General features: G+C 45.0%; 2 protein-coding genes across 4 annotated transcripts; both read left to right on the top strand.

The window, feature by feature from the left end:
- Positions 1-16,201: 16,201 nt before the first annotated feature.
- Positions 16,202-68,382, top strand: LOC144679472 (annexin A13-like). 3 transcript variants are annotated; one of them, XM_078539880.1, is made up of 11 exons: positions 16,202-16,381; positions 31,968-32,043; positions 37,394-37,488; positions 38,404-38,574; positions 40,019-40,052; positions 44,654-44,733; positions 46,786-46,854; positions 52,172-52,273; positions 54,956-55,031; positions 62,578-62,690; positions 66,302-68,382. In XM_078539880.1, exons 2-11 carry the CDS (start codon positions 31,986-31,988, stop codon positions 66,419-66,421), a joined length of 918 nt encoding a protein of 305 aa, XP_078396006.1. In that variant the 5' UTR covers positions 16,202-16,381; positions 31,968-31,985; the 3' UTR covers positions 66,422-68,382. The 3 variants fall into 3 exon arrangements, with proteins under 3 accessions (XP_078396006.1, XP_078396004.1, XP_078396005.1); XM_078539878.1 differs by lacking the exon at positions 16,202-16,381 and adding an exon at positions 17,081-17,169; XM_078539879.1 differs by lacking the exon at positions 16,202-16,381 and adding an exon at positions 20,115-20,181.
- A 7,257-nt stretch (positions 68,383-75,639) lies between these two features.
- LOC144679467 (kelch-like protein 38) lies at positions 75,640-90,062 on the top strand. The gene is made up of 5 exons (XM_078539871.1): positions 75,640-75,852; positions 79,653-81,018; positions 85,093-85,198; positions 86,208-86,493; positions 88,467-90,062. The coding sequence occupies exons 2-5, from the start codon at positions 79,654-79,656 to the stop codon at positions 88,468-88,470; spliced, it is 1,761 nt and encodes a 586-aa protein (XP_078395997.1). The 5' UTR covers positions 75,640-75,852; position 79,653; the 3' UTR covers positions 88,471-90,062.
- The last annotated feature ends 21,798 nt before the right edge of the window (positions 90,063-111,860 follow it).

Below are 111,860 nucleotides of genomic sequence, written 5' to 3'. Positions count from 1 at the left end.
TCCATCTCCACACACCACACTAGGTGGCCAAAGACCAGGAGATTAGGACTGAGTTGGTGTTAGAATTTAAACAGCAGCCCCTTCAAAGGTTACAAGCAACCTTGTAAGTTATTAAACCAACCTAAGTTCTTGTTGGAGGGTGTTTCTCCATACAATACGCCCCAACTTAGATCCCTAACATTGCAGAGGAAATTTACCAGAATGGTACACAAATATGGGGCTTCGGTTGGAATAGAATTGTAGAATGACACAGCACAGAAGGAGACCATTTGCCCTATAGTACTTGTGCCAACTCTTTGAAAGGTTCCACCCCCTTTCTCTTTCCCCATAGCCCTGCTTTCTCCTTTCAGACTCTGAAGAAGAGTCATATGGACTCGAAACGTTAACTTTGTTTTTTTTTCTCTCCCCAGATGCTGTTAGACCTGCTGAGTTTTTCCAGCATTTTCTGTCTTTGTGTCTCTTTTGGAAGTTCCTGCTGAATCTGCTTCTGCCGCCCTTTCAGGCAGCACATTCCAGATCACAACAACTCACTGTGTAAAATAATTTCTCCTCATCTCGCCTCTGGTTCTTTTGCCAATTATCTTAAACAGTGTCGTTTGGTTACCGACCATCCTGCAGCGGGCACAGCCCTCCCCACCTCCAATCGAGAGACTTCTCCCTGAGTCCTCTGCCCAAAGGCAGGTCCAACCCAAGGCGCCTCAATCTCCATCATGGGTAGGGCAAGGAGGCATGCCCTTAATTCACCCCAGCCAGAAAAAGGGTTAAAACCGTTCCCGTCCCCCCACCCTGCCTCCCAAGGAGTCTCAGTCGCTGTGGCAACATACACTTTTCCATGCATGTGGTAGTCTGGAGCTAAGGATGATGATGGTAGAGGCTCCAATTTCTTTACATCACACAGCTGACCAGGAACCTCTCCCGCTGTTATTGCCTGCCATTGGCGTGTGTTGGAAGGATTTGCAAGTTGCTTGGTCATGTTACTTGAACAGTGGGACTTGAACCCACAGCTTCTAGCTCAGAGGCAGGGATGCTACCACAAGACCTCCAGCTAATAGAGAGACTAGAGAACCTAGCAACAGAAGTAGACCACTCAGCCCTCCGAGTCTATTGTGCTATTCAGTTAAATCATGGCTTAACTGTTTCTTAGAATCATCAAAAACATTTTTTAAAAATTGATTTTTTCTGACACTGAGCAACAAAAGGGATATTCCACCAGGGGATCAAAGGCTTAGTGTAAGAAGACAGATTTTAAGGAGCATCTTAAAGGATGAGAGAGAAGTAGGGAGATTTAGGGAGGGAATTCCAGAAGAAATGGCAGTGACAACTAAAGGCGTTGCCGCCAATGGTGGGGTGATGAAAATTGGGGTTATGTAAGAGGCCAGATGAGGAGTGCAAAGCTCTCGGGGGAGTTATAGGGCTGAGGAGATACAGAGATAGGGAGAGGCGAGGAATTTGAAAACAAGAGTGAGAATTTTATTTTGGGTGCTGCTGCTAGTATCTACGTAGAATTACATAGAATTTACAGCACAGAAACAGACCATTCAGCCCAACTGGTCTGTGCTGGTGTTTGTGCTTCACACAAAGCCATGGCATACAAGGCTATGGGCCTAGTGCTGGAAAATGGGATTAGAATAGTTAGGTACTTGTTTGGTCGGCGCAGACCCGATGGGCCAAAAGGTCTTTTTCTGTGCTGTAGACCTCTATGGCTCTATGACTCTAAGCCTCCTCCCAACCTATTGAATCTTGTCCTACCAGCATAAACTTCTATTATTAAGTTTTACGTAACCTAGTGAGAATGTCTGATACAGTTTACACGTCTATATCAATACATGTGTCATGGAAATCATTAACTGGTGCAACTGTGAGTTGGTACTGATTGTTAACCACTGATAGCAGAAATAACTTATTATGCAGATAGCAAAGGTAGTTCATGTCGGTCAGACATTCCTGGTATCTGTGCCTGTTGCTAAAAGTCAATAAGTTGGTTTTACCTCAGTTACACATTTACTAGCTCTGGAACATTTGTGGTATCAGAATGCAAAAAAACCCTACACTACTCAGTGCAAATATAGCAAATTAGCAAAAGATAAACAGGAAGGTAGTTGTACTCTTCCCTTTAGTGCACACTGTAAGTGTTAAAGAAAACAAAGACTTGCATTTATATGGCACCTTTTCCACCACAAAACATCTTACAGCCAATGAAGTAACTTTCAAGTGTAACCACTGTTGTAATGTCAGTAACACAGCAAACTCCCACAGACAGCAATTTGATAATAACCAGTTGACCTGTTTTTGCAATGTTGATTGAGGCATAAAAAATGACCAGGACATGAGGGAAAAGGCTGCTGTGTTTTTTATTTGTAATGGTAGCCATGGGTTCTTTTACGTCCACCCAAGAAGGCAGACAGGGCTTTGTTTTAATGTCTCACCTGAAAGATGGCACCTCCAACAACGCAGCACTCCTCAGTACTATACTAGGAGTGTCAGTTTTGATTCTTTTCGTGCTCCAGTCCTGGAGTGGAATTTGAATCCACAACCTTCCAACTTAACGGCCAGAGTGCTACCCACTGAGCCACAGTGGACACCTCATAGGCTTGCTGTAGTGAGGAACAGGACATTTATAAGTGGACCTAGGTGATTATTTTTCAGAGATATGAGTGATAATGATGATCTGTTATTTATTATCCTGCGGCATTGTTTTAACAGCAGCAATAATTGCTCTCAAAGCAGAACTGCAACACAACAGGCTCTGAAATATATTCAGCCTGGTAACAGAATCAGCAATTTCAGAGAACTAGCAGACCACAGCTAGAAAATTCCAACCACTGCCCCTTTTCAGAGCTTCCTCAATTCTCTCCCCAAACCTCTCTGCCTCGTTACCTCTCTCTCCTTATAAGTTGTTCCTTTAAACTGACCTCTTCGTCTTAAGCTTTTGGTAACCTGCCCTAATATCTCTTTATGTGGCTCAGGGTCAAACTTTATTTGATGCCACATCTGCAGAGCGCCTTGGGGCATTTTACAGCGGTAAAGGGGACATATAAATGCAAGTTGTTTTTGACACATCGCCTTTTAATAGAAAAACAGAAAAAAATGGTCATTCCTGCCATTTGAGTTTCTTATTAAATTTGACTATTACTGGCATTTTTATATGACCTGCAGGAAGTAATTAGCTATATTTTACATGGGCTCCTGAAAGCTCCTACTCAGGCATCCTTCAATTTGAGTCACTTAATAAAGTTAGAAAATGAATAAGTGAAATAATTATAGTTTAGAAATTATTGTTATTATTCACTAAAAGGATTAACCAAGTAAATTGTTTAAGCACTCCCTGTGTAATTAAGCATGTTCATGAACACACCATTTTACTGTTTAGGAATATAGAGACTGCTAGACAAAAAGGGCCACGTTAGAAAGACTAACGATTATATCATGCTTTTCACAGCCTCTGGCCACATGAAAGTGCCTTACAGTCAATGAAGCACCATTGAAATGTAGGAAATATGTCCGCCAATTTGCACACAGCAAGCTCCCACAAATAGCAACAAGATAATGACTAGCTAACCTGTTTTTATTATTGTTGGTTGAGGGCTAAGTATTGACTCAGGCAGCAGGGAGAACTCCCCTGTTTTGCTTCCATATCGTGCCATGGGATCTTTTAAATCCATTTGCGAGGGCAAGATAGCAGGGGGGTGTCTTGCTACAAATGTGCAGAGTGTTAGTGAGACCACACCTGGAGTATTATGTACTGTTTTGGTCTCCTTACTTAAGGAAGGATATACTTACCTTGGGAGCAGATCAGGGAAGGTTCACCAGGCTGGTTCCTGAGTTGAAGGGATTATGAGGAAAGGTTGAGCAGGTTGGGCCTATACTCATTAGAGTTTAAAAGAATGAGAGGTGACCTTATCCAAACATAAGATTCTGAGGGGGCTTTGACAGGGTACATGCTGAGAGAATGTTTCCCCTTGCAGGGAATGTAGAACTAGGGGGCACATTTTCAAAATAAGGGGTCTCCCATTTAAGGCAGAGATAAGGAGGAATTTCTTCTCTCAGAGGGTTGTTAGTCTGTTGAATTCTCTTCCACAGAGTGCAGTGGAGGTTGGGCCATTGAATATATTCAAGGCTGAATTAGACAGATTTTTGATTGACAAGGGAGTCAAGGGTTGTGGAGGGCAGGCAGAAAAGTGGAGTTAAGGCCATACTCAGATCAGCCATGATCTTATTGAGACATGGAGAAGGCTTGAGGCACTGAATGGCCTACTCCTGCTGCTATTTATTATGATCTTGCGATCTTTGATGTCTCATCCGAAAGACAACAACTCTGACGTTGCTGCACTTCGTCAGTGTCAGCTTAGATTAAGCGCTCAGGTCTCTGGAGTGGGACTGAACCCATGATCTTCTGATTCAGAGTTGACAGTGCTGGCAACTGAGATCCATCTAATTCGTCTTCTGCCATCCTGGTAGTCACATGATTCAACCAACATGGAGTTGCTGACTTATCATCAGCAACCAACCTATCAATTAGTCTACAAACAAACCCAAACATGGCACTAGGAAACCGCCCCCCGAGTCCTGGAGAACTTTGGGAGCATGTCTGTGATATAGAATGTGCAGCAGGTGGAATCCAGTGGATCTCGATGATCAATTATCATGACCAACGCCTTGGGCTGGATTTTTTGTTTCTTGGCGAGGTGAAGGAAGCGGGACAGAAACTGAATGTTCTTCCTGCTCCCGCTGCCCCTATCTCAGCTCGTCCAATCTCGCTTCAGATGGCCAATTAGTGGCTGTCCAGTGGGAAGGAGGGCAATTAGGGTGCAAAGGGTGGGGGGGCTCCATGCCCAATTGGCACTGGAGTGTGGGATGTCATGTAGCCACGGGGTAGTGCCGCGAACATGAAGTCGGTCACGGCTTCAAGTTTAAAGGCCCCCTGCTCTCTGAATGTCTTTTTTTTTTAATTGAAAGCTCAAAAAAGCTAAGAAATCAATTTTAAAAACATACAAACGCTACCACCTTCCCCAGCAGAAGCTGCTGCCACACTAACCATGGTCCCAGTGGCAGGCCTCTTTTTCCCGCCCTTCCGCCACCTTGTCATAGCTGTCGTAAAAGTCTCCTGAACTTTTGCATGTCGGACGCCCGAGAAATGCAGCGGGCACTGAAAAATTGTGGACGCTTGGGTTGTTAACAAGCTTAATAGCTTCTTAATTAATTATTTCAAAATGGCATTTCCACGCCCATTCGCCTTCCATAGGCCAGGATTTCCCACGCGGGGGCGGGGGGGGCCCACTTGCCGATGCGTAAAATGACGCGGAATGATGTCAGGTGGAACTCCCTGCCCCATTTAAATTTTCAGGAAGACGGGGGTCCAGCAGAATCAGCTGTCTGTCTGCCGACCTGTCAATGGCCAATTGAGGCCATTGACAGAGTCATTAAAGTAATTAGTGGACCTGCCCGTCCAAACCTTAAGGTTGGTGGGTAGGCCGGGAGCCCTGGCGGGCATTAGAAAAAGAATGAAGCCTCATCCACGGGCGGGATGAGGTTTCACGTAGGTTTTAAAAAAACGTAATAAAAGTGTATTTGAAAGTGATGGACATGTCCCAACTCATGTGACAGTGTCACACGAGGGGACATTCAGGGAATTTTTTATTCTCTATTTTTAAGATTTTTCAATGTGGAGCCGATCTCCCTGAGGCAGCACTTAGCCCCAGGGAGATGAGTGCGCCCTTCCGTGCGCATGTGCGAAAGAGCACACTCTCAGCTCAGGGAATCCCCTCCCATCCGCACAGGGAGCACATAGCGCTTCCTGGCGGACGTCACGCCAATTAAGGCCCGCCCACATAAAATGGCAGCACGGCCCCGATTGCGGGCGCCGATCAGAGGCGCGCCTCCACGTGCCCGCTCCTAAACTTCCCCCCACAACGGGGGTGGGGGGGGGGGAATTCTGCCCAATGTTTCTGAGACTGGTGTGGTGATGTCGCATTGCTGACCCTGCGTCATCACGCCCTATTTTACATTTGCACGGTGGGGGGATGAAATGGTCTGCCTAATTGGCGACCATAAAACCCAGCCCCTTGAATCAGGAGTAACAGCCTATTATGCCCCAAAGCAATGTGTGGGATCCCAGTACACCTGTTCCCTGAGCCATCTCCCTGGAGAATGGAGGGTGAGAGGCAAAAGAAATTAAGTTCAAAACTGAATTGTGTCTGTAGATCTTTAGTTCATTTTTAACCTGAGGACATCAGAATTCCATACTGTAAGCTGGTGTTATACAAACGTGAGGGGAATCTCCGAATTGACCTTAGCAGTTTACAGGCGGATCCAATAGACTTAAAACCCACAGGGAGTATTTAAACAATCATCTAAAGGTTAGACACTAAACATTACAACCATATGGCAAACATGAAATAAACAACACTCAGGAGACCCATTAGTATAAATTTATATAACCTTGCAATTACCTTTACTTATAGTTACCTTTATTATTTATGAACATAATTACGATTTCCTATTTACATTTTACAAATCTTGTGCCATAAATATAAGATAGTCTCTAATAAACCCAATAGGGAATACAGGAGAAATTTGTTTTACCCAGAGAGTGGTTAGAATGTGGAACCCGTTACCACAGGGAGTAGTTGAGGCAAATAGTATAGATGTATATAAGGGGAAGCAAGATAAATACATGAGGGAGAAAGGAATTAGAGGGATATGTTGATAGAGTGAGGTGAATTAAGGTGGGAAGAGGCTAGTGTGGAGCATAAACACAGGCACAGACCAGATAGTGCTGTTTCTGTGCTGTAAATTAATGTATTGTTTGGGTGAATTATTTTCAAAAAGCTGAGTTGTAATTGTACACCAATGCTCTTAATCTAGACTGCCCCCCGTATCACTGTGCTGTCTCCAACCAGGGAGAAGGAGCGCCAACATTGCATCAACTCCTACCCAGTGCTGGTGCTGATGTTTAAAGACCCATATTGAAAGTGCTGGGCCTGGTGAGGCTTATCTTGATGTAAAGAAGATGCAGTGGGAACTTTAAAAAGAAAGAAAATGTAGTCTTTAACAAATTGTTGAAAGCATATTTTATGATTAGTAATCTAGAACCAGGGGACATAGATTCAAGATAAGTGGCAGAAGGTGTAGGGGGGACATGAGGAAGAACTTTTTTACGCAGAGGGTAGTGGGTGTCTAGAATTCGCTGCCCAAGTTGGTGGTAGAGGCAGAAACTTTAAACTCTTTTAAAAAGTACCTGGATTTGCACCTAAAGTGCTGTAAACTGCAGGGCTATGGGCCGGGTGCAGGAAGGTGGGATTAGAAAGGGCACCTGGGTGTCCTCGGGCTGGCATGGATAAGATGGGCTGAATGGCCTCCTTCTGTGCTGTAAATTTTCTATGGTTCTAATTTTACTGCTATTAACTCCCAGCTGATGTTTAAAATATGCTTTTTGGAGGTTGGATCCTGTTCTAACACGGTAATTCCTTCTTTTGATCTGCAGGAATTCAAATTATCCACATTTTAAATTAACGTGTCTCTATGAAAACCACTTCACTTCCAGTGGGAGCAATGGGATCCTGAGGGGTCTTGACAGGGTGGATGTGGAGAGGATGTTTCCTCTTGTGGGAGAACCTAGAACTAGGGGTCACTGTTTAAAAAATAAGGGGTCATCCATTTAAAACGGAGAATCACTGAGAGGATCATGAGTCTTTGGAGCTCTCTTCCTGAAAAGGTGGTGGAAGCAGAGTCTTTGAATATTTTTAAGGCAGAGGTGGATAGATTCTTGGTAAGCAAAGGGGGTGATAGGTTATCTGGGGGTAGGTGGGATGCAGATTTCAGGTTACTATCAGATCAGCCAAGGTCTTATTAAATGGCGGAGCAGGCTCGAGGGGCTGAATGGCCTACTCCTGCTCCTTGTTCATATGTTTGTATGTATTTCTGAAAATCAGACTAGTACTGGGTCTTAATGGGCTTAGTGGGCGAATCTTAACCGCGGTGAGGTGTTGGAAGGGGAAGCATGTAGCAAATTGGAAAGTTGTGTGTCGGATTAGCTCCCTGTCGTTCCCACTGCCAGGAGACTCTCCCGGAAATGGGCAGCAGCTGCCCACCCAGTAGAAACAGGTTTCCAGTCAACCCACCTAAAAAGGCAATTAACCCCTATTTTTGGACACGGTTTGAATTTTGCGAGCGGCGCATAGGCCCCCCCCACTGTGTCGGTGCCCCCGGTCCAGCAGATGAGACAAGGCGGCCTCGCGGCGGGGAGGTCAGAGTCTCTTTACTTTTGGTAAAAGCAAAATACTGCGGATGCAGGAAACCTGAATTACAAACAGAAAATGCTGGAAAAGCTCAGCAGGTCTGGCATCATCTGCGGAGAGAGAAACGGAGTTAACGTTTTGAGTTTTCTGTGACTCTCCCTTTACTTTTGAGACTTTTAAAGAGCCCGTCAGCAGCAAATGGCAAGACTGCTGTCTGCCCGTTTCACAGCCTTGCCATTGAGCGAAGAAATCCCGGACTCGGGTGTGTCTGACGGCTGTAAACAGCGAACATTGCGTCCGCTCCACAGACGCGAAAGGCAGCTGCCCTGCCTCCCTGCAGCCCCATCAGTCCAGCCCTCAGCAGAGCTCTCACCAAGAGATGGTGGCATAGTGGTAATGCCATTGAGTTACTAAACCAGAGGCCACAAGCTAATGCTCTGGGATATGAGTTCAAATCCCATCTGGTGGAATTTGAATTCAATTATTAAAAATTAATTAATAAATCAGGAATTGAAAGCTAGGCTCAGTAATGGTGACTATGAAGGTACCATTGATTGTCATAAAAACCCACCTGGTTTGCTAATGTCACTTTTAGAAAAGGCAAACTACTGTCCTTACCTGGTGACTCAGGACCCACAGCTATTGTGGTGGACTATCAACTCCCCTCTGAAATGGCCGACCAAACCACTCAGTTGTAGCAAGTAGGGATGGGCAACAAATGCTGCCCTCACCAGCAATGCCCACATCCCGTGAAAGAATTAAAAAGAACCCAGTGGAGGCTGCTGGATTCCATTGGCGTTGGCCCGCAAAGGTCCAGCGCTCCCACCTCGGGAACTCGCCTGTCTTCCTTCATTGGATGGTGAATGTGGAGAAGGCCTCCAGATTGGCAATCCTCCTGTTGACACACCGCTGACCCGTGTGGGGTCAGGGCCTGGAAATAGCCCCGACACCTTAAAGAAGAGAAGATGGGAAAATGGGAACTTGTCCGCTTTGGCAGGGAGAATATAAAGGCAGTATATTATTTAAATGGAGCTCTGCGATACTGAGGGATCTGGATATCCTGGTGCATGAGTCACAAAAAGTTATGCGGGTGCAGCAAGTGATTAGGAAGGCAAATAGAGGCCCAGATTTTGGTCCCCCTGTCAGGTTCAGAGAGTCAGGAGATTTCCCAGATCTGCAAACCCAACCTTTAAAAATGTCTGCAGGTCAGATTTTCAGTTTTGAGGGGGGTGGGCTGAAATATGAGTCAGGGTGGGAGACCCTGCTGTCGGGTGCGGAGGTGGGCTGGGCACAATGCCTGCCTCAGTGCTCTGGCATTGTGTTTAAATAAATAAATAATAATAAAAACTAAAATACATCCCTCCAGCCCTCACCACGTCCCCACCTCCCACACACTCCCTATGCCCCTTGCCTCCACCCAACCCCATGGCCTCTCATACTTCCTATGCCAATCCATGTCCCACTACCCACCCCCCCCATGGCCCCTCATACCCTCTATGCCAACTCATACTCCCCACCCACCACCCTTTGCCCTTACTCCCTCCATGCCAACTCAATAGTATCCATGGACACTTCCTGACAGCTTTGATACCTTAGACAGCTTGGCAGTTCATTGACAGTTTTGACACTTCCTGGTCAGCTTGACAGCACCTTGACAGCTTGACCTTTCCTGGACAGCTAGACAGTTGCTGCGTGGCCGGACAGTTCCTTGACAGCTTTGACACTTCCTGGACAGCTTTACAGTTCCTTGACAGCTTGACACTTCCTGGACAGCTGGACAGTTCCTGGGCGGCTGGATAGTTCCTTGACAGCTTGACACATCCTGGACAGCTGGGCAGTTCCTTGACAGCTTGACAATTACAATGAGTTTGTGCATTAAAAAATGCATAATCATGTTTAATTCTAGCAGACTCAAACGATGCATTACCTCTCTCAAAGGATGCCTTACCTCTCATAAAGGGTACCTTATCTCTCTTATAGGTGTCCCAGGATCCTATCCAAAAGGGTACCTTACCTCTCCAAAGGGTAACCTTAGCTATCCAAAGAATCCACCAAGTTCAGATCTCCTCTTACCTGGTCTATTCTGCACACTCCAGGAGTGGGGAAGTTTTGTTACAGTTGTACAGCGTGTTGGTGAGAGCACACCTGGGCTACTGTGCACAGTTTTAGTCTCTTAAAGGATATAACTGCAATAGAAGCAGTTGAGAAGGTTCACTCGACTAATTCTTGGGATGAAGGTGTTATGAGGAAAGTTTGGACAGTTGTGGACCTGTATCTACTGGAGTTTAGATTGTGAGAGGTGATCTTATTGAAACATATAAGATCCTGAGGGATGCCAAGAGGATGTTTCCCCTTGTGGGAGAAACGAGAACTAGGAGCCACAGTTTAAAAATAAGGGGTCTCCCATTAACGACGAAGATGAGGAGAATTCTTTCTCTCAGAGGGTCATTAGTCTGTGGAATTCTCTTCCCCAGAGAGCAGTGGAGGCTGGGTCATTGCATATTTCCAAGGCTGAGCTAGATAGATTTGTGATTAACGGGAGTCAAAAGATATAGGGGGTAGACAGGAAAGTGGAACTGAGGCCACAGTCAGATCAGCCATGATCTTATCAAATGGCAAAGCAGGCTCAAGGGACTAAACGGCCTGCTCCTGCTCCTAATTTGTATGTTCGAGTGTAACTCACTGTGTAAAAAAAATTCTCTTCATCTTCCTCCTTATTCCTTTTCTAATTACATAAATCGGTGTCTTCTGGCTACCGACCGCCACTGTCAGTGGGAACAATTTCTCCTTAGAAACTAAATAGATTTTCCCCAGCTCCACAAAATATATAGATCCTTGACCACTGCGTGCTGTAGGAATGGGCTGAGAAAGGTAATGCCCTGTCCTGCTTTTGTCACGTTTCATTTCTTTACTCACTTTGCTCCTTTGGAATGCCTCAGAGAAAAGGCCAATTTTACAAATTTAGCCTCTACATTGAAAAGAAATGCAAGAATGGTTCCAGGGATAGGAGACCTCAGTTGCGTGAATAGATTGGAGAATCTGGGGCTGTTCTCCTTAGAAAAAGGGAAGGTTGAGAGATTAGATAAAAGCATTCAAAATCATGGTGGGGAGGTCTAGACTAGAGAGAAACTATTCCCATTGGCGGAAGACTCAGGAACCAGAGGACACAGATATAAAGTGATAGGCAAAAGAGCCAACAGTGACATGAGAAACCATGGTTTTACGCAGCGAGAGGCTGGGATCTGGAATGCACTGCCGGAGAGTGTGGTGGAGACAGATTCAATCGCAGCCTTCAAAAGGGAATTGGATAATTGCCTGAAGAGAAAATAAATCCCAGCGCTGCGGGGAAAGGGCACGGGAGTGAAACTGACTAAATTGTTGTTGCAGAGAGCCGGCATAGACACAATGGGCTGAATGGCCTCCTTCTGTGCTGCAACCATTCAATGTTTGGACTCCGCTGATATTTGATATTTGCTGGACTGACTCAGCAAGTTTGTACCAACCTATCGCTCGTTTCACAGAAGCACTTATTGCGGATTGGGATGCATTAAGTGAATATTATCATAACTGCTTGTTAGGTTGCTCAAAGCTGACATTTTGAATATTGGTGCAAGATGGTTTATAGTGTAATTTACCCTGATAATGTAGAAACATTCCATTGTACCTTATATTTGACGAATACTTTGTATTGCCTTTTGACTTGCAAATTTTTTTACTATAAACCACTGCATGTTGTTATTTTATACAAAAACAAAAATACCTGGAAAAACTCAGCAGGTCTGGCAGCATCGGTGGAGAGGAGCACAGTTGACGTTTCGAGTCCTCATGACCCTTCAACAGAACTAAGTAAAAATAGAAAAAGGGTGAAATATAAACTGGTTTAAAGGGGGAGGGGGGTTGGGACAAGAAGAGCTAGGTAGAGGGCCAGTGATAGGTGGAGATAACCAAAAGATGTCACAAACAAAAGGACAAAGAGGTGTTGAAGGTGGTGATATTATCTAAAGGAATGTGCTAATTAAGGATAGAAAGCAAGACAAGCAAGGTACAGATAGCCCTAGTGGGGGTGGGGTGGGGTGGGGTGAAGGAATCTAAAAAGGCTAAAAGGTAGATATAAAACAATGGATGGAAATACATTTAAAAATAATGGAAATAGGTGGGAAAAGAAAAATCTATATAAATTATTGGAAAAAACAAAAAGGAGGGGGAAGAAACGGAAAGGGGGTGGGGATGGAGGGGAGAGTTCATGATCTAAAATTGTTGAACTCAATATTCAGTCCGGAAGGCTGTAAAGTGCCTAGTCGGAAGATGAGGTGCTGTTCCTCCAGTTTGCGTTGAGCTTCACTGGTACAATCCAGCAAGCCAAGGACGGACATGTGGGAATGAGAGCAGGGTGGAGTGTTGAAATGGCAAGCGACAGGGAGGTCTGGGTAATGCTTGCGGACAGACCGAAGATGTTCTGCAAAGCGGTCACCCAGTCTGCGTTTGGTCTCTCCATTGTAGAGGAGATCGCATTGGGAGCAACGAATGCAGTAGACTAAGTTGAGGGAAGTGCAAGTGAAATGCTGCTTCACATGAAAAGAGTGTTTGGGCCCTTGGACGGTGAGGAGAGGGGATGTAAAGGGGCAGGTGTTGCATCTTCTGCGGTTGCATGGGAAGGTGCCGTGGAGGGGGTTGAGGAGTAGGGGCTGATGGAGGAATGGACCAGGGTGTCCCGGAGGGAACGATCCCTACGGAATGCCGCCAGGGGGGATGAAGGGAAGATGTGTTTGGTGGTGGCATCATGCTGGAGTTGGCGGAAATGGCGGAGGATGATCCTTTGAATGCGGAGGCTGGTGGGGTGATAAGTGAGGACAAGGGGGACCCTATCATGTTTCTGGGAGCGAGGAGGGCGGATGCACGGGAGATGGGCCGGACACGGTTGAGGGCCCTGTCAACGTGGGTTGACAGGGCCCTCAACCGTGTCCGGCCCATCTCCCGCGCATCCGCCCTCGCGCCTTCTTCTCCCTCCCAAAAACATGATAGGGTCCCCCTTGTCCTCACTTATCACCCCACCGGCCTCCGCATTCAAAGGATCATCCTCCGCCATTTCCGCCAACTCCAGCATGATGCCACCACCAAACACATCTTCCCTTCACCCCCCCGGCGGCATTCCGCAGGGATCGTTCCCTCCAGGACACCCTGGTCCACTCCTCCATCACCCCCTCCCATGGCACCTTCCCATGCCCACGCAGAAGATGCAACACCTGCCCCTTCACTTCCCCTCTCCTCACCGTCCAAGGGCCCAAACACTCCCTTCAAGTGAAGCAGCATTTCACTTGCATTTCCCCCAACTTAGTCTACTGCATTCATTGCTCCCAATGCGGTCTCCTCTACATTGGAGAGACCAAACGCAGACTGGGTGACCGCTTTGCAGAACACCTTCGGTCTGTCCGCAAGCATTACCCACACCTCCCTGTCGCTGGCCATTTCAACACTCCACCCTGCTCTCATGCCCACATGCCTGTCCTTGGCTTGCTGCATTGTTCCAGTGAAGCTCAACGCAAACTGGAGGAACAGCACCTCATCTTCCGACTAGGCACTTTACAGCCTTCCGGACTGAATATTGAGTTCAACAATTTTAGATCATGAACTCTCTCCTCCATCCCCTCCCCCTTTCCGTTTCTTCCCCTTCCCTTTTTGTTTTTTCCAATAATTTATATAGATTTTTCTTTTCCCACCTATTTCCATTATTTTTAAATGTATTTCCATCCATTGTTTTATCTCTACCTTTTAGCCTTTTTAGATTCCTTCACCCCACCCCACCCCTACTAGGGCTATCTGTACCTTAGAGTTGATGTTTCAAGTCCTCATTTCAAGTCAACTCTTCTCCGCCGATGCTGAGTTTTTCCAGGTAATTCTGTTTTTGTTTTGGATTTCCAGCATCCGCAATAGTTTTCTGTTTTTATTTCTATCTGTACCTTACTTGTCCTGCTTTCTACCCCTAATTAGCACATTCCTTTAGATAATATCACCACCTTCAACACCTCTTTGTCCTTTTGTCTGTGACATCTTTTGGTTATCTCCACCTATCACTGGCCCTCTACCTAGCTCTTCTTGTCCCAACCACGTCCCCCACCCCCCTTTCCCCCTCTTAAACCAGCTTATATTTCACCCTTTTTCTATTTTTACTTAGTTCTGATGAAGGGTCATGAGGACTCGAAACGTCAACTGTGCTCCTCTCCACCGATGCTGCCAGACCTGCTGAGTTTTTCCAGGTATTTCTGTTTTTGTTTTTGTTTTGGATTTCCAGCATCCGCAGTTCTTTGCTTTTATCTTTAAGTTATTTTATGATCTTTAACTGGTCTGTAAGCAATTTGAGCCACTTTGAAGTATAATGGGTTACTAAACCCAAGTCCTAAGCAAGAATTGCCATCGAGCACGTTATACAAAGTGGTAGGATTTCAGAGAGCCAATGGTTTATAATGTTTTAATTATTTACTAGCTTATCTCCCGTGGCATGAGTCACATACAGGAACCATTTTGCATGACTCAACTGAGCGGATATACATATTAGGAAAGGCTGAACAGATTGGGGCTCTTTTCTCCACAGAATCACTGAATTGTTGTGGTGCAGATGGAGGCCATTTTTCCCATCATGTCTGCACTGGCAAACACTTTTTCTAACCTTCACTCATTTCATACTTTTGACAAAACGGCACTTTGCAGCCCGTTTTTTTTAAAATAAGACAGCGATGTTTAAAGATCAGGAAAAGCCCCAAAACAAGTTAACTACTTCATTACAACTGGCCCCAAGAAACATTTTACAGAGATACAATTTCCTATCCCCAAACTACACAAAACATCGAGACATTGAAGTCCCATCCACCATCTCCATAGAATAGCAAGTAGCCAGAAAAGAGAAGGCTGAGGGTTGATCATATAGAGGTCTTTGAGGTTATGAAGGGGTTTGATAGGGGAGACGTGGAAAAGATGTTTCCACTTGTGCAGGAGACCAGAATCAGGGTGCCATAAATATAAGGCAGTCAGTAAAAAAAAAAATCAGTGAAAATTCAATAGTGAATTCAGGAGAAACTTCTTTACCAAGAGGGTGGTGAGAATATGGAACTTGCTACCACAAGGGGCAGTTGAGGTGAATTGCATAGATACATTTAAGCTCAATAAGACAGAAAGGAATAAAAGGATATGCTGATAGGGTGAGATGAAGAGGGGTGGGAGAAGGCTCATGTGGAATAAAAACACCAGCATAGACCAGTTGGGCCAAATGGCCTGTTTCTGTGCTGTAAACTTTATGTAACTCTCTGGATGATGATCTGCATCATTCCACTCACAATTCCTCCATGGGTTTGTCTCTTATTTTAATATATAAATATCCCCTCCCACCACCCTTACCCTGACTGTATTAAAATGCCCCTTTGCCTCGCATTTCGTTTCTAAAGAATGGTCTGAACCCTGTCAATTTAACATGTTTTCTCTCCACAGGCGCTGAAACAGCAGAAGGCCATTCAGCCCCTTGAGTCTGCTCTGTCATTCAATTAGGCCATTGCTGTGCGTTTTCAACAGTTTCTGTTTTTGGCTTGATTTCCAGCGCATGTACTGTTTTGCTCTAAGCTGTTTTTTTTAATGTAAATCGGTCAGCGCATTTGAAGGTATAACTATAATCTGTCAGATCCATTAAAGCATATTTTGCATATTAATTAGGTAGTTCACAAACAGGTATACACACATTCATACAATAAACGAGGTAAGAATCCCTGATAACAAAGATTTAGTAATTATGCCTGATCACAAGTGAAAGTGAAACTTAGCACAGCCATAGAATTCACATCACAGTGTAGTGTGTTATAATTAATCATTTGTTATTCTTAAAGTTTTGAACCTATTTCGAAGAAGAGCCGGGCAGTTCTACCCAGTGTCCTGGCCAACACTCATCCCTTGCACAACTTCACTAAAAACGGATTATCTGATCGTTATCACATCGCTGTTTGTGGGAGCTTTCTATGCGCAAGTTGGCTGCCACCTTTCCTACATTGCAACAGTAATGACACTTCACAGGGTGCTTGATCGGCTGTAAAGCATTTTGGGACTTTCTGAGGATGTGAAAGGTGCTACAGAAATGCGAGTTCTTGCCTTCTTAAGCAACTAAGGTACCGTGGTGTGGCACCTGGGCGTTGAATAATTTGATGTAATTGATTGGGCGTGGGCGCACATCAAAACCGTTCCTGCTTTTGGCACTTGGGCCTCAGGATTCTTTGTAAAGCAATTTATGAGTCTGCTTAGCCAACAGTCATTGGTGTAAAAGTTGGCTGACTATTTTCAGTGTTAGAGAATGCAGGATCAAGGGAGTGGTAGCTGAGGTGAACTAGGCTGTGAGTACAAAAGATATTGGTTTCATCTTTCCTGGGAGGAGACTGCCCAACTGATTTTTGTCCAGTGCTTCAATGTTGTCCAGTCATTGATTGAATAAAAAAGAACTTGAATTTATATAGCGCCTTTCACACCCACAGGATGTCCCAATGAAGTACTTTTGAAACTGCTTGTAAAGCCGTTTAGGTACTTTTGAGATGTATTCACTATTGTAATGTAGGAAACACCCAATTTGCACAGAGCAAAGTCTCACAACCTTTTTATCTGTTTTCATGATGTTGATTGAGGGATAAGTATTGGCCAGAACACAAAACATGGTCCAAACTCCACCATTTCCTGGCTGCCAGCATGGTGTTGGTGTGCATTTTATGGAACAGTTCTTTTTAGCTATTACTGGAGCCACACCTGACTGGAACCACCCCAATACTGTAACACCGCTCCTTTCAATGGCCGCTGTTCAGACATATCTTAAGAGCCATTGTTCATCTTATCCATAATTCTCATCATCATGAGTGAAACATTAACGACTAACTCAAGTTGCAGCACTTCGAAACAACAAGTGAAAAATGTGTGCACTTATTGCAGAAAATATTGATTTTTGGAGTAACGTTACTACTTAAGAGACAAAATGGGAGGTCAGATTTGAGTCACCAGATTGTTGGATCTACAAGCGTCAGTTTTATTGTTCGTACAAAGGATTATGATTTCTTGTTATATTTTTTTCTATCCGTTTGTGTCCAAGTAAATTTGAACAGTAAACTTTATGTTTAAACTGGTTGGAATGTGGAACTCACTCCCGCAGACAGTGGTTGGGGCGAATAGCATAGCATATTAAGATTCTGAGGCGGCTTGACAGGATAGATGCTGAGAGAATGTTTCCCCTGTATGGGGAATCTAGAAATAGCGGGGGAACACAGTTTCAGATTAAAGGGTTGCCCCATTAAGACAGAGATAAGGCAGAATTTCGTCTCTCGGTGGGTTGTTAATCTTTAGAATAATCTACCCCAGAGAACTGTGGAGGCTTTGTGGAGGACAGTTAAAAAGATGAAAAAGCTCGCATGTGCAAACACATAGGAATCTACAGAAAACACGGAATGTAAGGTCATAAGGCACATGTGCAAAGCAGAGGCTTATGGGAGGCAGGAAAGAAGAACGTGCATTTATATAGCGTCTTTCATGGTTTCAGGACACCCAAAACGCTTTACAGCCAATGAAGTACTCCTTGCAGTGTAATCACTGTTGTAATGTAGGAAACACAGCAGCAAATGTGCACACAGCAAATCCCACAAACAGCAATATGATAACAACCGGATCATTTCTTTTAGTAACGTTTCTTCAGGGATAAATATTGGCCAAGACACCGGAGAAAACTCCCCTGCTCTTCTTTCAATAGTGTGACAGGAACTATTATGTCCACCTGAGAGGGCAGATAGGGCCTCAGTTTAATGCCTCATCTGAAAGATGGCATCTCCGACAGTGCAGCATTCCCTCAGCACTGCACCGGGAGGGTCGGCCTAGGTTTTAGAGATGTGGCCCCACTCACTGGCCAGAAAGTCAGAGGCAAGCCCGCCTCCACCGGCCCAGGAAGCCACAACTCAATTTTACATTGTTCAGGCAATTAATTACCCGCAGCCATGGCCTCCAAAGCTCTGAGGCAGGTTGTCCCATTTCCAAGAGCTGCCAGCCAATCAGCAGGCCAGCAGCCCTTCTGTCCCAGCAGTGCCACTGGGAGAAGTGGCCACTGCTGGGATTGCAGCAGTTCCCAGACCGCCGATGATGGAAGAGACCTGGAGTACAGATAAGTGGGTTCAGGGGTTGACATGGCCAATTAGGCAGGCCCAAGTGAGGGGGATGGATTTGGTCATGAGAGCAGGCAGGAATGTCTTCCAGCATTTTGGGCAACACAGTGCCCGATTGTGAGGACACCCCCCTACCCAATCACTGAGTCCACAAAGAGGCCAGCAAGGGTTTCCCGGGTAGTGTCCGCATGTGACAGATTGCTCACCTACCTCTGATATTTTACCAGTGGTGGTGAGAAGAGGCCCTCAATTGGACATTAATTGGCACCACTGCTTTTATGACTCCTCCCTCCATCTTTTCCCACCCTGCTCTCAGGATGGGGGGGGAGGGGGCATAAAATTCCAGCCAAAGGCCTCTTTGAACCCACAGCCTTCTGACTCAGAGGCAAGAGTGCTAACCACTGACACTGTAGGCAGCTAGAATTGCTTTGAGGTCCTATGTTGCATCATTGGACTTGATTTTCATAGATTAATGAGGCTCCTGCCTATTGGGAGTTCAAAGGAAAAATGTTGACAGAGGGGAACATGGCGCTAAACTGACCGCTTTATTACCACTTCAGTTTTGCAGGGCAGAAAGAATTAAAACCCTCCCTTCACTGAAGGCAATTGCATGAAGTAATAACTTAGGTGATGTGGTCTTCAAATCAGTTTTCCTCTCTTCATTTTTGGGATGCGGACATTGCTGGCAAGGCTGGCATTTGTTGTCCATCCCTTGGTGCCCTTGGGATGGTGATGGTGAGCCAATTTCTGATGCAAATGAGTGGCTTGCTTGACCTCTTCAGAGTGGCAGTTAAAAGTCAACCACAATTGAGTGGGATAGGAGTCACAAAGAGGGCAGAGAGGATAAGGACAGCAGGTTTCAATCCCATTAGTAATTCACTTGCATTTCACGACAATCTGATAGCTTCTCGGATTTGTTTTTTAAATTGAATTAAAACTCACAACCTTCCCTGGTGAGATTTGAATTCCTTGGACTTTTAGTCCAGGTCTCTGAATTACTAGTGCAGTAACATACCAAAACCAATAAAAACAACAATCAGCATTTCTATAGCACCTTTAACATGGTAAAATGTTTCACAAGCACCATTTAGCACCAGGCCACAGAAAGAGATATTGGGACAGCTGGTGACCAAACACTTGGTTGAAGGGATAGGTTTTAAGGAGAGTTTTGAAAGAGGCAGATGGGAGGAGAGGTTTAGAGAAGGAATTGCAGAGCTTGGGGCCTAAGGAACAGAAGGCGTGGCCGCCAATAGTGGAACGATAGAAATCAGGGATGTTCAAGAGGCCAGAGCAGCTTGGAGAGGTGTGGGGCTGAAAGAGGTAGCAGAGATGTGGGGGGGCGGGGTTGGTGGTCAAGACCATGAAGGGATTCAAAAACAAAGATGGGAATTTTAAAACCCACACATTTCTGGAATGGAAGTCAATGTAGGTCTGTGAGCACAGGGGTGACGAGTGAAGGGGACTTGGTGCATTAAGCCATTGAGCCCCGTTAATAATAATAGGCCATGTTTGCCACTCTTCCTCTATGAATGAAACAATGATTTATTCTTGACATTTTGAAAGCAGAACTCAATAAAAATTAACTGCGTCTCCATGTGCCTGTGCATCTCAAAGTCAGGGCAATGTATCAGGTATTACTTATTAAACCTGCAGTGAGGTCATACCCAATCAGCACACGGATAGATTTTATTGCTCTTCATATAAATATTGCGCCACCAATATCTTAAGGTTGCCAGAGTTTCAGGAGAAGATACATAGCTGGGAAAATGGGCAACTCTCATGTAAGTAAGCAAGCTGATCGATCTTGTATAGAGATCAAAATGTCTGCTGCATCAGAACTTCCTGATCTTAAATTTACTCAGTTGATTTTTTTAGCAGAAAGTTTCATACTATAAATGATGAACAAAAAATCCTGATGTTGATTTAAAATATTTTTTTGGCTCCATCTCTTGCCCTTTCATTCTTATAATTTAAAAAAAAACCTCTTGTTGGAACTTTTAAACAATGTATTAATTGTTGGGATGTGAGCGTGGCTGGGCTAGCTCAGCATTTATTGTCCGTCCTTTGAGAAGGTGGTGGTGAGCTGCCTTCTTGAACCGCTGCAGTCCATGTAGTGTAGGTACACCCACAGTACTGTTAGGGAGGGAGTTCCAGGATTTTGATCCAGTGATTGAAGGAACCGTGATGTAGTTCCAAGTCAGGAAGGTGTGTGGCTTGGAGGGGAACTGGCAGGTGATAGTGCTCCCAGGCATCTGGCTGCCCTTGTCCTTCTAGACAGTAGGGGCCATGGTTTTGGAAGATGCTGTCGAAGGAGACTTGATGAGTTACGGCAGTACATCTTGTCGATGGTACACATTGCTGCCATTGTGCATCGGTGGTGGAGGGCGTGAATGTTTAAGGTGGTGGGTGGAGTGGCAGCCAAGCAAGCTGCTTTGTCCTGGATGGTGTCGGGCTTCTTGAGTGTTGTAGAAGCTGAAAGAAGAGCATGTCATTATGAATATTGATATGTCGAGTGAGTGCTGCCTATACTGAAAGCTTGCTAAATGATATTTATCTCTCAGCCTTGTTTCCAATTCCTCCAATGTCTTACCCCTCCTTACCTCTGTATTCTCCCCAGCCGCCAAGCCCCCCAAGATATCTGTGCTCCTCCAATTCTGGCCTCTTGAACACCAAATAATCGCTCCACCATTGGCGGCCGTGTCTTCTCTGCCTGGGCCCTAGGCTCTGGAATTCCCTCCCTAAACCTCTCCAATTCTTTACTTTTCTCTCCCCCTTTAAGACGAACTTTGAAAGCTATCTCATTCTCCGAGCTGTCCTAATATTTACTTATGTAGCTCAGAGTAAACTTCTGTTTGATAAAGCTCCTGTGAAGCCTTGTGGGAAGCTTCACTACGTTAATGACACTATATCAATGCAAGTTGTTGTTGATGAGATGTTCCATCAACTTTGTTCGTTTATGAAATGATGCAGGGTAATTGGACAGTCTAACCTGAGCCAAAACTTTAACATTACAATCAAAATCTCATAACATGGTAAACATTCCAGAACAATAACTTAGCCACTTGGGGTTAATATTTATGTAGCTCTTACCTAGATGATTTACATAATTTCCAGTCATGATCCTGGACCTGTCATCACAGAAAGTGATAGACAAAAGTAAATCGTCACTTATTAAAAGTTTAAATAGATCCCCGATGTGATTTCCATCAATGTTTGGTGGTCCTATGTTATTGCATCTCATTCTGTTTTAATATTTTAGTTTTCCTTTTTTCTTAAGGCCATCTGTTTTTCCCCAATTTGCCTGTTCCCTCCAGGTCAGTGTGCCTTGCCCATAGCCAACAAAAACTAGCAGGTACAGAGGGAACATGTTCCCAGCACTGCACTGATGCACATCTGAGTTAAGCATGGCCAGACATAATGCAGGTCTGGTTTGCCAGGGTAGATTTTCCTCTACCAGCACCTGCTGCCCACCTTTTTCCTCCATTGGGCTTTGACAAAGTAGATGCTGAGGGGGTGTTTCTCCTTTTGGGGGAATCTAGGACTATGGGGCATGGTTTCAGAATAAAGGGTCCCCCATTCAAGATAGAGATGAGGAGGAATTTCTTCTCTCAGGGGGTCATGGAATTCTCTAACCCAGAGAGCTGTGAAGGCTGAGGCATTAAAATATACTCAAGGCCAGGGTGGGCAGATTCTTGAACTCTAGATGAGTCAAGGGTTAAGGGGAGCAGACAGGAAAGTGGAGTTAAGGCGAAGATCAAATCAGCCATGACCTAATTTAATGGTAGAACAGGCTCAAAGGGCGGAATGGCCCACTCCTGCTTCTATTTCTTATGTTCTTATTTGCATGGCCCAGAGGAGTGGCAGCTGAAGGCTGGACCAGATTGAACCTCCCACCAGAAGATTATGGAAGAAATCGGGGTCTTCTGATTGCTGCTATAGAACTCTGAGTGCTTCTGTGGGGCAGAGTGGATGACGCCCAAGTTTATTGAAGGGCAGAAGATCAACCTAGTGGAGGGGCCACCACAGATCTTCTAGTTGCATGACTTTTAGAGAGATGGCTTGGGACCAGTTCCTATAACAGTTACATAAATCTTGCTTAAATAACTGTACTGTACTGTTGTTACTTGCTCTTATGATGGCTCATGCACACAGTAGCCGGCCTGGTTATACAATGGGACATGAATGGTGGAGATGGAGGTTCTGGCCTGTTCTCTCATATGGCCTGATCCATGGCTTTACATGGCAGTGACATGTATTCTGGACCAGCCCATGAACTATCTGGAGCACACTCCCGGACGGCCAGTGGTTTGTGGACCATACTTTGAGAACCACCGTAACAGAGGCTCGGGATTAGTTGTATCAGAAGGGAAAGTTCCTGGAAATACTAAGCAAGTGTAACAGGAGCAGAGATGTAATGGGTCTCTGATTCCCCACAAACTGGAGGAAGAAAATCTATCCTTTAACCTCCTCCTATTGTCTTCCCCTTTTTGTTTATTTCTGTTTTCTGTTGGCTGAGTAATAGGAAACCGAGGGTAATGGCCAATGAATATTTTTTGGGCTGGAGGAAGGTCTGTAGTGGAGTTCCCCAGGAGTCAGTATTGGGATCCTTGCTTTTCCTGATATATATTAATGATCTAGATCTTGGTGTGCAGGGGACAATTTCAAAGTTTGCGGATGATACGAAACTTGGAAGCATTGTAAACTGTGAGGAAGATGGTGTAGAACTTTAAAAGGACATAGACAAGTTGGTGGAGTGGGCAGATAGGTGGCAGATGAAGTTCAATGAGGAGAAGTGTGAGGTGATGCATTTTGGTAAGAAGAACATGGAGAGACAATATAAAATAAGGGGTACAATTCTTAAGGGTGTGGAGGAGCAGAGAGACCTCGGTGTATATGTGCATCGATCATTGAAAGTGGAAGGACAGGTGCAGAGAGCTGTTAATAAAGCATACAGTATCCTGGGCTTTATTAATAGGGGGCAGAGAGATTATGCTGAGATTATATGAGACACCCGTTAGACCTCAGTTGGTGTATTGTGTACAGTTCTGGGCGCCACACTATAGGAAGGATGTGATCACATTGGAGAGAGTGCAGAAGAGGCTTACAAGAATGGTTCCAGGGATAAGAAACTTGAGTTATGAAGATTATGAAGACAGATTGAGATTGAGATTGGGACTATTCTCCTTGAAAGAAGAAGGCTAAGAGGAGATTTGATAGAGGTGTTCAAAATCATGAGGGGGCTGGATAGAGTAGATAGGGAGAAACTGTTCCTACTCGTCAACAGATCAAGAACGAGAGGACACAGATTTGAAATGATTTGCAAAAGAAGCAAATGTGATGTGAGAAAAAACTTTTTCACACAGCGAGTGGTTCGAGTCTGGACTGCACTGCCTGGAAGTATGGAGGAGGCAGGTTCAATCGAGGCATTGAAGAGGGCATTAGATGATTATTTGAATAGAAGCAATGTGCAAGGGCACAGGGAAAAAGCAGGAGAATGGCACTAAGTCATGATGGTCATTTGGAGAGCTGGTGCAGACACGATGGGCTGAATAGCCTCCTTCTATGCTGTAACAGTTCTGTGATTCTGTGATTGCAGATTAACCTTACAGCCTACATTTTCCAACTGGAATGTCTATTGACATTTTCAAAAATATTGCCAATCAAAAACTAGACTACTATAGACGACAACCCTCCAAGATCTCTGCGCTCTTTCAATTCTAGCCCCATGTATATCCCCCATTTCTTTTATCCCAGCTTTGGAGGCCATGCATCCTTAAAGATGCTCTTTAAAACCTGTCTCTTTGGTCAAGATGCCCTAATATATTCTAATGTACTCAGTGTCAACTTTTGTTTGATAGCATTCCTGTGAAGTGCCTTGGGACAATTTGATATTTTAAAGGTGTTATATAAATTCAAGCTTTTGTTGTTGTATCCTAATTTTAGTCAAACATACATGAGAAAAATCAACTATTCCTTTGAGAGGTACAGAAAGTAGTGACTTGGATTTGACTGTCTCGTAAGTACCTTCATGTGGATATTTGATTCAAAACCAAAATCAGAATCACACGGTGAGAGAAAAGCTCTCAACAAAAGGATTTTTTTTTTGGCTTTGTAGCTAACAGCCAGGCAGGTAAAAACCTCAAGGAAGAGCTGTGCAATTGTAATAATGTTGAGTTAACAAAGAGTGCTGGAGGTATGCGCTCTACTGATTTCCCTCTTTTCTTGTTAACCTATGGGTTTCACATTTGGATAAAACAGATCACTTTCCTGACCAGTCAGCCATGTGGGACCTTGTCAAATGCCTTACTAAAATCCATGTAGACAACATCCACTGCACTACCCTCATCAATCCTCCTTGTTACTTCCTCAAAAAATTCTATTAAGTTAGTAAGACACGGTCTTCCCCGAACCAAACCATGCTGACTATCCCTGATCAATCCATGTCTTTCTAAGTGACAGTTTATCCTGTCTCTCAGAATTGTTTCCAATAATTTGCCCACCGCTAAAGTCAGACTGACTGGATAATTTTCTGGCCTATCCCTCGCACACTTTTAAAATATTGGTACAATATTCACAGACCTCCAATCCTCTGATACCTCACTGTATCTAGTGAGGGTTGGAAAATGATCCTTAGAGCATCCGTTATTTCCTCCCTAGCTTCCTTTAACAGCCTGGGATACAATTCATCCAGCCCTGGTGATTTATCCACCTTCAATGATGCCAGTCCCTCCAGTACTTCCTTTCTCACTATGCTTATTGTATGTAATATTTCACACTCTTCCTCTTTAATTAGAATGTCTGCATCATCCCTCTCCTTAGCGGAAACAAGAGACCAAGTACTCATCGAGAACCCTGCTCACATCTTTAGCATCAACGCACAAGTTACCATGTACATCTCCGTTAGGCCCTACCCTTTCCTTAGCTATCCTTTTGCTCTTACTTTTTGGGGTTTTGGAAACACCTTTGGGTTTCCTTTGATTTTACCCACCAATATTTTTTCAGATCCTCTCTTTGTTTTCCTCATTTCCTTTTTTACTTCACCACTATACTTTCTATACTCCTCTAGGCTTTCTACAGTATTGTGCTTTTTGTCATAAGCTTTCTTTATCTGCTTTACCGTACCCTGTAATCTTCTGGAAACTCAAGGGACTCTAGGTTTGGCAGTACACCCTTTGTCTTTGTGGGGACATGTCTACACTGTGCCCGTAGAACCTCGCTTTTCAATACCTCTCACTGATTTGACACTGTTTCCCCTTCTAATAGCTCTACCAGTCCACTTTTGCCAGTTCACCTTTCAACTTTGTAAAATTTTCTTCCCCCAATTTAGAACTATCTTTGTCCTTTTCCATAATGATTCTAAATCTAACTGTATTATGGTCACTATCTCAAAAATGGTCACCCACTGCTACTTCATCCATTTGCCCAGCTTCAATTCCTAAGACTAAATCTAGAATTGTGCCCCCTCTCACAATATTCTTAAAAAAAAAGACAATTCACCCTATCTCTCAGTGTTAACAGATCCTTTAAAAATTCCAAGATCTGGGTCTGCAGATTCACCAAAGACTAATCACTTCTTCCTTGGGCCATATCCTGTGTGCCAAGTTTCATTGAAACCCGCCCAATAGTTTTTGAGATAAAGGCAAACAGGAGTGAAAGCATTCGCCTTCAGTGTGAGAGATGATGAGCCAATAACATACTGAAGGCAGTATTTCTAGCTTAATGTGAGATACCATAAGGCCAATAACAGAAGAAATGGTACAGGTGTGGTCCCATTCTGAACTCCAATAGCCCATATGTTGGAAGATACTGGATCTGCACAATATCAACCAAGTTGGGACATATGATTCAGCCATGTCAGTATGTTTTTCTCTTTGTGTTTGACACTGAATGGTACCAAAGTATAAAGCAACTTTACAACCTAATTACAGAAAATCCCTAGTGGAAATATTTGTCAACCAAATGTTGTAAAATAATAAAGATAAGGAGCTACCCAAGTTACTATGTAGTTAAGGGTTGTGTATACACGTTCATCTTTTAGACTTCAACTTGGAAATTTTGACATCATCTATGCAGTTGGGGTTAAAGTGGATGTCAAATTATTTGCAACCCTTTCTGGACTGTGTACAGTTCCATATTATCAAAAGGATATGGAGACACTGGAGAAGTGCAAAAAAGATTTACAAGAATGTCACTAGAATGGAGGGGTATTAAGGGATGTAAGACAAAGGCACTCATATGGGGGCTGGAAATTCATGGTGCCCCATTTTTTTTGTGCGCAGGTGTCATGCTTTGTGACCTGCCCGCACCAATCCAGAATTCAGATCGAGGTGGGCAGCACACAACCTTGGGGCACCCACCTCATCTGAATAGCCCCTGCATGAGAGAATCCCGTGCTGTGGTCTTCTTCCTAACACTACTGACTGCCTCTATACTCAGCAGGGGAGCCCAGTAGCATTGTTCAGAGAGCAGCCAGCCTTTTCTTCTTAAAGGCAGGCTGTCCCTCTTAAAGGGAAGCTGCGCTGAAGAATATTTCTGCAATTTAAATGATGGCAAAGTGAACACAGGGAAAGAGAGAGATGTCCAGGGAAACAGAGGTAATGCTGGAGGCGTTAATGGTGGAGGTGGGCAGGAGGAGTTTCCACAGGGAGGTAGGAAGTCTTCAAGGATCACCCTCAGAAGAGAGTGGGAGCAAGTGGCCAGGGAGGTTAATTCCCTTTGTCTGGACTTGAGGACCTAGCAGCAGTGCCACAAGAAATCCAATGTCCTCACGTGAGTGGTCGAGGTAAGTGAACGCATCTTTGTATGGCGTCCCCAATCCAACACCCCACGTGTGCAGGTCGCAAGTGGTGACCCCCGCCCCCAAAAGGCAGGGCACACAAATTTCTAGCCCGATGTCTCCCCTTGTGGGAAGTCTAAAACTAGGGGCCTCTTCATCAAAATCTGTTATATGTTGGGAGGAACTTGTAAAGAGAGACCAACGCTAAGACGGCCAGATCACATGTTTAATGACATCATCAGGCACTGGGCACACTCGTAACATGAAACATTTTTTAAAATTAAAAAGGGGAAGCAGTATAGTGAACTATTTACAGGTACCTAACCTATGCAACTTCAAAAACAAATAAACAAATCTCTGAATATTCAGCAACTGGCTTTTTTTCTTTCAACTATATTTATAAATAAAGTCTAACGTCTGGTTAATATTCTGTACCTGATTTGCTGGGAACTTCAGCATGGTGGTTAAAACTTGGGGGTGGGGGGAGGGTCTGATTTTCTGGGAGCCTCACATATGTATAAGGTATATGTATGTATAAGTATAAGGTTGTCACCAATAAATCGAATAGGGAACTCAGGAGAAACTTCTTTACCCAGAGAGTGGTGAGAATGTGGAACTCGCCACCACAAGGAGTGCTAGAGGCAAGTAACATAGATGCATTTAAGGGGAAGCTAGATAAACACATGAGAAGGAAAGGGATTTAAGTATATGTGGAAGGGCTGAGATACAGATTTTTTATTCAATCATGGAATGTTGACGTCACTGGCAAGGCCAGCATTTACAGCCCGTCCCTAATTCCCCTTCAGAAGGTGGTGGTGAGCTGCCTTCTTGAACCACTGCAGTTCGTGTGGTGTAGGTACACCCACAGCGCTGTTAGGAAAGGAGTTCCAGGATTTTGACCCAGTGACAATGAAGGAATGGCGATATATTTCCAAGTCAGGATGGTGTGTGTCATGGAAGAGAGCCTGCAGTTGATGATGTTCCCATTCATTTGCTGCGTTGGTCTTTTGAGGTGGTGGAGCTCATGGGTTTGGAAGGTGCTGTCGAAGGAGCCTTGGTGAGTTGCTGCAATGCATCTTGTAGATGGTACACACCGCTGCTACTGTGCATCGGTGGTGGAGAGAGTGAATGTTTAAGGTGGTGGATGGGGTGTCAATCAAGCGGGCTGCTTTATCCTGGATGGTGTCATGCTTCTCGCATATGGTTGCAGCTACACTCACCCAGGCAAGTGGAGAGTATGCCATATCACCCCTGACTTGTGCTTTGTAGATGGTGGACAGGCTTTGGGTGTCAGGAAGGTGAGTCGCTCGCTGCAGGATTTCTAGCCTCTGACCTGCTCTTGTAGCCACAGTAATTATATGGCTAGTCCAGTTCAGTTTCTGGTCAATGGTAACCCCCCAGGATGTTGATGGTGGGAGATTCAGCTATAGTAATGCCATTGAACCTCAAGAGGCGATGGTTCAATTCTCTCTTGTTGGTGATGGTCATTGCCTGACACTTGTGGGGCACGAATGTTACTTGCCTCTTGTCAGCCCAAACCTAGATATGGGCATGGACTGGGACAGTATCTGAGGAGTCACAAATGGTGCTGAACATTGCGCAATCATCAGCGAACATCCCCACTTCTGACCTTATAATGGAGGGATGGTCATTGATGAAGCAGCTGAAGATGGTTGGGCCTAGGACACTACCCTGAGGAACTCCTGCAGTGATGCCCTGGAGCTGAGATGACTGACCTCCAACAACCACAACTACCTTCCTTTGTGCTAGGTATGACTCCAACCGGTGGAGAGTTTTCCCCGATTCCCATTGACTCCAGTTTTGCTATGGCTCCTTGAAGCCACACTCGGTCAAATGCTGCCTTGGTGTCAAGAGCGGTCACTCTCATCTCACCTCTTCAGTTCAGCTAATTTGTCCAAGGTCAGGAGCTGAGTGGCCCTGGCAGAACCCAAACTGAGCTCAGTGAGCAGGTTATTGCTGAGTAAGTGCCACTTGATAGCATTGCTGACAACCCCTTCCATCACTTTGCTGATGATTGAGAGTAAACTGATGGGGTAATATTTGGGCAGGTTGGATTTTTTCCTGATTTTTGTGGACAGGACACACCTAGGCAATTTTCCACATAGCCAGGTAGATGCCAGTGTTATAGCTGTAGCTTGGCTAGGGGCCCAGCTGGTTCTGGAGCACAAGTCTTCAGTACTATTGCCAGAATAGCCTTTGCAGTATCCAGTGCTTTCAGCCATCTCTTGATATCATGTGGAGCGAGTCAAATTGGCTGAAGACTGGCATCTGTGATGCCGGAAACCTCTGGAGGAGGCTGAGATGGATCATCTAATCAGCACTTCTGGCTGAAGGTGGTTGCAAATATTTCAGCCTTCTCTTTTGCACTCATGTACTAGGCTCCCCCATCATTGAGGATAGGGTTATTTGTGGAACTTCCTCCTCCAATGAGTTGTTTAATTGTCCACCACCATTCATGACTGGATGTGGCAAGACGGCAGAGCTTATATCTGAGCCTTTGGTTGTGGAACCACCTCACTCCGTATATTGCATGTTGCTTCTGCTGTTTGGCATGCAAGTAGCCCTGTGTTATTGCTTCACCAGGTTGACAGCTCATTTTTAGGTATGCCTGGTGCTGCTCCTGGCATGACCTCCTGCACTCTTCATTGAAATAATGTTGACCTCCTGGCTTGATGGTAGTGGTAGAGTGAGGGGTATGCTGGGCCGTGAGGTTACAGATTGTGATTGTACACAATTCTGCTGCTGCTGATGTCCCACAGCACCTCATGGATGCCCAGTTTTGAGTTGCTAGATCTGTTCTAAATCTATCCCATTTAGCATGTTGGTAGTACCTCACAACATGATGGAGGGTATCCTCAAGGCAAAGACGGGACTTTGTCTCCACAAGGACTATGCGGTTCTCACTCCTACCAACACTGTCATGGACAGATGCATCTGTGGCAGGTGGACTGGTGAGGACGAGGTCAAGTAGGTTTTTCCTCTTGTTGGTTCCCACATCTGCCACAGACCCAGTCTAGCAGCTATGTTCTTCAGGACCTGGCCAGCTCGGTCAGTAGTGGTGCTACCGAGCCATCCTTGGTGATGGACATGGAAGTTCCCCCACACAGAATACATTCTGAGCCCTTGCCGCCCTCAGTGCTTCCTCCAAGTGGATGAGCACTGATTCATCAGCTGAGGGGGAGGTTTCTTTGCCCGTGTTTGACCTGATTCCATGAGAATCCATGGGGTCCAGAGTCAATGTTGCAGACTCCCAGGGCAACTCTCTCCTGACTGTATACCACTGTGCTACCACCTTGGTAGGACAGGACATACTCAGGGATGGTGATAGTGGTGTCAGGAACATTGTCTGTAAGGTGTGATTCTGTGAGAATGGCTGTTGGTTGACTAGACAGTGCAGCAGCTCTTTCAATTTTGGCACAAGCCTACAGATGTTAGTAAGGAGAATTTTGCATGGTCAACAGAGCTGGGATTGCTGTTGTCATTTCCGGTCCCTTGGTCAATGCCGGGTGGGTGGTCCAATTTCATTCCTTTTAGACTTTGTAGCAGGTTCATACAACTAAGTGTCTTGCTCGGCCATTTCAGAGGGCATTTAAGAGTCAACCAGATTGCCGTGGGGTCTGGAGTCACATGTAGGCCAGACCGGGTAAAGATGGCAGATTTTCTTCCCTAAAGGGCATGAGTGAACCAGGTGGGTTTTTACAATGATCGACAATGTTTTCATGGTCACGTTTACTTTAATTCCAGAATTGTTTACAAAATTATGAGGGGTATAGACAGAGTAAACGCGAGTAGGCTCTTTCCACTTAGATTGGGAGAAATAAACACGAGAGGACATGGCTTTAGGGTGAAAGGGGAAAGGTTTAGGGGGAACATTAGGGGAAACTTCTTCACTCAGAGAGTGGTGAGAGTGTGGAACGAGCTACCATCTGACGTGGTAAATGCGGGCTCACTCTTAAGTTTAAAGAATAAATTAGATAGATACATGGATGGGAGAGGTCTGGAGGGTTATGGACTAGGTGCAGGTCAATGGGACTAGCAGAATAATATTTCAGCACAGACTAGAAGGGCTGAATGGCTTGTTTTCTGTGCTGTAGTGTTCTATGGTTCTAATTTTATTAATTTGATTTAAATTCCATCAGCTGGTATTTGAAGCCATGTCCCCAGAGCATTAGCTCGAGCCTCTAGATGACTAGTCCAGCGACATTACCACTGCACCACCACCTCCCCTCCAATATAATAGGGATGGGAGGAGGCTCACATGGAGCATAGACTCATTGGGCCAAATGGCCTGTTTCTGTGCTGTAAATTTTATGTAGAAAAAAAACCTAACAGTTAATGTTATTCTGTCCATGTCTGTTGATATTTTTCAATACTTTCCATTTGACATGTACACTCCATTACAGCAAGAAAGGGGAATGATCTGGCAGACTTACTGTGTCCAACAGTTTGTGGGAATTCAGTTGGGAGCAGCGGCAAATGAGTAATATCCCGGAGGGTTGTGGGGCTGGAGGCGATTACAAAGATGGGGCGAGGGGAGACGATGGAGGGACTTGAAAACAAGGAAGAGAATTTTAAAATCGAGGCGTTGCCAGCCTGGAAACCAATGCAGGTCAGCGAGGTGGTGATGGGTGACGATGGTTCGAGCTAGTACACGGGCAGCAGAGTTTTCGATGATTTAAAGTGGTCCTCCTTTGAGCCATATTTATACCAAGCTTTGTGTAGAGTTAAGCACCGTGTAAGAATGCTAATCATTTATATTTTGTTTTGCAGCCTGGTATTCAATACCATATGCATTTCAGTGAAGAGGGAGATGCCAAGAGGTTAAAAAAGGCTTGCAAAGGAGCAGGTAATCAAGAAGTTCAATCTGGACATTCAGTTTTCATTTGAATTGAGCTGACGTCTAATGCTTTGTGATCATGTGCAGTTATATTAGAATAAAAAAGCATAAGAGTTTAACTGTGGAGACTTTGTCATGGTCCAACTGGGAGTTGAGGAAGCATTTTCAGCTGGGAGTGCTCGGATAAAGAAATAGGACTGTTCTGATTCCAAGAAAAGAAGGAACAAACTTGCAGAACAATCTGCCCTCACCTGAAATTTGGGAGTCCAGGACTGGGGGGGCATAGCCAAAAAATTAGACCCAGACCTTTCGAGAGTGAAACTAGGAAATACTTGTACATGGGATGGGTAGTAGAAGTACAGTGCTCTCTTCCTCAAATGACAATTGTTAATTTTAAGCCTGGGATTGATAGATCTTTGTTAGTCAAAGGTTTTAAGACATTTGGGGCAATAGGGGGTATCTGGAGTTAGGTCACAGACTAGCTATGACCTCATTGAATGAGGGAACAGGATGGAAGGGCTAAATGGCCTCCTTCTCTTCCTATGTCGCCATGTTCAGGACGGTCCAAAGCCTACTTTACAGCCAATGAAGTCCTTTTTTGTAATGTCATAGTTATAATGGAGGAAAGGCAGCGGTTAGACAGACCTCCCTAGCACCTTTATGACAATGAGAGATCACAAGCAAATAGAATGAAAGATGTCCAAGAAAACAGCTCCGCGGCCAAGCAACACCATGTGGGTATTATTGTCTATCTAGCAAACAGCCCCAAATGTGTAATAAAAACAGAAAATGCTAGAGAAACCCAGCAGGTCTGGCAGCATCTGTGCAGACAAAGAATCACCAGAAATCCCATTGAGGCACATCCAGCAGGTGGCTTCTTCCATATTTCATTGTTTAAAAGCCGGGTAAAGAATTTTAAAGGCACAGGCCCACCACTCTTGGCTAACGAGAGCTCAGTGGAAGCCTGTCATTCAGGGAAGAAATGAAGATTCCTGTTGACATTTTAATGTAGGAATCAGACCCAAGGGGTTTTGATGAGAGAAAATGGTGACAAAATGTTTCCTTTGACAAGTTGGTCAGCAACCAGAGGCTATAGTTTAAAATAACTGGCATAATAACTAAAGGGGAGCAAAGAGAAATTCCATCACGCAGAGGGTTCCTTAGACCTGGAACGCACTACCTGAATGGGGCAATTGGACATGTACTTGAAGAGGACTAATTTGCAGAGTTATGAGGAAAGAGCAGGGGAGTGGGATTAGATGGACCAGCACAGATGTAATGGGCTGAGCGGCCTCCTGCCTTTCATGGGATTCTATGATGCTATGGAAAAGCAAAGAAACTAGCCCAGTGTCTGACAGCTGAGGCTAGGTAAGGATTTACATTTTCTTTCCTGGTTGGTGATGATAAATGTCCATGTCATTCTGTTCTGGGCACAAGAATCTTGTTGTCCAAGATTTCAACATGTACTTTAAGCGAGGCGTTTATATAGGGAGTCAACATTCCCCAACACTGATGGAATAAAAGAGAGGGAGAGGTAGGAGAAACCCCTCTACTACCAACTACCAGATGGAAGCAGGAAGCCAGAGGCCCCCTGTGCAAAGTTACAGCACAGAACAGACCATTTGGCCCAATAAGTCCATACTGATGATTATTCTCCACCCAAGCCTTTCACCCACACATCTTCATCTAACCCTATAAACATGTCTTTCTATTCCTTTCTCCCTCATGTACTTATCTAGCTTCCCCTTAAATGCGTCTATTCACTCCAACCATTCTATGTAATAACGAGTTCCACATTCTCATCACTCTCTGGGTAAAGAAGATTTTCCTGAATTCTTCTATTGGATTTATTAGTGACTATCTTAGATTTATGGTCCCTAGTTCTGGTCTCACCCACAAGTGGAAACAGCTTCTTATGCCCACCCTCTTCATAATCTTGAAGACCTCGATCACCTTTCAGCTTCCTCATTTGCAGGGAAAACACAGCAATAATATACCAACTGATAAGCAACCACAGACCACAACCCATTTGATCAAGCTGCGGTATTTTATTTCCATCCTCCTCTTTGCATCACACAGTGCGCACTCAAAACAAATATTTATAACATTGACCCTGAAATATCTACAGCCATTGAAAACAAATGACGATCTGCACTGTCCTTTCACCTAATTGTCCAGGGTGAGAAATGCTCATTGAACACTCCAGTATTATCAATGGCTAGCCTGTGTCACTTACTACACAACGGGGAGGCAATGGTGTGGTAGTATTGTCATTGGGCTAGTATTCCAGAGACTGAGGGTAATGCTTTGGGGACCTGGGTTCAAATCCCACCACAGCAAATGGTGAAATTTGAATTTTAAAAAAAGGATCTGGAATGATGATGACCATGAAGCCATTGTCTGGTTCTGATTCACTAACCCCCTCAGGAAAGGAAATCTGTGGGTCTGGCCTGGCCTATGTGTGACTCCAGACCCACAGTTCTTAAATACTCCCATTGGGGATGGGCAGTACATGACATCCCATGAATGAATAAAAACAGTACAAAGTGAACTGGTGAATATGTGTCAGCCAAGGGGTCAGTGGGAGCACTCCTGAGTTAGAAGGCCATGGATTCATTGCCCCATTCCAGAGACTTCAGTAAATAATCAGCAGAGTGCCACAATGTCAGAGGTGCCCTCTCCATTGATAATACTGAAGTGTACAATGAGCATTGCTCACCCTGAATAAGCAGGGGAAAGGACAGTGCCGAATGTAATTAGTTTTCAACGACTGTAGATATTTCAGGGTCAATGTTATAAATGATGATGAGACATTAAATCAAAGCCCACTCAGGTGGATGTAAAAGATATATTTCGAAGAAGAGCAGAGGAGTTCTTTGTGGTGTCCTGGGGCCAATATTTATCCCTGAGCTAACATCACTAGGGGGAGATTATACTGTCATTTATTTCAGTGCTATTTGTGGGTCCTTGCTGTGCACAAAACGACTACCAAACCTCCTCCATTATAACAGTGACTACACTTCAAAAGCAATTCACTGGCTGATTTGGGATATCCTGAGGTTGTGAAATGCGCTTTTTAATTACAAACATTTCATTTAGTTAATGGAAACAAGGACCATATCACTCTGAGCGTTAGCCAACACAGTTAACACATCTGCATTATAAAAACACAATTCTTAATTGTTACACATTATTAGGCTTGAGAAAGAAACTGCAGTTGTATTTTGCTTAATGAACTACAGAGGTCAGCAGCTGTGCACATAGATAATGCAGTTCATGACAAATATATTTTCATATCTTCCTAAGCCATGCAAAAATTGCTTTTTAATATGCATTATCTATGACTATATATAACACCTTTAGCTAAAATAACCTAGATAAACCCTGTAGTTTATCAAAACCACAAGGTCACCAAACTAATCTCGGTTGCAGTTTTACAGTCTCTGGGTATTTTTGTTGAACAAAATTGTAAACAGAAATACACGTACCTTTCCCTTCTTCAGTCAATTCCTAAAGTACTTGGAAACCTGAGAACAACTTTTTTAAAGTTTAAAAGTAATACTTTTGGGTTCATTTCTGACCACTGCTGCCTCCTGCCAGGTCTCGCTGGGGAGCTTGGTACCATTTGGAACAATAAATGTATTCTGAACCATCCCAATATTTTCTGTCTCTATCATCTTCCTTGGTGAATTCTTCCAATTCCGGCCTGTTGAGCATCCCTGACATTCATCGCTCCACCATAGGTGGCCGTGCTTTCAGCTGTCTAACCTCTAAACTCTGCAATTCCCTCCCTAAACCCCTCCACCTAACTACCTCTCTCTCTCTCCTTTAAAATGCTCATTAAATGCGACCACTTTGACTGAGTTTTCAGTCATTCTGCACTAACGTGTGGCTTGGTGTCACATTTTGTTTGGTAATGCTCCTGGAACTACATTAAAAGTGCTATGTAAGTACATGTTGTTGTTGGTGTTGTTGAACCTCGTTGATCCTCTCTCTCACTCTCTCTCACCTCCTTTAACACATTCAGTAAAACCTACCCCTTTGACCAAACTTTTGATCACCTGTCCCTAATATCTCCTTCTTTGGCTCGGTGTTAGTTTTTGTTGTCTAATACACAGTTGCTAAGGACCTTGGGACATTTTACAATGTTAAAGGCGCTGCATAAATTCAAGTTGTTGTTGTTGGCTGTGCATTCCACAATTTAACAATTTCGACTAAAAGATTCCTTACAAAATTTTCCAAGTTTGCCTTCCTCTAATTTCCTCTAGTTTCCTCATTCATATTATACTATAAAGTAAAATTTGGAGTTACCCATTTCATCAAGACAGTGTTCCTTTAACTAACGTATGCCAATCAGCCACAAGCACAATATCTTCACCAATATTTAAACAGATATTTATTTTGAAAATAATTCTTGTGCATTGATCACCACAGGGTCCCTGACAGGTTGGAAGTTGAAAACTCTATTTGTAAAGTTCTAAAACATTGTGATTAGGAATATAGGGACAGGAAGAGGCTATTCAGCCCCTCAACACTGCTGTTCCGCCATTCAATTAGATTATGGCTGATCTGCATCTTGACTCCATTAACCCACCTTAGTTTTGTAACCCTTAATACTTGTACTTAACAAAAATCTATCAATCCCAGTCTTGAAGTTCTCAATTGATCCACAGCCTTACCAGTTTTTTGGAGGAGAGAGTTCCAAATTTCTGCTACCCCTTGTTGAAGAAGTGCTTTCTGATGTCTCCTCTGAATGATTTTAAGGTTATGCCCCTTGTTCTTCACTCCTCCAGTAGAGGAAATAGTTTTGCTCACTCTTTGGGTAGGCTAGATCTATATTCCTTGGGGTTTAGAAGAATGAGAGGTTATCTAATCGAAACATATACAATTCTTAAGGGATTTGACAGAAATGTTTCCCCCTGACTGGGGAATCTAGAACAAGGATCAAGGGCCAATCATTTAAGACTGAGATGAGCAGAAATTTCTTCACTCAGGGGGTTGCGAATCTTTGGAATTCTCTACCCTAGAGAGCTGTGGATGCTCAGTCTTCGAATATATTCAGGACAGAGATCGATAAAGCTTTGGCAACCTGAGGGATCTGGGAAGAGGGCGGGAAGGTGGGGTTGAGGTACAAGATCAACCATGAACTTGTTGAATGACGGAGCAGGCTCGAAGGGCCGAATGGCCTACACCAGCTCCTATTTCTTACGTTCTTACATTTTTTTGTTCTCTACCCCATCGAATCCCTCAATCATCTTAAACACCTCAATTGCACCATCCCTCAATCTTAGTTCTGAGATATTTTTACAATCAGAGTTGCTATTTAACATATCCACACGATTTGCTATCATATTTTTAGGAACAGATGAAGTCACTATTATCAAAATCCTTGCAAGTCGCTCGACAGAACAGAGACAGAAGATAAAAGAGAAATACAGAGCTTTGTATGGCAAAGTAAGTACAATTGTGACAAGGCTCCAATGAAATTTAGCACATTGAGAGCACAATAAACTGATCATGGAACCAATGGAATTTCATGTTATACTGTGCACTCCTGTTTCATATGCATTTTTAAATTTATTCTTTCATGGGATGTGGGCGTCGCTGGTGAGGCCAGCATTTGTTGCCCATTCCTAAGTGCCCTTGAATTGAGTGGCTTGCTCGGTTATTGCAGAGGGCAGTTAAGAGTCAACCACATTTCTGTGGGCCTGGAATCACGTGTAGGCCAGACCGGGTAAGAATGGCAGATTTCCTTCCCTATAGAGATTTCATGAAGCAGATGGGATTTTGTGACAATTGATGTTTTTTCCTTTATTGTTCTTTCAAGCGATGGGGTCATCGCTGGCTAGGCCAGCATTTATTGCCCATCCCTAATTGCCCTTGAGAAGGTGGTGGTGAGCTGCCTTCTTGAACCGCTGCAGTCCGTGTGGTATAGCTGCACCCACAGTGCTGTTAGGGAGGGGGTTCCAGGAATTTAACCAAGTGACAGTGAAGGAACGGCCGATATATTTTCAAGTCAGCATGGTGTGTGGGGTGGATGGGTGGTTACATGGTCAACAAGTCTGAGACTTTATAATTCTAGATTTGTTGATTGAATTTAAGTTCCACCAGTTTCCGTGGTGGGAGATGGGATGTGTTCACACACTTCAAATAAATGCTACAAAATCTAAATCTGTCTCATTCAGATTTCTTCAAGAAAATAGCCACTGTTCAGCCTTCGTCAGATACTTGTTGTCTAGCTAACGATCTACCCACAGATGTTGGGTATCCAGGGAGACTGGGAAGTATATCAAATGATTTAATTAGCCTCAAAAAACTGAATGGAAGAAAAACAGTGATATATCTCTTTTTTTTCCCTCTCTTCTGTAGGATTTGGAAAAAATGCTAAAAGGTGACCTCAGCGGGAACCTAGAAAAGACAGTCTTGGCCTTGCTGGACCGCCCCTGTGAATTTGATGCCAAGTTGTTAAAGGAGGCAATGAAAGGAGTTGGAACTCATGATGATATCCTCATTGAGATTCTCTGCACTCGAGCTAATTCGGTATGCTTGAACTTAAATGATATTATTTATTTATGAATACATTGTGACTCTATTAAAAGAATACTGCCTTTGCAAGAGATTCCCCCTCTACATAGGGAATCCATGCAGCACAGAAGGAGACCATTTGGCTAACCTTGTCTGTGCCAGCTCTTTGATGAGCTGTTGAATTAGTCCCACTCCCCTGCTCTTTCCCCATAGCCCTGCAAATATTTCCTTTTCAGCCCCCGTCCCTTACCCTCCGACCCGTTCTTCATTCCCCACTTCAGTGGGACCTGAAATTTCAGCCCGTCAACTGTATCTCTCTCTCCACAGATGCTGCCTGACCTGTTGAGTATTTCCAGCATTTTATTTCAGATTTCCAGCGTCTGTGGTATTTTTGGTAGTCTAACGTTTCAAGTCAATGATCTCTCATCATAGCTTCAACACTTCTTCATCACTCATAAGCCCTTCGCTAAACACCACTGTTCAGTCTGTAAGCTTCCCATTGTTTGTCATTTTAAATCTCCGCTCCACTCCCACTCTGACCTCTCAGTCCTCGGCCTCCTGCATAGTTTCAATGAAGGTCAAACCAAACTCGAGGACCAGAATCTCATCTTTCAATTAGGCACTTCACAGCCTTCCAAATTTAACATTAAGTTCAACAACTTCATCAGTAGCTGCCTCTAGACCCATCTTTTGTTTCTTTACCTGTCCCATTAATCTCCTTCTTTTGCCTCGCACTGTTGGTTACAGAATGTGTCTGTTAAAGAAGTCCTTGTAGTCTTCTGTAGTTTAACAGCAAGCCTTTATTAACTACTTGTAACCGTATACAACTATACACGAAAGGGTACCGATATGGAGCTATCTCCATCCTAGGTCTTATCACGTTTCTGGTCAACACCACACTGACCCCAGGTCTAGGTCATGTGCCTTCTTACTTCACTGTGTGGGCAGTATTCAGTGCCACATTAAGCCTGTATATATCAGACCCTTATACCACATGCACCATCATCCCTTATGTCATTTTCTCAGGCCTACCCTTCACTCCATCACAGACCCTTTTGTACTTTACCCACATCCCTCCTTTCCCACACTCCTCCTCCCCCGCACCAATGCTCCTCCTCCCCCCACAACCTTTCGTATTAGCTTAAAAGCTCCTCATCTCTAACTTCTTCCAGTTCTCGTTCAGGCATCAACCCAAAATGTTAACTTTGCTTCTCTCTCTCCACAGCGATGGTTGGATGAAGTTAAGATACAGATCAGCCATGATCTCGTTGAATAGCATGGAACGGCCTTGAGGGGCCGAATGGCCTGCTCTTGTTCCCGTCCTCCAAAATACTCTCTGACCTGCTGAGTGTTCCCAACAATTTTGTCTTTATTTTGTAAACCATGTACTCTGCATTTGATAAAGCAGAACCTTTGATTAGCACGTGTAAATATTTGCCAATTATAATTTGTTTTTCAGCAAATTGCAGCCATGAAAGAAGCATACAAGCAAAGTAAGTGTTTCCATTGCTTTAAAAAAAAAGTCAATGTACGTCTACTTATGGTGGCATAGTGGTAATGTCACTGAGCTAGTAATCCAGAGGCCCGGGCTAATGCTTTCAGCGATATGGGTTCAAAGCTGGTGGAATTTAAGTCCAATTAATAAATCTGGATGTCTTGGGTACTTGTGAACCTGATGAGTTTCTACAACAATCAATGATAGCTACATGGCTAACTATAGCTACGTGACAGTAATGGGGAAACTCAAACATCATTATTTCTGATGAGCCACTAACCACCCCTGTGGGCTGCACAGACCAAATTCAAAGAGAGCTATACAAAGGCCGTGAGCCTGTCCTCCCTCCCTAACAGCACTGTGGGTGTACCTACACCACATGGACTGCAGCGGCTCAAGAAGGCAGCTCACCCACCACCTTCTCAAGGGGCAACTTAGGGTTGGGCAATAAATGCTGGCACAGCCAGCGAAGCCCACATCTCATGAATGAATTTTAAAAAAGCTATACAAAGGCCATCTGCGTTTCATAATCCAGTAATGGTGACCATGAAACTATCATCAATTGTTGTAAAAACCCATCAGGTTCTCTAATGTCCTTTAGGGAAGGAAATTTGTCATCCTTACCTGGTCTGGCCTAATGTGACCCCCAGCCCCACAGCAATGTGGTTGACTCTTAACTACCCTCTGAAATGGCCTAGCAAGCCACTCAGTTCAAGGGCATTGAGGGACGGGCAACAAATGCTGGCCCTGCCAGCGATGCCCACATCCCATGAAAGAACAAAGTAAAATTAATAAATTAGTATGAATTATTTGTGTTAAAGTTTTATTAGAATTTCAAATTTTGTTCACTTTTCCCCTCACATTGCACTGGTGAGAAAAGCCAAAGCCAGAATTTTATGCTCTCCCACCCTGGTGGGTTCTGGGGTGGAGAGGGGAGCGTGAAATTGCAGGGATGGGATTCCCCCCCCACCGGGTTCCTGTCCGCCCCGACCTCACAACGATTTTACGCTGGGACGGGCAGGGCCTCAACAGGAAGTCCGCCCTTGTCCCAGTTGAGGCCCTTAAGTGGCAAAATAAAGAAAGTTAGATCTCTGGCAAGGGGTAGGGGGTGGCGCCTCCATCAGAAACCCCCTTCTGACTGCGGATACCCTCCCTTTAAGGCCCGGTGACCTCCAGGCATCCCTCCCACCCCCGGCCTATCCCCCAAGGCCCTGATTGCCCCCCCTCACAACTCCCCAGGCCTTCCCTACCCTCCCTGCCCTGGGACCCCTGACACGACTTTTTTTCCGGCCCCTGGGACTTAGTCCCAAGGCTGCTCCGTGCAGTGCCTCTTCTGGCCACTGCAGCGCTGTTGCTGGAGGGACTGGAGAGCTACCAACCAATTGATTGGCTGGCAGCTCTCCAAGGCGGGAATTCCTCCTGAGTGAGGGTCGTAAGTCCTGTTTTATGCCAATCAGTGCCAAGCCACCACCATCAATAAAATTCAGGCCCAATAGTCTTTTCAATATGCTCCAAAAAAATCCAGATTGCACGTGGCATGTAATTATACAATGGCCTGCCCTCCATCCTGTCCCCATACGCATGTATAGGTGTAACAAATATTACCTATTTCTAAATTCCAAAGGCTTCCAATACAAAGGCTGCCTGTGTTTTTCAGATCGCAGTTATACTGCACCAGGGGAAACAAGTTCAAATGGCTTCAAAGTTCACATCATTAGTGGGGAGAGGCAATTTATTCTGATACTGCCAACATGTCCCCGTCTCCTCTTGTGAGGACAGCTTAGAGACGCTAGTCCTGTTCTCCATGGAGAAGAGAAGGTTAAGAGGAGATTTAGCTGAGGGCTCAAAAAAGAGTAAATAGGGAGAAAGTGTTCCTATTGACTGAAAAGGTTGAAAAACAAAGCACACCGATTTAAGGTGAAAGGCAAAAGAGCCAAAGGTGACCACGCAGCGAGTGGTCAGGATCTGGAACACACTGCCTGAGAGTGCGGTGGAGGCAGATTCAATCATGGCTTTCAAAAGTGAATTGGATAATTATCCGCATAGAAAAAAATTGCGGGGCTACGGGGATAGGGCGGGGGAGTGGGACTAAATGAGTTGCACTTTCAGAGAGTCGGAATGGCCATGATGGGCTGAATGGCCTCCTTCTGCCTTGTAACTGTTCTACGGTTCTGTGAGCCTTGGATGAACTTTGGCCCTGTGCCCAATTTTGCAATTCCCTTTGTTGCCCAGACTCTAAAGGGGTGAAATTGATTGGCGGGGGTTGGGGTGGGGGGTGGGGGGGTGGGGGTGGGGGGGTGGGTGGGGTGGCAAAAGAGCAAAATGAATGCTTTACACTCCTGTCCAATCATCTTTCTCATTGGCTTAAAGAAAAAGAATTCCACCCCTTAAATCTCCGCCATGTCCCTGATTTTAAGGTTGGCAGTATCGTTCATGACCTCCTGCATTAATGTTCTGCTGGCCGGCTAACCTCTCGCAAACTAGAACTAAACTGCACTCAGACACTTCAACTGCTTAATGTGAAAGCCTCAATTGCCTGGGGGTTTCACTGTAGTGTCTTCAGCATGCTGCAGAATTGAGTGCGGTAGCATAGTGGTTACGTTACTGGTTTAGTGATCCAGACGAATGATTTCGAGACACGAGTTTAAATCCCACCATGGCAGTTTGTGAATCAAATTAATTGAACAATTGTGGAATTGAAAAGTTTGTATCAGTGCAGTAATGGTGACCATGACGTTATCGAGTGGTTCACTGATGCCCTTTGGGGAAGAAAATCTGCTATCATTATCTGGTCTGACCTCTAGGTGACTCGAGACCTGCTTCAGTGTGGTTGACTACTGGAAATGTTTGAGCAAACCATTCCGTTGTCAAGGAGGCAGCTCACCACCAGGGCAATGAATGTTGGCCTTGTCAGTGACACCCACATCCTATGAATGGATAAATAAAAGAAAATGGTTGCAGCCAATTGTCAGACTACCAAGTGGAGGCCACTTTGCTGAAGTGTTAAAGTTTATGTTTGAATAGACATCCTGATGTTCCTGGAACTTGGAGCAAGTACTTGCGATACTGCAACATGACCTCCAGGTGGAGTGTGTTGGTTGAGGGATAATTATTGGCCAGAGCTGCAGGGCAAAATCCTGTGTTCTTCCAAAGTAGACCCCTCCAACTGAGAGGGCAGATACGGCCTCAGTTTAATGTCTCATCCAGAAAACATCCTTAAAACTCGCTTTTGGCCACCTGTTTTAATATACCTGAGTGGGAGGGCATGCCAACTCCCCTTGGGATGTATTCCTGGCGGCGTCATCACATGACCACCAGCTGCCAAGCACTCTTCCCCCCCCCTCCACCTACTCCTTCCTTTGATCACCCGATCCATCCATCCTCACAGCATCTTCCCACGGCCAATCGGAAAGCAAGCAGTCTCTTCACACCCCGACTGGATGATTCTTGACCGCTAGTCAAACAGTCATTTTCCCATTTTTTATAATGAATCATCAAAAAAGGTTTCAAAGGAATCGTAGGAAAAAACACACACAACTTTTTACTGCCTCTGTGGCTTTGCTCACAGCAAATTTAATCCCTGGAGACTCCAGGGCAATCCTGGAGGGCTGGCAACCTGAGAGGTGAACGGGTGAGAGCAGAATTGCAGGGAATAGGACAGATACAGTTCGAGGGCCCTGCCAATCATGGTGGGGCAAATCCTCGGTTGACGGAAAAGCCAACCATTGCCAGACGCACTGGTATGGAAGATGGGTTCATCAGTTCCATTGCGACCATGGCAGAGAAACTGGGAGAATGGGATGGAGTTCTTACAGGAAACGGGATGGGAGGAAGCGTAGTCTAGAAAGGTGTGGGAGTCAGTGGGCTTATAGTGGATATTAATCAATAGCCTATCCCAAAAAAATGGAGACAGAGAAGTGAAGGAAGGGAAAGGGAGAGTTGGAGATGGACCATGTGAAGATAAGGAAAGGGTAAAAATTGGAAACAAATTTGATGAAGTTTTCCAGTTCCGGGCAAGAGCAGGAAATGGCATCGATACAGTCATCAATGTACTGGAAAAAGAAATGAGGGAGGCGGCCTGAGTAGGACTGGAACAAAAAATGTTTCATATATCCCTCAAAAAGGCAGCCATAGCTTGGACCTATCTGGGTTCCCTAGCAACACCATTTATTTGGAGGAAGTGAATGGAGTTAATGGGGAAGTTTTTCAATGTGAAACCAAATTCATGTCGGTGGAGAAGGGTGGTGGTTGCGGTGGGGACTGGAAGGAAAAAGCGGAAAGCCCTCAGGCCTTCCTGGTGGGGGATGGAGGTGGAGAGAGATGGGACATCCATGGCGAAAAGCAGATGGCTAGGACCAGGTAGTTGGAAACAACTTAGTGGCAGGAGGAAGGGTCGTGATGTTGGTGGGAAGAGATTGGACAAGGGGAGAAAAAATGGAATCACAAGAGTAAGAAATTATCCAGCTTAGGTGTTGACTTGACTTGGTGGACTCTATAAAGGAAAGGACATTATTTTGTAATTCACATCAACCTGCCACCTCAATTTCTACATTTAGCAACATTGCTTATGGTAAACCTTTCTCGTTTGTTCTGGCACAGTGTTTCCAAGTGATCTGGCAATTGATGTTCAAAGTGACACCAGTGGCACGTTGAGGAAATTGCTACTCTCATTGATTGAGGTAAGTACAAATAACACTTCCAATTGGCTCGACACAGATGTAAAAACATGTCTAAAGCCATGAACAGTACTTGTTCCTTTCAATGTGCATGGTGGGAAAAAAAAAACACTTGATAAGTTAAACATCCAACTAAAAGGATAATTTATAAAGCCAACAAGCCATGTCTTTATTAAATTTGAATTTTTCAAGAAATACTCCATTTTACTGAGCATCTAAAACCTCACTGCAAAAATGTACATAGGATAGAATAATGGAATCATACAGCAGAGAAGGAGGTCATTCGGCCCATCGTGCCTGTGCTGGATCTTAGCAAAAACTATCCAATTAGTCCCATTCCCCTGCTCTTTCCCTACAGCCCTGCAATTTTTTTCTTCCCTATTAAATATTCATCCAATTCCTTTTTGAAAGTTGCTATTGAAGCTGCTTCTACCACCCTTTTAGGCAGCGCGTTCCAGATCACAACAACTCGCTATACAAATTAAACTTCCTCATCTCCCCCTCTGGCTCCTTTGCCACAGTGTGTAAAACAGAATTGTAGAGGCTGAAAACCATGAATGAAAATAGAGAGTGTTGGAAATGCAGAGTAGGTAGATCCATGCCTGAAAGGGCAAGATAGGTTCAGGATTCTAGAGTGAGACCATCAATGGAACTGAGCTCAGCCAAAGGACTCAGTGGCATCCAAGACAATGCGGGCCAAAGGATGAAAACAGCACCTTGGGATTAAGAGGTGAAATCGACGGAATAGTTTCACCAAGAGTCACTCGCTGGTTCTGACCACATCTTATCAGGCAGGGCATGGGAGTGAGGAGGTAGGGGAGGACGATGGGAAGAAATACATGAGGTGGCAGGGACTGGGAAATTCAGACAGACATTTATGACCAACATTTCATGACCACCAGACGTCTCGAAGCACTTTACAGCTGATGAAGCACTTTTGAAACGTAGTCACCATTGTAATGTAGGAAATGTGGCAGCCAATTTGTACACAGCAAGATCCCACATACAGGCACTTGGTCATGGCCAGATAATCTGTTATTTTAAAATGTTGATTGAGGGATAAATATTGGCCAGGACACCAAGGAGAAGTCCGCTGTTCTTCTTCAAAATAGCACCGTGGGATCTTTTACATCCGCCTGGAAGAGCAGACAGCGGCTTAGTTTAACATCTCATCCAAATGCCAGTGCCTCTGACAATACAGCAGTCCCTCAGTACTGCATTAGCCTTGCCTTTCGTGCTCAATTCCTGGAGTGGGATTTGAACCTAAAACCTTGTGACTGAGAAGTAAAAGTGCTACCAACTGAGCCTTGGCCGACACTTTGAAAGAAGGAGGAGGGAAACAGAGATGAGTCCAAAATGTGGACTGTGAATAATATTTGGATAATAAGACCGTAAGACATAGGAGCAGAAATTAGGCCATTTGGCCCATCGAGTCTGCTCCGCCATTCAATCATGGCTGATAAGTTTCTCAACCCCATTCTCCCGCCTTCTCCCCGTAACCTTTGATACCCTTACCGACCAAGAACCTATCCATTTCGGAGCCTATCTAATCCAGCAGGTAATTAAGAGATATGATTAAAGTCTGAATTTGTTGAAGTCAGTGTTCAGTCTAGAGAGTTCATGATAACACGGGAAGAAGACAAGACTCTGCTCCTGAAGCTTTGGTTGAGTTTGCTTGGACCACATGCCTCCCTATGATATCAGCAATAACACACCATGTGGAAAAACATAAGCCCAAACTCACGTTCTACTCCTCTGGGGATATGGAGCATTGAGTTGCAATCTGTGGCACTGTCAAATTTAGTTCCGTGCACCAACCACTCAACAAGAAAGAAAATACTTCACGAAAGAAAACTGTTGAATTTTAATCCCCCCTGGTGTTGTGGTTGTAAAGCACTTTGGGACATCCTGAAGTCATGAAAAGCGCTATATAAATGCAGGTCCTTCGTCTTCAACCCAACCCAATCATAGAGAAAAGCTGCATTGTTCATTTAGAATATACTGCTAAACATAGCAACAACCTGGCTAACATTGTTGGTAATTGTGTAAATGCAGGCCGACCGAGATGAGGGGTTCGAAATCAATGAAAGCCTGGCTGAACAAGATGCTAAAGAGCTGCATGAGGTAATTAAACAGCGTGTAACTTATGATTTTTTTCCCTTATTCTTTCATGGGATGTGAGTGTCACTGGCAAGGCCAGCATTTGTTGCCCATCTGTTGGATCCAGTGCCCTTTGGTTTGTCGGGGCTAAAGGATCCGGGTTGCCCGCTTGTTTCAGGGTGACTGAGTTGGCACAGAGACAGAGCACATCAGGAGATCGTTGTTAGAATTAACACATGCTGTTAATTTACAAACTAAATTCAGCAGCTACACTAGTGTGCTCACAACTTAAAACACTGCCTTCACTCTTCACTGTCTAACTCAAGACTCTCCCACAGAGGTAGCCCGCCCTACTCTGCTATTGGGTATTAAGATCATGTGATCTTACATTACAACACTTGCCTTAAAAGTATATTACACATCAGATTACTACATCCCTCCCCCTTTACTGAAAAATACATTTTACAATTTTTTCAATATATCAAGTTCTTTATACAGATCAATTATTTACAAAGTCAGTCTCTCTGGGGGTTTCCTTATGCGTACAGAACGTCTCTGCTCTGCAGTTTCTGAAGGTTGATTAAGAACCTCCATTACTGTCGTCATCTGAGCATCAGGTTCTACAGCAGGTTCCTGTAAATCTGCTTCTTTGAATCTTCCAGGTACAGTCAGCCTTTCAAGCACATTTATATTTGGCTGAGTTCTGTCAACAGGGGATGTTGATTCAGTCTTGAGCACTGGTGGAATCGCTTCTGGGTATTTGGTTTCTCCTCCTCTTATATGATCCACATGTCTCCTTGTTACTCGATCTTCGACTTTCACATGCTAGGAAAGAGGTCTCGTTACTGCACTTATTTCGCCGAACAACCATGCTGGTCCTTCTCTAAAACTTTTCACAAATACTTTCTCTCCTGCGTTAAATGTTCTGTCCTGACTGTGACAAGCATGTCCCATTTTCTGACTTTCCTGCCTCCACCCCAAGTTAGGCATCATTAAGCTCAGTCTCGATCGGAGACGGCGCTTCATCAACAATCCCGCAGGTGTGACACCTGTTGTCATATGAGGGGTGGTTCTATAATGGAAAAGAAAACGTGCTAATTTAGTCGCTATCGAATTTCCAGATAATTTCTTCATACCAGATTTAACTGTCTGAATTGCTCGCTCAATGAGTCCATTGGAAGAAGGGTGGTATGGAGATGTTTCCACATGAACAACACTGTTGAGGCTTGTAAATCAGTTAAATTCAGCACTTGTGAATACTGTTCTATTGTCTGATTATAGCACTTCAGGTAATCCATTTATAGCGAAACTTTGTCACAGGTTGTCTATTGTTGCTGAAGGTGTGGGTGACCTCACTTCGTATATGTCCATCCATTTTAAATGGGCATCTACGATAAGCATAAACATTGTTCCCATAAAAGGTCCCACATAATCGATGTATACTCGCACGCGTGGTCTTCCAGGCCACTCCCAGGGGTATAACGGGGCTGTTGCAAGTAATTTTTGTACTTGTTGACACTGCATACAATTTCTCACTAAGTTTTCTATTCCTCCATCCATTCCTGGCCACCATGTACAGCTACGTGCTTTTGCCTTCATTTTGGAAATTCCAGGATGTGCACTGTGAAGTTCAGATAACAATGGTTTTCGTCCTTTTGGAGGAACAATCACTCAAACTCCCCACAACAAAATACCTTCTTGGCTGGTTATCTCGTATCTTCTCTGGAAATACAGTTTCATTTCATCCGATTCTTGTGTTTGTGACCAACCATGAAGAACTTGATTTCTCACTTTGGATAAGACTGAGTCGCGTTTGCCCAATCTTTAATTTGTTTAGCACACACTGGTGATGAGTCCAGGAATTTCAATAACCTGAGGAATTGGGACATCCTCATCTTTTACTTGCAAGGGCAAATGACTGAGTGCATCTGCATTTGCAATTTGACTTCCGGGTCTATGAATAAAAGCACACTCACACTGCTAAGATCTTTATACTCTTGCCAAGGCTATAGGAGTATAGCCTTGTCTTCACCGAATAGTGCTAATAATGGCATGTGGTCCGTTGTGATAGTAAAATGACCGTGTACACATTGATGAAACTCCTTAACACCAAAAATGATTGACAGGCCTTCTTTTTCAATTTGGGAGTACCTTTATTCTGCAGTATTGAGTGTTCTCGACATATATCCTCTCGGTCATTCTGATCTATCATCCATTCGATGGGAAAGCACTGCTCCAACTCCATAGGGTGATGCGTCACATGTTAAAATCAACTCTTTCTTCAGGTCAAGATGTATTAGAAGAGTAGAAGATTGTAACAACTGTTTCACTTTTGTGAAAACTTCTTCTTGTGGTGTTTGAAATGACCATCTCTGGTTTTTCTTGAGCAAGTGATACAGGGGGTGCCAGTTCTGTCGACAAATTAAGCAAGCAGTGTCTTTAGTAATTGATCAACCCCAAGAGTGATTTCAGCTCAGGTGTATTCCTTGGTGCTGGGGCTTCTTTGAAGGCTTTCACTTTTTCTTCAACTGGAGATGTAGGTCTTGTGAATCTACCTTGTGACCTAGGTAAGTTACCTCTTTTGCCTGGAATGTGCACCTTTCCTTTCTCAATCTCTCTCCAACCTGCGAAAAACGTTTCAGAACTTCTTCCGAGTTCATCAAATGTTCCTTTTCAGTGAGCCTAGTCATGAGAACGTCATCCAAGTAAACTACAACATGGGGAAATCCCTGTAGTAAACTTTTCACGGTTCTTTGAAATATGGGGCAAGCAGAGGATATGCCAAATGGTAAACGGGTGTATTGGTACAATCCCTCATGTGTGCTTATGGTGTCAAACTTCCGGGATGCCTTCTCTAATTCCAATTGTTGGTAGGCATGGCTCATATCTAACTTCGTGTAGACCTTTCCACCTGCCAGTTTAGCATATAAGTCTTCTACTTTAGGTACGGGGTGTCTATCCAATTTTGCCACTTTATTAACTGTTAATTTATAGCCCTCACATATTCGAATGCTTCGGTCAGGTTTGAGAACAGGTACAATTGGAGCTGTCCCACTCTGAAAATTGTACTGGTTGTACTACTCCCAGATTTTCTAATCTGTCCAGTTCTGCATCTACCTTATCCTACATTGCATAAGGTACTGGGTCTTGCCTTCATGAATCTTGGTGTTGCCTCTGGATCTACATGAATTTTTGCTTGTAGCCCCTCAATTTTTCTAAGTTCTTTCTTGAAAACTGAGGCATATTTTTGTAGTATCTCTGATAGCCCATTCATTCTCAGTTGGAAGATTTCAGTCCATTTAAATTTAATTGCTTTCAGCCAGTTTTGTCCGAGGAGACTATGTCCCTTGCCTGCTACTACCATCAAGGGTAATCTCACTGTTTGACCTCCGTAGCGTACTGTGACTTTACATACGCCCTTGACCTGTATGTCTTCTCCCGTGTAAGGTTTTAATTTATCATCAGTTTCTTCTAAATTCAGCTTACACTCTCCATAATTCAGGTATTTGAAAGTATGCTCACCAATCACTGTAATGGCTGCCCCAGTATCCACCTCCATTCTGAGAGGCTTCTCATTCACTATCATGGTCACATAGATAGGCTCTGTTCTTCCTACCTTTAAATGATATAGTGAATAAATATCAGCACCTATTACTTCAGGCTATTCAATTCTGATTATCTCATTGAGTTTTTGCTTTTGTCTGAAAGTCTGCCTGATTCTATCTTTACAATGCCTCATGGGGTGTCCATTATGATGGCAGAAGAAACATTCGATCTTTTTAAACTGTGGTTCATTACAAGGTTGTCTGCTCCCATCTCTGTTATGATTATGCCATATTTTTGCTGCTAAGTTATCCCTTTTAATTTGTCTGTTAGCGGTGGCTGTTCCCCGCTTCAGAACAAGGCTCTGCGCTTTCATGCCCTTTTTGGTTGAGGCTCCCCACCCAACATGGAGGACGGCACAATTTTGCACTCCTCGTATGGCTTCTGAGTCTCGCCTTGCACCTTCCATTGCCAGAGCGATTTCCAAAGCCTTCTGAAAATTTAGATTTGTTTCAGCCAGTAATCTCATCTGAATCGCATTTTCGTTTATACCACACACTAAACGATCTCTAAGCATATCACTGATAGATGTACCAAACTCGCAATATTCAGTTAATTGCTTCAGACTTGCCACGTAACAAGCAACTGTCTCCCCCGCAGCTCTATTTCTTGAGTTAAATTTAAACTGTTGCATCATCACCAATGGCTTGGGCTGGTAATGGTTCTTTACGAGGTTCACTAAATTATATAAAACTTTTCGAGTCTGGGGCACTAGGCGCCAACAGATTTCGAATTAGTCTGTATGTGTTACTCCCACACGTGGACAGAAGGACCATGCGCCCCTTCTCCTCCCCCACAATATCGTTCACCTGGAAGAAGAACGCGAGGCGTTCAACATTGTGAGACCAGTCATCCGAGGTTGGATGGAAAGGCTCCACTCTTCCAAATTGCGGCATGCTCTGAGGGTATTACTTCAATGCTTAGAAGGGAATTTTCTTTTATTTGCAGCTACCGTGCGAGGTACAGCCCAATTTTGGTTCTTCTGAATTCCTTTGTTTTTTTCCTTGCTTCTTACCTTGGTATTTTTTTTTGTGGTTTTTCACTCTCGTCGCCAGTTTGTTGGATCCAGTGCCCTTTGGTTTGTTGGGGCTAAAGGATCCGGGTTGCCCGCTTGTTTCAGGATAACTGAGTTGGCACAGAGACAGAGAACATCAGGAGATCGTTGTTAGAATGAACACATGCTGTTAATTTACAAACTAAACTCAGCTGCTACACTTGTGTGCTCACAACTTAGAACACTGCCTTCACTCTTCAGTGCCTAACTCAAGACTCTCCCACAGGGGTAGCCCATGCTACTTGGTATTAAGATCATGTGATCTTACATTACAACACTTGTCTTAAAGGTGGATTACTACACCATCCCTAGTCACCTTGAACTGAGTATCTTGCTAGGTCATTGCCAAGGGTAATTAAGAGTCAACCACATTGCTGTGCTGGGTCTGGAATTGCATGATGGAAGGTTTCCTTCCCTAAAGGGCAGGCATGAACTACATGGGTATTTCCAACAATCAATGATAATTATCATGATCACCATTACTGAGACTAGCTTTAGATTCATTAATTGAATTTAAATTCCACCTACATGGTGGGATTTGAACCCATGGCCCCAGAGCATTAGCCCAGGCCTCTGGATTACTAGTCTAGTGATATTACCGCTATGCCACAGTTTCCATCAGTATGATGCAATACGATATTATTCGTGATCATTTTCAAATTGAAAACTTATTCCTATTCACAGGCTGGAGAAAATCGCTGGGGTACAGATGAACTGGCGTTTAATACTGTTTTAACAAAAAGAAACTGTATGCAGTTAAGGGCTACTTTTAAAGCCTATGAAATAGTAAGTATTACTCATGACTTGTTGTGTCAGTTATTGCAAATTTGCCTTCACTTGAAATAAATATTGTGGGACGATTCAGTAGAGAAGTTAAGAAACACTTCTTCACACGAAGAGGGTCAGTAGGTGTGTGGAATTCTGTCCCCCAAAAAGCAGGAGGTGCTCACTCAATTACTCGATTAATAACTTCTAAATCTACAATTGATGAGTTTTTTTTTTTGCTAGGCATCGATGATGAAAGGATTTGGGGCCAAGTGGGGTAGGTGGAGTTCATATACAGATTAGCCATGATCTCACGATCTCATTAAATGGCAGAGCGGGCTTGAGGGGCTGAATGGCCTCCTCCTGTTCCTGTGTTGTTAAAATTGGCATGACATTCTTGTGACTGAGATATGCCTACCTTACACAGTCAATTTGTACTCAACACTCAGTCCAGGTGGAAATTTTCCTTGTTACCTTAACTTTGAATTACCAGAAAAAAAAGTGAAACACTAAAAAGGATATTGATTTATAAATTGTTGCTGGCATCTATTCAGTTGGTGTCAGTGGTGCCTCAGTTGGTAGTATTCTTCCCTCTGACTCACACGGTCTGGGTTCAAGTCCCTCTCCAGGATTTAAGCACAAAAATTAGACGCTGACACTCCAAGTGCAGTACTGAGGGAGTGCTGCCCTGTCAGGGGTGCTGTCTTTTGGATAAGACATTAAACCGGATCCCTGGCTGCCTGCTTGGGTGGATGTAAAGGACCCCATGGCTCTATTCTGAAGCACAGCAGGGAAGTTCTTCCCAGTGTCCTGGCTAATATTTATCCCTCAAATCAACATCACTAAAAAAAAATTACAGTACCTGGTCATGATCGCATTGCTGTTTGTGGGACCTTGCTGTGCACAAATTGACTGCTGTGTTTCCAACATCAGAACAGCTGTTACAATTCAAAAAGAACTTCATTGGCTGTAAAGCACTTTGAGACGTCCGGTGGTCGTGAAAGGTGCTATATAAATGCAAGTCTTTTTTTTTTAGTATTATCAACTATTTGACCCCAATGACTGTTGCATCAATTTATGAATCGAAGAACAAAATACTGTGGATGCTGGAAACCTGGTTAAATTAAAGACAAAAAAAACACTGGAAACGCTCAGCAGGTCGGGCAGCGTCTGTGGAGAGAGAAACAGAGTTAACGTTTCAGGTCAATGATCTTGCGTCAGAACTGGGAAAAGTTAGAGAATTAAAACGTTTTGAGCAAGTGAGAGTGGGGAGGGTGGAAAAAGAACTTAAAGGGAAGGTCTGTGGCAGGGTGCAAGACAGGAGAGATTAAATGACATCAGGGAATGATGGTGCAATGATGTCCATCATTGACCCTTTCCAGTTCTGGTGAAAGGTCACGACCTGGACCGTGAACTCTGCTTCTCTATTCACAGATGCTGCCAGGTGTGCTGAGATTTTACAGCATTTTCTGCTTTTGTTGCTTTAATTTCTTACCTGGTGCTTGTCGAGCTGTGCACACATCAGTGACTGATCCCTCGTTCTGTGCAGGGGCCATTGCCTTCCGCGGTGGGAGCAATCCACTTGTCCTCGAGGTGAGGGAAGGGGATAAATTTTGCACCCTTCCCATCCAGTACCATCACTCGGTGATCCCTGCTGGAATATAACCAGCTCATTTCCCGGACTCACACTTTGAAGGATCGCCCTTCGGCCGACGTGCTGGAAGATAGAACCTGGAGCTGAAATGCCAGCAGCAGTCCCCACCCATGCCTCAGGCAGCTTAGAGCCCTTGCATGGCTCCCCAGTCTTTGATTCGTCCAAATTAGGGTCTGGGTTTTCAGGAGCATGATTTGGACATAGACGCAAAAATAGAACAAGCAGGTGCAATTTAACCAGCAGCGGCACAGGTGACCTGCGCTTGCAGATATAGTAGATACTTGAACAGGAAAAAGTTGCAAGGTTATGGGGAGGGAGTGGGTAGCGGGACTGATGAGAGTTCAGTCAGAAGAATTCCTGCTTCTGAAATAGAAGGTTTTGTGTGTGTATGTGGATTTGAGTCACACTCCAGAGATTTGAACTACAATTGGAAAACAGAGGAAATCTTTCCCTGATCTATGATCACATGAGATGTTTTCAAGTTTCCGCCTCTCTCTATGAAATGGGATAACACATCAACACTAGAGATTTACATACACAATGTCTCCTCTCTGTGTGATCTCACAGCACAGAAGGAGGCCATTCAGCTCACCATTGCCTATTCTGGCACTTTGAAAGAAAGACTTGTATTTCTATAGCACCTTTCATGGCATCCCAAAGCTCTTTACAGCCAATGATGGGCTTTCACTGTCACAGTGTAGCAGCCAATTTGCCAACAAAAGGCTCTCTCAGTTTAAGGAGCAGGAAGAACTCTCTAGTTCATCTCCGAATAGTGCTATGAGATCATTTGCATCCACCTGTGAGAGTAGTTAGGGCCTTTGACATTTCATTTAAGAGACAGCACCACCACCAGTGCAGCACTCCCTCAGTACCCTACAAGGAGCATTGACATGGATTTTGTGCTTAGGTCCTAGAGCAGGACTTGAACCCACAACCTTCTAACTCAAAGGCAAGAGTGCTACCTGTTGAGCCACTGTTGGACCTGCAGGTATAGCTATCGATGGATCATTTAACAGAGGCTGTAACTGTACTTTCTCTTGTTAACACAGCTCCATGGCACAGCCATCGAGGAAGTCATTAAAAAAGAAACATCAGGCGATGTGGAGAAGGCCTATCTGACAATTGGTAAGGTTTTGAGCAAACATTGATAATAATTTCTATTCAAACACCATGGGTGGAATCAGCCCAGATTAACCAGCGGGCGGGTAAAACAATGTGCAGCTGAGTTTGCAGGTTTTCACTCCGTATCATCCCAAACCCGTCGCATTAGTTATGCATTCCCGGGAAACACGCCGTTTCCATGGCGGGCGGGCTCTCATTCTCCCGCTACACCATCACCTCGCCGCTTCATCGCACCGGGTGCCATATTTAAAGTGCAGCCGTGCGCACACCTCTCAGTGTTTCCAGCCCACAGCTACTGCAGGGAAGATGTCCACGAGAGGCAAAAAGACTGCAGCCCCCAGGTTTAGTGACACGTCACTGGAATTCCATTTGGACACCGTGGGGGCCGCTGTGATGTCCTCTACCCCCACTCTGGCCGCAGGATGGGCAGCGGCATCACCAATCCAGCATGGCAGACGGTGGCAGCAGTGGTCAGCGCCAATGCCCTGCAAAAGAGGACAGACACCCAGTGCTGCTACAGGAGGAATGATCTCATCTGTTCCGCCAGGGTGAGTCACTCTTCTCATCACTCTCAACTCTCACACTCACAAACCCATCACATGTCCACAGGCATCTCACACCTTAAGGGACAACACCACCGACTCTCACACACACCCTCACATCTCCATCATACTCTCTGGAGCTCACATCCTCATCCCATCCATGGCTCTGCTCACCACACAAACATTCCACACACAGCCATGTGTCCTGCTCACACTCTCTCCATCTGTTTTCATGCAGGAGAAGCTCGCTCACAGCAGCAGGGAGAGGTCCCAGACTGGGGGTGGAGTGGCCCACATTAGGCCCCTCACGCACTTTGAGGAGCGTGCCATCGCATTGACTGGTAAGGATGTAGACCGTGCCTACGGTGACGGTGAGGTCGGTGGTGAACACCAATGTGAGGATCCTGCACCACATCATCCCTCTCTTAACACAACTGTGAGTGCTCTCTCTCCTGCTTTTGACTCTGCTGCCGTGCACTAATTATCTCTACTTTGGTTCACAGGGAGCTCTGCCAAGCGACCGACACCCTCAGCCAACCAGTCCCTCAACTCCATCCAGGTCCTCACCTCCAGCAAAGAGGACACCTCCTCCATTGAAGAGCTGGAAATAAACAGCCTGGAAGACCCGTCACAGCGCTTACCCACACCCTCCACCAGGGCAGAGACACACACCTCGGTGGGAACTAGATCTAGAGCAGGCTCAGGTTCACAATGTGGTGGTCACCCCATGGACATGTGCCTGTAGCAGGAGGAGGCAGGTTCAGCTGAGCTCCCCGGCACTCGGAGGGCTGCTGGGGAAGAGACATCTGTGAGGACCAAATCAGATGACGAGCCTCTAGATTCGGCCTTCCAACTCATCGTGGAGAGTCAGCAGAAGACGGGGGAACCTCACGCCGAGCTATCGGGGAGAAGGCGGGAGAATGGGGTTGAGAAACTTATCAGCCATGATTGAATGGCAGAGCAGACTCGATGGGCTGAATGGCCTGATTTCTGCTCCTATGTCTTATGGTCTTATTGGAAGCCCTCAGCAGAATGACACGCAAGTTGGAGGAGTGAGTTCGCCTGCTCTCTGACGAAGTGATTCCCACATATGTGCGTATGGAGGTCTCCATGGGGAGGATGGCGGACGCCATGGAGACCCTGGTCCAGCAGGATGTGGACATGCGCGCAGACCTGCACTCCACCATGGTAGCCATGGGTGAGTTCCTGCATTGGCAATGTGAGAGGGAAACGGTGCACCTTGACGTCCGTCCAGGTGCCAATTCCCCTCAAGGAATCAGGCCGGGGCCCTCGGGCACCCGAGGGAAGGAGGAGCGACACTGGAAACCCCTGGGTCATCCACTCAGGAATGTCAGAGGCTGTCCTCTCCCTCTGAGTCCCCTTTGCCTGTGAGCCCCTCAACCCCATTCTCTGTCACCGCAGAGGGAGGGAGCAGCTGGCCCATGAGTGATCCTGGAGGGAGAAGTGTGTGTGTGGCAGAGCCTTTCGGAGCCTCGTGCGAGCACTCTCCCACGCACGTGGATCATTCACGTTTCACACTCACCTCAATGTCCTGAACATTTCCAATGCTGCCTGCTGGGGTTCACTTTCAGTTGTCCACCTGAGCTGACCTGCATCTCCACCCACCCACTGAGCGCACTCCCATGCAGCAACTGATTTCGCCCACAACGATTCTCATTTCACTTTCGATTCAGCAAGAATGGCCTGGTTTCACTGCATTGTGTGCTCCCCTGTCTTATCCCCTCCCCCAGTCACCCACTTCCTCTCTCCCATCACATTTGACCCTCCCCTCCCATCCCCAGGCATCACCTCCCACCTCCCCCCCGTGACCTACCAGCCACAACCCTTTTCCTTCAGAGATGTCCAGCTGAACGTGCACATTCCCTTCCTTCCTGTAAAATCCGATCTCCATCCACATTCACTTCCCCGACCTCCTCCTTCCCAGCCCCAGGGTCCCTGTCTGCCTCCGGGTCCCCACCAGCCACCCTCACCGTGCCTTCTATTACTACCGTCGAACCCTCACCCTCACACCCTACCACCTCACTCTGCCCTCGGTCATTCTCATCCTTCCTCCATATCACGCCCACCCTCAGTTTGTTCCCCAAGAGGCAGACATGGACCAATCCAACCCCTCCTGTGCATGTTCACCTGCACATCCCCCTGTCTGCACCCCCTTCCCCACTTCACACTCCTTACCCCTTCGCACCAATTCCCACCACACCCCTCCCCCCAGAACCCCATCCCCCCCCAATCCTTCCAGCCCTCCCCGGACTCCCCCCTCTGATTAGTCCCTCTCCCCTTCCTGACTCCATCCTCCACTCTACTGCTCCCTCCACCCTTACTCCCTCCCCTCTCCACACCCTTTCCTCCCTTGGCCACCCTCCCCTCTCTGCACCTTCATTCCCCCCCCTCCTAACCTCACCCACCCGACATCTCTTCCTCTCTCAGCTGATCCTAAGCCTTCCCCTCTCAACCCACCCCCCCTGCACCGACCATAATCCGTTGTGAGCATCAATGGCGATTTTCTAACTTCCATGCGCTGCTTCGCAGCAGAGCCATGTACATGAGAATCCGCCCGGCATGTCATGGACGTTCCTCCAGTGTGCCGTTGTTGCCGGGCTCCAGCACCTTCAGCCCCTCTGGATGTCCAGATGTGAGCAAGGCCCTGGCGGGTAAGTCCTGGCCTCAGCACATCACACGTGTCAAGACATGTTCTACTCCGGCTTGTTTTCTCGCAGACGTGGGCGGACGATCCAGCGGAGGGGAGGGTTCTGGTGGGCAGGCCTAATAATGATATGTTGATGTATTACAATGAGGTTCTCAACATCCGATGGTGGAGAAGGCGGCCCACCATTGGGCGGGCTGAGCGGACGATCTCCAACTGGTTTCACGCCGTCGTGAAACCGATCTAGCCATGCGGCCTGCACATGCCACCGAACATGGCCCACACCAGCGGGCAGGGAAAACCTTAGCCCACGTGTCAAATTAGTTTTATTTCTTTATTCCTTAAAGAAGTTTTGAAATGATTGGTGCATAGTCACAGTGAGCATCATAGCCTTAAATATCGATGCTCAATAAATCAGGGTATCCGCACTAATACGCAGCAGCACTACAGGTGCAGGAGGAGGCCATTCAGCCCTTCAAGCCTGTTCCACGATCCAATTAAATCATGACAGATCTGTATCTCAAATCCGTCTGCCTGTCTTATTTCTCTAATCCTTAATACCCTTGCCTAACAAAAGTCTAACAATTTCTTTTTAACTGCTTGGTTCTGTTATGCTGATCAAGACCATATAAGCACCCACGAATACGGCCAGATTAAGGCAACAGCCGATAAGTTCAAGGGTCGCCTGATACGATTGTGCTTTCCTCCTGATTTCAGAATGAATTATTTTTCACCGTTTTAAGAGCAGACAAATGATCAGAGGATGCAGTTTAAAGTATCAGAATTAATTGGATATCACTTGTCGATCATTCATGGCATTGCACTTGGGAAATCAAGCCTAGGTGTAATGGTTGCTTAATAGTGCAGGACCTGAGTACTGCTGACAAAAGGGCTCACTTATGCTTGCTAGAAGCTACATATATTCGTACACAGGCAAAAGGAATATGTCCAGGCATTGCACCTTTTATGAATTAAACAAAAACATGGGAACAATAGTTCCCTGGTGCATTCTCCATGGCAATGCCTGGACCAATCAGAGTTGGTTGCCAACCAATCAGCATCCTTTTCTCACGCAGTATAAATTGTTGTTCCCTTTGAAATTTGGCATTCTTGCATCTGTCCTGATGAGTGCAAGACGAAAAGCTTTGACAGCATGTCTCTTTTTTCTTTTAGCAACATTAAGTGTAATCTTCAGAAGTAACTTGTTTGTCATTTTAAAGTCATAGTGGTGATTTTAACCAAACTCACTGGGCAGAAAACCCAAGGGATTGGTTGGAATGTTGATTTTATACCCTTCTGATATTTTATGTTGAAGCACAGAAACAGGCCATTCAACTCATCTGGTCTGTCATTTATTCTCCATGTGAGCCTCCTCCCACCCCGACTTCATCTCACCCTATCACCGCCTTATCCTTCTATTCCTTTCTCCCTCATGTGTTTATCTAGCTTCCGCTTAAATGCTTACTACTCAATTACTCCTTGTGGTGGAGAGATTCTTCAGAAGGTCGTTCGTCCATGGAACTCTCTTCCCCAGAGAGCAGTGGTCATTGAATACATTCGAGACTGGGTTAGACAGATTTTTGATCGACAAGGGAGTCAAGGATTATGGGGGGCAGGCAGGAAAGTGGAGTTGAGGCCACAATCAGATCAGCCATGAACTTACCAAATGGCAGAGCAGGCTCAAGGGACCAAATGGCCTACTTCTGCTCCTAATTCTTGTGTTCTTGTGAGTTCCACATTCTAGCAACTCCCTGGGTAAAGATATTTCTCCTGGGAGGGAATTCCAGGTGTTGAGGTGTCTACAATTGAGGCCACAGCTACCCAATAGTAGGACAAAATGATGCGACCAAGACTAAAAATTGGGTGGTGTGTGAAACCAACTTTGCACAAAATCTCATCAGTTTCCCAATGGGCAGATTTGACTAAAATTATCCCCAGTGCATTCAGCCTTTATCTTTATTATTAACATTGATTTTATATAATGTGTCAGGAGTGTGATGGAATACTCTCCATTTGTCTGGATGAGTGCAGTTCCAACAATAATCAAGAAGCTCAACACTATGCATGAAAAAGCAGCCCACTTAATTGGCACCCCATCCATCATCTTAAACGTTCGCTCCCTCCACCACAGATGCACAGTGGCAGCAGTATGTACCATCTCCAAGGTGCACAGCAGAGAGTTGTCAAGATTCCTTCTACAGCATTTTCCAAACCCACGACCTCTACCGCCTGGATGGACAAGGGCAACAGGCACATGGGAACACCACCACCTGCAAGTTCCCCTCCAAGCCACTTACCATCCTGACTTGGAAATATATCGCCGTTCCTTCACTGCCGCTGGGTTAAAATTCTGGAACTCCCTCCCTAACAGCACTGTGGGTGTACCTACACCACATGGACTGCAGCAGTTCAAGGTGACGGCTCACCACCACCTTCTCAAGGGCAATTAGGGCCAAATACTGGCCTTGCCAACAGCACCTATATCCCATGAAATAATTTTTTAAAAGATCTATATTTAAAAAGGAAGCTGTTTAGTTGAAAACCTTCTGTACAATGCAGGCTGGGGAGCTGACAGCTACAATACTGAGGCACAGTTGTGCCAACACTGGATGGAGGGTGTGCTGGCACAGGAAGCAGACATAGCTGCTCCACACTTATCGGCATCTATGTAATCACTGTAACAAGATTGCAGAAGAGCTTTCTATTTGGAATGGGCACAAAAGGGTGCCATAAAAAGGATATCAAGGCACTGGAGAAAGAGCAAACTGGGAGATTATAGCTATTGGGAAAATTGAACAATTGGGTGCTCTCCTCTCTAGGAAAGAGAAGGTTGAAGGGTGACCTGATAGATGCCTTTAAAACGATGGAAGTGTTTGGTAGGGTAGACATAGAGAAGATATTTCCACTTGCTGGGGAGACCAAGACAAGGAGCCATAAATACAGTTGCTTGCTAGTACAGAACTTGAATATTACTGAAAAGAGACACATGTTGCTGAAGCTTTTTGTCTTGAACTCAGCAGGACAAACACAAGAATACCAAATTTCAAATGTTCGAAATCTGTGTTTGAAATTTGGCATTCTTGCATTTGTCCTGGTGAGTGCAAGATGAAAAGTTTCGGCAACATGTCGCTCTTTTCAGTAATATTCAAGGCCATAAATATAGGACAGTCATCCATAAATTCAATAAGGCATTCAGGAGAGTAGTGAGAATGTGGAACTCGCTACCACACGGACTAGTTGAAGCGACTACTCTACTTTCATTTAAGAGGAGGCTAGATAAGTACATGAGGGAGAAAGGAATAGAAACATATACTGGTCGGGTGAGATAAAGCAGCTTGAGAGGAAGGCCCGTGTGGAGCATAAACACTTGTGTGGACTATTTGGATCGAATGGCCTGTTTCTGTGCTGTAAATTCTATGCGACTTTAAGTAATGGTGGAAAATTCCAATAGCAAAAAGACATTACAGCAGGATGACAAGTGGTGCAGTCAGGAAATGTGCAAGTCATACAAATCGATTAGGGGAAAAGTTAATAAAGGAAACATTCTGCTGTAACATCAATGGAGGATTAAGGGAGTTTCCAGAGAAATGGCTGCTCTTCACCCCTATCATTCCAGAAATTCCACCAATCCTCTCCTGGGTTTATGGCAGGAGATTGTGTGAGTTCCTTGCTGGTGCTCTGGGCGGATATATTTTGGTAGAAGGTTTACTGGATCATTCCCTGCTGCAGCATTGATTTGCTGAAAATACCTGCAAGCCATCAGATTCTGTGGGTAGCACTCTCACCTCTGAGTCAGAAAGTTCCAACCCTAGTCCAGAGGCTCGAGCACAAAGGGCTGATGTTCCCAGTGCAGTGCTGAGGGAGTGCTGCACTGTCACAGGTGCTGTCTTTTGGATGCCCTCTCAGGTGGATGTAAAAGTTTCTATGGGATTATTTGAGGCAGCGAAGGGGCGTTATCCCTGGTGTCCTGCCTAATAGTTACTCCTCAATCAAAACCTAAAAAAAAAATATTATCTGGACATTATCACGTTGTCATTTGTGGGACCTTGCTATGCACAAATTGGCTGCCGCGTTTCTTACATTACAACAGCGACTACGTACCAAAAGTACTTCATTGGTTGCAAAGTGCTTTGGGATGTCCTGAGGTAATGAAAGGCGCTATATAAATGCAAGCATTTGTTCAACAATTATTGATTCTCACGATTATCAACAGAAGGGTTAACAGAAGGGAGAAGGGTTAAGAAAGAATGGAGATACAGCACAGCCAATGTCTTCAGAGAATCTAATTTAAATATGAGCCAACAAATCCATAACTCAGCGTTGTCCCATTTACATCCACCAGTTCAATGCACAAAGGATTGTCAGGCGTATTTTGCCGAGGTGTTACATGAGGCGATGAAAGGTGCAGGAACCAATGAGGACACACTGATTCGCATCGTGGTATCTCGCTCAGAGGTAATGTGGAGAAATAACTTGGCTTACTGTGTCTGATTTTCCCGGCCAAAGTGAGAAGTACGCACAAGAAGAGCTTTCATTGACCGGTTTGCAACAATCCAACCACCCACGTTAAAATGTGAACCGTTACCTTGTTAAATCAGTCCGTAGGAAATTGGCCAATGGAAAATCTATGTAGATGCTTCAGAAAATAATTAATTCACCTCTGATTCTAGAAAACGAATGTTTTAACCAGTCATCTGTCATTTTAATTCTCTGCCCCACTCCCATGCACTCTGACCTCTCTGTCCTCGGCCTCCTACACCGATCCATTGAAGCTCAACATAAGCTCGAAAAACAGCACCTCATCTTTCGCTTAGACACTTTACGGCTTCTGGACTCAACGATGAGTTCAATAATTTCAGATCATTGCCTCTGCCCCCATTTTCTTTCAGGTGGCAGTAGCTGGTCGTGTTTTTGAATTTGCCATTCACACCTCCTCTAGGCCCAACTTTTGTTTCTTTACTTCTCCCATTACTTCCCACCATCTCCTTTGGCTTTACACCATCATCCCTTTTGCCATTTAATCTCTCCTGCCTTCCACTCCATCACAGGCCTCCACCTGTGGTGTTTTCTCCCCTCCCTCTTCCCCTGCCTCTGTACTCATTTAAAACCTGTTGCATCTCTTAACTTTTTCCAGTTCTGATGAAAGGTCATTGACCTGAAACATTAACTCCCCATTTGTCTCTCTCCACTGATGCTGCCTGACCTGTTAAGTATTTCCAGAACATTCTGTTTAATTTCGAATAATAACCATGCTGTGCTGGATAAACGTTTTAATTAAACTTGTGACGTGCAGACAGATACCCTAAATATTGGTGTACAAGTTGACCTTTGTAAATTGAAGCCTCGAAAAGTCCCTCCAGAAACGGGGGTGGGTGGTGGGGGTGCGGGGTAGACCTATACGTCCAGTACAAAAGTAAACCACCGACATGGGTGTGGGTGGTTCCCATTTTGAAATGTGAGGGGAAAAAACCCCACAACTCTGGTAATTCACACTAAATTAATGCGACTCAGTTTATTGAATAAATTAACTGTACAAAGATACTTTTAACCACAAACAAAGCGATTTAAAATCTGTCCAATTCATTGTATCAGCATCCAAATCCAAGAGTGGGGGAATGTCTTCAACTCCCACGCATCTTTGCAACGCAACCCGCATCGCCTGCTTGATCCCTCACGCACCCAGTTATAAGGTACCGGGAAGCAAAACATGCATTTTTGAGGTTAAAAAATTCAGGCTGATGACCAATGCAAGTACAGCACATCGTGGCTGAAAAGGGAGGGTCGACTGATACACCGAGCATGTGTAAAAACATGATTCTTGGGGCCTGAAAAAATAGGGTGGTCTTATAAGCCGGGTTGATTCATGCGCCACAATTTACAGCACGCGAAAAACACAGGCAAGCGAGTGTCCCCTACCGTCCAACCTTGCTAGTTCACCTATGGTTCAGTACTCGGGGCAGAGGCGAAGGCTCCCGTGGGATACAACTCATATCCCACACCTGATTACACTTATCGCTAACCCCGGGTGACAATGAGGAGCTGCCATTGCTTTTGATGCGGTTTATCTGCCTTGAGCACCTGTCACTTATTCTCTTTAAACCTACACGTGAGTGAATAATTATAACTAAAACAAGGGGCAGGATCTTCGGCTCAGCGAGCAGGGGGGAGGCGGAGCCCGCTCGCCGAGGCGTAAAACGACGCGCGGTGACGTCGGGCGTGTGTCCCGAGGTCACCGCGCGTCATTTAGATTTTCAGTTCAGCGGGCACGCCGCTGAGTCAAAGGCCTATCAAGGCCATTTAAATATCAATTAAACTAATAAAATGAGCTGCCCGTCCAACCTTAAGGTTGTTGGGCAGGAGAAGAGCCCAGGCGGCCTTCGCATATTCCATGGAACCTCATTCTCGGGCGGGATGAGGTTTCATAAACGTTTTTAAAGTGTTTTTTTTTAATGTTTTTAATAAAATTAATGGACATGTCCCAGCTCATGTGACAGTTTCACATGAGGGGACATGTCCTTAAAATTTTTGTCTACCTTTACTCAATGTTTCATAAGTGAAAGTAATCTCCCTGAGGCCCCTGACTCAGGGAGCCCCCCCTCTCCCCCACTGCCCGCACAGCGGGTGCTCAGCGCCTCCAGGTGCGCGTCACACTGGGCGGGCTTTAATTGAACCACCCACGTGAAATGGTGGCGTGGACACGATCGGGGCACTGATCGGGTCCGTGCCCGCCCGCACCCACCCCCGCTCAGGATATTCTACCCAAGGGCTCGTGGTTACTAATATTCTTTACCTTTGGATAGCAGTGTCAATGCATGTAGATATTCACACAAGCCTCTCAAAATACAGCCAGATCCTCCTGCAAAAGTAAGAGCATGTTAACCATGTAACAACGCACACCTTTATTACTGCACATATTGGCCAGCAAGTTCAGTGGGTGATGACATACACCATGAATTACGAATCCCCAGAACGTGTTGCTCAGTTTAAGCAGCTCCACCATCTGCTTTCCACAAATGACGTTTCACCCCTAAGCCTCCTCATTACTTTTTATAAACGTGCTGTGTTTGCCCATTAGTTGCCCATTGAATTTGCAGCAGAAAGTGAGGGCTGGAACCTAACAGCTTTAACAACCCCTTTAACCGCATGATAATTATTAACCCATTGCTGATCAACCTCTCTGGCCCAGAATGGGAACGATTTAAACTGTTCAATCTCATTCGTGCGGGTAGTCAATTCTTCTTCGGGATTTCCAAAGTATTAAAACAAAAGCAAAATACTGTAGATGCTGGAAATCTGAAATAAAAACAGAAAATGCTGGAAAATGCAGGTCAGGCAGCGTCTGTGGAGAGAAACAGTGTTAACGTTTCAGGTCAATGACCCTTTATTTTCACAAATGGCATTTTCTGCTTTTATTAATAATAATGCATTTTGAATGCTTTAAATTTGTTTTTCTTACTTTTCCTCTCTGGCCTTTATTCTCTCTCTTATTCCAATCTTTCACTCTCTTTATTTCTCTTTCTGATTTGATTCTAATTTATCCAATTCCCTTCTCTGCCATTCCGTTGTTTCTTTCTCAATCGTTAGGGTCGGAATTTTTCAGCCCCTCACACTGAAGGGATCTTCTAGTCCCGCTGATGTGAACAGAGATTTTAATAGCTCACCGGCCCAGCCGCAGGGAAATCCATCGCGGAGGGACTGGAAAATTCCAGCCTAAATCTCGGTGGTTAAGGAAGCAGACTGTTGGTCCCGTTATTCACTGGTGCCCTCTCTACTGCGTTATCAGTTCGCACTCCCAGCAAGTTACGGCACTAGGCATTTTCAAATCAAAGAGTGCAGAAAGTATTCTAAGTAACAACATACAGCACGAGATATGCCCCACTCGAGAGCAAGATCCAACCCATCTGCCCACCACCGCACCCCCCGCCCCCACCACCCCCCCCCACCCGCCCCCCCGCCCCTACCTTGACAAGAAGCTACACTGTCTTTATACAAATGACAACTTGTGTTGGTGACATCCTAGGATCGTATGATGTAAAGAAGCTGGATTTCATTTCTTCTGTTAACAGGTTGATCTTCCATCCATTAAGGAGAGGTATCAGGACATGTACAAGAAGTCTCTAGCAGAGGCAGTCAAATCTGAGACGTCCGGAGATTTCCAGAGAGTTCTGCTGGCCTTAATAAAATAAGCGGAAATCGAACCTGGGACACTACTTTAAGCAATGTGCCTCACAGTGTCCTGGTAACATGCAATGTACAAACCCATGTTGGTTATGAGATTTGACATGGCCACGAGTATGATGCTATCATAAATTATTGCTTTCTGAAAAAAAATTATGAAGTTATTTCTTTTGGGGCGAAAGAATTTACCAATTTTGACAAATACATGAAGGGATAAAATTTTTGTGAGGTATGGGAAGAGAGCTGATGAGTGGTACTAGTTAGTAGCTCTACCAAAGAGCCAGCACAGGCCCCAATGGGCTGAACAGCCTCCTTCTGTACAGTATCATTCTATGATTAGAACCAATGTGGTGGTGTTACAGATCACTCGTGGAATCCGAGTTGCTGTAGCAACATGAACATTGTAGTCTGGAGATATGGATAGTGATGGGAGAGGCTCCAACTTTCTTTCCATCACACGGCTGACCAGGAATCTCTTCCACTCTTACCACCTGCCATTGGCGTGTGTTGGAAGGATTTGCACATTGATACTAAACCTGTTTGGCCATGTCATGAACACACCTTCCTTGGCCCTCAGATCCTGGGGTGGGACCCGAACCCAGAGCTTCTGAGGAACACTACACACCTCATCACAAGACCTCCTTGTAGGAAGCAATGTACGTTGATCCAAATGCTTTCCATCTTAATGGCCTCAGTTGTACCATTTTCTATATTTCAAACCCAAAATTGTTCATACTTCTCAGAGAAAAAGGTATAATACTGTATATGAAGAAGAAGCAGACTGTCCAATTGGTTTCATCAGGTTAATTTGCTGGAAATTCTGGAATCTGGAGTTGTGAAAATTCAGTTCACCTCGAGGATGGATTCCAAACACTCCCAAGACTGATCAGAGGGACTCAACTGTAGCTCTGTTGGTAGCGCTCTGATTTCTGTATCAGAAGGTTGTGTGTTCAAGTCCCACTCTAGGATTAAGCTCCCAAATCTAGGCTGGCACTCCAGTGCAGTAAACCAAGCTCCTGTCTGTCCTCTCAATGGATACAGAAGATCCCATGCTGCTTTTTCAAAGAAGAGCAGGGGAGTTCTCCCCGGTGTCCTGGCCAATATTTATCCCTCAACCAACATTGCAAAAACAGTTTCTCTGGTTATTATCACTTTGCTTTTTGTGGGAGCTTGCTGTGCACAAATTGGCTGCTGCATTTCCTACATTACAACAGTGACTGCACTTCAAAATTCATTGGTTGTAAAGCACTTTGAGATGACCTGTGGTTTTGAAAGGTGCTATAGGAATGCAAGTCTTTCTTTAAGGGCCCAATGCAAGATACGTCCTGGGCACTCACAATGGATATGTACTCAGCACAAGCCCCAGCTTCAACCAGCTCATGATTTTCTCACACAACTTAATCACCTCCCCTGAGAAGAGGTAAGGATGCTCGGTGCAGTAAACATAAATGTCACACTGGCGCAGTAGGAGGTGTTGTTTTGAGGCTGCCAACCAATCAGCGCTCTCTTCACATACAATATAAATTGTTGTTTCCCCCTTCATATTGGTATTCATTTGAAAGTCCTGACGAGTGCAAGACGAAAAGCTTAGACATGTCTCTTTTTTCAGCAATACTTAAGGTTGATTGTAGGAGTAGTGTAAAACGAGTGTTATTCTGAGTCTGGTCTGTTCTATCTCTGGCCCAGGAACGCACGGATCTCATAGTGCTCGTCCAAAATGGGAAAAGGTGTACCATTCTATCACCTTAATAAGTATCAGATGCTTGGGACCAAAAAACCCAGAAAATCTAGGGGATTTTTAAGACTTGTTTGATTCATAGTTCTCCATAAAAATGACCTTTATGATCCATTGTAACTGTATAGTATAATATATTTTACCTGTATAATATAATTTTCATTTTGACACAATCAGTATAAACAGAAGTGAGACCCGGGTTAATAAATTATCTTATGTTTGTCATGTCAAAAATTTGCTTATTCAAACTAAGTCAGAGACTCTGTTTAACATCCTTTCCAGTCAGCAGTTTATTGATATGTTGTACACACAAGGTGCCTTATTTTTCTGTGGTTCACACATCAAACCATGAAAATTTCCCCTTGTTGCTGTAGTTTGAGGCACGTGCAACTACAAAGTGGGCCCTTGTGAGCTCTCAGTCCCACCGCAGCGCATTCAAACACTGGCCATTTGATTCCATCTCCTTAATTGTCTCAACTTGAAACACACTCCTCAAATCTTATCCTGATCCAGAAATCTCGTGATATAAACACAAGTTGGACTTGTTTAATCCAGGGAGCAATCCATGCAAGGATCGCACATCTAAATATTTACGCAAGCTTGCTTTGGAGAAATAACACACGGATCATATAAAGCAAAACAGCAAGCTGCAAGGATTCCCCCTCAGTGATAATTCCCCGTTTGCTCTTCTGTCTTCTCCAGGATGACAAAGGGGAGCAGAAGAGGAAGGGTGGAAAATTATAAATATATGAACTTTCGCTCTGTGCACGTATTCCACTTGTCAGCTATTTTGAGAATGAAACTTCATTAAAAAAAACTTATTTTCTGGATACAGTGCATAATATGATAGGAATATGATACAGGAACACGAGGAGGCCATTCAGACCCTTGAGTCCAAACCACCCATTCAATCAGATCAGATGTAGCCTTGTCTATAGCCTGCACACAAGCAAATACTAAGCTAACAATAACTTTGAAGGAATTCAAAGTTCGGTGCAACTGCCAATCCAGAGAAGACAGTAACAAGAGATCCCTCTAGTTTTTGCGTGAAAATCCAGTACTTCTGGAAAAAGCTGCCATCTCGTACAATGGGACACCAACTCACTGAATTCCTTCGAGTGAGAGCTGGAGCTGTTTATGGCTGGAGGGGAGATCACCTTGTACAAGGGGCAGGTATTTTATAGAATGATCAAGGTTGAGGTGATGTCCAGGACTAGTCTTGATCGCCCAAGAGGGTCAAAGAGGAATTTCCCAGATTTTTCTCCCCCAAAATTCACCTGAGTCTCCTTTTAATCTGTTTTTTTTCCTCTCCCTGGAGATCACAAAGCTTTTGGGTGAAGTGGAGAGTGTCTATATTGTGATACACAGGATATGTGGACCAGAGAGTCTTTTCCTGTCCGTCATTGTTCCTATATTAACATGCTTTATGACAACTCACCTGACTACATATCACTCCAGCACAAATATCAGGTCTCTGCCAGAACTATAATGTCCTGAGGCTGTTCAAGGTGCTCTTTTTTTATTTGTTCTCGGGATGTGGGTGTCACTGGTAAAGCCAACATTTATTGCCCATCCTTAATTACCCTTGAACAGGTGGTGGTGAGCTGTTAAGAGCTGAGCAGCTTGCTAGACCATTTTAGAGGTCAGTTAAGAGTCAACCACATTGCTGTGGGTCTGGAGTCACATGCAGGCCAGAGTTGATAAGGATAAACATACAAACATATGAACATACAAATTCGGAGCAGGACTCAGCCCCTCAAGCCTCTTTTGCCATTTAATAAGGTCACAGCTGATCTGATTGTAACCTCAACTCCACATTCCCGCCTACCCCCGATAACCTTTCACCCCCTTGTTAACCAAGAATCAATCTACCTCTGTCTTAAAAATACTCAAAGTCTCTGCTTCCAATGCCTTTTGAGGAAGAGTTCCAAAGACTCATGATCCCCTGAGGAAAGAAAATTCTCCTCAACTCTGTCTTAAATGGGCGACCCCTTATTTTTAACCAGGTTGGCAGATTTCCTTCCCTAAAGGGGCATTATTTTGGCAACAATCCAATCATTTCATGATCATTATTACTGAGACTAGCATATTAATTCTAGGTCTATTAATTGAATTTAAAATCCCCCAGCTGCCATGTTGGGATTTGAATTGATGTCTCCAAAGCATTAGTCTAGGCCTCTGGATTACGCGTTCAGTAACATTGCCACGATGCTACCACTCCCAGCATTTAAGGTGGCTATAGAAATGCCAAGTTCTTTCTTAACAAAGTGAGCCTGCTGTATCAGGCACAGGCATGGGAGAAAGGCAGAATGGGCATGCCTATCAAACGGCATGAGAGGACAAAACTCTTTCCAATCTGAGCTCTTTTCACCTTGCACTTTCTATATCAACAGAGACTTTTTTCCATTAAGGGCAAGCTTGTCTGTAGCCACCAGTACAATACCCTTTCCTGTTAGATTGTAGGCTCTCATAAAGCCTTGATGTTATAGAAATCATCTGTTCAAACCTTTATTTGAAGGGGAGGAAAGAATTGAAACAAGGCACCAGAGAGACCTGGGCAAGACCTACAGTTTCCAATGCAAGCACAGAGGGAGAGCACAGAAGGCCATTACCTTCCTACCCCTGTAACCTCCTCCAGCCCGGCAACTGCCTGGCCCCTCCAGTTCCGGCCTCTTGCGAATGCCCGAATTTCATTGCTCTACCTTCAGCTGCCTGGGTCCCTGGCTCCAGGGTCACCTTCCTAAACCTCTCCCCTCATCTAGGATGCTCCTTTAAACCTACCTCTTTGACCAGGTTTTTGGCCATCCGTCTTAATATCTCCTCACATGGCTCAGTCTCAAATTTTTGGTTGATAGGACTCCCGGGAGAAGTGCCTTTGGGACATTTTTTTTTACAGTAAAGGTGCTATGCAAATGCAAGTTGTTGTTGTTAAGCCAGTTCTCCACCAATGCCCAGGGATTTCCAGTGTTTCAGCCCCCTGGACAGATCTAGACAGGGCTATCCCATGTAGCGAGATACTTCTTAAACTCTAATTCCTGCCAATTGGAGACGAAGCCAGGATAAGAGGCTTTAGCACTTGCATTCAGCCAACCCCCTCAGATTTGAGGAGCTAAGAGGAGGACAAGGCAAGGTCAAGAGGCAAGTGCCTTCTTTTATCAGCCTCCTCCCCCCCCCTTGCTCCATTAAGAATCTTCAGGAATGGGGAGTTTCTGGCCACTGCTTTTCTGGCAAGAAGCCAGGAGATCCTGCTCCAACAGTTGGATTTCTGCCCCTGTTTCCAGGCTGAAGGCCTTGGGAGTTGAGCTTTGGGTAATACCCTGCTTCCAGACATATCAAAACAAGCCAGATCATCAAATCCTAAGCACTGGGAAATGGAGGGGAATTGGCCTTGACCTAGCAACAATCTCTTGGATTTCCTGAGTAGTTGCCATTATAGCTCGGCATTCAGATCAGAAATCAGGATGACCATATGACCATGTGGGGAAGAGAGTCAAAGCAACAATTTGGATAGCTTCTGAAGAATGCAGGGAAAGGGATTGGATTACCAGGCTCCAAATCGCCTTCTGGTGAGCAGCCTTATCACAAAAGAGGTTTAAAAAGGACACAAAGCAGGTATAGAGAGTCATTGCCTTTAATACAGTAAAAATAACTGACATAATATGAGGTGCGATCATAACCTGAGCGTTGCTAAATCTCCCTCTGCTGGACGGAGTGTGCTGGATATACACGATAACTACAAAACATAATCAACAGATAAAAATACTGTTGCTGCAAACCAAAAGTTGTTGCTGACTATCACACTGTGATATGGACCAGGGCCATAATGTTTCTTTGCTGCCAATTGCTCTGTATGTGGGTCAACTGCAGTGCAGGTACAGAGTGACTGATGTTATTTTCCATGATGTCTCCTCCGCTATGCTAGGCCTCAGCCAAGACGAATAGTTTCCTGGCACTGGGACCACACAAATACAGTTCCGCTCCAATACTATCAGCACAAATTTTTGAGCCAGCAATCGAATTGGTCTTGCTGTGGGTTGAGGTTATTGAAAAATTAAAGGATAGCCGAAAGTGAACATGATTTTACGAGAGCAGCAAACTTAACTTTTAGTCTCCTCTTTATTACTTTGCAGCATTTATTGGTTGGAAGTTTTCCAAACATGTCATATTTTTATTGGAAGCCAAAGAGCAGAAAATTCCACCAGTTACTTGTTATAATTCTCTAGCTATTTTACTGCAAGTACTGTTCTTATGTGATTTGTTAGACTCCCTGTAACCCATCAACTCCCAACTCCACAAAGCTCCATTTCCCCTTTCTTCCACTCCTCTACATTGTACCAACCTCTGGAACTCCATCCAAACAAATCCAAGCAAACATCCAACACATTGCAGACTGCATTAACAGGAATGTAGATTAGGATTTTCTGGCCCCGACACTATCAAGTATGGTCGTGGGCCGGACAGGAGAACTTGTGGCGTCGGGGCCAGAAAGTCTGCCCATAGAGTGCACAGCACAGAAACAGGCCATTCAGCCCAACTGGTCCATGCTGGTGCTCAAGCTCCACACGAGCCTCGGCCCACCCTACTTCATCTCACTCTCACACTATCCTTCCATTCCTTTCTCCTTCATGTGCTTAGTTAGCTTCCCTTCAAATGCACTTATACTATTCATCTAGTCCCAGAGGTAGTGAGTACCACATTCACTCTCCGGGTAAAAACATTTCTCCTGAATTCCCTGTTGAATTTATTAGTGACTGTCTTCTATTTATGACCCCTAGATTTTAACTACCCGACAAGTAGAAACATTTTTAAAAATTCCTCCACGGGGTGTGGGCATCTCTGGCTGGGCCAGCATTTATTGCCCATCCCTAATTGCCCTTGAGAAGGTGGTGGTGAGCTGCCTTCTTGAACTGCTGCAGTCCATGTGGTGTAGGTACACCCACAGTGCTGTTAGGGAGGGAGTTCCAGGATTTTGACCCAGCGACAGTGAAGGAACGGTGATATATTTCCAAGTCAGGATGGTGAGTGACTTGGAGGGAAACTTCCAGGTGGTGGGGTTCCCATGTGTCTGCTGCCCATGTCCTTCTAGGTGGTAGCAGTCATGAGTTTGAAAGGTGCTGCCTAAGGAGTCTTGCTGAGTTGCTGCAGTGTTGCTGCATCTTGTAGATGGCACACACTGCTACTACAGTGCGTCGGTGGTGAAGGGAGTGAATGTTTGTGGATGGGGTGCTAATTAAGTGGGCTGCTTTTTCCTGGATAGTGTCAAGCTTCTTGAGTGTTGTGGGAGCTGCACTCATCCAGGCAAGTGGAGTGTATTCCATCACACTCTTGACCTATGCCTTGTAGATGTGGACAGGCTTTGGGGAGTCAGGAGGTGAGTTACTTGTCACACAATACCTTGGCTCTGACCTACTCTTGTAGCCACAGTATTTATATGGCTAATCCAGTTCAGTTTCTGATCAATGGTAACCCCCAGCGTGTTGATAGTGGGGAATTCAGTGATGATAATGCCATTGAACATCAAGGGGCGATGGTTGGATTCTCTCTTGTTGGAGATGGTCATTGCCTGGCACTTGTGTGGCACAAATGGCACTTGCCGCTTGTCAGCCCAAGCCTGGATATTGTTCAGGTCTTGCTGAATTTGGACGTGGACTGCTTGAGTATCTGAGGAGTCGCGAAAGGTGCTGAACATTGTGCAATCATCAGCTAACATCCCCACTTCTGACCTTAGAATTACGATGGCTGTCACAAAATGGTTTTCCTAAACCTTTTAAAAAATGCCTTTCCACATTGTTTCCAATGCCCAAACTTCTGTGGGAACTATTAAAACATAATGTGGAGAGCATTTTAATGTCTCTTTTAGCCTGCGAGAAATTTCATTCACAGCACAAGCAATTCAGAAATGAAACCCACATGAAGTTTGTCAGATCCAGGCATTTGGGAGTGTTTTTCTCCGGATCCCAAAATGGGGTCCACATCATCATTATCAACACAGCAGCCAGAACTTAGCATAGTAAGTTGAATATTTATAAATAAAATATAAAGCAAGCTGCAAATAGCCAAAAGGTCCCAGTAAACATTATCAAAAAGATTAAGGGTTTTCCTGAGTCATTTTGCTGCAATATAAATTGGGAAATACTTCTGAAATACACCAGTACTGGAACTAAATGGTTGACGGAGATGAGAATCCAGTAAGCACTTTGGCCGGGGTCTTGTCACAGGTGGGATGGAAAATTTGGCCTGACCTTGGGTGGGAATTTCCGGTGCAGCGGCAGGTGTGACAGGAAAGTCTTAGCCTTTGTTCTTAAACGTGTATGCTTTGCTTCCCTCGCAAACTTATCCTAGGCCCATGTGAAAGAAATGGAACAGTGCTAGTTGGCTCAGTGGGTAACACCCTTACTTTGGAGTCAGAAGATCACAAGGTTCTAATCCCCACTCCAGAAACCTGAGCACCGAATCAAGGCTGACACTCCCAGCGCCGTACCGAGGGAGTGCTGCACTGTCAGAGGTACATCTTCTGGATGAGATGTTAAACAGAAGCCCCCACCTGTCCTCTCAATTGAATGTAAATGATCCCATGGTCGTTTTCTTCTGCTATCCTGGTTGATATTTAGCTCTTAGCCAACGTATCACTAAAAACAGACTGTGCAGCCATTAGCACATTGATGTTGTGGAACTATTTCGAAGAAAAGCAGGGGAGTTTCCTCCCCCTCCCTTCCCTCAACCACCTCCCCCGCTCCACCCAGTCACTTGGTCAATATTTATCCCTAAATATCCAAAAGAAAACGGATGATTTGGATATTATCTCAATGCTGTTTGTGGGAGTTTGCTGTGCACAAATTGGCTGCCGCTCTTCTGACATTGCAACAATGACTACAAATCAAAAGTACCTCATTGGCCTTTGGGACATTGCGAAAGGTGCTATAGAAATGGCAAGTCCGTTGGTCTTTTTTCTTTTTATTACTCTCCTGAAGCTCCAGCTTAAAAAAAAATGATTTTGACAACTGTGTTTAAGAAAAGTTTGGCAGAAGTTCAAATATTCAGGGGGTTGGGGTGGGTGGGGGGGGGGATGAACTTTCAAAAAATCTTATTTCAAATTGTAAGAACAGTGATTGGAGAAATCCCCCTCCCATCCTGCGCAAATTTCTCCGAACGTTCTGCAAAGCAACAAAACTCCCCCTTAATGTCCTAATGGAAACTGGAGCTCGGAGAAATTAATCCAGGCTTAGCAACAGTTGGCATTGGTTTCCATTGGATGTGTCGCTGGCTTAAAGTAGGTGAGGGTGCATCTTGCTGTCTGTCTCTGCCTGTGCACAGAGCTAAAAAAAACAGGGCCCCCAAAGAGCTGGCATCAAAATGTTACATGGCTTAGCTTACCCCTCAGTGCAAACAAGCAACTGAAAAGTCACATGTGCTATCAACTGCAAGTGCATACTACTCTATTAATAGTCCTGGAATGTAGACACTGTTATGCGCCTGGGCGCTCAACTAAATACAAGTATCAAAGGAAGGTTGGCTGCTCATTAACAAATCTGGAAAATATTAATTCGGGAAAATTCACTGCCACTGCTCAACGGAGGTCCTTCACTTTCCCTTCTCGTGTGTGCGTGTGTGTGTGGCATCAGGTCAGAAAAGAAGAGGAAAATTCAACACAATACAGAAGACTGTGCTCTGAGCCCCACAACCTCAAGAAGAAACATCATTCAGGTAGTAGAATAATCTGTTAGAAATTTAGCTAGTGTCCACCCACTGCAAGACCGCAATGAATCTTTCCAGTAACTTGTAGTCTTTGTGTGCTTGTCACTTCCTTGCGCACAAGTTTAAAAAATGATATTATACTTGAATAGAATTCTTTGGCAGAGTTGGTGAAATGTCTTGTGTGGATTTCGTGAATAATTGCTCCTGAAATATTTACATGTTAGGTCCATTACACAGAAAGTTATTGTGCTTTGATAGAATGCCTTTCCCGCAAAATTCTGGCTTCAAATTTCCTAGAGAATGTTTGCAGTGGGGGAGTTATGAGGAGGGGCCGGGCAGGGGGGAAAGAGGAGGAGACGGTGGCGGAGTGGTAATGTCACTGGACTAGTAATCCAGGGGCCTGGGCTAATGCTTTGGGGACACAGGTTCAAATAAATGAATGCTGGCGTAGCCAGCAATGCCCACATCCCGTGAAAGAATGTTAAAGGGAAAAAAACATTGATTTTCGCGAAACCCATCTGGTTCACTAATGTTCTTTAGGGAAGGAAATCTACAATCCTTACCTGGTCTGGTCTACATGTGACTCCAGACCCACAACAATGTGGTTGACTCTTAACTGCCCCCTGAAATGGCCTAGCAAGACACTCAGTTCTAGGGTAATCAGGGAAGGGCAACAAGTACTGGCCTTGCCAGCGACACCCACATCCCACGAAAGATTAACTCGCAAGGCAGGAATTGGGCGACATTTAAATGGTCTTCCTGCCCACTGTTGCCTTTCCACTTGCCAATGCAATATAAAGAAGTGGTACTGGTGTGAAGCAACCATGAAATTCCTAAATGTTGTGCCCTTGGTGCTCTTGGCATTTGTACACTCTGCCAAGTGGCAGTAGTGCACTGAAGTGGCCCTCAGAAGTGGCAATGCCAGCCCTCTCAACAAAACTGTAACAAAACTATCACTTGCCATGAGGCTTAATCTGAAGGCTTCTTCAGACTGACCAACTGGGCTTGAGCTCAGGAGCCAGCCAATAGTTTGAATTTCTCCCCTTCCCCACCATACTTCCCCCAACCCCGTCCTCCAATCTCCCAACCAGCAGATCACCCATCTGCACCAATGCTGACCCAAGGAATTCTGAGCCAGAGGCAATGGGTGGAGGTCCTGTCTCACCATAATTGTAGCAGCAGAGGAGGACCCCACATTTTCACAATCTTTTTGATGATAAGTTCTGTCCTATTATTGATATCCTGTCTTGGAAATATATCACCGTTCCTTCGCTGTCGCTGGGTCAAAATCCTGGAACTCCCTCTCCCTAACAGCACTATGGGTGTACCTACATCACATGGACTGCAGCAGTTCGAGAAGGTGGCTCACCACCACCTTCTCAAGGGCAATTAGGGATGGGCAATAAATGTTGGCATAGCCAGCGATGCCCACATCCCATGAAAGGGTAAAAGAAAAATCATTGTGCAGCCATGCCCAAAGTTAGCACAAATCAAATGTCACCACTAGGGTGCCAATTCCATGATGAAGGCTGCCTTTAAGCTTGATGCAATCAAGCTTAGTCTGGATGAGTTAAGCTCAAGTTAGCACCTCTTGGACATGAGGGGTAGGGGCCGGACTGAGGGGATGAAGGTTGTGTTGAAGTTGAGGCCCTCAAAGGGATGAGGGAGCAGTTGAACAAATCAATGGCTACAGGAGTGTTGTGCCGAAGGGCAGGCTCAAGGGTAGGTATTTGGGAGATTGAGACTGCAATCGTAAGGAAGTGACTTTCCAGGGACAGACACAGACACAATTAAGGTTGAGGGTGAGTAAGAGGCTGGAATAGAACACAAGGAAATAGTCAGAGATGGTCTTGTCAGTAGAAATCGGTGATGTTGAGGAGATAGCTGCAAGCATTTGTAGGAGCAAACCAATCAGATGCTGCAGGGAGTGATATGATGTCGGCAGTGCTGTTTCTTGAGGATGTAACTAGTAGAATAGATAAAGGGGAACCAGCAGATGTAGTATACTCCAATTTCCAAAAGGCGTTCGATAAGGTGCTTATTATGACACAGCCAATGCTAAAGGCTGAGCTGCTCAAATCCCAGAGGGAAACTTTAAACAAATGTCACACCCTATTCTTGCAATTTTTATGCTTCGAGATGTAGGCTTTGAATTCAGTAGTAATAAGACCACCGAGTCTCAAGAGGTTTTTTATAAAACTAAATTAAACATTTATTAATACAAGAAAAATTGTACGCTCATACATATATCTATGAAATTACCACTATAATAGCTACAAATATCCCCAAATTAATCTGACTCTCACTTACACCCCTGTTAAGGCAACAGTAAAACTCATAGATTTAAAGAGACCCCAGGCAAAGCACATTTGACCTTACGAATTCAAAATGAGGTTCCTTGCAAGTTAGTTCCTTGCAGACACAGTTGCAGGCATACAGGCTGATTAGATCTTAAATGCCTCTGCCTTACACACACAAACTCCTTTCTGTTTGTACCTAGCTTTTCCTTTGAATGTAAATTTTTCATCATATCACTAGGCTTTTAATTTTTCCTCTCCTAACAATAACATCCCTTGATTCCGCCAATTTTATTAGTAAGCTGAAAAAAATAAACACATTGCTTGGCACCTTCTAGCTAGGTGTAAGATTTCACCCATTATGTTGAATGCTTTATTTAAAAATGCAAATTGCCCCCTTGACACCTATGTTTCTAAACTTCCCCATGTTTATCTAATTACCATTTCAAACTTACTTCTTTCTGTACATCAAAGCCTCTAGACCAGTTGGCTTTAATTCAATTAAGACACACACATGTCTACACACATAGACGCAGACAGCACTAAACTCTATTTTAAAAACTAATTTCCCATAACATTATAGACATTAATCTCTTCATGACAGGGCCACACAAAACATTAATACACATGATAAAGGCTCATGGAGGTGGGGATAATATATTAGCATGAACAGGATTAGTTACAGACAAGGGGTAGGGGTAAATGAGGCATTTTCAAGTTGGCAGGCTGTGGAGACCCACAAGTATCACTGCTAGGGTGTCATCTGTTTGCAATCTATATTAGTAACTTAGATGCAGAGACAGAGAGTAACGTATCCAAGTTTGCTAATGGTACAAAGCTAGGTGGAAAGGTAAGCTGTGGGAAGGACACAAAGAGGTTACAAAGTGACAAGGACAGGTTAGGTTTGCAGGCAACAAGATGGCAGATGGGGTGTTATTTGGGGAAGTGTGAGGTTATTCACTTTGGTCATAAGAATAGAAAAGCAGAATATTTTTTAAAAGGTGCAAAACTTGTAAACGTTGATGTTCAAAGAGACTTGGGTGTACTCATGCAAGGAACACACAAAGGTAATATGCAGAGACAGCAGCCAATTAGGAAAGCAACTGGCATGTTGGCCTTTATTGCAAGGGGATTGAGTACAAGAATAAAGAAGTCTTGCTACAATTGTACGGGTCTTTGGAATACTGTGTGCAATTTTGGTCCCCATATTTAAGGAAGGCCTTGCCGATGACACATATCCTATGAATGAATAAAAAAACACAGGGTTCAGGTCACAAGTGAGTCACTTTTGAGGCTTGTGATAAAATCTGCTAATCCATGAACAACCCATATCCATGATTTTGTGTTTATTGCAGGATCACTTACAGAATTTTTATATCATTTGCATGTTTAATTTCCCATTCTTCCTGAGCTACACACAAACAAGCATGTAGAACTGAGTTGTAGAGTTGCAACTTCAAGAAAGAACAATCATTGTGAAGTTCAGTGTTCATAAAACCTTCTGTTTTCCAGCATGAATGAAGACAGTCAAGATATGGTTCTCCACAAGTGTTTCCATTTCAAAGAAACGGACCTGTCTTATCAATTATTAAAACAGCTTAATGCCCTACGGCAAGAGGAGATATTGACCGATGTCATTCTTTGTGCTGGAGACAAGGAAGTCCCTTGTCACCGAAATGTATTGGCATCAAGTAGCCCTTATTTCAGGGCCATGTTTTGCAACAACTTCAAAGAGAGCTTCCTAACCCGTGTCCATTTGTTGGGGATCCATGTGGACATTCTAACTCAGATTGTGGATTATGTCTATACAGGAGAGATCACCATAAACGCAGCAAATGTTTTTTGTCTGATGGAGGCAGCTGGTATTTACCAGTACCCCAAAGTGCTTGAGGCGTGCTCATTATACTTGCAAAATCAATTATCGGCCGAGAACTGCTTTGGCATGGTGAGACTGGCCCAAATATTCAACTATGAAAGTTTGGAGAAAAAGGCAAAGGCAATCGCCTTGCAATGCTTCCCGGAGGTTGCATCCTCTGAGGACTTGAAAGAGCTCTCCTGCACTGAACTTGCAGACTATCTGGGAGATGATGAACTCTGTGCCGAGGAAGAGCAGGTTTTTGACACGCTCACAACCTGGATCAACCATGACCCAAAGACCAGGCAGAAACACGTGCATGAGCTCCTTGAGAAGGTTCGACTCCAGTATGTCCACCCCACCTACCTTTTTCACTTCATTGCCAATAATCCCTTTGTTCAGTCATCGCCTGTTTGCAGAAGCATCTTGGAATCAGCCAGCCGACTGCTCTTTTCCTTGAGCCCTTCAAATAGCCCTGACATTATGCCCATGTGGTATGTCCCACGCAGGTACCCCTCCCAGCAGTTCCTGGTCGTTATTGGAGGGAGGAAGAGCAACCAGCAGATTACAAGAGAGGCATTACTATATGATTCAAGGACACAGCAGTGGCTGGCACTTTCTAAGCTTCCTCTACATCTCTACAAAGCTTCTTCAGTGTGTTTACACAGTAATATATACATCCTTGGAGGACTGATCATTGATAATAAGAAGACTGTCGTAAGTGCAAGTGTTTATAGTTTCTCTTTGAAAGTGAACCGTTGGAGGTCTGAAGTGAATATGTTGGTGCCATGCTACTCTCATCAGACAATAGCGCACATGAACTATATTTTCTCCCTGGGAGGGATTGGGCCAAGTCAAGAGACACTGAATACACTACACAGATATGACAGCATTTTCAGCATCTGGGAATCAATGGCACCCATGCCCGTTGCTGTGCTCCACCCAGCTACTGCTGCCAAGAACCAAAGACTCTATGTTTTCGGCGGAGAAGACGTTGTAAAGAATGCCGTTCGCCTGATACAGGTACAGCCGTCAGGCCCATCCTCCCCTGCTTGCAGTTTTTTTTACATACAGATATGCACGTGTTGGAAATCCAGAGGTCATGAAAGGCGCTATATAAATGCAAGTCTCTCTTTGCTTTTAATGTAAAAGCAAGGTAATAACCCAAAATATGCCTCTTCATATCCTCTTTCCCTGATATTATTATTTTAGACTGCTTTTGCATTTCACTATAATTGCACCTAATTCCCCTCGTATGCTCCAATATTTGGTTCTCCTCATCCTAATGACTAAAACTCTTCATCACTTGCTCTAGCTACCCTCACCACAAGACCATTGGTCTCAGTTCAGTTTAGGTGCATGAAGATCTTCCCTTGCCTCGGGAACCCTCGTGTCCAACACTAGTAAGCAAATCTGACAATATCACAGGATTTGAGTGGGTTTAAGTCACAGAAACACTTCAAGAGAAACTTGCTTAGCCCAGTTGTTTGCAGCAGTATTTATTCCACAGCTCCTGTTTGCTTACAACGAGATTCTTAATTATAGTTTTGATTTATTGGAAGTCACTGTGTTCAGAAAATTCTGGCAATTTGTCATCTCACCCTGCTGCTAATCAGACTACACCGAATATAAATATCAAGAAGGTTCATCCAAGGTCAGGTCTAATGAGGCTGAAATTGTCCAATTAATCACAGATTTGTGTTTTAAACATTAGCATACATTAGGGATTAATGAGTCACTGGCAAATAGAGGATTTGAAAAAAGGGCCTTAATTGAGTCAGAGCCTATTGAGTCAGGCTGATTTGAACCTGAACTAAACGCTGGTTTCCAGAGATAGGGGTCTGAGTCGCGAACAAGTAAGGACCTTGGGAGTATTCAGATTAACATTGCACTATGAATATTAGTCTCTGAGTAACACATGCATCATCATCAAGATGCAAGTTATTGACAAGTTAGATTAAACTTAGTATTAGTCGATAGGTTAATCCAAACCAGAAAATGAGACTATCAACATTGACACACTCAATAACTCGTGTACTCATATCACCTGAGAGACTGAGGTGAAATATCAACTGCTGCATCTCCTGTTGTAAAGCCACTGACACAGTGTGTAAAATACTGACCCACAATTATTGGAAGGGGAACGAAATGTAAAAGTAGTCAAGTTTTACTGCAGCTGTATGGAGCATTAGTTAGACAACATCTGGAATACTGTGATAAAAGCAAAATACTGCGAATGCTGGAAATCTGAAAGAAAAACAGAAAATGCTGGAAAAGCTCAGCAGGTCTGACAGCACCTGTGGAGAGAGAAACAGAGTTGACGTTGACGTGAAACGTTAACTCTGTTTCTCTCTCCACAGATGTTGTCAGACCTGCTGAGTTTTTCCGGCATTTTCTGTTTATGTATCTGGTTTACTGTGTACGGTTTTGATCTCCTTATTCAAATCCATTAGAAGCAGTACAGAGAAGGTTCACTCAACTCATCCCTGGGAAGAAGGGCTTATCCTATGAAGAAAGGGTGAACAGGGTGGACTTGTACCCATTGGAGCTTGGAAGAACAAGAGGCGATCTCATTGAAACATATACGATCCTGAGGGGACATGATAGTGTGGATACTGGGAGGAGGTTTCAACTCGTGGGGGAGACTAGAACTAGGGGAGACAGTTTAAGAATAAGAGGTCTCCCTTTTAAAACTGAATTGAGGAGAGTTTTTTTCTCTCAGAGGGTCATTAGTATGTGGAATTCTCTTCCCCAGAGAGCAATGGAGGCTGGGTCATTGAATTTATTCAAGGCAGAGTTAGACAGATTTTTGAAAGACGAGTCAAAGGTTATGGGGGGTATGACAGGAAAGTGAAGTTGAGACCACAACCAGATCAACCATGATCTTATTGAATGGCGGAGCAGGCTCGAGGGGCCAAATGGCCTACTCCTGCTCCTAAGTTCTATATTCCTATGTACTAAGTCATTTATTCGACTTAGAATTAACTGGCACAAATTGCAGGGTATCGGTGTACTAACTCACAGCAATGGAAATGCACTCTCCTCACCAATCCACCTTCATTTCACAGGTGTACCTGAAAACAGTGCAGCCTTTTAAGAACCATGTAAGCAGGGGCGGGGTTCACATGCTGTGACTCACACACTGCCATAGTCCAGTAGCAAGGTCCAGTCATGAAAAACAGGGCACAGGTTTCCTGCAGGCAGCATTCCTACAGTGCAATTCCTGGAATCATACAGCTCAGAATGAGGCCATTCAGCCCAGCTTTCCTATTTGAAAGAACTATCCAATTAGTCCCACTCCTCCTGCTCTTTCCCCACAGCCCTGCAAATTTTTCCTCTTCAAGTATTTATCAATTCTCTTTTGAAAGTTACTACCTGCTTACATCTCCTTTTAGGGATTGTGTTCCTGATTATTAGAGAGAAAAAAAATCCCCTTCACCTCCCCTCCAGACCTTTTACCAATTACGGTAAACCCATGAGCTCTGGTTAACCACACCTCTTTGATCCTTTTGTCTGTGACATCTTTTGATTATCTGCTCCTATCACTGCTTGCTTGTCCCTACAACCACCTCCCCCCCCCCGCCCCCTCAACTTCTCTCTCCCCCCGCCCACCTTAAACCAGCTTATATTTCACCCCTCTCCTAACTATACTCAGTTCTGTTGAAGGGTCGTGAGGACTCGAAACGTCGACTCTTTTCTTCTCCACCGATGCTACCAGACCTGCTGAGTTTTTCCAGGTAATTCTGTTTTAGCGCTGGTTAACCGTTTCCTGCCAGAATCTGGAAAACAGTTTCTCTTTAGTTACTTGATCAAAACCTTTCATGATTTTGAACACCTCCATTAAATCTCCCCTTAGCCTTCTCTGCTCTAAGGAGAACAATCCCTGCTTCTCCAGTCTCTCCGCATAGCTGAAGTCCCTGGAACCATTCTAGTACCTGCCTTGACATCCACCCTAAAGTGCTGTGTCTAGAATTGGACGCTATACTCCAGCTGTGGCCTAACCAGTGATTTGTAAACATTCACTATAACTTCTTTGCTTTTACACAGAATTACGTAGAATTTACAGCGCACGAACAAGTCATTCAGCCCTGTTGATCGATGCCAGTCTTTACATGAGTCTCTTCCCATCCTATCTCATCTCACCCTATCAGCATATACTCCTATTCTTTCCTCCCTCAAATGAGTTTACCTATCTTCCCCTTAAGTGCATCGACACTATTCAAACTCACCCACTCCTCGTGGTAACGAGTTCCACATTCTCACCCTCTCTGGGTAAAAATATTTCTCCTGAGTTCACTATTGGATTTATTGGTGACTCCCAAGTACTGGCCTGGGGTGGTGGGGTGTTGCTAGTCAGCTAGTGTGTGGATCAGATTAGCACCAACAGCATGAGGTTTGAACATTATTCTAGCTGAAGCAGGCTCAGGGCCTACCCCTGCCCCCTACCCACAGTGAAAAGAAATCATGGCATTTTACTATGTTTCAGCAAATAACTTATATTTATTTACACTTTCACGGGATGTGGGCATCGCTGGCTGTACCAGCATTTGTTGCCCATCCCTATTTGCCATCAGAAGGTGGTGGTGAGCTGCCCCCTTGAACCGCTGCAGCCCATGTGGTGTAGGTACACCCACAGCGCTGATAGGAAGGGACTTTCTAATAATCATCAAGGGGGTGCCTCCAGGCAGAAGACTGAAGATGATCTTATGTTAATGGTCCCTGGAATCTTCCTCAGAAGCAGAAACAAACTTTCCAAGTTTACCCTATCAGGCCATTTCATGATCTTAAAGACCTTTATCAGGTCGCCCTGTTCTGTTGAAGGGTCATGAGGACTCGAAACATCAACTGTGCTCTTCTCCGCCGATGCTGCCCAGACCTGCTGAGTTTTTCCAGGTATTTCTGTTTCTGTTTTTGTTTTGGATTTCCAGCATCCACAGTTTTTTTGTTTTTAACCCATCCAGTTCAGCCTTGATAGTTTAGCAGCAAGCATTTTTAAAAGCAGCAAAGTCAAAACACCAGGAAGGTTTGGTCCAAAGAGTTTGAATTGTATTTTTCTGCATTACCTTTGAAGTGTTTTAATTCTGTATTATTATTTAGGTTTACAATATATCAAGGAATATGTGGTTCAGAATGGAGACAAGGATGGTTAAAAACATCTGTGCACCTGCAGCTGTGATTGGCGACAAGATTATTATTGTTGGAGGTAAGATGGAACAGATGCAATAATAGCAACTCAGAAGATTGGCTTTAAGATAACACTTTAGCCAAGAATCTGTTAGGTTGGGCCATTACACAGTTGCTAATGGTGCAGTGAGGAGCAACAAATCATCTGAGACCTCAGTGAGCAATGGGATTAACAGTCTATCTCCTTAACCAATGAAATTTAAGGATTGAGAAGGAAACCGAGGAATGACGGAGAAGGGAGTTGGATGAAATAGAGTCAAGTCAGGTCCGGAAATAGAAATAAACAGAGGGAAAGAAAGGTTTGATTGAGAGAGAGAGAGAGCAAAGAGACAGTGAGAAAAGTAGGAAAGAAATTACAATTTAAAATTTAAGAAACCTCAAAGAACAATTTACTACCTGCAGGAATGAGACTCAATAGATTTAATTGTTCCCTTTCTGGGCTGTAGTGGTTGAGTGTCAATGCAGGGACATAAATTCCCTCATTAAAAGAGTCCTTACGTTGTTAAGTGCCAGCCTTCACATTCTGCGGCAAGTTCAATTCGTACTCACGGTGCAAATCCAGCAACTTCCTGAAACCCCGCAGGGGGATTGAGGGTCACATCCTGATTGCACAAGGTTCATGATGGAGTAGCTAAAATCATCCCGCAATTTTGCGCAAAGGTGGAGGCAAAAGAGCCCATTGCACCATTCTGAAGAAAAGCAGGGGAGTTCTTCACGGTGTCCCAGCCAATATTTAACCCTCCCCCAATCAACACCACTAAAATGGATTATCTGGTCATTATCTAATGGCTGTTTGTGGGATCTTGCTGTGTGCAAATTGGCAGCTGCGTTTCCTACTTTACAGCAGTGTCTACATTTCAAAAGGCAGGCACTTCATTGGCTGTAAAGCATTTTGGGATGTTCTGGGGTGGTGAAAGGCACTATAGAAATGCAAGCCTTTCTTTCCCAATATCTTAATTAAAAACTTTTACAGTTCAAAGAATTATTGCTTTGTTATTTTTTTTAAATGTGGTTTTTACCCCCTCCAGGATATACAAGAAGAGTGATTGCCTTTGACACAAAGTCAAGCCAATTTGTAAAATGTGCCGATATGAAAGAGAGGAAGATGCATCATGGAGCTACTGTTATAAACAACAAGGTCTATGTTACTGGAGGACGTTACATCACATCAGACAACAACATTGAAGACAGCGATGCGTTTGATTGCTATGACCCAGAGACAGACAGCTGGATATCAAAAGGAAGGCTGCCACAGAAACTGTTTGACCATGGCTGTTTAACACTGCATAGCATCTTCCACAAGTCCCCTACGCTGTAAGTGTTATAACAGTCATAAAGTCATCGGGCAGAATTTTACGCTGGCGGGATTTTCCAGTCCCGCCGAAGTCAATGGACTTTTGAAAGGCTCACCGCGTGTTATGGCCCTAACCCCACCACGACGGGGCTGTAAAACTCCACCCATAGAGTCATTACGGCACAGAAGGAGGCTATTCAGCCCATTGAGCTCATGCTGGCCCTCTGTAGAGCAATCCAGTCCCATTCCTCCACTCTATCCCCATATCCCTGCAAGTTTATTTCCCTCAAGTGTCTATCCAATTTCCTTTTGAAATCATAGATCACTTCTGTTTCCACCACCCTCGTGGGCCGTGAGTTCTAGGTCATTACCATTTGCTGCGTAAAACAGTTCTTCGTCACATCCCCCTGTGTCTCTTGCCCAAAACCTTAAATCTTTGTCCCCTATTCCTTGTACCATCAGCTAATGGGAACAGCTTTTCTTTCTCGACCTTATCTAAACCTGTCATAATCTTGTACACCTCTATCAGATCTCCCCTCAATCTCCTTTGCTCCAAGGAGAACAACCCCAGCTTCTCCAATTCCTTGTAGCTAAAAACTCCTCATCCCTGAAGACCATTCTGGAAAATCTCCCTCCGTATCCTCTCAGGGACCCTCACATCCTTCCCAAAATGTGGTGACCGGAACTGGATGCAATACTCTAGTTGTGGCCTAACCAGAGATTTATTACGGTTCAGCCTAACTTTCCTGCTTTTGTACTCGATGCCTCTATTTATAGCCAGTGAAGTAGTAACAGGTTCAGGCAGGAAATGACCAGGAAAAGATGCAAGGCCTTTGTCTTAGTTCTGGGATCAACCGTCTCTCTACCGCTTCTCATAACTGAATATTGTTTTTGAAATAGAATAAACATAGTGTGAACTTATAGAACACAGCCACTGGCAGAGGCAAGCCAGTGTGTATCGGTGCTGGTTCCCGAGCTCAGATAAATGGGGGAGGTTAGTGGCACCCGCCAAATCCAAAAAGAAGATGGTTGATATGAAGGCGATTAACCAGCCACCAGAGAAAGGAAGAATCGAAGGAAGGATTGGGTTATAGTGGGCTTGTGTGTTGGAACAGGATTTGCTCACCATACGTGATGGCTGGTATAACGGGATAATGTTAAAAAAATGATTAAATTGCACCGTTTAATTGTATCTGAAGCACGTTGACATTTGACCTGATGGGCTATAAAGTGGATGCAGTTGTTCTTTTTAAGTCATTGATTAAAAATGCATTCGCCATCTGCCTTAACTCTTTGCCCAAGAGCTTGGAGCCATGGCTCAGTGGGTAGCACTCTCACCAGCATTCAGGAACACAGATGACCTGGTCATTATCACATTGATGCTTGTGCGAACTTGCTGTGCGCAAATTGGCTGCTGCATTACCTACATTACAATAATGACTACACTTCAAAAGCAGTTCATTGGCTGTAAAGTGCATTGGGACGTGCTCAAGTTGTGAGAGATGCTATGTACATGTCTTCTCCTTGTGTCCAAGTGACCTACTCTTCTTGCTGTGCCTGACCTGACAAAAGTTTCTGTTTGGATGGTTGTTTGAAAAGAAAAGTCATGAAATACATTTTTGTTGCATGTTGAAGATAAAATGCCAATTGCTGCATTATCTCTACAATATCATTATTTGTGTTTTCACTGGCTGGAGAAAGACTGCAGGAGGAACTCTTTTTTAAAATGATCCCAATATAATTCTCGAAAAATAATCTAGAGGCAGTACTTGGGGAAACTGATACCTTTAAATTGTAGAAGGAATGGAAGCGTAAGGAAAATGAAAGCTGCCTCAATAAAAGCTTCTTTGAATACATTCTGCGCACTTTAGCAAGGTGCACATATGTCTTGGCCAATATTAACTACTGCCCTTTTTAAATGTGGATGTTTTAAATGCTGGGACTGTATTTCCAAAGCTGTAAATGATTTATTTTGATGTTTATGTCTTTGCAGTTGATTAACTCAACGATGGGCGAGCCGATGCCTCTTCTGCTGAGGATCTATCTCTGGCTCCTGATGAGGAGAAGTCAGAGAAAACCAGACAGTTGCTAGTAAGGGTGAGCTGCAAGTTAAAGAGCTCGTCAGAGTCAGCTATTGGATCAAGCAATAGCATGCAAGATGCAGTGCGAGGAAAATATCTTGACGGCCAGAGTCTCCAGGAGGTCTCCTGTGAAAAGGCTGAGGACATCAGCAAGAAAGGAAGCAGACGTTTCATCCTTGACTCCACAAAGCACCTCCCATAGTGAGGGGGGGAAATCAGTAATAGAATTACCCCAAGCTACTGACTCAAGCTCCCCAAGCGAGTGCATCACTTGGTCATAAGGAAAAGACTTGCATTTACATAGCAACTTTCCCAGACTCAGGATGTCCCAAAGCGCTTATAGTCAATTAATTACTTTTGAAATGTAGTCACTGTTGCAATGTAGGAAACATGGAAGCCAATTTGTGCACAGCGAGATCCCACGAACAGCCATGTGATAATGACCACATAAACTGTTTTAGAGAAGCTGGTCTTCTTTGAAAAAGTGCCATGGGATCTTTCTTAGTCTACATGAGAGGGACAATAGGACCTCCATTTATTGCTTCATCTGAAAGATGGTGCCTTCAGCAGTTCAGCACTCCCTCAGTGCTGCACCGGGAGCGTCAGCTGGGATCTCGTGGTCAAGTCTCTGGAGTGAGTCTTGAACAGACAATCATCTGACTCAGAGACAAAAAGTGCTACCCACTGAGCCATAGCTGACAACAGACTGCCTTGTAACCACATAGAGAAAGAGAGGGGTTGATATTATCATTTAAAAAAGAATCAGTATAATAAAAGTCAAATGACGCTTATTCAAATGAGATTAATCATACTGTCTAATTGACTGATTTTTATCTAGTAGAACTGTTCATTTTAAGTTGATGATGCAAGATAGCATTAATTACAGTATAGAGTCATAGAGTTACACAGCACAGAAACAGGCCCTTCAACCCATCATGTCCGTGCCAACCATCAAGCACCCATCTATCCCATTTTCCAGCACTTGGTCTGTAGCTCTGAATGCTATGGCATTTCAAGTGCTCATCTAAATACTTCTTAAATGTTGTGGGGGTTTCTGCCCCTACCATCCCCTCAGGCAGTGTGTTCCCGATTCCAACCACCTTCAGGGTGAAAAAAGTTTTCCTCTAAACCTCCTGCCCCTTACCTTAAATCTATGCCCTCTGGTTATTGACACCACCGCTAAGGGGAAAGGTTTCTTCCTATCTACCCTTTCTATGATCTTCATAATTTTGTATACCTCTATCATCAGGTACCCCCTCAGCCTTCTCTGCTCTGAGGAAAACAACCCTTGCCTATCCAGTCTCTCTTCATAGCTGAAACACCACAACCCAGGCAACATCCTGATGAATCTCCTCTGCACCCTCTCCAGTGCAATCACATCCTTCCTGTTGTGTGGCGACCAGAAATGCACACAGTACTCCAGCTGTGGCCTAACTAGCATTTTATACAGCTCCAACATAACCTCCCTGCTCTTATATTCTATGTCTCGGCTAATAACGGCAAGTTTCCCATATAAAAACAAAAAACTACTGCGGATGCTGGAAATCCAAAACAAAAACAGAATTACCTGGAAAAACTCAGCAGGTCTGGCAGCATCGGCAGAGAAGAAAAGAGTTGACGTTTCGAGTCCTCATGACCCTTCAGGAGAACTGAGTAAAGTTAGGAGAGGGGTGAAATATAAGCTGGTTAAGATGGGGGGGGAGAGAGAAGTTGAGGGCGGGGGGGGGTGGTAGTAGGGACAAGCAAGCAGTGATAGGAGCAGATAATCAAAAGATGTCACAGACAAAGGAACAAAGACGTGTTAAAGGTGGTGATATTATCTACGAGAATGTGCTAATTAAGAACGGATGGCAGGACACAAGGTACAGCTCTAGTTGGGGTGGGGTGGAAAGACTGACAGAGCATTACAGGTATTGATTTAAAAATAATGGAAATAGGTGGGAAAAGAAAAATCTATATAAATTATTGGAAAAAACAAAAGGGAGGGGGAAGAAACGGAAAGGGGGTGGGGATGGGGGAGGGAGTTCAAGATCTAAAATTGTTGAACTCAATATTCAGCCCGGAAGGCTGTAAAGTGCCTAGTCGGAAGATGAGGTGCTGTTCCTCCAGTTTGCGTTGGGCTTCACTGGAACAATGCAGCAAGCCAAGGACAGGCATGTGGGCAAGAGAGCAGGGTGGAGTATTAAAATGGCAAGCGACAGGGAGGTTTGGGTCTTTCTTGCAGACAGACCGCAGGTGTTCTGCAAAGCGGTCTCCCATTTTACATTTGGTCTCTCCAATGTAGAGGAGACCGCATTGGGAGCAACTAATGCAGTAGACTAAGTTAGGGGAAATGCAAGTGAAATGCTGCTTCACTTGAAAGGAGTGTTTGGGCCCTTGGACGGTGAGGAGAGAGGGAGTGAAGGGGCAGGTGTTGCATCTTCTGTGTGGGCATGGGGAGGTGCCATAGATGGGGGTTGAGGAGTAGGGGGTGATGGAGGAGTGGACCAGGGTGTCACGGAGGGAACGATCCCTACGGAATGCCGCCGGGGGGGGTGAAGGGAAGATGTGTTTGGTGGTGGCATCATGCTGGAGTTGGCAGAAATGGCGGAGGATGATCCTTTGAATGCGGAGGCTGGTGGGGTGATAAGTGAGGACAAGGGGGACCCTATCATGTTTCTGGGAAGGAGGAGAAGGCGTGAGGATGGATGTGCGGGAGATGGGCCGGACATGGTTGAGGGCCCTGTCCACAACCGTGGGTGGAAAACCTCGGTTAAGGAAGAAGGAGGACATGTCAGAGGAACTGTTTTTGAAGGTAGCATCATCAGAACAGATGCGACGGAGGCGAAGGAACTGAGAGAATGGGATGGAGTCCTTACAGGAAGCGGAGTGTGAGGAGCTGTAGTCGAGGTAGCTGTGGGAGTCGATAGGCTTGTAATAGATATTGGTGGATAGTCTATCACCAGAAATTGAGACAGAGAGGTCAAGGAAGGGAAGGGAAGTGTCAGAGATGGACCATGTGAAAATGATGGAGGGATGGAGATTGGAAGCAAAATTAATAAATTTTTCCAGTTTCCCATATGCCTTCTTAACCACCTTATCTACCTGTGTTGCTGCCTTCAGGGATCTATGGACATGTACACTAAGGTCCCTCTGATCCTTTGTACTTCCTAGGTTCCTACCATTCATTGTGTATTCCCTTGCTGTGTTAGTCCTCCCAAAATGCATCACCTCACACTTCTCAGGATTAAATTCCATTTGCCATTGCGCTGCCCATCTGACCAGCCCATCTATATCATCCTGTCTAAGGCTTTCCTCCTCACTATTTACGACACCACCAATTTTCATGTCATCTGCAAACTTACTGATCATACCCCCTATATTCACGTCTAAATCATTAATGTACACTACAAACAGCAAAGGTCCCAGCACCGATCCCTGCGGTACACCACTCGTCACAGGCTTCCAATCACAAAAACAACCTTCCACCATCACCCTCTGCTTCCTGCCACTAAGCCAATTTTGGATCCAATTTGCCAAATTGCCCTGGATACCATGGGCTCTTACCTTCTTGTCCGTTCTCCCATTTGGGACCTTGTCAAAAGCCTTACTGAAGTCCATATAGACTACATCAACTACACTACTCTCATCTACACAACTAGTCACTGCCTTGAAAAGTTCAACCAAATTTGTTAGACATGATCCCCCCCTGACAAAGCCATGCTGACTATCCCTGATTAAACCTTGCCTCTCCAATTGGAGATTAATCCTGTCCCTTAGAATTTTTCCCTATAGTTTCCCTACTACTGATGTTAGACTCACTGGCCTGTAACTACCGGGTTTATCTCTACTGCTCTTCTTGAATAATGGTGCCACATTTGCTGTCCTCCAGTCCTCTTGCACCGCTCCTGTGGCCAGAGAGGATTTGAAAATTAGTGTCAGAGCCCCTGCCATCTCCTCCTTTGCCTTACATAGAGCCTGGGATACATCTCATCTGGGCCTGGGTATTTATCCACTTTTAAGCCCGCTAAAACACTAATATCTCCTCCCTTTCAATGCTAATTTGTTCAAGTATATCACAGTTCCCCTCCCTGATTTCTACACCTACATCGTCCTTCTCCATAGTGAACACAGCTGAAAAGTAATCTTTTAAAACCTGACCTACATCCTCCTGTTCCACGCACAGATTGCCACTTTGGTCCCTAATGGGCCTTACTCTTTCCCTGGTTATCCTCTTGCCCCTAATATACTTATAAAATGGGATTTTCCTTTGTCTTCCTCGCCAGTGTTTTTTCATGCCCTCTCTACACTCTCCTAATTACTTTTTTAAGTACCTCCCTACACTTTCTATACTTCTCTAGGTCTTCCGCTGTTTTCAGCCCTCTGTATCTGCCATAAGCCTCCTTTTTCTTCATTATCCTATCCTCTCTATCCCTGGATTTGTTGGTCCTACCCTTCACCTTTATGGGAACATGTTGGCCCTGAACGCTCACTATTTCCTTTTTTAAATGACTCCCACTGGTCTGATGTAGACTTTCCTACAAGTAGCTGCTCCCAGGCCACTTTGGCCAGATCCTGTCTTATCATATTGACATCGGCCTTCCCCCAGTTCAGGACCTTTATGTCTGGTCCATGTTACTGGTAGTGGTAATGTAGCACGTTTGACAGTTAACGTGCAGTATTGCGCAGCTGCAATAACACTTAAGAAGCTCGACAATATCTAGGCCGCTTGACTGCCATCCCATTGACCACCTTAAACATTCACTCCCTCCACCACCGACGCACAATGGCAGCAGGGTGTATCATCTACAAGATGCACTACAGCAACTCACCAAGGCTCCTTCGACAGCACCTTCCAAACCCATGACCTCTACCATCTAGAAGGACAAGGGCAGCAGACACATGGGAACACCACCACCTGCAAGTTCCCCTCCAAACCACTCACCATCCTGACTTGGAAATATATCGCCGTTCCTGCACTGTCACTGGGTCAAAATCCTGGAACTCCCTCCCTAACAGCGCTGTGGGTGTACCTACACCACATGGACTGCAGCGGTTCAAGGAGGCGGCTCATCACCACCTTCTCAAGGGGCAATTAGGGTTGGGGAACAAATGCTGGCCTCCTCCCTTATAGTTTCACTGACTAAATGGCGATTTGACAATTTATTATGTGTGCTTGAACCTATAACAACATTTTTAACAAGGAGAAGCTTTCATTTTTATTGAAAATATGTATCTAATTACTGTTTGCATTCAATTTGTTGCATTTTGCATAACTTTGGTTTTTTTAAATTCTGTACCCAAACCACAGTTTTGGTTTTGTAAAAAATCTAGAAAAAATGTTACAGCATACAAATCTGAGTTACTTTCAGGCATCTGGTGATGATAAAAATTTATTTCTTGAATTTGTATTTCCATCTCTTCTGCTAATATTAAGTACTACTTGGCAGTGGTACTGACCAGAATTGACATTCCAAACTCACTCAAACTGGGAAAGATTTAGGTTCATTTAATAATGTCATTTATTATATATTTATAGTGCAGAAACAGGCCATTTGAGCAAACTGCTCCATGCTGGTGTTTATGCTCCACAGGAGCCTCCTCCCAACCCTAACCCCTAACCCGAACCCCTAACCAATTTCATCTCACCCAATCAGTACATCCTTCTATTCCTTTCTCCCTCATGTGCTTATCCAGCTTCCCCTCAAAAGCATCCGTGCTGTTCACCTCAATCATTTCCTGTGGTAACGAGCTCCATATTCTAACCACTCTGGGTAAAGACGTTTTTCCTGAATTGTCTATTGAATTTATTGGTGACTGCCTTATATTTAGGGTCCCTAGTTCTGGTCTCCCCTACAAATGGAAACATCTTCTCTACATCCACCCTATCAACCTCCTTCTTGATTTCAGAGAACTCAATTAGGCCGCTCCTCAGCTTCTGTTTTCTGTTGAAAAGAGCCCAACGATTAAGAACAATTCCCTTAATTGTCCCCACCTTCCACCTCATCAACTTCCACATTCAGCGGATCATCCTCCACCATTTCCGGCACCTCCAGTGTGATGCCACTACTACATTTTCCCCTAGCTGCCCTACCCCTTCAGCATTCTAAAGTAAAGGTGCACGGTCAGTGAGGGAGACTTCGCCTGAGTGATGCAGAGAGGGAGTGAGTATATTTGGGAATTTGGTTCAAAGTGGGAATTCGGTGCATTGGGGGGAAAGAGGTGCTTGAGGTGAGGTTTACTGCAAGAATTAGAGTGTGCTGAGTGGGGAGTTCGGTGAAGGGCAGGGAGCAGATGCTTTTCTCTTCTACTCTTTTTCAACCCCCCCAGTATTTGATTTCCACTTTGGTGCAGCAAAAGGAGCAGATAAACCAATAACTGGTATTGTTAGAAACTGTAAGTTTTATCAGTATTGTAAAGTTTACTGGCAGTGCCTAAACCTACTGGGCGGTGTAGGCTTTATTAATTATAAATTAATTAGCAATTATTAATTAATTAACACATATTGGAGATGGCAGGGCAGGTGATGTGCTGCGATTGCAGGATGTGGGAGCTTCTGGATACCGGTGTGATCCAGGGCAAACACACCTGCAGTAAGTGTTTGCGGCTGTGGGAACTTTGGCTCCTAGTTATTGAGCTGGAGGCCAAGCTGCAGACACTGCGGCATATCAGGGAGTGGGGAAGTCACCTGGAGACTTTCTTCCAGGAGGTGGTCACACCCCTTAGGATAGGGTCTTCTGATTTGGTCAGTGCTCAGGGACAGGAGGGTGTGACTGTAAGTGAGGCAGGTAAGGGGACCCAGAAGGGCAGGAGTGCAGGAGCCTTGGCCTTTGCAATTGTCCAACAGGTTTGAGGTGTTTTCAGCTTGTTTGGATGAGAGTGAGGGCTGCAGGGTGCAGATGAGCTAACTTACCATGGCACCGTGGTACAGGAAGCCATTCAAGCAGTTGGAGTAACAAGGAATGTAGTAGTGGCAGGGACAATATAGTCAGAGGGATTGACATCGTTATCTGCAGCAAAAAGTATGAGTCCAGATGGCTGTGTTGCTGGCTCGGTGCCAGGGTGCGGGACATCTGCTCGGGGCTGGAGAGGAACTTACAGTGGGAGCGGGAAAACCCAGTCGTCATAGCCCATGTAGGTTCTACACCTGAACCATGCTGGGGTTGGGTGTTCTTGCAAGCCACATAACTGGGGAAATAGAGAGGGTTTTAAACAAAGTAGTGGGGCAAGCGATCAAATTTGGGAAGATGTGGTAAATCAAAGAGTGGAGACAAGGCAAAAGAGAAAGGTATTAATACGGTAAATGAAAAACAAACCGTGGCAGAAAGTGATAGTACGAACCTAACAGTAAATCAAGAGATGAGACTAGATGTCATAAAAAGAATAAAAGGATAAAAATAAAGGCTCTACATCTGAATACATGAAGCATTCGAAACAAAACAGATGAGCTGAGGGCGCACATAGAAATAAATAAATATGATTTGATGACCATTACAGAGACATGGCTGCTGAAGAACATGGATTGGGACCTGAATATTGAAGGGTACAGGACATTTAGGAAGGACAGGAAGTGGGGTGGAGGGGGTGACTCTGTTAGTTAATGATGGTATTAGCACATTAGAGAGGGATGACCTAAGTTCAGGGAACCAGGTTGCGGAAACGGTTTGGATAGAGATGGGAAATGGTATAGGCAAGAAGTCACTTGTGGGAGTCGTGTACAGGCCCCCTAACAATAACCACATGGTTGGGTGGAGCATAAAGGAAGAAATAATGGGAGCTTGTCAGAAAGGCATGGTGATAATCATGGGAGATTTTAATCCACATATAGACTGGATGGGCAAAGGTATCCTAGGTGAGGAATTCATGGAATGTTTTTGGGATAGTTTCTTCAAACAGCATGTTCTGGAGCCAACCAGAGAGCAGGCTATACTAGAGCTGGTGTTGTGCAATGAGATGGGATTTATTAATGATCTCATAGTGAAGATGCCCCTAGGTAGCAGCGACCATAATATGATTGAATTTTACATTCAGTTTGATAGAGTGGGTCTGAGACTATGTTTTTAAACTTAAATAAGGGCAATTATGAGGGCCTGAAAGCAGAGCTGGTTGAAGTGAATTGGCAAATTAGGTTAAGGGATAGGTCAATAGAGCTGCAGTGGCTAATATTTAAGGGGATATTTCAGACTACACAGAATAGATACATTCCAATGAGTAATAAGTCCGAGGGATGGACATACCATCCACGGTTAACTAGAAAGGATAAAGATAATATCAAACTTAAAGAAAAAGCAGATAATTGTGCAAAGGTAGGTGGAAGGTCAGAAGATTGGACAGAATATAAGGAATAGCAAAGGATGACTAAAAGATTAATAAGGAGGGGAAAATTAGAGTACAAAGGAAAGCTATCCAGAAATATAAAAACAGATAGCAAGAATTTCTATAAATATTTAAAGAAGAAATGAGTTAACAAAGTGAGCGTTGGTCCTATAGAAAGTGAGTCTGAAGAATTGATAATGGAAAATAGGGAGATGGCAGATGAACTGAACAGGTATTTTGCACCAGTCTTCATTATAGAGGATACAAGTAACATCCCAGAAGCAGCTATAAATCAGGAAATGGAAGGGAGAGAGGAACTCAGGAAAATTACAATCACCAGAGAAATGGTACTGAGTAAATTGGTGGAGCTGCGGGTTGATAAGAGCATGGGTCCTGATGGGCTTCATCCTAGGGTTTAAAAAGAAGTGGCTAGTGAGGAAGTTGATGCATTGGTTTTAATTTTCCAAAACTCCCTAGATTCAGGAAAGGTCCTATTAGATTGGAAGATAGTAAATGTAACTCCACTATTCAAAAAGGGAGGGAGACAGGAAACGGGAAACTACAAGCTAGTTAGCTTAACATCTGTCATAGGGAAAATGTCAGAAGCTATTATTAAAGAAGTTATAGCAGGGCACTTGGATAAGTTCTAGGTAATCAGGCAGAGTCAACATGGTTTTGTGAAAGGGAAATTATATTTGACCAACTTATTGGAGTTCTTTGAGGAAGTAACATGTGCTGTGGATAAAGGAGAACCAATGGATGTACTATACTTAGATTTCCAGAAGGCATTTGATAAAGTGCCACATCAGAGGTTATTGCGTAAAATAAATGCTCATGGCATGGGGGGGGCATAGATAAAAGATTGGCTAGCTAACAGGAAGGCAGAGAGTAGGCATAAATGGGTCTTTTTCAGGTTGGTAAGATGTAACAAGTGGTGTGCCACAGGAATCAGTGCTGGGCCCTCAACTGTTTATATTGTCCTGTCCCCAGAGTGGCAGGGAGGTGGGGGAGAGGGGTGGGGGCCAGCCAGGAAAATCGAGGGGAGCTGCATCGGAATGGCTCCCTGGCACAGCCCTGCTGCTGAGAAGTTTCCAAGTGGTGGGCAGAGCGGTGAACAGAGGCAGGCAGCCAATTCGCATACTTAAGGGCCCAATTAGGGGTTATTTAGAGGGCTCTCTGGCATCTTGCTGGCATCAGAGACCCCACCCCTCACCCCACTGCATGTGGAGGCCACCAGCTTCATGGAGGAGTCCTCCCTGTGGCAGCCCAGTTGTGGAGGTGGGGGCGGGGGAGTGCGGGGAGTGCTCCATGTAGCAAAGAAGGGTGCGTGCAGGAAAGACTGCTGCTGTGGCTCCATTGAGCCATTTGGAGGAGTTTCCTCTCCGATCAGAAAGGCCTGCTTGCTTGGCACCTCTGAATGTTTATATTTAAATTAAATCTTGAAGGGAGCCTCCATGTCGAGGCACCCTCGTGGTCTCCGACCTGCCTCAGAAGCGACCACCTCTCCTGGTGGGGCTGCCGAGTCTCCAGATTTGCCGGCCCTCTTGATTGGGCGGCAGCATCAAGAGCCCTCCCGCCGTCCTTAATTAGTCAGTGAGGGCAGAGGCAGTCAAGTAGGATAATCGCCTCCTCTGGAAAAAAAATCATTCCCCTGCTCCACCTCCTAACCAGGGGGGTACCATTTGGTCCCAAAACCGGGGTCCCAAAACCCGTGGGAAAATCCGGCCCAATGTGTCTCTTCCTGATCTAACTGAATCAAGGAGAGTCCCAAATACTGAAGCTTTCTAATGAGGTGAGGACATCTCCGCTTTAATGGCCAGGGTTTTACAGCCCTGTCACGGCGTGTCTCCCCCTGGGGGATGTGGCGGGCCATTTAAATCGCCATTCAGTTCAGCGGCACTGTACTATCCCACCGGGCTGGAAGGGCCGTAAAATCCTGCCCTGTAAGTCGAAGGACCTAATGTTTCTGCTGACATTTATAGACTGATGGGTCCAAGAGAAGAGAGGGGTGCTCAGATGTTTGTACCTGACCCCCGTCAAAATAGCGTAGATTGTGCATCTATTACAATTCAATTGCCCTGCTCCATTTCCAGAATATCCAAACCCACCACTTTCGAAGCTGGACCCTAAAGATAAGGTGAACGATCGAGAAGGGAAAAGGGGTAAAGCTTGCACTGTCTCAAGGCAACTTCGACCAGCATCTTATCTTCCAGCCCGGCTCTCTACAGTCTTCTGAACTGAACACTGAGTTCAACGACTTTAGATCATAACCCCTGCCTTCATCTTGTTCTTTGTTTTTTTTTGTTTTGCTGGGTTGGTTTTGTCTTGTCTCTTTCTCTACCCCTTCAATATTGCAATCAGACGGTTTTTAGTAGCTGTTCATGCCTCACTTGAGAACAGCCTTTGTCTCTTTACTAAGATAAAAGCAAAATACTGCAGATGCTGGAAATCTGAAATAAAAACGATGGGCTCTGAAGAAGAGTTCTGTTGGACTTGAAACGTTGACTCTGTTTCTCTCTCCGCAGATGCTGCCAGACCTGCTGAGTTTTTCCGGCACTTTCTGTTTTTATTTGTCTCTTGCCATTCGCTTTGGCTGTTGCATCATGAAATCTTTTGTCATGTTATCTCCCTTAACTGGCCCCCCATCCCATCACAGAGCTCCTCCTCCTGGTCGTCCTGCCCCTTCCCCCTTCCACTGGTTTAAAAACTCTTACATTTCTATCTTTCTTCAGTTCTGATGATAGGTCATTGACCTGAATGGTTAACTTTGTTTTTCTCTCCACTTATGCGGCCAGACCTGCTAAATATTTCCAGCATTTTTCTTGTTTTTTTTGTTATGCCAGAAGTCCTGCATCCACGGTATTTTGCTTTTGTGGGAGTGAAGGGAACCTGCCGTTGATTAATGAGATCTGTGTTTTCATTTCATAACCGTCGGGATATTTATAACCATCAGATTAAGCCAGGGACTATGACAGCTGATCAGTAAGATGACATCTCTCAGTTTACAAAGCAAATTATTTTTAGCAAGACGCAACAGCATCATGTGAGAAGAGGACAGGAGCTCATGCACAAGTCATTGGGTCACAGAGCACAGAAGGAGGCCACTTGGCCCATCGTGCCTGTGCTAGTTCTTTGAAAAAGCTATCCAATTAGTGCCACCCTCCTGCTCTTTCCTATGGCTCTTTCCTTCTCAAGAACATAAGTCATACCAGACAAGATGGGATTGAGAGTGCCGTTTCTCAGGTTGGCTGTGTGGTTTCAAAAATGGAGTTCAATAGCCCTGAGAAAGGCCAATTTTATTCCTTCTATAAATGTATTCAGAATCCTTCTTGACCCACGCAGCCATTTTCAAATTTTTTCAGATGTAGATGCTATTTCAATTGAAATACACCCTTTGCTAAAGTATTTGCAATCTTCTAATTATTAAATCAAATGAGGATTAGCAACCAGACGTCGCTGCTTTAATTGCTGGTCTTGTTGACTTGCTAAGTGTAATTGTGTTGTCTGAGATTTTATGAATGGACCCATTGTTGGGGTTTACCAACCCTCCAAGTTTGGCCTGGGGTCTACAGGAATTGAAGATTAATTTATAGATCACTGCAGCAAAAAGAAAAACGTGCATTTATATAGCACCTTTCACAACATCCCAAAGCACTTTACAGCCGATGAAGTAACTTTGAAGTGCAGTCACTGTTATAAATGGAAATGCAGCAGCCAATCTGTGCACAGCAAGCTCCCACAAACAGCAGTGTGATAATGACCAGATAATCTGTTTGTGATATTTATTGAAGGACAAATACTGGCCAGGACATTGGGGCAAATTCCTCTTCCTATCTTCGAAAAAGTGACATGGGATCTTTTACGTCCACTTGAGAGGGCAGGCAGAGCCTTTGTTTGATCATCATCCTCCATAAGGAGACATTCTCTGATCTGTGGAATTGGAGTGTTTTCAATTAATTAATCACAAATTAGTTCATTGATTATTATGTTAAATTTACATGTAGAAGCCAATGACCACAATGGTGCCACATATTGTTTAATGGTCCCACCACTTCCCTGACATCTCTGGCTTTGGCCTGAAGTATTTTTCGAGAGGACTTACCATCGTATCAAATGTAGACATGTCTTCTGAGAGCTGCTCAAATATTTGCTGGTCTTCTGCTCCGAGACAATGTATGAGTATCACCTTCTTGTGGACTGCTGCTATGTTTGGATTGTGAGTAAATAGGTCTTGAATCCCGAAATCCATCGATCCAATGGCATGGATGAATCTCCCGGTAAAGAAAGGAAAGGTGCAGGAGCCACTAAATTTAAACTTTTCATCATCCTTGTTGCCAGTTTGTTGTATATTTTAAGTCTCAGAGCTATGTAGAGATGACACTAGTTCCTATGTGTGTAACAGGTTTTATACACAGTGCTTTAAAATTTCTGCTCCATGCCTACAGTTTCGACAGTTTGTTTACTTTTCTCTGACTCCACACCCAAATTTCAAAGTCAAGCACAGTGAGCATCAATAGTAAACAGACTCACATAATCAAAACATAGGCAATGGAACAATTGAACACTACACATGCCAGTGATTCAGAAAAATAACTAACAGGAGAAAATAATAAAAAGATACCTCACTGAGGTGAGTGAGCCAGAGGGCTACGGACCAAGAGCTGGAAGGTGGGATTCAACTGGATAACCTTCCCGGTTGGCATGGACATGTTGGGCTGAATGGCCTCCTTCTGTGCTGTGAACCTTTCTGTGTTTCTGTAGCAAGTAATTATGCCATCAGCCCGCACAGTAAGGGAGACTCCTATTTCAGTAGCACCTTTCAGGGCCTAAGTTGTCCCAAAGCGCTTTATAACCAATGAAGGGTTTTTGAAGCATAGTCACTACTGTATTGTAGAATTTCAATGTATTACACAGAATGCACAGCACTGTAACAGACCATTGACCTAACTAGTCTATGCCAATCTTTATGCTGAACATAAGTCATCCTCCCACCCTATTTCATTTAACTCTATCAGCATTACCGCCTATTATTTCTAAATGCACATTGAATACAGAAATCTGATCAGGTTCTAGGCAAAAGTGTGTGGTCGCAGGGCAGGAGTGCAGAAAGTGGGGTGGCATCCAGTCCTCCATGGAGGTAAAGCTCAGTCGGGACCTTCCCAATCATCTGCTGTACACTCAGCCAACGAGCCGTGGGAACTGCAGGAAAAGCAGTGTAGGTGCGTGTTAATTGTAGCTCTGCGGGTAGCACTCTCGTCTCTGAGACTTGCGGTCAAGGGGTTCATGCCACACTCCAGAGACCTGAGCCCAAAATCCAGGCCGACACTTCCAGTGGAGTGCTGTGGTACCTATCTTTTAGATGAGATGTTAAACCAAGGCCCTCTCTGCCCTCCCAGGTGGATGTGAAAGATCCCATGCCCATTGTTTTGAAGGTGAGCAGGGGAGTTCTCCCCAGTGTCCTGGACAATATTTATCCCTCAATCAATCTCACAAAAACAGATTATCTGGTCATTATTACATTGCTGCCTGTGGGATCTTGCTGTGTGTAAATTGGCCACAGCATTTTCTACATTACAACAATGTTTACACTTCAAACGTGCTTTGAGACAACATGGGGCCATTTACCAGTGTTTCTGTGCCTCCTCTGCCAACACTACAGTGGATGATTATAGAGATTCAATGTTTGCTTCTACCATTTTCCACACAATTTTGATTTGCAGTTTTACATTGCCTCATTGTTATATTTCTATGGCATTTCTGCCACCCTGGCCTCTTTATCTAAATTGTTATCCCCACAGTCAGCGTTAAGCATTTATTTTTCTTTTTTTCTTCTTTCTTTCATTCCATTGTTCTATTTTATTCTTGCCTTTCTCGGCTTCTTCTGAACCTATTCTTTTGATAGGATGTGGGCGTCGCTGGCAAGGCCAGTGTTTGTTGCCCATCCCGAATTGCCCTTGAGTTGAGCGGCTTGCTAGGCCATTTCGGAGGGGCAGTTAAGAGTCAAACACATTGCTGTGGGTCTGGAGTCGCATGTAGGGCCAGACTGGGTAAGGACGGCAGATTCCCTTCCCTAAAGGGCATTAGTAAACCAGATGGGTTTTTACAGCAACTGATCATGGTTTCATGGTCACCATTACTGAAACTAGCTTTCAATTCTTCTACCTCCTCTACCCGTCTTGCTTCCAGGCCTTGATATGGTTACAGTGACGTCTTTGCTCAATTGTGAAGCTGCTGCAGAAGGTAGTACCTCACTGAATCTCACACCTGTGAGTCGATCTAGGTGTCTCCTTTAGCTCCCTACTTCAGAGGCTCTCCTGCTGTGGCTTTGTCCATTGTTTCTGAAGAACCTGGAAATTTGATTTTTTATTTATATTGTTGCATTCCAAACCCTTTTCCTTCTTTCAGAAGGAGAGATACTTTAAGAGTGGGGTCATCTGGAAGGGAAAGTCTGATCATCAATGAAGACGAGGGAGAGTTTGACCTGAGTAGGAGCAGTAGGAAGATTATTTTATTGGAAAGTCACAAATCCAATCCGACAGTACAGCAGACATGCACAGAGGTTAGACCGAAAGATATTCTTTCCAGAGATTCTTTGTGCAAGGGAGAAAGACTTGCATTTCTATTTAACGACCTCAGGGTGTCCCCAAGCACTTTACAGCCAATGGACGTATGGCCTTTGTTGTAACATAGCAAAGGCAGCAGCAAATTTGAGCACAGCAAGTTCCCACAATATGATAATGACCAGATCATCTATTTTTAGCTAAAAGCAAAAAAAACTGCAGATGCTGGAAATCCAAAACAAAAACAAAAATACCTGGAAAAACTCAGCAGGTCTGACAGCATCTTATCTAAGGAATGTGATAATAAAGGTACAGATAGCCCTAGTCGGGGTGGGGGGAAGGGATTGAAATAGGCTAAAAGGCAGAGATAAAACAATGGATGGAAATACATTTAAAAATAATTTCCTTAGATAATATCACCAGCTTCAACACCTCTTTGTCCTTTTGCCTATGACATCTTTTGGTTATCTCCACCTATCACTGGCCCTCTATCCAGCTCTACCTGTCCCACCCACCACCCCCCCTTAAACCAGCTTATATTTCACCCCTTTTCTATTTTTACTTAGTTCTGTTGAGAGTCATACGGACTCGAAATGTTAACTGTGTTCCTCTCCGCAGATGCTGTCAGACCTGCTGAGATTTTGCAGGTATTTTTGTTTTTATCTATTTTTAACTGTTGTTTAAACGATAGATAGTGACCAGGACAATTATCTTCTTCAAAATAGAAGATTTTTCCTATTTACCCGAGAGAGGGGATGGGGCCTCAGTTGAATATCTCATCCAAATGAGACCTCAGACAGTGCTGCACTCCGCCAGTCATGCACTAGCATTATGAGCCTCAGTTATGTGCTCAGGGCTCTGGAGTGGATCTTTAACCCGCAATCTTCCAACTCAAGAGGTGGGGGTGCTACCAATTGATCCATGGCTGACACAAGGTGGGCAAATTATTCTCCTGTGCATCATTTCAGTCTCCTTGGCAAAGCCGAAATCTACAGGGTGATTTCTCCTCAATACCAGAGAGGAAGAAATAGTTGTTTTAGTTGCTCCTCACTGAGATCAGAGAGCACAAGATTGTTTGCCCAGCTCTCCCGTGCTACAACTGGGTCTGACTCATGTCTGGGTTCTTAGGCTATCAGCCATTCCAATTCTATTTATCATGAAGTACCAAGATAATAGTCTGGAGCAGCCTGCTTCTATAATGCCCCGATGGAGGTGGAGATGGTGGTAGGGCAGATAGTATAACTGAGGTTCGTGCAGCCAATGAGCTTCACTTGTTATCAGACCTCAAACTATCAGCTGTCATAACTCTACCACCTGAGGACAGCTCTCCTCAATGGGAAAATAAGCTCTCAGCCTCGTTTGCAGTCTTTGCGTACATTATTCTCAAATTGATTGTCAACAACAACACTCTTTGATCGAGCTTGAGAAGGCCCAAAAATATAAACAGAAACCGCTGGAAAATACTCAGCAGACCTGAGCAATTGGCAGCAACTGCGGAGAGAGAAAGAGAGTTAAATTCTCAGGTCATGGGTCTTTTGGTCAGAAAGGGGTGAGAGTGGGCACATTGTGCTGGTTATCAATTCCCAAAGGCACAGAAAATATTCTACTGGCCAGGCAGGTCATTGCTGAGTCCACAGGGCTTTCATTTACACCAGGAATTCTTTGTTTATAAACCAAGAATCCCTGTCAATAATTCTTCTTAAAATACAAGTACACTTGCTCATCCATTCTTTTGCAAGTCTATATATATTTAATAACTTGCATGCACCCCATCCTGACAAGTAACAACATGATTAGTATTACGAGGTATAACAGTTGGAGCATCATGTGATGTGCTCCAATACCAGCAAGTATGATTAATCAGGCACAATGTCAGCGAAACATCCATAAATTACCATCCACAGAAATAAGCAGAAGGGTTGGGCATGTTGGAGAGAAGGCTGTGAGGGTCGACAGGCACATTTTCATTTTAAGTCTGAATAGACTGGATCTGGACAGAATGCAGAAACTTACAGCGGAATCGTCCCAGATCTGCACTGTAGTGGGCGGGGAAAAAGGACGTTTTATCCGCTGGCCGCAATGGTGGAGCTTCACGCCAATCCCGCCTCGTTGATTCATGCGTTCCTGGGAAACACGTCGTTTCATTGGAGGGCAGCCTCCGATTCGCCGGCCACGCCATCACCTCGCCGCTTCCTCACGTCGGGCACCATATTTAAAGTGCGCCCGCGCACACACCTCTCAGCGCTTCCAGCCCAGGGCCGCTGCACAGAAGACATGGCCCCGAAAGGCAAGACCACTGCAGCTCCCCCTTCAGTGACGCGTCCCTCAAAGGCCCTTTGGATGCTTTGGAAGCACCCCCCCCAACCAACCCCTCCCCCCCCCACCCCCCCCAACTCCCCACCTCTACCCCCCCCACTCTGGCTGCTGGAGGGACAGCCACATCACCAATCCAGCTTGGGAGGCGGTGGCAATGCTGGTCAGTATCAACGCTGCCCACAAAATGTCGGCCATCCAGTGCAGAAAGAGGATGAATGATCTCACCCGTGCTGCCAGGGTAAGGTAACCATCTCATCACTCTAAACTCACACACTCACAAACCCATCACACATTCACTGGCATCTCACTCACTGCCAGCTCAAGGGACATCACCACTCACTCTCTCACACACCCTCACATCTCCATCTGGACTCATCTCCTCTGGAGACTGTATCCTCATCCCTTCCAAGGCTCCACTCAGCACAGACCACACACACCTAGCTTCCTTCTCATTTGGCCGGGCATGCACCTTGCTCGCGCTCCCTCTCCATCTGTCTTTATGCAGGACAAGATCGCACACAATCAACGGGAGAGGTCCCAGACTGGGGTGTAGTGCCGGACATCAAGGTCCTCACTCCCTTCGAAGAGGAGAGGGTGTGGACCGTTCCTGCAGTGACAGTGAGGTCGGCGCCAAGCATCCAAGCATCCAAGTGAGGATCATGCACCAGATCATCCCTCTGGCAACTCAACTATGAGTCCACTGTTCTGTGTACCGCAGTGGCCATGAATGAATAATCTCCACTTTCTCTCACAGGCACATTTGCCATGTCGCCCTCAGGAAACCTTGGCCCCGACTCCAGTGCTGACAGCACCTCGGATGAGGACCCTGAGGGCAGCACCCTCGAAGGCCCGTCACAGCGCTCACTCACAGCCTCCACCAGCGCAGCGACACACACCTCGGTGGGGCCTACATGTACAGCAGGCTCGGGTTCACCGTCTGGTGAACACAGCCCACAGTCTGTTCCACAGCAGGCGGAAGCAAAGTCACCCGAGGTTGCCGGCACTCAGAGGGCTGCTGAGTCCGAGTCAGGCGATGAGCCTCTGGGCTTGGTCCTCAGTCAGTTGTTGGAGCTGCAGCGACAATCACAGGAACAGCAGGAAGGGATGACAGTTGCACTCCTCAGATTCCAAGGGACGATGGAGGAGTCCGTCCGCCTTCAATCCGAAGCGATAGCGCCGGCATGCCAACACACCGAGGTCAACACTGGCAGGATGGCGGTCACCATGATGACCATGGTCCAGGACATTAGTCCTGCACTGCTGCGCGGGGTAAATTCCATCACTGACGCCATAGTTGGTCTCCAACAGTGTCAACATGAGAGGGACCCGGGGCAGCCTGATCACACTCCAGCTTCTACTTCTCCTCAAGGGGTCAGCCAGCTGCCGTTGGCCACCCATAGGGAGGAGGACCAGCAGCTCGACACCCCAGGGACATCTAGTCAGGTTACTCCGGGAGAGTCTGGCCCATCCAAATCCCCTTTTCCTGTGACCCCAGAAGTTCCAGCTCCACAAGCTAGAGGGTGCCACTGCCACACGGCAGGACCCCGAAAGCAGGCCGGTGCCCTCCAAGTCTCGGCCCTCCAGAGGACGCCTGCCAGGGTCATCACAGACAGGGCGTCGCAGTCAGAAGGCTGCCTCCACCTCTGCTGTGGATGTTGGGGGAGCACCAAGACATAGCAGCAGGTTAGGAAGGTTAAGAAGTTGTAACTCTTTCGAGTTATCAACAGATCGCATGTAACTCTTTCGAGTACATTCACAGTTCTTGGTTTCCGGGAGTGGGACATGAACCCACAACCTTCTGATTCAAAGGTGAGGGTGCTATGAACTGAGCCACAGCTGACACCTAGTTGCATAGCTTGGGCACGGGTGTTAATCGCTTGTAATTAAAGTTCACTATTGTAAATAAACTCGCAAGAATGTCTCCCTGCCTATGGCTCCTTGTTCTAATGAGCAGTGTTTGTGTCACTCAGATGTGAAACCTTGGTCCCTGCAAAAGACCAAGGCAGGTGTCTCAGTCCAGGGCCTCTTCCCTGTGCTTTGTGCAACCTTCCCAGCACACTGATGGTGCACCTTCACTGTCACTGGACACGTCAGTCATGCCTGCACCTCGATGGGGCTTCTTGTTGCTGCCAGAATGTCCTGGGCCAGCGGCACAGAGTTCCATCGTTCTCTCCGTGTGCTCCAGGCTCCTTTGAGATGCGGCTGGGCCCCCATCTCATCAGCATCCGTGTCCGGAGACAGTGTGGTCCTGAAGGGTTCAGCTCACGAAGGATGCCATAGGGTCAGGAGAAGTTAAAGTTTCTCCATTGCATCTCCATGATATGATCCTGTTCACAAAGCGCAAGTGATCTGCCATCAGCCAGACAGGGGTCAGACATTCACATAAGCAATGTGAGGATCTATGGAGTGTCCCCACTGCATGTTGTCATCATCCTCCTGGAATGTAGGGACCATGAGTCTCTGCTGTGTCTCCATGACAGGAGCCTTATCACAGAGGGTACGTGTGCTGTCATCAGCCAGACAGGAGTCAAAGGTTCACAGATGTAATGTGAGGACCTATGGGGTCTCCTCTCACTTCGTGTCATCATCATCTTCCACAAATCTTGAGGCTATGGGGGCCTCCCGAGTGTGCCTGCCTCATCTGGCCAGTGCGAGGGCCTCATCGCCATCAGCCTCGCCTTCGAGGGCCTCTTCACCCTCATCCCCATCGGCATCCTCCTCATCGGAGGAGACGTGCAGCTCCTCCATCTCCTCCTCAGCCAGTCCCTCTCCCCGTTGCAGGTTGTAAAGGGTGCGTCAGGTGATGATGATGTGTGACACCTGCTGTGGACTGTATTGCAGGACTCCACCAGTCCGGTCCAGGCCCTGGAACTCATTTCCAACATTCGGATGGTTTGCTCCACCAAAGTATGAGTTGCAGCATGAGCCTCGTTGTACCTTCACCCTGCTGCAGCCTGAGGCCGCTGCACAGTTATCATCAGCCATGTCCACTGTGGGTAGTCCTTGTCCCTGAGGAGCCATCCCTGCAGCCTCCCTGGACCCTGGAAGACCTCAGGGAACTGAGACCTACTGAGGATGTAGGAGTTGTGGACACTCACTGGGAACCGTGCGCAGGCCTGTAGGATGAGTTTGTGATGGTTGCACACCAGCTGAACATTCAGCGAGCGGAAGTCCTTGCAGCTGACATAGTTGACCACTTGTTGCCACGGAGACCTGAATGCCAGGTGAGTGCAGTCGATGGCACTCTGCACCTGTGGGAAACCTGAGATCTGGGCAAATCCCAGCACTCTTGCTTCCTGGCTTTTCTGACCTCGGGCAAAATGCACAAAGTGGTGTGGCCTTCACCAAGATGGCGTCCATGACCTCATTTGTGGGTGGAGGCTTGTGATATCCCACAGAGGTCACCTGTGGAGCCCTGAAAGGAGCTGCTGGGGTAAAAATTGAACGTTGTGGTCACTTTCACGGCCACTGGCAGTGGATGCCCTCTATGTCCCCATGGCGCTGAATCCTGCAGCAGGTGGCAGATATGACCGACCAGTTCCCTGGACATGCGCAGTCTTTGGCGACACTGGTTCTCGGTCATCTGCAGGAATGACAAGTGCCGTCTAGTAGACCCTGGGTCTAGCTGGGTGCCAACCAGCGATGGCTCACTGTGGTTCTTCAGCGGCATACACAGGAGCCCCAGCTGCCCCTTCTACCTGAGGGTGCTGCTCCTCCTCTGCCCAACCAGGCGCCTCTGTCGCTCTCTGCTCCTTCATCTCCGCTCTCTGTCAGCCAAGAGACATAAAGCAAGGTCACCAGGCTCCATGCTCCTGATGTACTCCTCTTGCAGGATGAAAGAGAGACACGTGGGTGTACTAAGAACCTAAGTGTGAAGGCCCCTTAAAGTATCCCAGAGAGGGCAGGCCACCACTTGGATGGCCAGAGTTTAGTGCGCTGCATGGCTGCCTGTGCTGCCTCCGCCCCACTCCACCAGACCGATTGGCGGCAACTTCACCCACTGGACTTCATGCTGTGCTCTCAGCTCAGGCACAGGCATTCTCCTAACCCACACTGCAAGGCTGCACTGTTAGCTTGAACCATGGGGGAGACTGGTCCAAACCGGGATGATGACATTGTAAGGGGCTGTGAGCACCTCCACCAGTGACTGCTCCATGACCAGCTTTAGCAAGGAGATTGTACAACGTGCCCAGTCGTCCAAATGTTCTGCAGTCCACTAAAACGCTCATTAGTTTGCAGTCTATGCCTGAGGGGGTGAAAAGATCTGGAGCATTTGGTGGCACTTTGATGCCTCTGTGTTGCTTGAGTGGGCAGAGAAGCTAGAGGCCCAACTCCAATCATATCAACGTGGCTTCGCCTGAACTGTCTCAGCGGGGGAGGAATGGTCACTCTATACAAGGTGTCCCTAATGCGTGGCCATTTCCCTCCCCCACACGCTGCACATGCTTGTGCACTACCATCAACCGCAGTGCAGCCCTTGCCCTGGCACCGCACTGTCAGCCAACCGGGCAAAAGCGACTTGCCTGTGCCCTCGCCTGAATGCGCGGCCCCTCAACCTTGAGGTCCAACTGCACAACTGTGCACTCACCTCTGAGTTCCCCTCGAAGTGCAGCTCACCAGGTTCAAGTCTTATAAATACAGTTGTGAAACACGTCAGGGTGCCTGGATGATCCAATGGGGGATGATTCCGGCGAGCAGGGCTTTTAAAGTTATGCAGATGTATTGAAATGAAGTTCCCGATGTGGGGTGGTGGGAAACATGGCCCACCATTGACATGCGGAGCGGACGATTGCAAACTGGTTTCATGACGGCATGAAACCAGTCTTCGGCCTTCCTGCCCTATTGTCCGCTCACGCCCGCCATGATGTCTGACGCCAAGGGGCACAGAAAATTCTGCCCTACATTTCTGTTAATCCAGTTCACAATGCGTAGCATTGGATGTTTGCTTGGATTTGTTTGGATGGAGTTCCAGAGGTTGGTACAATGTAGAGGAGTGGAAGAAAGGGTAAGTGGACCTTTATGGAGTTGGGAGTTGATGGGTTACAGGGAGTCTAACAAATCACATAAGAACAGAACTTGTGATAAAATAGCTAGAGAATTATAAAAAGTAACTGGTGGAATTTTCTGTTCTTTGGCTTCCAATGAAAATTGTTGGGAAAATTTCCAACCAATAAATGTTGGAAAGTAATAAAAGGAGACTGAAAGTTAACTTAACTGTTTTCGTATGATCATGTTCAATTTTGGCTCGCCATTAATGTTGATGTCTTTCTAATAATTTTTTTATTACATCACCCCACAGCAAGATTAATTCTAAGAAGGATAGGGTGATAGGGTTAGATTAAAAAGGGTTGGAAGAAGCATGAACACCAGCATGAATCTGTGGGTCTGAATGGCCAGTTTTCTGTCCTGTAAATTCAAAGTAATTCTCTGTAACTACCTACAGTAAGTACGAGAAAACCCTCAGTTTTGGGTTCTAGGCACAAGATGAATAAAGTTTTGGTGATTTCACTTATGATATAAAACTTCCATAACACAAATTTTGATTACAGAAATGAATAGAAATAAAATGTATGTTAGGCCCCAATGTTTGTTGCCCAGTGCTTTGTGGGTTCTGAGTTGGATTTGAATGGATCAACATTTATTGTTAAATTTAAAGGGAGGAGAGAATTTTGTGAGGGCTGTAGAATTAGGGTCTGTCTATTAATCCAATCCCAAGCCAGTTGGTGAAGCATGAAACTGCCAAGACACTAACACTTTCTTTGATAATAGGTTTATTCACAGAATGCAGCATTACATATGTCTGCTTCTTACCTACCAACCCCATGTCCCAGCAGTCTCTCTTTATAAATGCTCTAAGTACTTAATTAAACAATGCCCTTGTATATTGACAACATAATTAACATACCATTAACATGTTCAACCTTTCTCGGCCCCCAAACAACATTAGACAGGATTGCTGCATCCTTGTGCATGAAGGGCCAGCAATCCATTGCAATCTCTGAAGCATAATTTTAGCAGGGGCTACATATTCATCCTGCTGTGTGAAGTGCCTTTTATGTAATAACTAATGAAGCAAAGGGAGCATTAGGGTTAACATGAGGCTCAGCAGTCTGGTTGAAACGTGGGATGGAAGAT

This window comes from Cetorhinus maximus, chromosome 4 (genome assembly GCF_964194155.1).
Source record: "Cetorhinus maximus chromosome 4, sCetMax3.hap1.1, whole genome shotgun sequence".
In the NCBI taxonomy this organism is placed as follows: Eukaryota; Metazoa; Chordata; class Chondrichthyes; order Lamniformes; family Cetorhinidae; genus Cetorhinus; species Cetorhinus maximus.
The sequence above is the reverse complement of the archived record's forward strand: the minus strand, read 5'-3'. Positions and strand labels throughout refer to the sequence as shown.

What these genes read in the sequence shown, in the direction of transcription:
- LOC144679467 (XM_078539871.1), top strand. Translation starts at nt 79,654, where the DNA reads ATGAATGAAGACAGTCAAGATATGGTTCTCCACAAGTGTTTCCATTTC. An exon ending in ATGCCGTTCGCCTGATACAG is followed by an intron (nt 81,019 to 85,092) that starts GTACAGCCGTCA and finishes ATTATTATTTAG; the next exon opens with GTTTACAATATATCAAGGAA. An exon ending in CAAGATTATTATTGTTGGAG is followed by an intron (nt 85,199 to 86,207) that starts GTAAGATGGAAC and finishes TACCCCCTCCAG; the next exon opens with GATATACAAGAAGAGTGATT.
- LOC144679472 (XM_078539878.1), top strand. Translation starts at nt 17,110, where the DNA reads ATGAGTGAAACATTAACGACTAACTCAAGTTGCAGCACTTCGAAACAA. An exon ending in CGAAACAACAAGTGAAAAAT is followed by an intron (nt 17,170 to 31,967) that starts GTGTGCACTTAT and finishes TTTGTTTTGCAG; the next exon opens with CCTGGTATTCAATACCATAT. An exon ending in TCGTGGTATCTCGCTCAGAG is followed by an intron (nt 62,691 to 66,301) that starts GTAATGTGGAGA and finishes TTCTGTTAACAG; the next exon opens with GTTGATCTTCCATCCATTAA.